General features: G+C 29.8%; 13 protein-coding genes across 15 annotated transcripts in view; 3 read left to right on the top strand and 10 right to left on the bottom strand.

The window, feature by feature from the left end:
• LOC115706879 (beta-fructofuranosidase, insoluble isoenzyme CWINV1) overlaps positions 1 to 1,260 on the bottom strand; it is a 5,127-nt gene extending 3,867 nt beyond the window's left edge. The window contains exons 1-3 of the mRNA XM_030634641.2: positions 1,075 to 1,260; positions 927 to 935; positions 1 to 143 (exon numbers count right to left, since the gene is read on the bottom strand). The exon at positions 1 to 143 is cut by the window's left edge and continues 741 nt beyond it. Of these exons, the coding sequence (XP_030490501.2) occupies positions 1 to 143; positions 927 to 935; positions 1,075 to 1,138 (216 nt within the window). The 5' untranslated portion in view covers positions 1,139 to 1,260. The remainder of the gene's footprint in view (positions 144 to 926; positions 936 to 1,074) is intronic.
• Positions 1,261 to 3,402: 2,142 nt separating this feature from the next.
• Positions 3,403 to 7,523, bottom strand: LOC115706860 (beta-fructofuranosidase, insoluble isoenzyme CWINV3). 2 transcript variants are annotated; one of them, XM_061106713.1, is made up of 6 exons: positions 7,019 to 7,522; positions 5,286 to 6,160; positions 4,937 to 5,095; positions 4,440 to 4,699; positions 4,253 to 4,343; positions 3,403 to 3,857 (listed from the first exon to the last, which is right to left on the bottom strand). In XM_061106713.1, exons 1-6 carry the CDS (start codon positions 7,077 to 7,079, stop codon positions 3,645 to 3,647), a joined length of 1,659 nt encoding a protein of 552 aa, XP_060962696.1. In that variant the 5' UTR covers positions 7,080 to 7,522; the 3' UTR covers positions 3,403 to 3,644. The 2 variants fall into 2 exon arrangements, with proteins under 2 accessions (XP_060962696.1, XP_060962697.1); XM_061106714.1 differs by lacking the exon at positions 4,253 to 4,343 and having other exon boundaries at positions 3,703 to 3,857; positions 7,019 to 7,523.
• Positions 7,524 to 30,539: 23,016 nt separating this feature from the next.
• LOC115706844 (cytochrome P450 711A1) lies at positions 30,540 to 35,170 on the top strand. Its single transcript, XM_030634601.2, has 4 exons — positions 30,540 to 30,982; positions 32,112 to 32,264; positions 33,081 to 33,945; positions 34,767 to 35,170. The coding sequence occupies exons 1-4, from the start codon at positions 30,753 to 30,755 to the stop codon at positions 35,094 to 35,096; spliced, it is 1,578 nt and encodes a 525-aa protein (XP_030490461.2). The 5' UTR covers positions 30,540 to 30,752; the 3' UTR covers positions 35,097 to 35,170.
• An 890-nt stretch (positions 35,171 to 36,060) lies between these two features.
• On the bottom strand, positions 36,061 to 38,909 carry LOC115706835 (protein IQ-DOMAIN 6). The gene is made up of 5 exons (XM_030634587.2): positions 38,478 to 38,909; positions 38,134 to 38,388; positions 37,264 to 37,491; positions 37,055 to 37,168; positions 36,061 to 36,966 (listed from the first exon to the last, which is right to left on the bottom strand). The coding sequence occupies exons 1-5, from the start codon at positions 38,541 to 38,543 to the stop codon at positions 36,265 to 36,267; spliced, it is 1,365 nt and encodes a 454-aa protein (XP_030490447.2). The 5' UTR covers positions 38,544 to 38,909; the 3' UTR covers positions 36,061 to 36,264.
• Positions 38,910 to 54,941: 16,032 nt separating this feature from the next.
• Positions 54,942 to 59,406, bottom strand: LOC115706825 (IQ domain-containing protein IQM1). Its single transcript, XM_030634577.2, has 9 exons — positions 59,012 to 59,406; positions 58,311 to 58,710; positions 57,754 to 57,868; positions 57,493 to 57,558; positions 57,177 to 57,265; positions 56,975 to 57,062; positions 56,252 to 56,482; positions 55,726 to 55,827; positions 54,942 to 55,640 (listed from the first exon to the last, which is right to left on the bottom strand). The coding sequence occupies exons 2-9, from the start codon at positions 58,700 to 58,702 to the stop codon at positions 55,146 to 55,148; spliced, it is 1,578 nt and encodes a 525-aa protein (XP_030490437.2). The 5' UTR covers positions 58,703 to 58,710; positions 59,012 to 59,406; the 3' UTR covers positions 54,942 to 55,145.
• Positions 59,407 to 68,816: 9,410 nt separating this feature from the next.
• On the bottom strand, positions 68,817 to 73,299 carry LOC115706814 (mitochondrial carrier protein CoAc1). 2 transcript variants are annotated; one of them, XM_030634566.2, is made up of 8 exons: positions 72,620 to 72,749; positions 71,971 to 72,049; positions 71,747 to 71,832; positions 71,444 to 71,651; positions 70,723 to 70,855; positions 70,453 to 70,637; positions 70,027 to 70,158; positions 68,817 to 69,122 (listed from the first exon to the last, which is right to left on the bottom strand). In XM_030634566.2, exons 4-8 carry the CDS (start codon positions 71,597 to 71,599, stop codon positions 69,021 to 69,023), a joined length of 708 nt encoding a protein of 235 aa, XP_030490426.2. In that variant the 5' UTR covers positions 71,600 to 71,651; positions 71,747 to 71,832; positions 71,971 to 72,049; positions 72,620 to 72,749; the 3' UTR covers positions 68,817 to 69,020. The 2 variants fall into 2 exon arrangements, with proteins under 2 accessions (XP_030490426.2, XP_030490418.2); XM_030634558.2 differs by lacking the exon at positions 71,971 to 72,049 and having other exon boundaries at positions 72,620 to 73,299.
• Positions 73,300 to 73,969: 670 nt separating this feature from the next.
• On the bottom strand, positions 73,970 to 77,252 carry LOC133032625 (uncharacterized). Its single transcript, XM_061106668.1, has one exon. The coding sequence runs from the start codon at positions 75,637 to 75,639 to the stop codon at positions 74,902 to 74,904; it is 738 nt and encodes a 245-aa protein (XP_060962651.1). The 5' UTR covers positions 75,640 to 77,252; the 3' UTR covers positions 73,970 to 74,901.
• Positions 77,253 to 79,186: 1,934 nt separating this feature from the next.
• LOC115706806 (cytokinin riboside 5'-monophosphate phosphoribohydrolase LOG8) lies at positions 79,187 to 81,638 on the top strand. Its single transcript, XM_030634546.2, has 8 exons — positions 79,187 to 79,480; positions 79,729 to 79,866; positions 80,119 to 80,216; positions 80,353 to 80,383; positions 80,620 to 80,719; positions 80,790 to 80,860; positions 80,946 to 81,089; positions 81,375 to 81,638. The coding sequence occupies exons 1-8, from the start codon at positions 79,463 to 79,465 to the stop codon at positions 81,465 to 81,467; spliced, it is 693 nt and encodes a 230-aa protein (XP_030490406.1). The 5' UTR covers positions 79,187 to 79,462; the 3' UTR covers positions 81,468 to 81,638.
• Positions 81,639 to 90,773: 9,135 nt separating this feature from the next.
• LOC115706797 (probable magnesium transporter NIPA9) lies at positions 90,774 to 94,107 on the bottom strand. Its single transcript, XM_030634534.2, has 9 exons — positions 93,888 to 94,107; positions 93,438 to 93,536; positions 93,001 to 93,130; positions 92,733 to 92,821; positions 92,593 to 92,649; positions 92,445 to 92,503; positions 92,239 to 92,359; positions 91,968 to 92,116; positions 90,774 to 91,406 (listed from the first exon to the last, which is right to left on the bottom strand). The coding sequence occupies exons 1-9, from the start codon at positions 93,996 to 93,998 to the stop codon at positions 91,181 to 91,183; spliced, it is 1,041 nt and encodes a 346-aa protein (XP_030490394.2). The 5' UTR covers positions 93,999 to 94,107; the 3' UTR covers positions 90,774 to 91,180.
• Positions 94,108 to 94,664: 557 nt separating this feature from the next.
• On the bottom strand, positions 94,665 to 98,355 carry LOC115706790 (phenylacetaldehyde reductase). The gene is made up of 6 exons (XM_030634524.2): positions 98,023 to 98,355; positions 97,220 to 97,389; positions 96,118 to 96,309; positions 95,758 to 95,920; positions 95,089 to 95,275; positions 94,665 to 94,973 (listed from the first exon to the last, which is right to left on the bottom strand). Exons 1-6 carry the CDS (start codon positions 98,138 to 98,140, stop codon positions 94,829 to 94,831), a joined length of 975 nt encoding a protein of 324 aa, XP_030490384.2. The 5' UTR covers positions 98,141 to 98,355; the 3' UTR covers positions 94,665 to 94,828.
• Positions 98,356 to 102,455: 4,100 nt separating this feature from the next.
• Positions 102,456 to 105,106, bottom strand: LOC115706765 (eukaryotic initiation factor 4A-11). Its single transcript, XM_030634508.2, has 6 exons — positions 104,903 to 105,106; positions 104,244 to 104,313; positions 104,059 to 104,165; positions 103,521 to 103,951; positions 102,741 to 103,408; positions 102,456 to 102,659 (listed from the first exon to the last, which is right to left on the bottom strand). Exons 2-5 carry the CDS (start codon positions 104,309 to 104,311, stop codon positions 102,773 to 102,775), a joined length of 1,242 nt encoding a protein of 413 aa, XP_030490368.1. The 5' UTR covers positions 104,312 to 104,313; positions 104,903 to 105,106; the 3' UTR covers positions 102,456 to 102,659; positions 102,741 to 102,772.
• Positions 105,107 to 109,696: 4,590 nt separating this feature from the next.
• LOC115706780 (eukaryotic initiation factor 4A-9) lies at positions 109,697 to 112,514 on the bottom strand. The gene is made up of 5 exons (XM_030634517.2): positions 112,375 to 112,514; positions 111,744 to 111,813; positions 111,487 to 111,593; positions 110,803 to 111,233; positions 109,697 to 110,699 (listed from the first exon to the last, which is right to left on the bottom strand). Exons 2-5 carry the CDS (start codon positions 111,809 to 111,811, stop codon positions 110,064 to 110,066), a joined length of 1,242 nt encoding a protein of 413 aa, XP_030490377.1. The 5' UTR covers positions 111,812 to 111,813; positions 112,375 to 112,514; the 3' UTR covers positions 109,697 to 110,063.
• A 1,195-nt stretch (positions 112,515 to 113,709) lies between these two features.
• On the top strand, positions 113,710 to 119,325 carry LOC115706757 (uncharacterized). Its single transcript, XM_030634493.2, has 12 exons — positions 113,710 to 113,923; positions 114,029 to 114,090; positions 114,949 to 114,999; positions 115,079 to 115,105; positions 115,207 to 115,311; positions 115,556 to 115,663; positions 115,737 to 115,808; positions 115,921 to 115,971; positions 116,629 to 116,691; positions 116,779 to 116,903; positions 116,992 to 117,169; positions 118,431 to 119,325. The coding sequence occupies exons 1-12, from the start codon at positions 113,821 to 113,823 to the stop codon at positions 119,127 to 119,129; spliced, it is 1,644 nt and encodes a 547-aa protein (XP_030490353.2). The 5' UTR covers positions 113,710 to 113,820; the 3' UTR covers positions 119,130 to 119,325.
• The last annotated feature ends 24,854 nt before the right edge of the window (positions 119,326 to 144,179 follow it).

Raw genomic sequence — 144,179 nt, 5'->3', positions numbered from 1 at the left:
GGTAGGGTTCAAGGCTATGTCGAGGTGAATCCAATCGACGAGATTGTATGATACCGAATGAGCCCATGCCATATTACCAAACACTGGACCTTTTGGATTGTATTGATAGAACAAGTGGTATACTCCCTTGTAGTACATTGGTCCTGTATTTTTATCGTATTTCGAAAAACGTCACACAAATTTCAGTTAAAATACTTATTTAGTATCCTGTATTTTTTGTTTTCGCTATTGTCTATTTGGTATTCCTAAACCCAAATTTGATCTAACCAAGTTATTCTTAGGTTTCAAATTCAAATTTATTTACAAATGATAACTAAGGCTAGTTTAGTAATATTCACATTTATTCTTTTGGTTCACAATGAATTTTTTTTAATAATATAATAATAAAACTGGTGAAAGTTACACACTTATCAATTTTTATATAATATGGTTTATTTTTTTTAAATAACATTTTTATGGGAAAAAAATTAAAAAATAAAAGCCTTATTTTTATAAACATTGCCAAAAAAACCCATAAAAATAAAAAAATTCTCCCTATAAAACATAGACTTAGTTTAATTTTACTAAATTCATAATAATTACAAAGATATTCAAAATCAAAAGGTTAATTTTTTTATTATTATTATTAATATTTTTTTTGCATTTATTCCTTAATTTTATTCATAATACTCCTTTAAGCTTAAGTATACTATACTTGTAATATATTTATATATTAAATTTCTCATCTTTAGAATAAAGAACTAAACTTTCCCAAAAAAAATCCAGATTTCTTTTCCAGTTATTTTATATAGATGTAAAACTTAAGATTGAGTAGAAAAATCTATAATTGTTAAAAAGGTAATAATGTTTATTTACTAAATTAGCAAAAATCCACATGAAAATATTAATGGCATTATTCTTAAAGTAAATATATATAGAAAACATACCATTAGGATCTGAATATATATATGAGCCAGCATCATAATCAACATGAAAATTAAAGAAAAATAAATCAATTAGAAGAAAATAAAAAGAGCTCTCTATATATAATCATCCAAATAATTATTAATAATAATAATAATAATAACAAATCACCATTCATCCAATTATTTGGGGGTTGAAAATGATAGGCAGTTCTATAAGGTTGTTCATCCTCCATATCTCTTCTCTTCTCTTCTCTCAATAATAATAATAATTATAATTATAATGAAGTTTTGATTATTATGATAGCCAAAGTTTTTTTCTTCATTGTATATAGAACAAGTCTTTGCATTAAAAAATTAAGCACAAAATTATACAAAAATAATAAAAAAAGTTATCTATTTAAAGAAATATATAAAGTAGACCATTGACTATAGTTTAGCCATTAATTTATTAAGCTAGCTACCTATCTATTTGGTCTTTAAATATTAGGGGCTTTTTCATTTTTACACTTCAAAATATTTTTTTTTTTTTGTATTTTTACGAAATTTTACATAGAAACTCTTATTGCAACTAGCGCTGCAAACTAAATTGAAACTAGCACTGCAACCTAAATTGTAACAAAAAATTGTATAGAAATCTCTATTGCAACTAGCGCTGCAACTACTTTAAAAATTCAAACTGTAAATTTAAAAAAAAAAGTTAAAAAAATAATATATATGATAATTCCCATTATTATTATTATTTGTCATAGTTATAGCACTTTTATTTCAATATAATATAAATTTAGAAATAAATAAATAAATTTATATTATTTTATTTTATTTTTTACATATATTTTTATCCTATTTGTTATTTATTTAATTATTTTATATTATTTTTGTCACGTATTGTTGTTTTGATTAATCTAAACCAACAGGATTAAAGATGCATGCTTCATGGAATAAGTTAGAAAAAAGATAATAATTTATAAATGAGCATCTACTATAGTATATTGCATAAAATATAAAGTATGTTACATCATCTAACTTTTTAACAATGGAAATAATTTTATAAATGATAACAATTAAACATATATGGCTTAATTAATTAAATTTAATTTTTTCAAGGTATTGACTTCATATATTATTGACTTATTTAACTATGATTTTAGATAGGCAGTTTCCTTGTCATTGCCAATAAAATACAAGGATGCTTCTTTTATATATTTTTTTTATCCCACTCTTCTATATATTTTTTTTAATGAGAAATTCATTTTCATTAACCATTAACTCCTACTACTAATATCGGTAGCAAATTAGCTAAAACAGATTTCAAACTAAAATTACAACTAAAGTGTAATATGGAGACTCGAACAAAATTGTGAACTATCATATTAGGTTTTTTTTTTCTCTATATTTATCTCACTCCTCCATAATTTAATTAAATATTTACAAATACAATTTAGTGTAAATGTATTTAGATATATAGTGTTGATTATCAAAATAGCCAATAACAATGTGTTTGAGAAAACGATAGTTGTATTACAAAATAGTAGAAAAGAATAAATGCCATTTTATAGAGATTCAATCCTAATAACAAATAATTAATGACCTAATCCTCTTGAGTTTTATTTCAATCACTAGAACAAAATTCAAGTGAGTTTCTTATGTTTGGGAAAAAATTATAGAATAAAAGCTCTTAAGTAAACAAATGAGTGTGAGCAATAATGAGAAATAATTGTCTTATTACTTAATCTCAATATTGTTCCTTAGCCATTCGATCATTAGATCTTCTGCTCTTTAAAATTAATTGTCTTATTATAGTTTAGATATTCACTTTGAAGTAATTAAGTGGGCAGGGAGTGTTATATTTGTGTCGTCCTCACCAAATTTTACATTCGGAGATAAAAAATATAAAACATATTCCCGTCACGTCTCGTTTCCCATTTGAAAATCTCGAAAAATAAATAAATAATAAAGTGCAACCCTACCTCGGGCAAAATAGTTTTTGTTTTATTATTATTATTGTTGTTGTTTTTTTATTATTATTTACTACTAGATTTTTATTTACTTTGATTAAGGGTTAATGTAATTTGGCTAACAATTGAATCCATATATTTAAAGAAAAAAAAAGGTTTTTTTCTGAAAAATCATTAAAACATTTATCAAATTATACTTCTTAAACTTTTTAAGTTGTTAAAATTTTTTCTCGAACTATTGAGATTATTGAATTTAAAGATTTTTGTAAAATTTCATTCAATTTTACTAACGCGACGATTACTTATATATCAAAGCATGCCTCTCGAACTTTGATGTTTACCAAATCGTGTCCCCGAACTTAAGTATCTACCAGATCATGTCACTTGAACTTTCATCCACGTCAGACTTCCTTTAATAAAATTGGACCAAAGTTCTCAAATCCAATAATATCAATAATTTAGGAAAAAATTTCAACGGTCTAAAAAATTCAAAAAATATAATTTGGTATACGTAGATGTTAAAATTTGGGAGAAAAAAATTATAATTAGCATTTTATTTATTTATTTATTTTTGTTTGTTGCAAGACACACATATATGACCAAAAATAAAAGTGAAGGTACAAATAACAATTTATTTTTATCACAAAATAAATAATGATCATACAAGGAGTCAAGGGAAAACTAACTAAATAATCCCTTTTAGATATCCATTTGGGAAATTTTGCATGATCAATAATTAATGTTTCAATCTTCAAATGATTTGACTTGATAAACAAAATTATTACTAGTTTGCTTCTTCTTCTTCTTCTTCTCTCTTTGATTCAAATTGAGCATTTTTCATACTCCAAGCATTAAGCTTTAAGATTTTAACACTCTTTGTTCCATAGTTGAATGCATATAAATGAGATCCTTTGTCAATTGCCAACTTTGGATAAACTCTTGCAGTAATAACACTTCTCCCTTCTCCACCAAAACTCTCAACTATTGAATGATCAATCTACACCAATGCAAAATAAAATCCCATATTTTACATAATTATATTTTTGTATGTATATATACAAAAACAGTTTCATAGATTTTAAGCAATTATAACAAACATTTTAGAATATCTAATTCAATATATAAAATTATATAATTTGGTATTTGGCAATAGCACTTTTACTTCATCTCACAAAGAGAAAGTATAAAATTCAAATCTTCATTCTTTTAATAAATTATATAAAATTATTTTAAATTTACTCAATACTCCATTGGAAATTCTTGGAAATTTTGGTTTTTTTTTTTGGCAAAATAATAATAAAAAATAGTCTATGATTAATTTTATGTATTTTTTTTTCTTTTTAAAATATATTATCACATATATATAATATAAATTTAATTAATGAAACATACCAAGGTTCTTAATGTTATTTTCTCTTGGAGTGGATCCAAGTCTAAGAAAGTACCATATGTGGTTTTTACAGGCTCATCTCTCAATGAAGACCTAATCAAAGTTATTTTACAAGTTTAACACTCATTAAAATTCTCAAAAATAATAAAGTAAAAATAAATCATGATAAAACAAGAATAAATAGTATACCTGCTTTGGTCACTACACATTAGAACAACATACTTCTCACAATCGTCATCAGTTTTGATTTTGAATATTCGAAAGTAGATTGCAGTTTGTTCTAACATGTTATCAGAAGCCAAAACTAATAAACCAAAGGGTCCAAATTGGCCTCCAACACTTATATTTTTCTCTTTACAAAGCTCTTGAGGATCAACCTTACTCGACTCTAATAACTCCGCATTTTTTAATTCACCTATTTCAATTTCAAACGAAACTTCCAAATCTGCCTACAATTTTAAAAAAAATATTGAAATAATTAAGAGAGTTAAAACTCCAAAAATATTACTACAAGACATCCAACACTATATATGATGTGACATGCAATAATTTGTGTATTTTAATATCAAATCACTTGTATTTTATTTTGAATGCGTAAATCTCGATATTAAATTACATCAATCAATGTTTATTGTATTAACTGGTGTAAGGTGTCATACAGTAACAATCAAACTGAAATAGTTTACCTGTGAAGTTGTGACACCAGAAATCTCAAAGAGCGAGCCACAATGAAGATCCTTGTTTTCGACACTAATCTTCTCACCTCTTAATTTTTCTATCTCTTCAATTGGCCATTGTATTAATTGCTTCCCAGATTCACTAAGAACAATAGTTCTAGGAAATGACTGAAACATATTTATATATGCTCAATGTTAGCTGTAAAATCTATAACGAAATTCAACTAACTCATAAAACATTACGTTGTATGATGTTGAGCATCTTAAGCGCTACCTTATAGCAATACTCTTACAAGAATGGTTGAAAAAAACAAATTAAAGAGACTAATACAGAATTAGTTGCATAATTATTAATTACCATGAGTCCAGACCAGCCTTTTTTGATATCATCAGCTCTACTCTCAGTCTCCATGATCCAACCCCATACTACTCTCCTCTTCTTATCGGGGTCATAAAACGATTTCGAAGCATAAAACTTTCCATAATCCATTCTCAAATCTAAATCATCATTCATAGAATCACTCTCAACCTTAAACTCATCTAAATGAGCAGAATATTGCCCTAATATATAACAATCTTGTTCTTTAGCTTGGAAGCTCACTTTCAAAGCATACTTCTTCTTATATTGATCTTTATTTAAGTAATGATTGTCATCATCACCTAATGAGCCTTTAATTCCCACAGGAAAAAAATCAAGACACTCAACCACTAAATCTTTCTCGAACAAATAAAGTGGAGTTTCCTCAGACCTGGTCCAGTTCTCAAAATCCCTACTTTTGTACAAAAATGCCATCCATTTTCCATCCATTTGGCGGGCTCCAATTGTGACCCGCCAAATGTTGTCAGGGCCCAACCAAGCTGTTGTTGGGTCTCGAAACTGGCTTGGATCAATGCCATCGATCGGAGTCATCAAAGGTTTAGGATATTTTATCCATTCTCTAAGAGAAGGGTCTGAGGGATTTTTGGGTGTGGCCAAATTTTGGACTTGATGATTTTTAGAGTCTTCTCCAGTGTATAATATGGCTAATTTGTCATCTTGAATTAGGGTTATGGAACCAGAATAGCAACCATTAATGTCTAAATTAGGATCATTGGGCCTTAAAGCAATATCAACATGAACCCAATCAATTAGATTGTATGATATTGAATGAGCCCATGATATGTTACCCCATATTGGGCCTTGTGGGTTATATTGATAGAACAAGTGGTATACTCCCTTGTAGTAAACTGGTCCTGTAATTTTGGTCATTTTTTTACTTTAGAAAACAACACAACTTTCCCATTGAGAACAAAAAAAAAAAAAAAATTACATAAGGCATTATTGTTTTAAAAAAGAAAATTATATTTTTAATTACGTTTAAAGAATTTTTTTTATATTTTTCTATAGAAACAACACGAACACAACAAGAAAACTACATAAAAATAATATGAAAATAACATCAAAACAACAACAAAAAATAATATACAGATAACAATAAATTAACAAGAGTACAACATAAAAAAACCGTATTTTCTGTAAATAAAATCAAAAAAATCGTACAAATATTTAAAATTATGTGAAACTGTATTTTTGTAATTACTTTTTTGTTATTTTTGTATATTTGTGAAATAATCCAAAAGAAAAAAAAATGGGATAGGTAAAAACAATAAAAAAAATGCCATGTTCTCTTGATTTGGATTTAAACAGAAAGATTAAAATTTCTTTTATAAATAGAAATTAGAAAGTTTGAATTTGTATAATTTTATACAATTTTAAGTTCTTATTTTTATTTTTATGTTTGACAATAAAATTTAAAAATTATAATATAGTAATTTAAAATAAAGTAAAAATTAATTGTTTTCAATTTAATTACATAATTCCCATGCCCTTTCAAGAATTAGAGAATATATTTATTGAAATATTAAAGAGTAAAAATATTAGTTAAAACAAACACATCTAACCTGATAATTTCTACTATTTACACTCACCAATTTCAATTTAAATATATTTATTCTATCAAAATTTAAATGAACTAACTTATCATATGAAAAACCACATAAGAAAAAACATGTTAAAACATACAAACAAAGAGTTGAGTTAGGAAAACATACCATTAGGATCTGAATAGATATATTGATGATGAGGATGAGCCATAGCCATATATTTCAACATGCATGCATAAAAATTAATCGAAACCAAAATAATGTTAAAAAAAAAATTATTATTCTTTCTCTGGACGAGTCTCGCTAGATAAATTAAGTAATATACGTATAACTACATTCAAAACATATAAAATTATTTGAGAAGAGAAAAATAAACCGTTCATCCAATTCTTCGGGGGTTGAAAATGATAGCCAGTTCGGTAGGGTTGATTCGATTTGAGAAGGCTATCTTTTTGTATAATTTCATTTGAGGCTTCAAATTCATTGCCAACCAGAGACATAGACATATCTCTTTCTCTCTCTCTTTAATTTCTATAATTAAGCTTTGAGAAGTATTATTAGGATAATTAGAACTAGACTTTGTTCATTTACTTCTTATAACTTCTTCCTTCCTTATTCATATAAATATACTATAGAAAAAAACATAAAATAAACATACATTAAAAAAGAAAGAAAAATCAGTGGACAGGTTAGAGATTATTTTATTTTATATTATTTTATTTTTATCATGTATATTGACTCATGCCTCAGTATTATTGACTCATCATCATGATGTGTAATTAATCTATATTTATATAAATTATTAGTAAAAATCCATGACTTTAGCTATTAGATAGGATCTATGGTCTTTAAATATTTGTCTTAATTAAACTTTCAAGAAAGTCTTAATTAGTAAAGTATTTAATTGTTTAATTAGATAAGTAGTTGCCTTGTGAATTGTGATTGTCAATAAAATACAAGGATGCAATATTAAAATATTAAAAAAGAAATCACTTTCTCACATTAATTGGCAAAATATTTTCAAAAAAAAAAAAAAATCAATTCGAAAAATTATGTATAGTCAGTCACAACTTTTTTATTATTTTTTTTATCAATATTAAATTATTTAGTGCTTATAATTGAGTCTAATGGTTTCTTTCAATACAAGAAATCCAAGGTTTTGAAAACCTTGGTTTTTATCCCAATTGACAACCTCATCACCATTAGACCAAATTTAGTGACTTGCATGGTCACAATTATATAAATATATATAATATTCATTTACACAATTTTTACTTCTTTTTATATCATGAAAACTTAATTTATAATATCCCTCTAATTACAATTGAAAGAATCATTTCAACTTTTAGTATGACGTAAATATTTAAATTTAATTTTCTATTGTAGATAAATATTTAAGTTTAATTTCTTATGGTAATAACAATTAAGTTATATTTCTAAAATCTCTCTAGGTGTTTGGTCGTTACATGTAAAGTCATTATCTACTTATTATTTTCTTATTGATATATATTTAAATTAATTTTTAAATAATCTGGACCAATTAAAAACTGCCACGTGGTAATTTAATTGACATTTAATGGCCATGCACTTACAGAAGTTTCATAATTAAAATTTAAGTATTATTACCGTAAAAAATTAAACTCAAGTATTTATTTGTAACCGAGAATTAAACATAAATATTTATATCGCAAATTAGTAGTGTATATTTTAATGTAAGTTTTTTTTCTTTGATTAGAATAAAGATAACCAATTTGTTAATAAGAAGATAATGTTAGCCCAAGATATGTTTCCAAGAGGGGGGGTGAATTGGAAATTTATATTAATTTCGGTAAATCAAAACTTTTAACACAAAATTAAGCAATTAGCCACTTAATCAAATAAAAGAAAGTAATATGGCAAGCAATATATTATGACAAATAATCAAACTTGTAAAGTAAAGAGTTTAAGGATTAGAAAATGCAAACTCTCAATTTTTACAAGGTTCGGTAGAACTATGCCACCTACGTCCTTGGTCTTCAAAGCTATGGACCTAGCTTTGAGTTCCAATATCGAGCCAAGTTAACGGGCTTGACTAACCCTTACAACCGGGGAATTTTTCACCAAGGTTTTTCCCAAACCTCTCACAATAGTTTTCTTCCAAGGACTATCAACCTCGCTGGATTGTTGAAGTGCCAATCTCACTTTTCTCGGGTTGTTTACAAAATCGGTATCAACCTCACCTACAACCGAGTTGTTTTTCTACCGGTGCCAACCTCACCTCTCAATACAATGAATATGTAATTTTGAAATACAAAGCAAACTCTCTCTAATAAGATGGAAAACAAAGTAAAATCTTAGAGAGAATTGCAAGCACACTAGAGAAGATAAGAACAAGTTTGGCTCAAGTGTGTGTGGTTGGTGTGTTTATGAAAAGATGATAACTCTTTAGTTTAGAACACTTAGAATGATGTTATATGATGAATAGAAGCTCAACCAACCTCCATTTTGAGTGAAAAACGAGTTTATATAGTGTAGGAATGAAAACTAGCCGTTTATAGCCGTTAGCACATTTTTCGAGGCCACTTCAGCCGTGATCCGGAATTCCGGATTGGTCACAACCGGAATTCTGGTTGGCAACCGGAATTCCGGATGGGAACCGGAATTCCAGATGCAAAAGGTTCATGTTTTCGAACTAAAACGTGCATAACTTCTTACTCGTTTATCCGATTTCAAAAATTCCAGTTGCGTTCTCTTAGTTAAATGATATGTGATCTTAAAAATCAATTTAGAAAATTTAAATATAATTTTTTGTGAAATAACTTGTCGCACAAGTTAGTGAGCCAAACTTTTGAACTTATAAATCCTAGTGTACTATGCAAATCACTTTAACAAGACTAAAGCAAATTTATACCCCATTTGATTGTTTGTAGACTTGATGTAGATGAGCTTCCTAGCTTGATTTACATGTTTTGATCCAAAGTTGACTTTTCCCAAGACTTTGACTTTGACTTTGACTTTGACTTCAGGTTGACTTTTGACTTTGGACTTTTGAAGACCTCTTTTGAATAGGGTCTTGGGTTGTTGATCCCTTGATGAATCTTTTGCTCTTATGAAGTATGAAGTAGTTGATATACTTGTTGAATCTACTTCTTTGATTATGTTTGACTTTACCGAGCAAATATTGATACTTTGTGAACTTGCTTGCAAAATGATCAAGAAAGGATTAGTAACAAATAATAATCAAATATTTTTTTATCATCAAAATAAATGAGTGATTGACTTTTGGTCAACATTCTCCCCCTTTTTGATGATATTAAAATATTTGATTATTTTAAAGGAAAGTAAAAGTAAATTGAAACATGTTGAGTTTAGCTTCCCTTTAATATATGCATATATTATTTATACCGTTTTACCTTTGCATATTTATTGTTACCTTTTCTTAACATGACAAAGCTCCCCCTTAATCATATACTCAATAAACTTGTTAATACTTGAAAACATAATATGATTAATGCCAAAATAATCAATTCTAATATTTCTCCCCCTTTTGATTTCATCAAAAAGGGTGGCATAGGAAGCAAGGTCAAGCTATTTCTCCCCCTTAATCATACAAGATATGACTTGTATCAATGAAGCACAATAGGTAAAGAGAAATTTCAAAATGCATAAAAGGATGAAAGTTCATATAGTCAAAACAAGTTTAAACATTCATCTACCAAAAAAAATATGTCAAAAACCTTGAAAATAAGAGATGCAGGTAAATAATTGCATGGTTATGACTCAAGTATGATAAAACTAACGTGTTCATGCACTTAAATCACTAAGATGACAAGAATTGAGACTTTTTGGTAAATTTTTCAAAAATTTAAGCAAAAACAACATATGTACCAAAAATTAGTTTCATGCATCCTTTTTGAAAAATTCTTTTTGTATCAGCTTAAACATGATTAATATGAAGTGTACAAGCTGGAAAAATAGAAAGAGCTTCAAAAATGAGAGATTTTGGCAAGTTTTACTCATTTTGGTCATATAAGGTCATTTTAAGCAACTTACTTACTAAAAATTGATTTTATGCAAAATTTTCATGCAAAATCTTTTTTGACAGCTGATATATGATAAAACAAACATGCGCAAACAAGAAAATCAGAAAAAAGTCAAAAATCCTAACTTTTCGGTAAGCTTGTCGATTTGCTTAAAAACTAGAAATCTACCAAAAATGAGTTCTATGCAACCAAATTGAAAAATTCTTTTTCCAGTAGGTCAAAAATATCAAATGTGAGGTGTACAAACTTACGGAATTGAAAAATAATAAAAATTGAGCACGTTTGGAGAAAAACACTCTTTTAGGTCTCAAAAAGTTAAAATTATGCAAGATAGTACCAAAATCAAGATTTGAGCATTATTTTTGAAAAATTCTTTTTGAGACAGTTTATATATGAGTATTTAGAGATGTACAAGCTTTCAAAACAATAATTTTCTCAACAATATGAAATTTTGGCTAATTTCACCCATTATGGCTTTAAAAAATTGAAAATAAGCAAATGACATACCAAAATTTTGTTTAAAGTATATTTCAATCAAGAAAAACCTTTAGGCATGCTAAATACACTCATTTGGACATGTTCAAACATATAAACACATATACTAGCCAAATATGTAAAAATTCACATATTCAGTAGTTCAAAGGTATGTCTAAAGTTCACCAAAAATTTGCATAATGACCTATGATGTGAATTTTTCACCATGTATAGTTCAAGAATGTTAAAACTCAACTAATCAGAACTTTTATTCATAGAAATAGTATGTGACATACCAATTAAGCATGTATGCATAAGAGAGTGAACAAGAAGGATCAAAGCAAGTCAATTAGCCAAACACTTCAAATTTCATTTTCTTTTCATCTAGGCATCTTAATCTCATCAAAATAAGTAGAATGAATAAGAATGATATTACCGATTCCCAAATTTGTTAATTTGGGTTGTGTTCAAGAATTGACACGCTCTTTTTCTATGCTTTTTGAGACTTGTTGGTAATGTAGGAACTTGGCATTCTTCTTTAAGCATCAACACCCAAGAGCCAACTTTGGTTCCTCTTTATTGATACCTACAAAACAAACTTATATCTTTCTTTTTGGTACCCACATGACTTTGGGTCCTCTTATGTTAGTCTTTAAAACCTTTGGTATCCAAATAGCCTTACCAAAATAGGCATTCTTTTTCACATGGCAATAGGATTTAGTGTGACCATCTTGGTTACAATAAGTGCAAGTTAAGTTCAAATTACTAGATGATTTGACAAAGAAATTCCTAAGAAATTTTTGTTTCACACTAGTGTTATATCCTATACCACTTTTTGAAAAAGCACATTTTTGACTACCAAGCATCATTTCAAAATTCTCTTTTCCTTTTGTAAAATTGTAAACCACCTTGTTTAAATCATCAATTTTAGCTTTCAAGTTTACAAGATCTTTTTCAAATAAGGAACAATTATTGCATTGGGTTTCAATCAAAAACTCATTTTCTTTGACTTTCAAAGCCATAACTTCTTCGAGCAATAAACTTATTTTCTTTCTTTGAGTTGAGTTCTTAGCAAGCAATTTTTCAAAATCAACAAACAAATCATTGAAGGATTTTGATAATTCATCATAAGACATATCAAGTGCATCATCATCACTTTCACTTTCAAAATCACTTGTATGGTTAGGATTACTTACCTTATCATCAATGGCCATAAAACAAGTGTTGGCTATCTCATGTTGTTCATCTTCGGAACTTTCTTTCTCGCTTTCACTCCAAGTAGCCATCATTTCCCTTCTTCTACTCCTCTTTCTCAAAGGACAGTCCGTTTTCATATGACCGGACTTTTTGCATTCATAGCAAATAATTTGATCATCTTTTCTTGAGCTCTCCCTTGAGTTACTCCCTTTGTAAAATCTATTTGCATTCTTCTTGAACTTCAAAAACTTCTTAAAGTTCTTTGTGAGTAGGGTTATATCATCCATATCACTATCACCATCCTCACTAGCTTCACTATCATCATGTGAAGTGGATTTGAATGCAATTGTGTTCTTCTTCTTTTTATCAACTTCCTCTTCTTCTTGAGCATTCATGAAAATCTCATGATTCATGAGAGAACCAATGAGCTCTTCCAATGGTAGAGTTGAGAGGTCCTTGGCTTCTTAGATGGCAACTACTTTGACTTGGTAGGCTTTGGTGAGACTTCTCAAAATTTCGGTCACCATATCCTTTTGTGTAAGTACCTTGCCAAGAGAGTTCAAACCATTAGTAATAGTTGTGAAACGAGTATACATGTTAGCAATGGTATCATGTTGTAACATCTTGAAATTTTCATATTGAGTAACTAAAAGTTGAATTTTAGTTTCTTTCATGGCACTAGTTCCTTGATGAGTTACTTCTAACATTTTCCACATGTCATGAGCCGAGGAGGCATGCTCAATATTTTTAAATATATTTCTATCTAGTCCACATATTAAAGCATACTTAGCCTTAGCATTCTTAGACATCATCTTCTTATCATTTTCATTGTATGCATCATATTTCTTTACAGTTTCTACACCATCTACAACATGCATAGGAATGTAAGGACCATAACATACAATATGCCACAAATCATAATCAATGGATTGAAGATACGTTTCCATTCTAATTTTCCAATAAGGAAAGTCTACCCCATCAAAGAATGGTGCTCTACTTGTGCTTAAACCTTCTAGCATGTTATTGTGTGAATTACTTGGAAACGCCATGCTCTAGATTGTGAAATCTAATCAAATAATTTGAGCCCTTGCTCTGATACCAATTGTTAGCCCAAGATATGTTTCCAAGAGGGGGGTGAATTGGAAATTTATACTAATTTCGGTAAATCAAAACTTTTAACACAAAATTAAGCAATTAGCCACTTAATCAAATAAAAGAAAGTAATATGGCAAGCAATATATTATGACAAATAATCAAACTTGTAAAGTAAAGAGTTTAAGGATTAGAAAATACAAACTCTCGATTTTTACAAGGTTCGGTAGAACTATGCCACCTACGTCCTTGGTCTTCAAAGCTATGGACCTAGCTTTGAGTTCCAATATCGAGCCAAGATAACGGGCTTGACTAACCCTTACAACCGGGGAATTTTTCACCAAGGTTTTTCCCAAACCTCTCACAATAGTTTTCTTCCAAGGACTATCAACCTCGCTGGATTGTTGAAGTGCCAATCTCACTTTTCTCGGGTTGTTTACAAAATCGGTGTCAACCTCACCTACAACCGAGTTGTTTTTCTACCGGTGCCAACCTCACCTCTCAATACAATGAATATGTAATTTTGAAATACAAAGCAAACTCTCTCTAATAAGATGGAAAACAAAGTAAAATCCTAGAGAGAATTGCAAGCACACTAGATAAGATAAGAACAAGTTTGGCTCAAGTGTGTGTGGTTGGTGTGTTTATGAAAAGATGATAACTCTTTAGTTTAGAACACTTAGAATGATGTTATATGATGAATAGAAGCTCAACCAACCTCCATTTTTGAGTGAAAAACGAGTTTATATAGTGTAGGAATGAAAACTAGCCGTTTATAGCCGTTAGCACATTTTTCGAGGCCACTTCAGCCGTGATCCGGAATTCCGGATTGGTCACAACCAGAATTCCGGTTGGCAACCAGAATTCCGGATGGGAACCGGAATTCCAGATGCAAAAGGTTCATGTTTTCGAACTAAAACGTGCATAACTTTTTACTCGTTTATCCGATTTCAAAAATTCCAGTTGCGTTCTCTTAGTTAAATGATATGTGATCTTAAAAATCAATTTAGAAAATTTAAATATCATTTTTTGTGAAATAACTTGTCGCACAAGTTAGTGAGCCAAACTTTTGAACTTATAAATCCTAGTGTACTATGCAAATCACTTTAACAAGACTAAAGCAAATTTATACCATTTGATTGTTTGTAGACTTGATGTAGATGAGCTTCCTAGCTTGATTTACATGTTTTGATCCAAAGTTGACTTTTCCCGAGAGTTGACTTTGACTTTGACTTTGACTTTGACTTCAAGTTGACTTTTGACTTTGGACTTTTGAAGACCTCTTTTGAATAGGGTCTTGGGTTGTTGATCCCTTGATGAATCTTTTGCTCTTATGAAGTATGAAGTAGTTGATATACTTGTTGAATCTACTTCTTTGATTATGTTTGACTTTACCGAGCAAATATTGATACTTTGTGAACTTGCTTGCAAAATGATCAAGAAAGGATTAGTAACAAATAATAATCATATATTTTTTTATCATCAAAATAAATGAGTGATTGACTTTTGGTCAACAGATAAATTTGAGACCAACTATATATATTGGTGCCGTTTAGCAACACTTTTTTAATCAGTTTTCTGTTTTTAAAATTGAGAAAGTGAAAATATTTTTCAAAAACATGTTTTATAAAACTGTTTTTACTTTTCAATTTTTTAATTGAGAATTAAAATTTCAAAAACAAAAAAAATTACTTTCAATATTTTTTTAAACATTTTTTTTTTCTTAATCAATATCTTGGACTTCAATCATGACACAGACCCAAATCCCCCCACGGTCTTGGCGCTGAACCCGGCCTCTGACTTAAACCCAAATCCGACCCCAAACCTAGACCCGACATAAATAAAATAAAAAAATGAAAATAAAAATAAACTTTACAGAACACACTTGTGTTTTGTGTTTTTAAAATTGAAAAACAAAAGTGGTTACAGAACGCATTTTTGTTTTTCAAAAACAAAATTTTTAAAAACAAAAATTTTACTTTCATTTTGTGATTAAAAAATTAGAAAACAAAAGTGTTCCCAAACAGCACCATAAAGTTAATAAAAAAATATATATTTATTTGTAGATTTATTAGTTTTTTCTTTAGGGTAAAATTAGTGTTTCATTCAAGAAAGAACTAATTATGATTAAGTTTAATACAAATGTTTCATGGATAAACCAAAATAATAAATCATTCTAAAAATAACGAGCAAGCGACAACAACGCTAATAGACCGACAAATTAGGACATACATGCCAATCAAAATCATAGTCGTTAATAAATATCATATTATCTTAATAGGTAACAAAATAAAACAAGGATACAAATTTTTATTGAGATAATAATTAATAAGAAGGATATGAATTAAGGGTTATCCAAATTAAATAAGAATATGTTAATTTCAACTATTGATTATTATAAATTCAATGAATCTAGCTAATAGCTTGATTAATTAATTGTTAATCATCACAACCCATGTAGGAAGAGTTCCATCACAATATAACACTTTAAAAAGTTCATCCAAAACTTTATGATGAGTTGGCTTAATTGGTTTTTTTTTATATATTATTACACAAAATGTTATAACAATTAATTACTAATTCTTAATTTGATGTATAATTTTTCATTTATATTTTTATAATTGACTTTTTATTTATTTATATAAATAAAAATAACATAATTTCGAAATAAAACAACACAACATCAAAATAGAAATAATTTTTATAAAATAAAAACAAAATAGCCTCGAAACAGAAATAACATAATTTTAAAATAAAAATAGCTTATATAAAAATGAAAAAAAAAAAAATATATTAAAAAAATGTAAAAGTAAAAAAAAAATGTTATGTACATGACAATCCCTTAAGTATATTTTTAATTTAAGCTTGAGATACATGCATATTATATGTTAATTGAATATTTATATACCTAAATAATTGAATTTATTATAAACATCATTTGACTCACCTCAACATTTCCAAATACATTATTAGTGTAATATTCCAAAATTAGAACCTAAAATCAATATTGATTGTAGTCTTATTTATTTATTTTTGAAAAATGTAATGATTGTAGTTTTTGAAATATAAATATAATGAAGATGATATGTAGTACTAGTGCATTGTGACCTTTTAAATAAAGCATGAAACTTTATGAAACTTTGAGAAATGACTTGAAACTTATTGCATCTTTTATATAATAATATTTAATTAAAAAAGTGATGACTATATATATGTAAACAATATATTTTAAACAAATTATAAGAAAGTGATTTCATAAAGTGGAGTTACAATTTTTCTGCTAATTAATTGTTTTATTTGAATTAACATTATTAATGAAGTTGTTGACCGAGGTTTTCGGCAACCAATAAAATAATAAAAAATTAAGGAGTTGTAAGAAATTAAGAGAAAATTTTTTACGTGGTTGGGTGGTTAATGAGCCTTAGTCCACGAGTCTGTGTATTTATGAGTGTATTTAATACAGAGAATGTTCTTGGTGAGTATTTACTCTTCTTGCACTTATGCAACCTAAAATTCTCAACCCCATTAATGAGCTTTGAGGGGGTATTTATAGTGTTTTTGGTGGGGTGATTCCCAGAATTATAGTACATATATTTTTGTAACTATCAATAAAGTTGGGTGTTCCCAATGAATATACTAGGGGTAATGCATGGTCAAATCCCTAGGTGTTGTAGGGATTTTATGTGGAATGTCCTTATTGCCTTTTGACTGACGTGACTCTTCGCAGTGTAGCCGTCAATAGACTTAAGTGATCATAGCCTTGTAGGTGCAGATCGGGGGTTGTGTCGTCAGACTTTATTGCGTGTGGCAGTCCCAACACGTTTCCTCCCATGCGACATTAAATGCGAGATGACTGCTCAGGGGAAGCTTGACACCTCGCGGAGATGCTTTGATGCTACTTAGGCCTCCGGGAGCATAGGGGACTTCGTATACCTTCTCCGGGAGGCAGGTCCCGGATGTTGCCTTTCTTCATAAAGACTTAGCAATTAATTTAAATGTTAAGATCTTTTGGTCCACGTGTCCCTGTCTGGTTGGTCCACATATATTGGGCAAAATCAGGGGCAACATTTACCTCCCAAGCCTTGTTTATTTAAAAAATTAACAAGGCTTGTTCAGATGCCTCCGGTTGACTCCTCAGTTTCTTGGCACGTGTTCCGGGCGCGTGAAGGCGAATTTAATGATCATCATTAGTGCAGCGATTCACTTTTTGCAGGCGTTGATTCGTTTCATGCCCATTAATTGATACGGCGCATTAATGGGTGTCAGACGGATACTCAAACGTTTCCACCGCCTTGATTACAAATCAATCTAATCGTTGCATCTTGGGAATTCGAATCGTGCGCCTCCCCAGCCGTTCGATTGGTAGGTGATTGCGCCTGTTCCACATGCACCTTGGCCTATAAAAGCCACCACCTTTCTCTCATTTGGTTACTTTCATCTTTTCGCCAAATTTCTTCGAGCTTTCCAGAGAGAAGGAAACCCTTAGACCAGAACACCTTCAAACACTTACAGATTTCTTATTAACCTTTGTTCGTTACTGTCAGTCTACATTTCTTCGTCGATCAACAGCAACTCCCAGTTCTAACACTTTATGTAAGTTTTTCGCATCCCTCACTTTACTGTTTGTGTTCATGGCATGCTTTACTGTCCATCTGTTTTTCTGGGTTTAATGTTCGATGTTTCTGGGAGTTTTTTCGCCTCGATTTTTTGCGTAATACGTTTAGATTTCTCTTCTCTGGTGTTTGGGTCACTCTTATTTTGCACATTATATTTTTCAAAGGCCCCTCTGTACCTTTCGTGATGGCCTTCAAGGGTACAGAGAAGACTTTGTCTTTCTCGATTTCTGCCCTTTCTCTTTCTTTTCCTTACTTTGCTTATGTGTAATGTCACCATCTGTGAGATTCTTACACCCGACTCTTGTCCAGGAAATCCTTCTAAGGCTTTCTTGTTGACAACCGTCCGGAGGGGGCCTCTTTCCAGCGGTTAGGGGACCCCCATTCCCTTTTTTGGACTTAGGGTTTGGTAAGGGGCCTGACTGCTGGAATTTTTACTCTTTTTCAGAACCAAAATGTCTACATCCAGTTCTAAATCTTCCAAGAAAAGAGGAAAGCGCTTGGCCACCTTAGAAGAGGTTACGGTGGGTCCCGTTGCCTAGGAGGGGTATAAACCTCGTGCTACGGGATGGGAAGCGGCCAAGCTTCACTCTACGTTAACCTGCCCTCACCAACTGGAGAACATAGTGGTGGTGGCTGGCATCAAACCCGCGACGTCCGGGACGTACCACCGGCCGCCCCGTGATGCGGAGACGCCCAATCACAATTACGGAGGCTTCAGAGCCTGGAGCCAGACGCATTTGATGACCGGGGCTATGCTTCTCCTTCAGGACTATTTCATTAATTTCCTTGTATTTGTCGGCCTTGCGCCATACCAACTTATTCCACAAGCTTACCGCCTGCTTTCAGGCTTATTCATTTTTTACTCTGCCCGGGGATGGGGCTCTCCCAGTCCGGTAGAGATTTTGTACTTTTATGAACTTGTTTCTGTCCCCAAGAAGGGGGACAAACTTAAGGACGGTTTTTACGGCTTCTGGGCCCGCCCTTTGAATGAGGGCGTGGTCCCTTTTAATCAGCAAAAACACCTCAAGGAGTATCACCATCGCTTCTTCTTCTCCTCCGGGTTTTGAGCCGTGGAACACCCGGAGCTTCTTACGGAGTGGGCTAGGATCCCTCTGTACGAGCGGACCGCGCCTACTCAGCTCTTCCTTCAGCGGGCCAAGACCTTCGCAACTTATGATATAGGCAGGATCTCGACGTCGGGGGTTTGGTCACGACGGAGAATTGTCGGAAGGCCAAGCTGATCCTGGGGCACCAGTCGGTGGAGGATTCTAACCTTTCCAAGGTCATCTGCCTGAACGTAAGGGTTCCAGCTGCGGAGAAGACCTTCCGGGATGAGATTATTGCCACCGCGGAAGAGAAGTACCGAGAGTACCTATACCGGAAGGCCCAGGAGAAGGCTTACACTAAGGCCCAGGTGGCTGCTGGGAGGCCCCTTCGCGTTGGGAGCCCGGTTGAGAGGAGGAGCCAGACGGCTGCCGGGAGACCCCTCCGCATTGGGAGCCCGGTTGAGAAGAGGGCTCCCAGGCCAAGGCCTACCGTCCAGGTGCCGAATACGGGGGCTCCTGATGCCAGCACTTCCGGCTCTGGTAAGTCCCCTTTAACAATACATTACGTCCCTCCTGTTCGCGAATATGCTAGCCTTAGGCCTGTAGGGTTCGATGAACGTCTCCTTAGGTTTAGGATGCCCTCGACCCGGTGGGGGGATCATGCAAAGGATTATTATTTCTCCAACTTAGGAGATTATTTAGGTTGGTCCCGGATGGGTTCTGGACCTCTGGTGCCTGTTCCCTTGGATCCTTCGGCCTATCTTTCTTGTAGCTGGTTCCGTCCCTCGGACAGCTATCTCGGGGATGATGCATCCAGTATTAAGATTTAGAACTTTGCTAGGGCCGAATTAGAGAGTCAGGGTAGGACTAGCTTTATTCCTCTTTAAGTGTTTACTGCTTTCACAGATATTCTAACACTTAACTCTTTTCTCTTGTTCCAGCAGCTAATCCCATGGAGGCGATCTTGGCCACCCTTGCCGGAGCCCACAGTCCGGATGCTTCCCTTCCTCCAACTTCTTCCCAGATGGTCCCTCGCGAAAGCTTCTTCTAGTGCCCCTCCAGACACTATTGACTTAGTGGATGAGGAGGAGGTACTTCCTGAGGAAGCTAAAGAAGGTCAAGAAGAGCAATGGGCTCTTCCTGGGGAAGTTGAAGAAAGTGAAGAAGAGCAAGAGGTTGCTCTGGTGCGCAAGCGCAAAGGCAAGATGGTAGCTGAGGAGACACCTAAACGGCCGCGGAGGGTGGACACTCCGGCCCCGAGCCATGATTCCGGGATCCCTCCCGAGGTGGAGGAATTTACAGTGCCTCCTAACATTGTGTTGACTCCGCTTCCCAGAGATGAGGCGAGGCAGGAGCTTCAGATAGCCAAGTACAATTATGCCCTTGACGAGTACTCCCGAGGGCATGCTGAGGTGGAGGCCTTGAGGAGGATTTTGCGAGAGGAGATGCAAAATTCCCTTAACGATCAAAACTACCAGAACCCGTGGGATCTAAACCTGGACCCCCTGACGGACTGCTTCAATCGTTCCCTCGGGCCTACCTTGGCTCCTTTTGTCGCGGAGATGACCGACACGTACGTCTCCCAGCTAACCCGGTGCGCGCCTAAGCGGTTCGCTGCTTGTGCATCCTTGAACTCCGTCTTTCAAGTTCAGGATCTAAGCCACTCCTTGACCGTGGTAAGTATTCCATGATTTACTTCTTTTCTCATTATTCTTCTTAAGGCCTTTACTCACTCTTGCTTCCTTTTCCAGCTTGCTGCAGAGGCCGGCCGCCTTTCCAAAAACATAGTTAATCACGGCTTCGTCTTGTCCGAATTTGGGGGCATAGACGAAGTCGTGAAGATCCTGTAGGACTTGTCTGCTGAAAGGCGGGCGTTCCAAGAGGAGGCTGCGCGGCGGGAGGCCCTTGCTAAGGCCAAGTTTGAGGAAGAGGCTAAGCAAAGGGAAGCCCAAGCGGAGGCAATGATCCGAGAGGAGGTCCTTCGGAGGGATAGGCTGGAGGCAAAGCACCGAGAAGCACTGAGGGCGGAGGGCGAGGCTGTCGCCAAGGCCAAACGTGAGCTCCGGGAGGCTAGGGAGGCCTTAGACGAAATGGCTGCGAAGGTGAAGTCCTTAGAGGAATTGCACCAGGCGGACTTGGAGTCCAGGGCTAACTTGGCCGTGGAGCTGAAGGAGCTTAAGGACTTTAAAGACCAAGCCTCAAAGAAGGCCAAGAAAGATGAGCTCCTTTCTCCTATTTCCTGTAGTCGATGCATCAAGCGCTTCGATGATGGCGTCTACATGGCCTGGTCAACAAATGACCAAAGTATCAAGCTCGACTTCTACCCAAAACCTCCGGAGATGATTGCCAAATTCCGGGAGAAGAAGAAGAAGCTTGACGCCATGCTGGAGGCACGCATTGGTCCTCGCCTTCCTCCTCGAATTGACTATGCCGTTCCGAATCCAACCCATTACAACCCAGATTTTTCTTATCCCTTTTTTTTTATTTACAGCTAATTTGCTTTTATTTAAGACAATTTAATTAGCTGTTTTATTTTTTGAGGGGAAACAATAGTTAAGGCCTGTCCCCGGGCCCTTTGTATATATATATATTTTTTTTTTGACCTGCCCTTAGGGCCATGATTTCTATATATATATGATCTTTCTTGATGCACATATTTTTTCTTATTGGACCTGCCCTTTGAGTCAGGATGTTTATACATATGCTCTTTTTTGGTGCATACTCTTTTTTCTTTTTGGACCTGCCCTTTGGGTCAGGATGTTTTACTTTTGGCCTATTTTTCGTCTGTCCGTGTGGTATGCCTTAGTACCCCCCCTGAGTGGTATGAAAAATTTGTTTTTAAGGCACTCAGTTTTATTTAAAATACAGAGGCTGCATACACTTGGACGGTACAAACCCTTTAAACAAAGCCTAAGTTACACTTTTGGACTATTGGTAATATTTTCTGAGGTGATCGGCGTTCCAGGCCCTTGGCACAATGGTTCCATCCATCCTTTTTAGCTTATAAGTTCCTGAACCGATTTCGTCCTCGATTTCATATGGTCCTTCCCAATTTGGCCCAAGTACCCCCACTCCGGGTTCTTGGGTGGCTGGGAAGACTCTTCTTAAGACCATATCCCCAATAGCGAATTTTTTGTTTTTAACTTTGGAGTTAAAATATTTGGTCACCTTCTTTTGATAAGCTGCCATCCGTATTTGTGACTCGTCCCGGAGTTCTTCAACTTGATTCAGCGCTTCTTGTAGTAAAGCTTGGTTTGTAGCTGGATCGTAAGTCGTTCTCCTGTGGGACGGGAATAACGTTTCTACCGGGACCATTGCTTCACAATCGTACGCCATCGAGAAAGGTGAGTGGCCGGTCGTGGTTCTGGGGGTCGTCCGGTAGGCCCATAACACTCTTGGCAACTCTTCGGGCCAGTTGTTTTTGCAGGCCAGCAACTTTTTCTTTAGGGTGACCTTTAGAATTTTATTGACTGCTTCTGCTTGTCCGTTTGTTTGCGGCCTTGCCACCGCGGAGAAGCTTTTTACTACTCCGTGTTGGTTGCAGAAGTCAGTGAACTCTTCGCAATCAAATTGCTTTCCATTGTCAGAGACTATTTTGTGAGGCAAGCTATATCGACACGCTATCTTTTTTATAACAAAGTCTAGTGCTTTTTTAGCAGTTATAGTCTTCATGGGCTCAGCCTCCGTCCATTTGGTGAAGTAGTCTACTGCTACTATTGCATACTTTACTCCTCCCTTTCCTGTTGGCAGGGACCCAATAAGATCTATTCCCCAGACCGCGAAGGGCCAGGGACTAGTCATCAGGGTAATTTCATTGGGAGGAGCTCTCGGTATGTTCGCGAACCTTTGGCACGAATCACATTTTTGGACGTAGTCTATGCAATCTTTTTTCATTGTTGGCCAGAAGTATCCCTGTCTCAATATTTTCTTTGAGAGACTGGGTCCTCCTGTATGATCTCCACAGAACCCTTCATGGACCTCTAGCATAATTTGCCTAGCTTCAGGGTCCGATACACACCTTAAATAAGGCATGCTGAGTCATTTTCGGTAGAGAATTTTATCCATCATTACATAACGATGAGCATGCTACTGGATCTTTCTAGATAGTGCCCTCTCTTGTGGCAACTCACCTTTTGTTATGTATTCTATGATGTGGACCATCCAGTTGGGTTCTTTCCCAACCGTTATTATGGCCACTTTTATTTTGATGCTTGGCTCTGCCAAGCGTTCCACGGGTACTACCCCCAGTCCTTCGATTTCACTGTCTGAAGCTAACTTAGTCAGACAGTCCGCGTGAGCGTTCTTTTCCCGAGAGATTCTTTCTACTTTGTAGTCCGTGAACTCGTGGAGCAGTTCCCAGACTATTGTTACATATGCGGCCATTCACTCACCGCGTGTTTGATACTCTCCCGATATCTGGTTTACAACCAGTTGGGAGTCGCTGTAGACTTCTACTCTTTTGGCCCCCACGGCCTTTGCTAATCTCAGTCATGCTATCAAGGCTTCATGTTCGGCTTCATTGTTTGAAACTGAGAAGTCGAACCGTAGGGCTGCCTGGAGTCGAAGTTCGGTCGGGGATATCATCGCAACCCCCGCTCCGAATCCGTTTTCATTGGAGGCTCCGTCCACAAATACTCTCCATGTGGTGACCGATGGTATCGTCGCATTCGCGGTTTCCTCGGCTTCATTACATTCGGTGATGAAGTCTGCCAAGGCTTGCCATTTTATGGAGATGCGGGGTATGTAGTGTAAGTCAAATTGACTTAACTCCATTGCCCATTTGAGCAGCCTTCCGGAGGCCTCTGGCTTTTGCAGGACTTGCCGGAACGGGTGATTGGTCAATACCTTGATTGGGTGTGCTTGGAAATACGACCTTAATTTTCTTGAGGCCATTAGGAGGCAGAAAACTAGTTTTTCGATGATGGGGTACCGCGTTTCTGCTCCTATCATGCGCTTGCTGACATAGTACACGGGATGTTGAGTTTTCTCTTCTTCCCGGACTAGGGCAGCGCTGACCGCGTGCTCGGAGACGGCCAGATATAGGAACAGGTTCTCTCCAAGAACGGGTTTCGACAGGATTGGAGGCTTGGCCATGTGTTCTTTCAACTTTTTGAATGCCTCTTCGCACTCGTCCGACCATTCAAATTTTTGGCACTTTTTCAATATGTTGAAGAAGGGAATGCACTTGTCTGTAAATCGAGAGATAAAACGGCTCAGGGCAGCAACATTTTTGGTTAGGCTTTGCACGTCTTAATGCTTCTTGGGGGATGGCATGCCCAGGAGAGCTTGGATTTTTTCTGGGTTTGCCTCAATCCCCCTCTGGCTGACGATGAAGCCCAGGAACTTTCCCGATTTGACCCCAAAGGTGCATTTCTTTGGGTTGAGCTTCATTCCGTATCTCCAGACTACCTCAAAACACTCTTCCAAATCGTCCGCATGGCTACTGCATGCTTTAGACTTGACGAGCATGTCATCCACGTACACCTCCATGTTTCGCCCCAAGAGGCCTTTGAACATCCGGTTGACCATTCTTTGGTAGGTCGCACCAGCGTTCTTCAGTCCGAAAGGCATGACCAGGTAGCAGTATACCCCCTTATCGGTCCTGAAGCTAGTGCACTCTTGGTCCGCCGTGTGCATCTTTATTTGGTTGTACCCAGCGTAGGCGTCCATGAAGGACAGTAGCTTGAATCCGGAAGTGGCGTCTACCATCTGATCGATCCTGGGCAGAGGAAAACAGTCCTTCGGACAAGCTTTGTTTAGATCAGTGAAGTCTATACAAACTCGCCAAGTTCCGTTAGGCTTCGGCACCAGGACCGGATTGGCTAGCCATTCCGGATAGTATACGTCGCGGATCATGCTGTTTGTTAAAAGCTTGTCCACCTCTTTCTCTAAGGCCTCGGCCTTTACTGAATCGAGGGGGCGTCACTTTTGCTGGACTGGCGGCATGTCCGGGTTGACGTTGAGGACGTGGGTGATGACATGGGGACTTATGCCAGTCATGTCCTCTTGGCGCCATGCAAAAATGTCGATGGCGCCCTTCAGTGTTTTTATTATTTTTTTTCCTCCGGATCTAGGCTTTTTCCTAGCCAGAGTACCTTGGTGGGGTCGAGGTTGCACACTGATATTTCCTCAACATCCTCCATCGATTCTACAATTTTTTCGGACCCTATGCGGGGATCCAGCTCATCTTCTTCAGCCATTTCTGGCTCAATGGTTTCCCGGACCATCAGTACGGGCAGGTGGGTTGCAACGTTGTAACATTGCCTCGCCTCCCCCTGATTTCCTCTCACTGTCCCTATTGTAGCTTCCTGGGTTGGGAACTTTAAGCACAAGTGTCGTATGGACGTGACTGTGCCGAAATTTACCAGGGTCGGTCGGCCGAGGATCGCGTTGTAAGCGGTTGGGCAGTCTACCACCACGAAAGTGCAGTACTTGAACGTGTTTTGGGGGGTATCTGGGCACAAGGTGACGAGAAGTCTCACTTTCCCCATTGGGATAAGTGTCGTTCCGTTAAACCCCGTGAGTTGGGAACCACTGGGTGAGAGGTCTCGGTCCATCAGGCCTATTGCAGTGAAGGCCTCTTTGAAAAGTAGATTCGCGGAGCTTCCGTTGTCGATCAAGACCCTGGCCACTACTTTATTGGCGATGGGGGTTTCTATGACCAACGGATCATGGTGGGGAAAACGCACCGTCTTGGCATCTTCTTCCGTGAATGTGATGGGTTGATCCATCAGTCGGGGCCTTTGAGCTTGGAGTTGAGTAACCTCCCAAACCTCATTGTGCTTCACGGCCCCCGCATACCGCTTCAATTCTTTGCGGGTAGTTCCTCCAATATGGGGTCCTCCTGAGATCATGGTCACTCTTCCATTGGGTCTGGGTGGCAGACCGGGGATATGCTGGGCATCTCCGGTGGGAGCAACTGGAGCCAATACTCCTGCTGCACCCCCCGGTGTTCCTTGTGGCAAAGCCCCTGTCGCCTGACCCGGATTGAGGTGAGGCAGGCGATTCTTGATCCATTCATAGAGGTGCCCCAATCGGATTAGGTTTTCGATCTCGTCTTTGAGATTTTTACATTCATTGGTGCTGTGCCCAATGTCGTTTTGGTACTCGCATCTCTTGTTGGGGTCCCTCCGGGAGCTATCCTTGTACAGAGGAGGTGGTCTCCGGTAGTGCGTATTTTGCCTAGTAGCAAAGTACACACGCTCTTGGGAGTCCGTCAACTCCGTGTACTGGGTGTACTGTGGAGTGTACCCCCTCTTTTGTCGCTTCTCCTCCGTCCGGGTGCTGCCCTTGGAGGATCGTTTACTCTTCGAGCCCTGGGAAGGACCTGCCAGGCTGGCGGTTGGAGCGGAGTGCGAGGGAGCTTGTCCATTTATCCCCAAGGGATTTCCAAAATGGGACGATGCGGGGGCCAAGGCCTGGCCCTGACTGTATCCGGGAGTAGCAGAGAATTGTATGCCGCCCATCGGTGGAGCCGCGGTCGGTACAGTACCCGACGGCTAGGCTTCGGGCATATATCCTGCTATCCCGGTGGGATAGTATCCTCCATAGGCCACTATTTGGGCCTCTTCAAGGTTGATGTATTTTTGGACTCTTTTCTGGAAGTCCTGAAGGTTTGCAGCTCCTTCCTGTTGTAGTTCGTTCCAGAATGGAGTCCCTGTACGGATACCTGCGTGGAGAAGGGCAATTTGTTGTCCGTCATCAACTTTCTTGGTCTTCGAGGCTTCCTCTCGAAACCTCTTTATATAGTTCTTTAAGGTCTCCGTAGGCAGCTGCTTGATGTTAGTCAAGGCACTGACCTCCAGGTTGACCTTTCTTGCGGCGACAAATTGTCTCCGGAAGTTGGTCTGTAACTTGTTCCAACAGCCCACGGATCCTGGTTCTAGTTTCTTGAACCATTCTTCCGCAGACCCGCTTAGAGTAAGCGAGAAGCACAGACATTTTGCGTCATTGCTGACTCTCATGACCGTCATGACACGGTTAAACCGCGAAAGGTAGTCGCTTGGATCGGAGTTCCCGGTATAAGCTGCCATTTCGGGCATCTTAAAGTTCTTGGGGAGCTCTGCTTCCACGATGTGCTTAGCACACGGCTCCCGGTCCTCACAGCCTGAGTCAGAGTCGTCGCCTTTCTGTCTCCGGGAGACTCGGGCAATATCTTTTCGGAGTATGGCGAGTTCCGCCATGATTCCTTCATTTAACGTTCCCGCGGAGACCGCGGGTCCGTATTTCTTTTGGTCAAGGTGATCCCGGAGGTCACCTTGATTCCCATTGATTTGATTTCTCAAATCGACGGGAGGACATTTATGTCCCCTTCTCCCCCTACCTCTGGGCTCCTGGTGCACGAAAACGCTTTTTCGGTGCTCTCGATCCTGAGGGCCAAGACTCCCTTTTTAGAGTTTGCCCCTCTGCGGACCTTTCCCTTTCGGGAAATCTGAGCGGACCTTTCGCGGATCCTGCGCCTTTTTCTTTCTCCCGGGGGTAGAAGTAGGGTTTTTCTTTGGGTTCCCTTCAGCGGGATACCTTATAGGGCTTGGTTCCCTAGACTTTTACTGTTGGGTACTGGGCGAGGATTCTTCTGGTTCCTTGCCAAGTCCAGCAGACATAGCCTTGGGATGCACGTGGATGACAGCCGCCTCCATGGCTTTTTGCATGGCCAGCATTACCTCTTGCATCTTTTGGTTATGTGCTTTTTGGGCTGCGATCTCAGCTTCATGATCGACGGCCTTTTGTCTTAGAAGCACCAACTCTGAGTAGCTACCGTCATCGTAGGCGTACTCATCGAGGTTTCCCTCGTAATCATCATCAGGAATTCCTTCTTCTTCCTCAGAGCCCTCAGCTGCTCTTGAGGCTACGTCTTCCTCATTCGGGTCTTGAGCGTCTTCTAGAGGGCGAGGTTGGCGAGTGCTTCGAGTCTCCACCATTGTTGTAATGTGTAATGTGTGTTTACAGAAGCTTTCCTCAGCTCTCAATGAAAGCACCAAGATGTTGACCGAGGTTTTCGGCAATTAATAAAATAATAAAAGATTAAGGAGCTGTAAGAAATTAAAAGAAGAATTTTTACGTGGTTGGGGCGTTAATGAGCCTTAGTCCACGAGTCTGTGTATTTATGAGTGTATTTAATACAGAGAATGTTCTTGGTGAGTATTTACTCTTCTTGCACTTATGCAACCCAAAATTCTCGACCCCATTAATGAGCTTTGAGGGGGTATTTATAGTGTTTTTGGTGGGGTGATTCCCAGAATTATAGTACATATATTTCTGTAACTATCAATAAAGTTGGGTGTTCCCAATGAATATACCATGGGTAATACATGGTCAAATCCCTAGGTGCTGTAGGGATTTTATGTGGAATGTCCTTATTGCCTTTTGACTGACGTGACTCTTCGCAGTGTAGCCGTCAATAGACTTAAGTAATCATAGCCTTGTAGGTGCAGATCGGGGGTTGTGTCGTCAGACTTTATTGTGTGTGGCAGTCCCAACAAGTTTCCTCTCATGCGGCATTAAATGCGAGATGACTGCTCAGGGGAAGCCTGACCCCTCGCGGAGATGCTTTGATGCTACTTAGGCCTCCGGGAGCATAGGGGACTTCGTATGCCTTCTCCGGAAAGCAGGTCCCGGATGTTGCCTTTCTTCATAAAGACTTAGCAATTAATTTAAATGTTAAGATCTTTTGGTCCATGTGTCCCTGTCTGGTTGGTCCACGTATATTGGGCAAAATCAGGGACAACAGAAGTCATAGTCATAATATTGTCAAAATACATATACAATAATCCATTTTATTATTCCTACATTACTTAAGTTAAATAAAAAACAAATTTGAATAGTACTTTTAATTATAAAACTTTTTTTAGTCAAAATATAAGAATAATAATTTATAATTATTTATAAACTTTTTTATTTTTAATCATAAATTTTATTGTGACTAAAATTATAATTTTTTGTAATGAGTTTTACAGTTTATCTCACATTAATTAAAAATAAAAAATTTCTAGTCTAAAAATTATACAAATACAAGTCAAAAAACTTATTTCACATGCCGATTTTCTTTCATGTTTCTCTATTTATTTTATTATGATTTACATATTTTGTTCTTCAATTAAATGTATATAACATTGTAGTTATTTTGTTTTCTTTATATCCTCTAAATAAAATTGAAGGGCATAAATCATCTATTAATTTTTCTTTGTGTTTTATTTTTTTTTTTTAAAAAAAAAAGGTGCCAATGACTTTTATGCTCTTATATCATAATATCATATATCTAAATTACAATAAAATAAATAATCCACTATTTGTTTTAAAGAACTTTTCAAAATCAAAATAAAATTAATTTTGAGTGTACTTAAAGAAATTACATTTCAGTCTTTATATATAATAATGTAAAATTTTACAATACACTTTTAAAAAAGTGGATCGATGTACCTTTGCAATAGACTAAAAAAAATTTAGTACATTTTTTTTTTAATGGTTGTATAATAATTATTTAAGACATCCTGTAAAATTTTAATAAATTAAAAATAAAACTAATATGCTGAAAATAGGGTTCAAAAAGTTTATTGCACGCATAATTTTTTTGTTTTATACACGTGTGAAATAGACAATTTGAACATTAAATTCTATATTGTAAAGTATTCTAAATTTTTTAAAATTTTACAGTATGTCTTAAATAACTATAATGTACAAGTCTATAAAAAAAATTAGACTAAAAAATTCTTTAGATGTCAAAACAGTTAAGAATTGCACCAATATACCCATTTTAATGAAGTGTATCATAAAAACACCTTATAATATTTAGTTGAGCATTGCTATTGAGCACTATTGATACCTAACACTTTCTATAGGTAACACTTTACGATTAATTAACGATATTTTTTTTTGAATAAATTAATGGTATTCTTTAAAAACTATTTTTACTCAATACTCAATCAGGATCGAACCTAAGCTAGGCATAGACAGGTTAGGCCCGCGCTTAGGGCCTACTCATTTTAGAAGCCTAAATAAAAAAAAATGTCTTTTAAAAAATATACATATTTTTTTTAATAATTTTAAAAATATTATTTATCTTTACAGTGAGGTCTAAAAATTTATTTTGCTTATCACCTATTTCAATTCAAAACTGACCCTATACTTAATTATATCAATAACAATATAACACGCTATAAATACTAGTTATACTTTTTAACATTCTCTATTTATTTATTAAAGAAAATATGAGTAGACAATACCAAAAAGACCAAAGAATCATTAGACAATATTCTTGAATAGAATCATTTCATTACCCGACAAAAACACCAAGTGACCAAACCACCATCTATACAAAAAACAGCATCTAATTTCTTCTAATAATATATATATATAAATAAATATATATTATTTATGATCTAATTTCAAAACCCCATTTCTTCAACTCACTTCTTCTTCTTCATTTTCTAAGAAAAAATTGTTGTTTCAGAGAGATATGATAGAATTAATTATGGGTATGGAAGGTGAGAGCATGGCTGCCACGTGTACGGTGGTGGCTATGGTGGTCGGAGGGCTTGTTTTGGGCTACTTATATGGGCCTTACTGGGCCGTGAGAAGAGTGCCAGGCCCAACAGCTATTCCATTAGTTGGTCATCTTCCTCTTATGGCTAAGTATGGTCCTAATGTTTTCTCTGTTCTTGCCAAACAATATGGCCCTATTTTCAGGTAATTAATTAATTAATTATTAATCTTATTCTTATTCTTAGTATTTTATATAAATATATATATACTTTGATAATCTTGTTTTTTTAAACTTTTAATTTTTACTTATGATCACTAGGCCTTTCTAAAATCAGTAATCTAATGCTTTAAAGAGGAATAATAATAATTAAAGACATTTTTTAAGTGTGAATTTGATACAAATATGTATATTATTATATAATCATCTTTTAATACATTATTAAAGGTAGAAAATAAAAATGATATTATATATTTATTAAGAATAGTTTTCATGGTTAAGAGAAGAGAGGCCACTATGTTAGTTTACATATTTTAAAGAATAAATATATATATAATGTTATTAATTTTAATTATTGATGTCATAATCAATAAATATTGTTAGGAGTCATTATTATAATAATTAATATAAATCCAAGAATTAAAATTATGAAACCATAATTTTATGCATAAACTTTGTTATGATATATATTATTCTAGCTATTAATTTAGTGTATTAGTGCAATAGAATTTATACCATTTTAAATTATGTGTTTTATATTTTTATTTGTATGTCTTTATCCAAATAAAAAGTTGAGAAATTATAAATTTGACAAAATATTTTAGTCATATTAAAAAAATTTGAGAAATGATAATTAAATCTCTTAGTTAATCTTCACCTCTGAAATCACATACTATATTATTATTATTTTTAATGGTATTTGTTATAGTTATAATATTATTCTTGTAAATTTTTAAAAAAATTTAAATAATTTACGGTATCAACAATAGAGTTCCTGATATTTTAATTTACTACACATGTTCAAAAACTTTAAATTTATTTTTAGCACTGTAAGCTATTCAAAAAATTTTAAAAATTTATAAAAATAGTATTAAAATTATAACGAATACAAAAATTGACTAAAATTTTGTAATAATTTGTTTAATTTTCAAACACAACAATGTGATGTCAATAATAAATAAATATGCCATATAAGAGTGGAGATCATAAAGTTTTTATTTACATCTTCTATAGTTTGACTTGAATAAAGGTTATTAAGTTGACTTTTCATCTCATCTCTTGATTTTTGCTAAATATAGAAAATTAATGAGTAAATAATGTGGAAAAATTGGATAGGTTCCATATGGGAAGACAACCATTAATAATAGTGGGAGATGCAGAGCTTTGTAGAGAAGTTGGAATTAAAAAATTCAAAGACATTCCAAATAGAAGCATTCCTTCTCCTATTGCAGCCTCTCCTTTGCACCAAAAGGGTCTCTTTTTCACAAGGTATGGTATCCTATTCTCTTTTTTTTTTTTAATTCTTTTGTTTTTCTTAAAATAATTATATAGGGTTTATATTATTTTAGAATTGTTCATAAGAAATTTATATGTACTCTCAAAATATTATATATTATTATATTAAAATTGGTAGTGGTATCATAATTTAATTTGTTTTTTTAGTATGATGATGCATGCTTAAGAGTAGATATCTCACCAATTTTCGAAAATTCTTAATAGTTCACTTCAGGACACGAAAAATATAATTGAATTTAAGCAACTAGTTATTTGTATGCCATTTGTTTTTGTTTTTAAATACGAAAGGAATTATCTATATTAAATATTATTTTTTATTATTCGAAAATTCTTTAAAATTGATAGATGTGTGCACTAATTACAAATTATATCGCTATATAAATGGTTAATACAATTTTAAACCTTGTGTTTTGCAAAAGTTACAGATTGAACCATCTGTTTGTTAAATTACAATTTGGATCCTATATATTTTAAAATAATACAAATAGATCATGAACGTAATTTTTCGTTTTTTATATAACCAACTTGAAACCAATTTCTAGCACGAACAGATAAAAAAAAATGTAACTATTCTTGTCATAATACCTCCAAGTCAGGTTACTATTAAGTTTTAATTTGACAAAAATTAAGTTTAGGGTCTATCTTGTACCATTTTAAAAAACGCAGGATCTGAATTGTCATTTAACAAAACAAAAGATCCAGTTGAAAATTTTTATAAAACACAAGGTCAAAAATAATATTTACCCTTATATAAACAAAATTGATTTATAATGTACCTTCCATTTCCAGAGATACAAGATGGTCAACAATGCGAAACACAATCTTATCAGTGTACCAACCATCTCACCTCGCCGGCCTCATCCCCACTATGCAGGACTTCATCAACTCTGCCACCCAAACCCTCGACCAACCTGATGGCACAGGAGAAGACCAAGACATTATCTTCTCCAAACTCTCTCTCGGCCTAGCCACTGACATAATTGGCCAAGCCGCCTTCGGAGTCAATTTCAACCTCTCTAATCCAAAACCCACATCCGATGGCGACACAGAAGTTTATGATTTCATAAATCAACACATCTACTCAACTACCCAACTTAAGATGGACTTGTCTGGCTCATTTTCGATAATCTTAGGCCTTCTGATACCGATTCTCCAAGAACCATTTCGCCAGATCCTCAAAAGGGTTCCTGGAACGATGGATTGGAAGGTCGATCGTACCAATCGAAATATTGCTAGTAGGCTCAATGATATTGTGGGTAAGAGAATGCGGGAGAAAGAAAGAGGATCGAAGGATTTTCTTTCAGTGATTTTGAATTCGAGAGATTCAGATTCCGTTTCGAAGAATGTTTTCAGTCCTGACTATATCAGTGCCGTCACATATGAGCACTTGCTTGCTGGGTCCGCAACAACATCGTTTACATTGTCATCAACTGTTTATTTGGTGGCCGGTCACCCTGAGGTGGAGCGAAAGTTGGTGGAGGAAATTGATGGGTTTGGACCATCTGATCTGATTCCGACAGCTCATGATCTGCAAACTCGATTCCCTTATCTTGATCAGGTGATTAAGGAGTCGATGAGGTTTTACATGGTTTCTCCATTAATTGCAAGAGAGACTTCAAAACAAGTTGAGATTGGAGGGTACACTCTCCCTAAGGTATCCACTCTTTTACTAGTCACTTATTTTATTATTTTAAATTAGGTAAATGGTTGCAAAATTCTTTTATATTTTAATTTTTATACATTGAATCCTCTTATTTATTTTTTGGTGGCGAAATCCTCTTAAATTTATTTTTTTTTTTGTAAATTTGAGACACTAATTAAATATTTTTGTCATATATCAACTGAATAAACACTGTGTACACTTGTTTATATGTGATAGTTAAACCTTGAAGCCAATACAACAATAATTCAGTTGATATTTGACTGGCGCCTTAAATTTGTCAAAAAAAAAAAAAAACTTAAAGAGGATTTTGCAAAAAAAAAAAAAATAATAATGGAGTTAAGTGTATAAAATCAAAACGTAAAATAGTCGTTGCCAATAACTTTTTTAAACCACACCTTAAAATGTCTACCACCATTATAAATTATAAAAAATGTTATATCAATATTATTGTAATTTAATATGGAAGCTCACACATTTTAGCTTTATAAGTAAAATAGTAAATCACTAATCATTTATAGAGTAATATATCAGTATAGTATTTGAAAACTAAAGTACTTTAATAGTAATGCTTTAAACGATATTGTAAAAAATATTTCACAACTTAAGGTACATATATTTATTTTTTGAATTCATTAGATGTTTTACTCTCAAAATAAACTTACACAATTAATTTTATTACAATAAAGTTGGGATATCTCTAAACCCTTTAGCTCTTTGCTCATTTAAACATTATCTATGAAATATTGTAAACAAATTTTTGTTTGAAATATTAGTTTAATAGTTTGATATAATTGTTTTTGGTGGATGAATAGGGAACATGGGTTTGGTTAGCACCCGGAGTTTTGTCAAAAGACCCTAAGAACTTCCCCGAGCCGGAGAAGTTCAAGCCAGAAAGATTCGATCCGAATGGAGAGGAAGAGAAAGGAAGGCACCCTTATGCCTTTATACCATTTGGAATAGGGCCTCGTTCATGCATTGGCCAAAAATTCTCAATCCAAGAAATAAAGCTCACAATTATTCATTTGTATCGAAAGTATTTGTTTAGACACTCTCCCAATATGGAAACCCCTCTAGAGCTTGAGTTTGGCATTGTTCTAAACTTCAAGCATGGTGTCAAGCTTAGAGTCATTAAGAGAAATTAAGAGACATGTCTCTCTAATTCTAAGCATGTAATCAATCATATAATGCTATAAATAAAAATCAAATTTTTGAATAGTAATGTTCCCTAATGTTACTATTTACTGAAATTTAGTTAAACCTATTAAGTAAAAGTTTAGTTTTTCGATTTTTTTATAGTTTTATTGTTTAAATTTTTAGACGCTCGTTCTTAATTAGTGGGATATGCTTGGTTAGGTTTATTGTTTAAACTTACGAAAACAACTCTTTTGTACAAGTTTATTTGTTTAGCAATTCATACTTCAATTTTATAAGGTCATCTCTAACGGGACACTAAAAACTCAAATTTAGTGTTGTTTCTCACTAAAATTAATCCAATCAAATACTAAAAGCTACCTTATATATAGGATTGTTTGCGGTATCTCACTATTATTAGTGGGAAATTGTAAACCGCACTAAAATTACTTTTTATTTTTTTTAGTTTTTAATTAAATTTTATGTAATTTATAGTGTTGTGATTGAAATTAAAAAACATAGTATTGAAATAGTATCATTAATGGTGGTTTAACACCAAATTTAAATTTCACTATTGAAGTTGCTCTAAGCTGATATACCTAATACTAGGCATATGACTAATTTTTTTAATGATTTTTTTTGCATAATTTTGATTGACACCTTAGGTGACCAACCAAATATTTTCTATTCAACAAAGATTCTTAATATTTAAATTAGATGAATCCTATTCATTAATCCAATTAAAAATCATGTAAATATACTTGCTAGAATAAAAATGAGAGTATTGTTATTGAGCAGTATCTAATACCTTCTTCTATAAGTGGCACTCCACGATTAGTTAACTATATTCTCTAAAAATTATTTTTTCAAATTATATATAAGACTCGATACTTAATTACATTAATAACAGTATGACACTGAAAAAAAATGCTAAGCACCAATAATACTTTTTAGTAATACTCATAAAAAAAAGGATGGTAGACAATATTTAATCATGATCATAAATGAACTATTGTACAAACTACAAACTATAATTAAAGACAATATTTAATCCTAAGGAAGACTCTCATCTGTTTTTTGGGAAAACAACTTCCACAAAAATACTTAAATACACAATCAAAAACAAAAGATTAAAAAGAAACAACAAGTTGTTGATCTTGAAGCCAAGTGATCTTTCTTTCACCTAAGTTTCATGTTGTTCCTATCCAACTGAGCTGATAAATGGAGTGGCTTAGAGGAATGTTCAGAACCAGCAATGCTTTTCGAATCACCATTAGAGAAAACACCTGATTTCTTCATAAACTGAAACTCATCCATTGATTGCCTAATTCTATGAGTTGGCTGCTGTTGCTGCTGTTGTTGTTGTTGGTTATACAGCCTTTGTTTCGCTTTAGTAGACTCGGTTAAGTTCATGTAACTCGGTCTGCTGCAACTGCTGTCATCTGTTCTATCCGAAGCCAACATTGTTGTGTTCCCCGAAATAGGAGTTGTAGACGTGCAGAATGAGGAGGAAGCTGAGCTCTCATCATACCGAAATTCAGAACTAGGACTCGAGGATGAGCGAGTAGCTTGCCCCATTTGATGATGATGAGTAGGAGGTTTAGCCGAAATCCTTGTTGTCACATTGTTCCTTCTAACTTTAACCGAAGATGGTTCAAAAGATTTCGATCGTTTGGAATCTAAACAATTCTTTGTAGTAGGAGTGATCTCAGAAGGGTCAATGGGTTGAGATTGTTCCATTAGTCTGGTCTCCCATGGTTTCGCCGCCATCCAACGCTCTAACCAACTCCATCCCCAGCTACTCTTGTCAAACTCTTGATTCCTTAAAGAATAGCCCGAGCAAGTTGATCGAGAATTCGAGTCTTGGATTGATCTCCATTGCTGAAAATCCATGACAACAAAAGATCTCACTAATTCAAATAAAAACTAAACACAACAAAAGTTGTAACAAGTTCAATTTTTTTCATACCTTTTGAGCTAGTGAGTATGCAATGGCTCTCTCCCTCTTAAAAGCTCCTTCTTGCCTCATATGTAACTTGGTTTTAACATCATCTAATGTTCCCTTGCTATCACACCAACCTTCCTAAAAAAAACAAAAACAAACTTCGATTAGGACTCGAAAAGGGAAAATTAGCAATTCACTAAACCAGTAAGGAAATGAATGGTGGAGAAACAAACCTCAGCTTGTTTGAGAAGGTCAGCCTTGCTGCGATGCTCGTCGAGTATTTGCTGCACAGCTTGGCCTTCCATAGACATCCTCACACGACGAGCTCTAACACGAGCTTGAACTCTAACAAGGGCCTGCATACACCTCAGTGTCACAGCAGCTTGCTTCCTCACTTGTCGGCCTCGAACTAATGCTTGAAGCCTTACTATTCCTTTTAAGGCCCTCAAAGCCCTTCTTGCCTAAAAATCCATTTACCAAACACAGTTAAGATTAAGAACATTTTCACTAAACAAATCACATTATACTAAACCAAGGCTGCTCACTCAAACTGAGGAAATCATTACCAATACCAAACAAAGCTAAGAAAATTTCCACAAACAGAACATATGATACTTAATTAAATGCTCAAAATCCATAAACTAACTGATATATTAAAGAAAGTTAGACCAGTGATATCCAAGCTCAAAGCCCTTTTCGCAATGTTATGAGCAACAGTATTAAAACTACGAGATATCTTAAAGAAATTACAAGAACAACTTAGACGTATTCTTCCATCTAAAGATGGTACACTTAATAGCACTAATTAGTAATTACTACTTCAGAATCACTATCCACAATCACAAAAGAGGCAGTTACTAACTTTACCTTAGTGATTATGATTATTAAATATGTTACTTAAAAACATGTCAAGATTAAGAACATGTTAAGCTCAGTTTACCAAAAATCAAAGTACCAATGACCAAACAAAGTTTAAGATTAACAACATTGTCACAAAATAGATCAAACTGAGTGAATCATTACCAATCACCAAACAAAGTTGAGAAAAGCTTCACAAACAGAACACTAAGAGAACAAAGATTGAACCTTTTTGTTTAACTTACCAAAAATCCACGAAAAGCAGTTTGAATCCTAATGGCAGCCCATTCTTGTCTAACAACCCTAAAATCTCTAGGAGGAGCTCTAACAACAGTAGCCATGGCAGCAGAAAAAGCATTATGATTATTAGCCAAACGAGGAGAAGCAGAGCCTTCGGAACCAGCTCTTTGAATCCCTTTAAAGCTTTTCCAAGCAGACCCCATATCCCCTGAAGAACTCTTCCAAAGTCTCCATTTTTTGCTCTTAACAACAACCTTGTCCTAAACACAAACACATAGAGAACATTATTAAAAAAAATCAAAAACATGTTTCTAAACACATTCATTTCAAAACCTTAAAAAAGCTTTACATGTTCTTCTTTCTCTGGCTTCTTCAAACCTATAAAAGCTTTAACCCATTTTCCTGAAGCTCCCATTTTTTGCTCAACAGTAGAGGAGGAATGAAAATTCAAAAGGGTTTTGTTTGTAAAAGGGAAATAGACTCAAAGATCGAAACTTTAAAGTAAAAATGTGTGTTTTTTAAGAGATATAGAGAGAGTGGGTGAGTGTCTTTAGTGGGAAGTGTGGGAATGTGGGAGAGAGAGAGAGAAAGAAAGAGTTGGTTTTACTGAACTGAACCAATGGAAATTGATAGCAATAATAATAAAAGAGTAAGTCTTTTTTGTTTTGTTTGTGAAATTTATTGGATTTCTATGTTTGAAATTCAAAAACTCAACGGACAAATGGGATTGGGACTCAGTCCCGCTCTCATCTCTTCTTTCTTACCTTATTGAGCTTTGTGATTATTTACCCTTTCTTTTTCATTAATATTACAAAATTGCCATTCACCATTTCTTTTTTCATTTTTGTTTTTAAGGATTATTTTTTCTAAGCTAATTAGAATTTTATTTTAACATGTACTAAATTATGTTCTTTGAACTTTTTTAACTGTTAAAAATTTCTCATGAATTATTGAGATTATTAAATTTAAGGATGTTTGTCCATTTCATTCAATTTTACTAATTCTGTGATTGTCCATGTGCGGAATCATAATTTCTACACTTTGTTATCTACTAAATCATGCTCCTTGAAATTTGACATGTACTAAATCAAGTCTCTTAAACTTTTTATCCATGTTAGATTTTTTTTTTACTAAAATTAGAAAAAATTCCTTAAATCCAACAATCTCAATAGTTCAGTGATGATTTTTAACGACCTTAAAAGTTCAAATGACAAAATTTGATACATGTTAAAGTTCACGAGGTAAAAATTCTAATTAGTCTTTTTTTTCTATTAGAATAATTGGCAACAGAATCTCTTTATATTTTAATTTTTATATGTAACGTTCCCGCTTCAAGCCTCCATTGGGTCCTTACACCCACAGAATAATGGCTCTTATACACGAGTACGTCACTCTGGCTGCTTTCTGGACTGATGACTGACCCTACAGACCAACACGAGTGTAACCAGCGTGCTTTGTCCTCACTCGCACGCTTCCTGGGAAAACTTCCCAGGAGGTCACCCATCCTGAAATTACCCAAGGTCAAGCACGCTTAACTGTGGAGTTCTTTCATGATGGACTACCGAAAAACAAGATGCACCTTGTTGATATAGGCAGTACCAATCAATCCATTTAAGTTCTCTTCAACTGTGTAGTCCCATACCTACGCAGTCTCAGAATCATCCCACTTGACCTTCCGTAGGCGGTGTGGGATTGCACAGCTTACCCGGTATTTTCCCTTACGGATCACGGGACTACTGACCGTCACAATCACCCCCCTTACGGGGTCCGACGTCCTCGTCGACCACACTTTCGCCTGGGTCAAGGCTCTAATACCTCTTCAACTATGTAGTTTCATACCTACACAGTCTCAGAATCATCCCACTTGACCTTCCCCAGGCGGTGTGAGATTGCACAGCTTACCCGGTATTTTCCCTTACGGATCACGGGACTACTAACTGTCACATTATACATTTAACCCCTTATTTTTTTTTTTTATGGCAAATCTCTTTAATTTTATTTTTTTTTTTTTACAAATTTGAGATGTTAATTAAATATCACTGTTAAATAGTAATCGAATGACCAATGTGTATACTTATGAATATGTAAAAGTAAAATTTTCAAGCCAATAATTTAAAGAGCACTCACAATAACTTCTCTACTTGATCATATATAATATCTCACCAAAACTCTATTTTTCTATTTTAACTCAAACTTTTATATTACATCATACATCAGTTTCTGTATATATATCTCAAATGAGTAATTGTAGCTACATTTAGAGAAGTTACAATACAATACCATTATTAAAATAGTTTTAGAGTAACTCATTGATGTATGAGCCATTTGACCATTTTTAGCTAATTCTTATATATAAATGTATTTTAAAGGAGCTCATGTGAGTGCTCTAATAATCTAGTTGGTATTTAATGGTGATATTCAATTAATATCCCAAATTTGTAGTAAAAAAAAAAGTAAACATAGGAAGATTTTGCCACAAAAAAATAAGAGGATTAAGTGTAAAAACTCAAAACATCAGAAGTTTCGCCGTAAATGCATGTTTCTATTTTTTTTTTTTAAGAGAGAAATACTCATTTCTATTAATTATATTTTATATAATTAGATTTTTTTTCATAAATATATATATGTATTATGTTTTATTTTACAATTTTACGATTTAAATTTTTTATTTATAAATATATATTTTTAAAGTTTCAAAATTATAAAAATATGGTTTTCTCGGCAAAACGTAAGAAAATAATTTTTTTAAAAAATAAAAGAAATCAACATCACAACAACTATAAATAAATTATTAAACAACAAAAAAATTCAACATCGTAACAACTATAAATAAAATATAAAACTAATAAAAAAAAATATTGAACAATTTATTGAAAATTATATTTTTATAGATAAAAAATTCAAACCATAAAAATAAAATTTCTCGGTGTTAATAGTTTTTTGTAAAAAAAATCAAATATTTGGTCAGCTATGAAAAAAATTCCATAAAATTTTGGTTATTGAAATATTTTTGAAAAATTTCTCCTAAAAATAAAAATAAAGATGCTTTTTTTAAAAAAATAAATAAATAAATATTCTTTTGCATCTTATATTTTCTTAAAGATTTTTTTTCCAAAATACGTGGCAATTCAGGAAGAAACCATGTGGTAGTAGGCCTCCACTACGGGACATGCTACAACAAAACATATATCTGAGGCGCGTGAGTCAAGAACCACTTCAGGAGTTTAGTCATCTCCAATAGGACCCTCTGAGATGGTAGTTAGTTATTTTTTCCCCTCCGTGAGAAGACTCATGCCGGAGAGGCTACAACTAGATTGTAGGATTCGGCGTGAGGCCCAAGGCTGTATATGAATTGAATTGTTTTCAGGATGAATATGCTTTGCTTAAAAATCAGTATACCTTTAAAGGTCAAGAAAGCGATCTGCTGCTACTCTGGAGTCCGAAATAGCTACACTACATGATAAAATTCAAACAGTGTCTGAAGCTAAGAAGCTTCCTAAGGAACCGGTGGTGCACCCTGTGCGCAAATTTAATGCAGCATGGGAAAGGTCAACCTAGCTATGGAAAGTGTGTGTTTAAGGGCTTAAAGCCATAATTCTTTGACTTTGCGACATCTCATGTCTCATTTGATAGCTACATTGCGGACTGTCAAGTCATGCCTCGCAAGGCATCACCTCTAAATGGTATTAAGTACCACTAATACTCAATAATAATACACTTCATTTTATTAACTTTCTAGTTTATGTCTTGATTAATTTTTGTATTTCTCAATTCAAACTATAATATAAGGATTTAAATTAGATTTTTTTTGTCATTCTAACAAAATATATAAAATTAATTAATTAGATTCTTGTGATTTTGTAATTTTTTTATGTAATCTTATTTTACAGTTTTTGTCAAAGGATTTAAAAATTAGATTTATGATTATTTAACTTATTTTTTTTTAATTCTAATTGTAGTTGTTTTTTCAATATAAAAATATTTCAATTAGATTACATGTCATTATTTTAGTCAATTTTTATTAATAAAATTTAATTATTTATTAAAGAAAAGTAATTATCACATTTTTCAAAAATTCAAAATATAAGCATATTAGGACAAGATAAAAAAAAAAAGTTGGTTTAGGTGCTTGTGTAAGTGATTTCATGAAAAGTTACAAAAAGGCCAAAAAGCAATCCGACAAGAGATCTCTCTAACTCAGTGCTGTTAAATTCTGGTGATTTTTACTGCTTCTTTTTATGGTGGGCCACTACCATTAGATTCATGCCACGTGTTCTCTATAATTTGTACACTAAGATTCAAACTTTTTCCTTTTTATTCAAGTCAACCATTTGTTGTACACCACTCCACCAATACACCCACTAAGTTTTACATTGATATTAGTTTTTAAGGGTTAAATGACTGTTATTTTACTTGTATTTAATTTTATAAATTTAAAGTTTAGTCTTAAAATTTTTTAAATTATTAAATTAGTAACAAATTTAAGGTATTATTTAAATATTATTATATACTGTTTATATGTATCTTTTTATACACATGATACGTTTATATTAGTATATATAATATTATTATTTAAAACTAATTTTCAAAATTCATTTTAAAATTATAAAATTAAAAATAAAATATTTAAAATAATAAAAATATTATAAATTTTGAAATAATTTTTATATTTTTTAAATAATAATATTAAGTGTACTAATATAAATGTAACACATCTACAAAAATATACACATAAAGAATCTATATTGACAGTTAAATGTGAAAAATTAATGATACCTTAAATTTACTAGCAATTCAGTAATTTGGATGGTTTTTAGTCAAAATTTAAACTTAGAGGGTTAAGTGCAAGTAAAATGATAATTAAGAGGGTTTAACCGCAAAAAACTTTATTGATATTTGTGTGATTAAATAACGAAGAAAAAATTTACAGTACACCCCCTAAAAGAGTGTTGGTTGACTCTTATTTATTTTCGCATTCAAGGAAATTTTGATTGAGTCCCGTTCTTCCACCTTGTCGAGCCGCTACCTCACCTTGACTCTTACATTAGTATGATATTGTTCGCTTTAGGCCGATTCCTCACGATTTTGTTTTTGGACATATTTCTATAAGGTCTCATACTAATAAAGTAAGTTGAACACTTATATCCAAGACAACTCTTGCCTATTCTACAATGTGGGTCTTGAATTGATACTCCAATAATTTTTTAGTTCATTTTTTATGATCGTGTTGTTTAGTTAATTACGACTACGAAAAAATCTTAATAGTTTAGAGGCACTTTGGCTGTATTTTTAGTTTTTAGTTTTCAAAATTGAGAATAGAAAACAATTTTCAATTGTTTTTAAAATTTAATAGTGTTTGGCTAAAAACTGTTTTCATATCTTTTTTACTTAAAAAAATTTCAATATTCCACAGTACACCACAAACCCAGGATCCTAAATTCGAATCTGGCCTAAGATCCCAAACTCAGACCCCGAACTTAGATTCGACGGGAACCCAGACTTGGACCCTGGATTTAGACTTGGCGCTGGATCCAGACCTCGATCCCAGACTCGAACCCCGACCTAAACTTGAGTATGAGAGAAAAAATGAATAAAAAAAGATATACGTGTTAGACAAAAATATTAAAAAAAATTATTTTTAAAAATAGAAAATAATATTTTTATTTTTTTTAATTAAGTTTTCAAAAAATTATTTTAAAAAAATTAGCCAAACACTTCCATTATTTATAAAACTTGCTTTTTGTATACACTCCCATTTTTATACACATGATATACACTATCCTTCTTATACACATGATATATAACGCTGAACATAAATAATAAAAAAAATAATTATACATTGCGTTCGATAAAATATTTAAATTTTATTTTTAATATTATAAAATATTTAAAATTAAAAAATTCTCTTAAATACCAATCTTAACTATATATATTGAAGAACTATTAAAACACCATGCTTAATTAATATCAATCAATCATATGATTAAGATGATAGTATTTAGTACATATTTTTGTTTTGAACATTTAGTAATGACCACATGGTTTTGAATGAATGAGATGTGGACTTTCTTAGTGTTGTTTGTTTTTGAACAAGTTTCTTTATATGAGAATAGAATAAGATTATATAATTTCTCGATCTTTGTTTTCATTTTTTTTTCTTTTTCAATTGAATGAATGAATGGTATTTATTACATATTTTAGAATTATTATAGAAACAAGTACTACGTACAAAATAATTCACATGTTTTTTGGAACTCTACAAAATTTAATTATCACCCCATCACAACACAACTCATAATTATGTCGGAATTCTTACCATTATTGTTATTATTTTTTAAAATTGTATTTCTTTTATCTCCTTCAAAAATTAACATTATATATCTCCTCCAATATGTTTTTTTTTTTTTAATAAATGAGGTAATTTTATTGATATTAATTAGCTAAAATAATAGCACACAATTTAATTAGCATATCTCTGTTATTGATGATACGATTGAGATTAGAATTAGAAAAATGAGTCAAATATATAATCAGCCGCCTAATTCTTAAATTGTTTGACAAAAAAATTGAAAAAAAAATAAAATGAAAAAAATTACAGCATCACAGTTAACCTTAAAAATACCTATATTCAGTTTCTTCTATCGCTTAGAAGACACAATAGTAGAAACTGTTGTAGTAGATTCATTTAACATCGTAATTTGAACACTCAATTATATTGTCCAAGGTAATTAACTACACTAATGACAACCTCTTCAGTCACAAAAAATTTGTTATTTACATCAACTAACAACGATCTGATGACGAACCATCAAAAAATAAAGAAAAACCAACAACGAAATAAAACAAAAAAACCATGTCACACAGGCAACACTAAGACACTCAAAAACCATGTTACAGAGACAAGAATAAAACACTTAAAACTATATCATAAATGGAAGACTAATCGCAGTACCAAAAACTGATTGTAATAGAAGAACACAACTCCGATCAAGCTGCATCTATGCCTAGGGAAAGCCGACAAGCTTGACCGGAGAAAAAAGACAACATCTTGTAACTATAAATTTAGGAACGATAAATTCAATTTTTTTTTCAATAGATACGAATTCATGATTTTTTTTTTTTTAAAAAAAAAAAACTATATGTGTCTACATTATTAATTCATTAAATTAAGAAATTAACTTGATTTGGGTACAACATAAAATAAACTCCTATGTATAAATATTAATACTGTATTAGCATGTAATTATATACATTATTAATAAAAATAATACACTATTCCTAATCCATAAATATGTAGACAAACTTGGCACATGAGAAAACATCTTAACATTAAAACAAAAAAATTAGATTACCGAGGAGGTTGGGAGTAACATAATAATAATAATAATAATAATAATAATAATAATAATAATAATAATAATAGATCTAGACAAAAGAACCATCCTGGTCCCTTTACTACAAAATTTTCCTATCTTACTCATGCCTTAACAAGAGCACCCCCCACCACTGTTGCTCCCGCTCTTTAAAATAAACTGTTGACTTCTAAAATATTGGAATAAACCGTAAAGTCTTTTGGTGGAGTATTCTCTCAAACACCTTACCTATCAAGTCAGCTCTTACTAAAAGACTACAGATTGAAGACATGTCATGTCCCTTTTGCGATGAGGAAGAAGAAACAATGGATCAATATTTTTTCCTCAATTGTAATTTTGCTTTCATTTTTGGAGGTCCTCCTCCTGGGGGTAATGCTTGTGCCAGAGTGTGGGCCCCGAATGTAATAAGATTGGGTTAAATTTCTATGGAGGTTGAAGGAAAAAGGAGTGGAGGTCCAATAATTATTTTTATATGCTTCAATTGTAGTGGACACGATATGGAAAACCCAGAACGATAAGGTTCATACTAATAAATATAAGTAACATTAAGTGTTGTATTGCCTATATTTCTATATGTTACACATATTTTGGCTCTTGTTTGTTTCCTACGCCGGTGATATTTACACCTCCTATTTGGTCCCCCTTGCTTGGACGATTGGATCAAAATCAACTGTGACGTTAAGGTTGATAGCAACTCAATGTGTATGGTGACCTTGGCGAGAGATCATAACGAGTTAGTTTTGTGGTTGGCTAGCAACATTCTCAACTTCTCTGATCCTCTTATTGGAGAAGTTGTGACCTATTTGTTAGCCTTACAATCAGTGACCCGTAGGAAGCATTTGTTTGTGATGATAGATTGTGAATTTGAGACGGCAATCAACATGCTAAAGGGAACTACTCTCATTTAGGGTATTGGTAACTATGTACTTCAATGTAAAATGCTCTCAAACCTTTTGACTAGTTATAATTTTTTATTTATTTCCAGATTATGTAACTTTGCAGCATATAATGTGGCCAATTGGGCTTTTGCTAGTAATGTGACTAGTATGGTAGATCCGTCTTCCATACCTGTTAACTTAATTTGTAATGACCACGAGGTCTAACTTCTTAAGGTTTAATATATTCACGCAATTTATTAAAAAGAAAGATTTAAATTAAGGTTAATATTATTTTAGACTTTGTATTTTGTAAAAGGTTGATTGAACCTTTTGTCTTATTAAATGACAAATTGAACTATGTATTTGCTAAAATAATACAAAATGGTACCCTTGTCTCAACATTTAATAATTATTTTTTTAATATAATAACAATTTCTAACATAAACAAATATAGAAAATGTAACTAGATTTTCATAATATTATTCTTAAATTTTGTTTGGGTTAAAAAACTATTTTATACTATTTTAAAAAAAAATACATAGTTTAATTTATTATTTAACAAAATAAAAGATGTAATAAAAATTTTCTACCAAATATAAAATCCAATCAATAATATTTAGAAATTATATAAGCATTTAACTTTTGTAATAATTTGAATTTATAATAATTGAGATCCATTGAAATAAATATGATGAATTTATAAATATTTCAATGTATGAAAAAACTATTAGGCAAGTGTAAACTAACTCCCTCCCCCTCATTTAGGCATTTGTGGAGATCTTCTAATCGACGAATTTCGATCTTGTCTGCCGTCTTCTCAAATGTTGATGTTGGTAATAACTTTGTGAATAAGTTTGTAAGATTGACACTTGATTGAATATGTTGAACACCAATATGCATTTTCTTGAAGCGTATAAAGAAGAATTTCGTGAAATGTGTTCTAACTCTATCTCCTTCAATGTACCTCCTTTTAGTTGAACGATGCAAGCAGTATTATCCATAGAGAATTGCTTGGGTTGATACTTCTTTATTGAGTGCAATCCATATGTTTCCCGAATATGCTATGCCAATGATCTCACTCACACACATTCTTTACTTGCTTCATAAAATGCAAATATGTTAACATGATTTATAGTTGCCTCGTTAAAAACCTTGCCAGAAAAACCCAGTGGGACAAAATCTGAGCTAGGGAAAAGAGTACAATATATATTTCATATTCATAATTATTTGCAAGTTGCCTCGTTAAAAACCTTGCCAGGAAAACCCATTGGGACAAAACCTGAACTAAGGGAAAAAGAGTGCAACATGAATATGTCTCCCCCTCATGCACATATGATCCATAATTCTTTTGGTGATAATATATCTCATAAGATTATTGTTATCAATTTTAAAATATCACCATATATAATCTTTGATCATATATTTTCTATAACTCTTCCAGAGTATGTATGGACTTCTAAATTATAGATGAGGGGTTCGTGGAACATTAGTCTTTATCCAACTAATTGTATCATTCATGTGTGTACACAACTTTGTTCATACGAAAATTTAAAATTTCAAGTAGATATGAACATAACACATTAATGGTACTATAAATTTTCATTTGTGACAATGATGGTACTCCAAGACCATATATTTATTCCATCTTGTTTTATGATCTTAATTTCCATATCAAATGATCATATATCTATAATTCTTGATACATATGAAGTACTTCAGGACTTCAATACTAATGAACAAACTTTATACATTAATATTTCTCGAAATACAAAAGAAATAAAAGTTTGTTCTTCAATTAATCAAAAACTCTTCAAGAGTCTATCACAACGTATAATTTACGTATTTATATTGCATAGACAACCATAGATATTTTTCAAATAATAATTTACTTACATGTCTATATTTCATACAAAGATCTTTGTCATATAGTGCGCGCGACTTAGAATTTATATCACTTAAGACATGTATTAAATTCTTCTAGAATTTTTAGATAAGGCTTATTTCAAATTCTCACTATATTAGGAGCTCCAAATAAATAATCTTTTGTTGCAACATTTATGTGACGCTTATAAATCCTCATAAAATATATTCCAGGCTATAATCAAATAATGATTATATTTTCTCAATATTTAAGCCTTACTTCAATCAATCTCATGTCTATGCAAACTTTGTACAACAATTTATTATGTACAAATACATATATGCAAATTTCTCATTAGAAATATTTATTTGCACACCCTACAGGTCTTACTTCACTTTATGTGAGTAAATTTGCCTGGATTGCGTCATAATATTTTGGCCAAAAATCAAAATGTAAGTTGATGATTCTCGACAAATCTAATACCATTATCCTTGCTATCTCATGTTAGTTTATTGCATATGCAAACATTCAATATTTATTGTCGACAAAAATTTCAATAAATGATAATTTCCTCCCATATTGACATAACTTATAGAGATCTCTTTAAATTACATATTTTTCAAATATGTTTATCATTTATAGGTACCTATAACGAATCACTTCAGGGATTCAATTATGATGAAATGTGTTATGTCTAACTTCTCTTGGGAGTCTTTTCGAGTACCGTTTTCATCACGGTTATCATTTTAATACTTTATAACATTAAGGTATCTCCATGAGTACCTCTAGATTTAACAACTTCAGGGCAAATCAAATGAACATTTATTAATAATTTCTACATTGTTCATTTACGCTTCAGGCGTTTTCAACTCATTGTATCTCAACTTTGAATAATATTGATTTGCAGTTGGTATATATCATTTTGAACTATATTGTTCTTATATACTTTGTGCAAGGATCATTTTTCAAAAATTATCATCGATCCCAACTGCTTCTCTCCCCCTGATCGAGAGATTTTTTAAAAATTGTGATATCTAATAATATTAATACACCTGTAGGGATTTCAATATATCGCAATGAATCAATATTTGTTTAAACTCATATATACTATATGACATTGAACTTTAGGTTCAATAAACTTTACTTTCAAGTTCAATCCTTATGAACTTAATTCATTTCTAAGAATGAGTCATACGTGTATAATTAGAAATACATAAATTTACACATTTTGTAAATGCATGATTATATAATCTTATCACATCGATAAGAAACTATGCAATAAAAATCTAACAATAGCTCAAGATTGTTAATGAAATATAATTTAAATATTTTTTATGTGCAGATATATGCACATTCTTCTTTTGAGCCTTATAAATTAACAATGAGAAGAATCTTCTGGTTCTTCAACAAAATTTAGTCAAATTCTTTGACAATTTATTGCATATGATTGATCATGTCAAAATAATTCAATTCATGAACTTCAGGTTCACTATAATTTGTATTTCAATGAAACTTTCACAAGGTAATGTAAAATCACTACAACATATAAGTAATCATAAAAAGTTTCATTTTTATATACACGAATAATATAATTATATTATTCTCCAAAACATATACACTCTTCAGGAGTCACTATTATGTTTATCAAACTTTATATTTCTTCAGGAATCACTATCATCAATTTAATGATGTGTATAATTTAAAGATACATGACAACTTCATCATGTTATTGTAATGGTCAAATAGATATAACCATAATATATCATTCATTTTTTCTGTTATCTTTTTAACAAGTCGTCTAATTTATTAATAGACTATTCATCAATCTAATTATCATGACTTGATATATTATATATTTAAATGTACAACCAGTACATACAATAAGCTATTTCTTATTACTTTCATAACTAGATAAAAATTATACATCTAGGTACATACAAATATATTTTACTACTCCAAGTATCAATTGTATGTAAGACTTCTTCAGGAAGCTTTTCAAATAATCATTTTGCGATTCTTTATCACTTTGATTATATTAAATCACTAACGAATATTAGTAAATTAGATATCCACTTTTGGGAATATGCAAACTGAATTAAATAGTAACTATATATACATATTCTGTACCAACAATAGTTTGAAACTATTGATTTTAAGAAATAATAAAATATGTTTATATTAATTTGCTTTTGGCATTGCTAATATATGTGAAATCTATATTCTTTGAAATAGAATTTCATGTCTATTCATTCTCTTTAGGGAATGATATTTAAATATTCTAAATGTACAATAAATTTGTACAATTCACATTCTATTCAATAATCAAGTATACTTTTATCTTGATTATAAGTATGTCCGTACTACAGGTACGCGACCACTATTATTCAATTCCACACATGATATATAAATTTCATGCACTTTGATTATGTGTGGTATCTCATCTTTTAGTTGTTTCCACTTTTTCTGGAAATATTTGATTAGTAAATAATGTCATTGATTATTTAAAATCATTACATTCACTTCGGGGAATGACGTTGAACAAGTAAAACATTATTATAAATTTCTTAAAAATTTATTACTTGTTCATCCATAAAAAATATAAGAAATTATTCAACAATTTCTTTTACGATATTTCAAAGAATATATGAATGTAATTTTTGCATAGTCTCCAAGATGTATGCAAAATTTAATCTTTAATATATGTCAGATTCAATAATTTCCAACATTGCAAGTAATAACAATGTATAATAACATGACTAATACGAGGAATCTTTAAAAGTAATTGACTTTAATTCGTATCATTCTCTGTAGGGAATGATGAACAATAAATACATGCCTCATGTATTTAAATAACATTAGTCATGCTCATTGTTATTCTTATACTTTGATGTTTCAATGCAATTTTCTTAACATTCTTTTTGGATATTCAAAACCCACTATAAAATTGCATCAATAATAATCATTTTTAATGATTCTTTAGTTGTATTCACATAAATACAATCATTTTTTTTGGACAAATATAAAACATTTACTTCAGGAAATGTTTGTCAAAATCTATATCGATATTAGATTACTTTTCATTGTCCTCAAAGAATACAAGAACATATATATAAATATGTATTCATCTCTTTCATTATATATCCATCAGCTATATAATGAATATTACGTTTGCATAATCTTCAGGATATATGCAAGATTTTATTGAGGACGCATAATCATCAGGATATATGCAATATTTTATCGAGGATGCATAATCTTCAGGATATATACAATTTTTTATCGATGATGCATAATCTTCAGGATACATACGTTGTGATAGACTCTTGAAGAGTTTTTGATTAATTGAAGAACAAACTTTTATTTCTTTTGTATATCGAGAAATATTAAATGTATAAAGTTTGTTCATTAGTATTGAAGTCCTGAAGTACTTCATATGTATTAAGAATTATAAATATATGATCATTTGATATGAAAATTAAGATCATACAACAAGATGGAACAAATATATGGTATTGGAGTACCATCATTGTCACAAATGAAATTTATAGTACCATTAATGTGTTATGTTCATATCTACTTGAAATTTTAAATTTTCGTATGAACAAAGTTGTGTACACACATGAATGATACAATTAGTTGGATAAAGACTAATGTTCCACGAACCCCTCATCTATAATTTAGAAGTCCATACATACTCTGGAAGAGATAGAAAATATATGATCAAAGATTATATATGGTGATATTTTAAAAGTGATAACAATAATCTTATGAGATATATTATCACCAAAAGAATTATGGATCATATGTGCATGAGGGGAGACATATTCATGTTGCACTCTTTTTCCCTTAGTTCAGGTTTTGTCCCAATGGGTTTTCCTGACAAGGTTTTTAACGAGGCAATTTGCAAATAGTTATGAATATGAAATATATATTGTACTCTTTTTTCCCTTAGCTCAGATTTTGTCCCACTGGGTTTTTCTGGCAAGGTTTTTAACGAGGCAACTATAAATCATGTTAACATACTTGCATTTTATGAAGCAAGTAGAGAATGTGTGTGAGTGAGATCATTGACATAGCATATTTGAGAAACATATGAATTGCACTCAATAAAGAAGTATCAACCCAAGCAATTCTCTATGGATAATACTGCTTGCATCGCTCAACTAAAAGGATGGTACATTGAAGGAGATAGAGTTAGAACACATTTCACAAAATTCTTCTTTATACGCTTCAAGAAATACATATTGGTGTTCAACATATTTAATTAAGTGTCAATCTTGTAAACTTATTCACAAAGTTATTACCAACATCAACATTTGAGAAGACGGCAGATAAGATCGAAATTCGTCGATTAGAAGATCTCCACAAATGCCTAAATGAGGGGGAGTTATTAGTTTACACTATACTCTTTTTCCTTTGATCAAGTTTTCAGCAAGATTTTTAATAAGGCAGTTATTATGGACATCCAATGGGGAGTGTTATAAATGTTAATAATTATCTGGATGTCCAAATCTTTTATTTATTACCATTAATTATAATCAATATTCCTCTTTTTCTTAGTTTCTTAATATCTCACTCTTGTATTTGTATAAATAGGGGTTCACCCCATTGGAATAAACAACTCAGAAATTCTCATTCACTTTCTTTTTCTCTCTTCATCTTCTTCTTCTTTCTTCTCATCTACTTTATATTATTTTATATTATTTTATAACAATTTTATACTATTTTAAAAAAAATACATAGTTTAATTTATTATTTAACAAAATAAAAGATGTAATAAAAATTTTCTACCAAATATAAAATCCAATCAATAATATTTAGAAATTATATAAGCATTTAACTTTTGTAATAATTTGAATTTATAATAATTGAGATCCATTGAAATAAATATGATGAATTTATATTTATTACTGAATAATATATAAACAATCATTAATTTTCTTTGTCATTTAGTTAACAAACAAAGATGACAAACAACTATGAATCCTCTTTTCACTTTTTTCATTCTCATTCTCACTTATAATTTATTAATATTACTCATACAATAAATTATATTAATTAATAATGTTCATTAGTTTAGTATATAATTAATTGCAGTTGAAATGTTTTTTTTTTTTTCATTTTCATTAAAACTCATTGACCATTCTTTTTTTCTTGAAACTTGTAAATGATTAAATAAATATACATTGGTAATAGTGGTAAGTAACCAACTCTAATATTTGGTAGAGAGGAAAAAAAAGGAATTTAATAATTTTGTATATTATTTTCAATTAAAAATAAAAATAATTAAGTCATTTTATTTAAATGTATAATATAATAGTAATTGTTTCTTCATTTTTTTTGTCTTTCTTCAATTTTAAAAGAAGAAGAATAAATAGTGCTGGGATCTAACTTTTTTTTTCATCCATTTTCACTTTTTTTTCTTTTTCTAATTAAACTATATGTATATATTTTACTTAAAAAAAGAAAATATATATTTTTTCTTCATTTCTTCTTTATTGTTTACTATTTTTTTTTTTTGCTTTCGAAAAGAAATTCAAAAGTTAGAATAAATTTTTAGTTTCAATAAAGAGTGACACTATTTATTCATGAAATTTTGAAAAATAAATTTTCTTGTTAAATTTTGTTTCCTGTCAGAAAAGAAAAATAATTGAACATTTTTTTTTATATATAAAATTTCTTAACATTTCATATTTTAGTGTGCTAATCAACTTTCTAATATGTGTTTTTATTTTGCAAGTTTGCTTAAATTGTTCAGTTCGGCTGGATGTCTTTTTTAAGATTATCTACAGTAATTTTGTCTAAAATTTTCAGGATAACTTAATTTTATATAAGTTATTTTGTTTTTATAGCGATTCATATTATCATTTTATAATTTTTTAGTTAGACAATTAACTTCTTGGCTGTCTCTCGACGTAGACGTCTATCTTCTTATAGTTCACATCACTCTATTAAAAAAAAACATAAAGTAACAAAAATAAAATAGAATGATAATTGAGTGGTGATTAGTGAGGTGTAAGAAATAAAAGTAAAGATTTAACAAAGTTTGGACTTTTTTTTATTTTTGATTTATTTTATATGCATCAAATATGATATAGTGTGTACATATAATGTAATTTTGAAAAAGACACATTCATGAAGTTGCATGGTACTTAAAAATAATAATAATTTGAGCTTTGTCGACTCTTCTACTTTTTTCAAAAAAATTGATATAAAATGATTTTGAAAAGACTAAACTATTAATAAAAAAATACAAAAACTTTATTTGGTAGAAGAAAATTGAGTATTTGGGTAGAGCCCAATAATATTTTAACTCTTTCAAAAAATATATAAATATAAAAATAAAGTAGGGAAAATAATTATTAATTCCTTCTTATTATCTTTTTATCTTTAGCCACTTTAACCTTTTTTTTGGTCAATGGTCAAAAACACATTTCTATGGGAGCTCATACTATATATTCACCCATAAAACCATTAAATGGTTAGAACCTTCAATTAGTCAACTCAAATCAAAATTTAATATTAAGACATTTAATTATAGTACTTAACTTAGTCTTAATATTATGAAATCATCATAACTTAATATAGACATATGGAGTTATTTTTTATTTTCTTACAAAATAATATGAAGTTGAAGTAAAATTATAACTTGTTGTAATATGAATAATTCCTATATAAACCCATACAAGTTGAGACTATAATTTTTTTTTAAGAAAAAATTTATTCCAATATGAAATTACATATTTACAACTTGCAAAGTGAAGAACCAAATAGTGCAAAACTAAATAAGTAAACAAATTAAAGAATTAGATAATAAACTAAATTTAAAAAGCTCAAGTAAAAACCTAAGGAAAAAAGGACAGAAGAAGTGTCCAATTATTGAGTACTTTTTTCCTTTTTCATTACTAATTGGTAACAGGAGTGGCAGGTGGCAACACTCTTGGGCTTGGAAGGCCCATCACTCTTGGGCTTGGAAGGCCTGTCACTCTTGGGCTTGGAAGGCCCATATAAGAAAGCCTTGGTGAGACTCGAATCTTTGGGCTGGGCCTTGGAGAAGGAATAGGAATACTACCATAACCACCATGGTTGACTTTTGGGGATAAGTTGACTTGTTCCAATGCTCTTGATTGTAGCTCTTGAGGATAGTCCCTAACACACCCAATACGTGGACCAACCCCGCTTGTCCATTTGCACGACAAACGTTTCGCCATGTCAAACATCGGCGGAACTCCGCTATTGATGGCATTGGTTGTTGTTGCAGCATTCGGTTCTTGCTCGATGACAACAGTACTGTTAACGACATTAATATCTAAAGATACCTTGATTTCTTCAGTCTTAGTCTCTTCTTCGATACTGACTTCTTTGAATGAAGTTCCGTCACTACTATCTATTGAATATCTCTGAAAAATAATTAACAATAAAATATTAGTGAATTTTAATTAATTATTTATTAATTAAAATTAATAAAATTAATTAATTAATTACCTTGACATTGGTAAGGTCAACTTGGTGTTCTTGAAGGAACATAATGAATTCTCTAAAGTTGTCTTCTGTTGGGAGATAGTGACCACTATATGGCCATATAGCCTTTAAAATGAAATGAAAAAGTTAGAGCAAATTTTAAAAATTTCAATAATGATACAAAATAATTAATTTAATATTTAACCAACATTATCTTTAATTTTGATATTATAACAATTATTTTGTAGATATTAACTCGAATTTCGATCATCAACGGAGATTCAAGACACAAAATCCTAAAAAAACCGAATTAGTGCAACTCGAACCTTCAAAACACTAATATTTTGAAAAATTCAAATTTTCGATAAAATTATAGCAATTACTACGTTGGTATACAGAAGAACTCAAACCTCACATAAACTATGACAATTGCTACCTAATCATTTGGAATGATTCAAACCCCAAGACACAAATATCCATGAAAATTTTGAGTTTAGAGGGTTTCGAAGCATCGAACATAAATTTAAGAGAGTTAATTTAGGATTATTACCTCTAGAACACCATGATGGGCAACTAATCTACCAGCTGCAGTTGTAGCAGCACCAGATAGAAAACTTGAGTGTTGAAAAACACCTTTCTTCTTTTGACCAACATACAAATTTCTTGTTGTGCTTAGCACAAATATCCACTTTGACCCTTCAATTGTGTTTATTAGTAAACCACTTTGCTTATGCACAAGTTTCCCACTTTCCACAATCACTTCATAAGCCTCTCTCTCCATCTACATTAACATCATAGATAAATTAATTATTTCTAACAAAACAAAGACGGGTTAGACTTACGTTTAGGGTCCACCCAGCTTAGAAGAGAAGAAAGAAATTATTTTTAAACAATACACAAAAAATTTGGTAATTTTTCAAAATAGTCAAATACCATATATTTTTATCACAAAGGCTCAATTTTTTTCCCTAAAGCTCAAATGCTCTCAAGCTGACGTTGGGCTAAGACGGGTCAGGTCTGTGTTTAGGGCCCACCAATCGCAGAGCCATAAGAAAGATTCTTTTTAAAAAATACACAATTTTTTTAGTAATTTTCAAAGATACTAAGGCCCAATAATTAGTGTTTTTCCTAAAGCTCAAACACATTCAAGCCCGACCCTGAACCAAAGCAGTATCAATACTATTCAATACGACAGTATGAATACGATACCAAGGCAAATCCATAAAAATACCCGTGAAAGATAATTATAACGAACTCGATTAGATTAACTTACCGGTCCAAGATATCTTATGCATTGTTGTTGTAGAATAGTTCTTGGACATTTCTTTACAATCAATTCTTTTCCATCACCAACATCCAACCTAAGTTAAATTTACATAATAGAATACAATTAGTTCAACTATAGTAATTAATAATTAATAATATTCAAAAAGACTTGTTTATATATTTATAAATATATACATATAAATATATACCAGTAAAAGAATGGTTGTGTGCTCTTGCTATCTGACCAAATATCATAGTAGAAATGAAGATTGTGTCCGTACCGATGACGTGGATCAATCTATAAAAGAAAAAATCATTACAAAATCAATTCATTATTGAACTGTGCAGTCTGTGCTAAATATTAATAATAATAATGATGATGATGATAAAAAATTTGGGACCCCATATGAGAGAGAAAAGTCAAGAACTAATAATCAATAATTGATGTGATAAAAAAAAATAATTGATGTGAACACCTACTACTATTTATATATATATATATATGTGTGTGAAGAAAGAACTTACAGCTTCAAGCCAGTGTTGTAAAGCTAGTTTTTGAGCTTTCTCATCTTTAGATAAGCCTTTCCCAACCTATACACAATGTTATAAAAAGAATAATTCATATAAACAATTTTGTCCATTTATTTTATCAATAAATAAATTGCACGTATTATAGTAAAGAAAAATGCTAAAAGACACCAGTAATACATGTTTGGTTTGATGTACTTATTAGCAAGAACATGTACAAAACATCATTAAGTAAAGGGTATGAGTATATGTATAAACCTTTGCAGCTCTAGTCCTGGCTCGTGCCCATCTAGAAATGGCTGTCTCTGGTTTCTCAATGTTGAAAAAAGACACTGAACTTCTTTTAAGTGCTGCAAAATCCAAAGCTTTCCACCTACAAAACCACACACCAAACACAAGCAACTCTAGTTAGTTTAAAACCAATAAATAATAGCAATAATAAGATTAAACACTATTTTCAACCTCTGAATCTTACAAAAGTTATCGATTAAATTCTTAACATCTATTCTTACTAGAAACTAGCTTCAGGTTAACGAAAAAAACACACCAAACACAAATACTTAAACCGAATTGGCCAAATTCTTTACATCTATTCGTACTAGAAACTAGCTTACAAATACTTTAACTGGTGCTTTTTCAAACTCTGTTTTATAAAAATTATCGATTAGACTTTATTTAAAGGTACTATGACAAGTCTCGTGAAACTATTTACATTTATTCGTGCTAAAATTTGATTTCAGGTTGAAAAAAATTAAGACGACAGAGTGCAAAATAGTATTTACGAAAGAAATTAAAGAGTTAGAGAAAAGACAAACCAGAGTTCTTCAACCACAACCGCACAATCAGCAAGATTTCTTCTAGTCCTATAACTCTTGTAAACTTTCTGAACCTTAGTTGCAGCAGCATCAAGCTCACTAACTGGTCTTGGACTTGAGAACACAAAATCTGTCTGTTGTGGCACCAAAATCTTGGGCTTTTCAATCTGTTTTTGATTGGTTTTTTCAATCACCAATCTGTCAAGTTTATCAACCATTTCAACCTTTGTTTTAGTTTTAAGACTTGGTGATCTTTCTAAGCTCTTCTTTCTCATTAAAGTCTCTGAATTTTCTTTCACTATGATTGTTCCAAATGTGTCTTTCAAACCAAAAAACTCATTCTTTAAGATTTCACTCCATGGTGATATCAGTACTGAAAGGGATAGACCCATTAATTAACCTGTTCATACCAAAATTATATATACATATATACAGATGTATCAGTTTTAAGAGCTTAGAATCACAAAAGAACAGAACAAAAACAACAGTAAGTTCTTTTATGCATTTTTACAAACACAAAGCAATCATTACATTATTAAATCAAGAAAATTGCAAATTAAAAAAGCAGAAGCTTTAACTTCAAAAAAGATTTCATAGCACAAAAATTAACAAAAAAAAATAAAACCCATTTACACAAATACCAAAATCAAGCAAAACCCATAAAGAAAAATGAAAACTTGATTAAAAAAATTATTACTCACCAGAAAATATCCAAACTCCAAAGGTTTGAACTTTGAAGAACTATACTCCTCTCTTAACAAAATTAGATAAATAGAGAGAGAGAGAGAGAGAGAGAGAGAGAGAGAGAGAGAGAGAGAGAGAGAGAGAGTCAACAAGTAACCAAGCACACAAAGATATGATGAGATATAATAATAAGTAATAACACACATATATATACATATACACATATACAAAAGGTTTGAAGTTTGAATTTTCAAAGTTGGTGAGTCTCTCAACCAAAGAGTAAATTCCCATTAACTGAATATGGCGGGTAGTAAACTAACTTCAAGGAAGGTGCTTTAAAGAAATTAATGAAAGTTTTTTTTGTGGAAAAAGAACACTTTTTTAATTTTGTTTTGCAAAAATATCACTAAAAAACATGAAAGTGTGGGGTTTTGCTTTTTTGTTTCTTTTAACTCGTTGGGTCATATTCAAAAACAAGTGACTCGGTTGGTAGTACTAGTCTTTAATTACTCTTTAGGCTGAGTCATTGATAATGACTTGTGCTACTTTTTTATGTTTTTCTTTTGAGTAAGTAGTTTGTTAATTTTATTGAGAAAGTAATAATTGTTGAGTCTTTTTCTAAGGATATGTGATATTTTTAAAAATTACTAAAAAAAAATAAGAGAAATGTTAAAAGATATTGGTGATATCTAGCAGTATCTTATGTGTTAATATTGATATTGGTGTGCTATTAACTACTACTTATTATTACAACATTATTTAGTGACACTACTTAATCAGTACGTAGGTAAGACCATACTACCTATTTGATATTTTATAAATTAATATATTAACTACTACCCATAAATATATATATATATATTTATTATTTGGTGTGATAGGAGAGATATTTTTATTTAGATAATGTTTTCAAGCAACCTCCTACCATAGTTTCTTATACATTCAATGCAGTGTGGTGAAGTTTGAAAATTTTACTCAAATTATATGTGCAATGCAAAAGTTACTAAAATTAAATTCGGTTAGAAGAATTTTTTAGATTTCGAAGCTAAAATTTACTAATTATTTAAATACAAATAAAAATATTTTTGGAGTTTGAGAAGCCAAAAAAACAATTTTTAAAAGCTTAGGCAACTAGAGTCTAAGTAATAAAAATTAATAAAAGGCATACTTGTGATGTTGACTGCTTAATATCATTATAAAGTATAATATTACTATTAGAGCATTGTTATTGGGCACCAGTGGTGCCTAGCACCTTCTAAATGTGTCGACTTGCAATTAGCTAGCGATACTCTATAAAAATTATTATATTAAACTATATGGGACCCGATACTTAATTGCACCAATAGCGATATTGACACGTAGGAGGGTGCTAGGCACCAGTGGTGTCCTTTAGCATTTCTCTTACTATTAGTATAATTAAGTATCGTGTACCACATATTTTAATTTAGTAATTATTATAAAGAAATTACTAATCTTTGCAAAGGGTCATCTTGTATTAGTATTAGGCTGTACTATTAATAATTTCAACTAATATAAGTGAATTAATATTTTGATAAGGTATTTTTAAAGTATATTCAATACTACATGATACAAATATGTAGGATTATTAATGTAATTTAATATCAAATAAAATCATATACATGACATACATACGACACCTCATATAGTGGTGTTGATTACTATTAATGCCAATAGAAAACTTTTTTTTGACAGATAAGAGGGCACCTTCAAAGTTAAGAATAAAAAATTAATGATATTGTCATATATTTATTGAGCCAAATAATTTATTTATATATATAAAAAATTAATTCAATTCTTTTATACTAGTCTACCTTATTATTATTTAAGATAATAGAGTTTAAAATTTTAAAAAATTAAAAAAAAAAAATTAACATGCAGAAAATAAGATTCAAATAATTTATTTCACACATGTATAAAATAAAAGAGTCGAGTGTAATCAATTATTTAAACCCTATTTTCAGCTTGTTCATTTTTTTTTTTTCGAATCTCTCAAAATTTTACAAAATATTTTAAATAACTACCATAAAAAAAATTAGATTAAAAAATTCTCTTAAATACTAAAATAAATAAAAATTGATTTTTTTAAAGGCATCCTTTATTTATTTACCACAAAAGAAAAAAAAAATAAAACATACGTACTAATAACTATTTAGTACATTTAATAACAAATTAGTTTCATTATCAAACTGTTATATTATTTTATAGTATAATAATAAAGTAGATTAAAATGTGATAAATATATGTGAATAATATATATTAAGTGTATGGTAAATAAATGTGTAACCTATGATTTTATAACCTACACTTTTGTAACCTACATGTTGTAACTTGGAGAGGAGTTACAATTTGTTGTCACTTGTAACTCATGTGTTGATCACACATTATTAGTGTAATAAAAGGGTTGTTACACAATTTGATGATAGGATTCAAATGGTATGAAATATAGTTGTTACAAACTATATTAATACTCATTTATATGAGAGAAATGAGTGTTGTGTATTTTGAATTCTAAGTGATCACCTATACATTATAAAAGGAGGTCTTTGGTGCTCATTTGGAAGAGATGAAGTTTTCTATCAAGAAAGCACTTTGCTAGAAAACCCTAAGGCTTGATTATTCCCAAAGCTATTTCCTAGAGAGTTCCCTTAGTGCTTAGAGATAGGGGGAAATAAGCTTTTGGACAAAGGTGTAATACCTTGTTCAAGTCATGGTGATCCCTACTAATCTACACTCAAGGTTGTGAGTGAGTGTTTATATATATACATATATATTATTCTCTTGTTATATATATACATATATTACATGCATGTGTTGTAATCTTCTCTTCTACCTTTCATATATATATATATGTAATATATAGTGTATATATATGTATTGTAACATATATTTAATCAAATCTCTTTTATTGTCCTTGTATTATTTTTACAATTGAGTTGTATATATCTTGATTTTCTTCCATTGTAATAAAATCTCTAACAATCAAAAGCTTATCCCTTTTCAATGGAAGAGGTGATAAATCAAGATTGTGAGAATACAAGGATAAGAGATTTTATGTGAAAGCCATTCATGGGTGAGCATGATGGTGAATATTATGTGATTTACTATTTTATATGATAGTAATATAATATATATATATATATGAGTTATATATATGTGACATATATGTGATTATGTGTTTGTATCATATTAATATATATAGTAGTATATAATATGATATTTAATTTTTATATCATGCTATTATATGTATATATGTGAGATATATAATATATAATATGTATGTATGAGTAATATATATTATATATATGTAGAGCATGTGATATAATATATATTAGTGAGATTAAATATGTAGAAATAATTACTTCTATGTATTTATGTGAGACATGCATATATAATATATGTATATATGTGTATATAATATATATCATGCATGTATATTAAAGTGTATGTATATGTTATATATGTGTGAGGTATGTAACATATATAGTTGTGTAATTAATGTATATATCATGTATATATGATATATATTATAGTATATATGTTATATATATATGAGATATGTAACATATGTATTTGTGAATTTAATATTGATATTATGTGTATGTTACACATATGAGATGTCATTTTGTAACATACATATTATATTAATGTATGAGTTATATAGTATGATAATAATGTTGATAGTAATAATATAATATTGTTTATTGCTATTGATGTGGAAATTATTATCATCTATTTTGTGAATAAAGAATATTTTAAATTCTTTTTTAATTTGGTAGTGAACATCTCACTTTATGAGATAATAAAAGATGGCTTTTGAGAAGTTACATCTTTTATTGAGTTATAAGAGATAATCATCTCATATTTGAGATAAGGAAAAATAGACTATGAGAGTTACACTTTTATTGGACTTGCATTGTCATAAGCAAGAACAAATGGATTAAAAGTGAATCCAAACTTGTGAAATGAGCCATAAATTGGAAGAACAATTTTGGACTCAAAAGTGAATGAATCAATGTGGATTCAAAAATAGTGAAAAGATAACAAAATTGGAGAAGCAATTTTGAATCTTAAATGATCAAAGTTGTGAACAAAATTGATGAGAATTTTGTTAACTTTGGTATAATTTTGGGCTAATCTCAATAAGGAGATAACCTTAAAATTATGAGTAAAAATAATCACATTATTTTATGAGTAGTAATGTGAGTTTGATATTTTAGTTTTGTTGAGAAAACTAAAAATGTCAAATGGTATTTTTAAAGTGGCCTTAAAGAGTCATTTGAAGAGGAAAATACACAAAAGTGATATTTTATATACACTTTATGGTAAAAATGTGGGGGTGAGCCACAAATTTAATCAAAATGTATTGAGACATTGTTGATTAATTTATTTGATTTTGAATTCAAATTCTAAATCAAATTTGGCTATGTGTATATGTAAAATTTTGACATATTTTGGTGTCAAAATTAAGTGAAAATAATTTCAAGAAGGAAATTAATTAAAAGAGTTATAGAGACAAAGTGGTCTTCTATATTTTCAAATCAAGATATTGTCTTGATAATGAAATGTGAAAGTGTGGGGGTGTATACTCTAATATGAGAAAGTTTAGACATACTTGGTGTCTAAAAATAAAATATGAGAATTTAGACATCTTTGGTGTCTAAATTAGTGTATTTTTGATATGCTTGGTATCAAAATTATTGAGAATTTGAGTTGAGTGAAAATTAATCCTTTATGATTGAATTTTCAAAGCTTAAGTACTTAAGGAGAAAAGTGGTCACAAAGTGAACACTATATTTTGGCATGCATGATTCACATGGAATCAATAGTGAGAGGTTATAACAAATCGCTTAATCTCCGTACAAGATTAAAGCATGAATTTTCGAGGGATGGGACCTAAACTCCCTTAGTGTTTTGCTCATTGATGGTAACCTATCTTAACACTAGTAAAAATCTAGTCTTAAGTTCAATAGGTAATAACAAGTCAATAGAGTGAATGTGGTACTCAATTGTCCCATCTATGGATGAGTACATGTTGTAAAATTGAGGGTTAAAACCAAAAGGTTTTTTAATGGAGCTTAAGCTTAAGAAAACTCACTTAAGCTTAAGAAGTGTCTAACGAGTGGTGAGACATTAAAACTCCACCTATATGGACTAGAGGTGGTGCCGCCTCTTATGAGAATTGGGAGTTATTCTCTAGAGAGTCCATGAATTGGAATTTTGCACATGGCCATTAACGGTGCAAGAGCGAGACATGCGGTCTCAAGTGAGCATTAGCGAGGGTGTGTGTGTTATCACCGGTTTGTATTAAAGGAATAATGGTTCAATGCTACGGCAACCAAAATTTCATCAAACTTTGTGGTAATTACACTAAAATAAAATTCAAGTCGAAAGACATTTTACCTAATGCACCTAAGCAAGACTTCTTTAAAAGTGTATATTTATTCAATCAAAGTGGGGGAATGTTATATTTTGATATAATATTTTGATTGATTAAATAAATGTTACAAGTGTGTTACAAGTGTGTCACACATTTTAATCTAGTGGGGGATTGTTATATTATTTTATAGTATAATAATAAAGTAGATTAAAATGTGATAAATATATGTGAATAATATATATTAAGTGTATGGTAAATAAATGTGTAACCTATGATTTTATAACCTACACTTTTGTAACCTACATGTTGTAACTTGGAGAGGAGTTACAATTTGTTGTCACTTGTAACTCATGTGTTGATCACACATTATTAGTGTAATAAAAGGGTTGTTACACAATTTGATGATAGGATTCAAATGGTATGAAATATAGTTGTTACAAACTATATTAATACTCATTTATATGAGAGAAATGAGTGTTGTGTATTTTGAATTCTAAGTGATCACCTATACATTATAAAAGGAGGTCTTTGGTGCTCATTTGGAAGAGATGAAGTTTTCTATCAAGAAAGCACTTTGCTAGAAAACCCTAAGGCTTGATTATTCCCAAAGCTATTTCCTAGAGAGTTCCCTTAGTGCTTAGAGATAGGGGGAAATAAGCTTTTGGACAAAGGTGTAATACCTTGTTCAAGTCATGGTGATCCCTACTAATCTACACTCAAGGTTGTGAGTGAGTGTTTATATATATACATATATATTATTCTCTTGTTATATATATACATATATTACATGCATGTGTTGTAATCTTCTCTTCTACCTTTCATATATATATATATATGTAATATATAGTGTATATATATGTATTGTAACATATATTTAATCAAATCTCTTTTATTGTCCTTGTATTATTTTTACAATTGAGTTGTATATATCTTGATTTTCTTCCATTGTAATAAAATCTCTAACACAAACATGTCTTTATTGACACTGAATTTTACAAGTCAACTTATAGATATAAATATATATTAATTTATTTTTCTTTGTTTCTTTTGTTTTTCTCTTGTGGAAAAATGTCATATCTCTCTATATACAAATATTATATATATAATATATTTAGAAAAGTCTCTTGAACTTATCTTCAAGACTTTTTTAAGGCTTCAAATTGTTTGTTTATTAGTCACTTGGTGCAAAAAAAAAAAAAAAAAAACAAAAAACAGGAAGTTTGCTGGAACTAGAACGAAGACTTAAAAAAAATTAATAATATTAAAAGTCATTATAGTTTACAATTGTACAATTTAAGTACAAATATATATAGTTTCATATATTATTATTATTATTTTTTTTAATTTATAATTTGAGTTGCTCTGGTAATTTTTTATAAAATTTCTATGTAAATTTTAATTAGAATTTAAGTTGATCCGTTAATTTTTACGAGAGTTTTTTGTGAAATTTTATAAAAATATATAAAAAAAAATACTGTTTTAAAGTATAAAAATATTGTTTTAATACCATTAAGTGTGTTGTGTAATTATTTAGATACATGGCTTTATACTAAGTTTTTCTTTTGATTGTCCTTTGGAGTTCGAGTCATGACACTTACATTGTATTTAGTAAGATGAAAAAAAAAAGTGAAAAAAAGAAATTGTGAAATAAGTGAAATTATTTATTTGGCAAAAGAGGAAAAGACAAAAAAAATATATATACAATACTTTATTTGTCCTTAAAAAAATAAATAATTATATTAAGAGGATAATGTTGTAATTTTAGTAATTAATTTATATTCTATATCCTTCCAATTTCATTTTTAATACCAAACAATATAGATAGATGAGACCTACTTTTCTCTTCATTCTTTATATTCTCTATCTTTCCTATCTTTTCTTTTCATCATATTTTTTGTCATTCCGACCAAATATAACCTTATCGTGAGCCTTATAGCAACACTATTACTAATTAAAAGGTCATCAAATAGCCAGATTCGTTTTCATAATCATAATAATATTATAGTAATTAATGATTGCCCCCTATTTAGGGTGTTAGGTACAAACAATAAATATTAATTTCAACTTGCATGGAGATGACTATATGACTATGACTCATATCATATATAACATTACTCTTGTCTTTCACTCTTTAAATTTAATTATATTTTTTCTGTTATATTATATAATATATATTAAGTGTTTAAAATATGGTAAAATATATTATTATATGAATAATATATATTAAGTGTTTGGTAAATAAATTGCGTGATATGATTTATTTAACTTAAAATTTTAACCTATACTTTGTAAGATGGAGAGGAGTTAGAGGAGTTACAAAGTTGATTGCTTTTGTAACTTCTTTTAGTTGATCATATTTTTATGTTACACAAAATTGATGATAGGATTCAAATATTATAAAATATAGTTGTTACAATTATATTAATGCTTATTATATGAGATGATCTATTTGAATTCTAAGTGTGATCACTTAAACACTATATAAATGAGTCTAATATGCTCATTTGGATTAAGTTTTCTATCAAGAAAGCACTTTGCTAGAAAACCCTAAGACTTGATAATTCCTAAAGCTATTTCCATGAGAGTTTCATTAGTGCTTAGAGATAGGGGGAAATGAGCTTTTGGATAAAGGTGTAATACCTTGTTCAAATTATGGTGATCCTCACTAATCTACACTCAAAGTTGTGAGTGAGTGTATTATATTATATATTCTTCTCTTGCTATATATATGTTATATAATATTGTGTAATCAATCTTCTTCTTCTACCTTTCATATGTATATATGCAATGTATATAGTGTATATATGTGTCTTGTAACATATATTTAATCAATCTCTTATTTTAGTTTTTATATTATTTTTACAATTGAGTTGTATATTCTTGATTTATCTTCCATTATATTAAAATATCTAACATTTTTTATATATTAAAATTCATATTATTAATCATGTATAATATATAATATTGAGTAGGTCTATATTACACCTTTTAAAAGAGTGTTGGTAGACTTTTATCTATTTTGGCATATAAAATAATATTTTAGTTAATGTTTTTTATGATCGTGTAGGGTTACAGTAATTTATGATCGCTTGTAATTTTTTTTAAGAAAATTAAGTAATTTATAATGTTGAAAATAAGATTTACATATTTTGTTGCACGCGTGACTATTTTTTCCTATACATGTGCTAAGTAACTATTTAAATCTAATTTTCGGCACTGTTAACTATTCAGAATTTTTTAAAAATTTACAAATGATCATAAATAACTACTACGTACACAATCATAAAAAAATTAGGCTAAAAAGTTTTTCTAAATACCAAAATAAACCGAAAGTCTACCAAATCGACCCTTTAGGAGGGTTCTACTTCAAAAATTTCTAATATTATTATGGATAAATATCATTTTAGACTCTGTATTTTGTAAATCTTACCAATTGAACTTTCTGTTTTGTTAAATGATAAATTAGATCCTGAATTTTTCAAAATAGTACTAAATAGTACCGTAAACTGATTTTTTTGTTAAAATAAAACTTAATAATAATCTGATCTAGATGTGTTATGACAAAATTAGTTATATTTTTCTTGCATCTGTTCGTATACCTTCAAATTGGTTATATTAAAAATAATTTTATTGAAAATTGAGTTTAAGATCTTATTTATATTATTTTAGAAAACATAAAGTTTATTTTATCATTTAACAAAATAAAAAATCTAATTAATAATTCTTATAAAATACAAACACTAAAATAGAAAGTTTGTGATTCTATTAATAAAGAGTTTTGAATTTAGTCTCAGAAAATCAACTTTGAAGGTTAAAGGAGTAGTGTTGTACATATTTGTGAAGCAGCTTTTTGCAACGATAATATAATGAATGAATAACCAAAAATTAATCCAATTCAATCGAATATTAATGTGGATTTCAAATTTTTCAATCCAATCTAATATGCACAAATACAAATATTCATTTTTTATAGATTGGATTGTATCGTGCAGATTAAATCTAATCGAATACTTTACAAACAACCCTACATACAGACATTGCTAAATCGAATCACGAATTTGCTATCATCAACTCGAATGAAAATTTCAACCAAAAGATCCTTGTTGCTAAAAATTTCATGGTGTGACATGTTCAATAACAACAACAACAATAATTATAATAATAATAATAATATACATCTTAGAAAATAATGGAAGTATTTGCTTAAAAATATTATATGTTATTTATTTAATATATTTGAATAATTACATAAAATACCAATTTTTATAAAAATTTTACATTTTTACGTTTAAAGTTTTTTTTTTTTACATTTAACGGTATTCTATTAGAAAAAATAAAAAAATCACATAAAAGTAACAAAAAAATATAAATACAGCAGAGAAGAAAAATTAAATTAAATAAATAAATAAACTAAACATAACATATGATATCAACTATGTTAATTATATATATCATTACTATTTAACTAAAGGATTAGTTAGAACAATTAGACAATTTCCACCACTAATTTACACAATAAAGAATTCCAAAGAAGGACAAAACTAAAATTTATCTTCCAATTATTAACCATTTTATTATTTTATAACAAAATAAAGAACTATGACAAATACTCAAAATTGTTGGAACAATCATGCTGAGGAAGTTGGTTGAGACTTCTGTCGGGGCGGAACACGCAGCCAAAACTTCATTGTGTCGTATGCAGTAAAACCGATAGCCACCGATGGAACAATCTACAAGCACGATTTATCAGTAAGTAAGCAAGAAAATTGAAAAAGAAAGCAATCACATGGCAAATATGAGCTTCAACCTAATCATCATAAAGATAAAATAAAGCAATCACATGACTAAGGTGAACTAAGCTTAACTCTCTTGTGGTATTGAATGAATGAACAAAATAATCTTTGATAATTAGGCTTCTCGCCTAATCCTACGATTCCCACGAGGGGATTTGAAGGAAGCACAAACCACATGTTTGACCATTTGAGCTATCCCTGTTGGGTTTAACGACTCTAAGTTATAGACATTTGTGATTATGACTGAAATAATCTATAATGACTAGGCTTATCTTGAAGGAAGCAGCAAACCACATGCTTGACCATTTGAGCTACCCCTGTTAGGCTTAACAACTCTAAGTTATGGACATTAGTGATTACAATTATCACCAAGAAATAATCTTAAATGACTAACCTTCTCGCCGAATCCTACAATTCCCACACGAGATTTGAAGGAAATAGCAAACCACATGTTTGACCATTTGAGCCACCCCTAATGGGTTTAACGACTCTAAGTTATGGACATTAGTGATTGTGATTATGATCAAGAAATAATCTTAAATGACTAGGCTTCTCGCTTAATCCTACGATTCCCATAGGAGATTTGAAGGAAGCAGCAAATCATATGTTTGACCATTTGAGCTACTCTTGTTGGGACTCTGAGTTATGGACATTGGTGATTATGACTATGACCGAGAAATAATCTTAAATAACTAGGCTTCTCGCCTAATCCTACGATTTCCACGAGGAGGGGATTTGAAGGAAGCAGCAAAGATGCTTGACCATGTGAGCTACCCCTATTTGGTTTAACGACTCTGAGTTATAGACATTAGTGATTATAATTATGATCGAGAAAAATCACCTTGATATAGTTAATGCTTAAGCCTGCAAACAACTGTCTCCACCCTTGCTTACGAACAATAGTGGTAAGCCCTTCCAATGTGTTCTTGGATCCGGGATCACCACCTTGAGTAGTTTTCGATCGATTTCCAACCTGAAATTGAATCCAAAAGCTAATGATTAAAACTCGAAATCCTACTTTCTTTATAAACTTCTATTAATTTTATCATCATAGTTTATCATGACCTCAGCGCCAACAGAAGAAACAACTTCAAATCAGTTTATCATCTGCCTCTTGCTGTGGCCATGGCTCAAATTTGCTGGATAAAGATGAGCTGAGTATAAATCTCTAATTTATAGACTTAACAATGATTCTAATATAATGCTCTTCATTAGCCCAACAAATTCATCTAATAAAAAGGAGTGAGTTTTCGAAATGTGACAATACCTGCATTTGCCTCCTAACAACATCTAACGGGTAAGTGAAAGTCTGTCCGAATAATCCAGCTAAAGCGCCACAAGAAAGGCGCATAGTGATGGAGTTCTCGTAATCTTGTGGAACATGCCCCTTAAGCTCTTCGTATATGTAAAACTTCAAACCGGCATAAGGGAGGATTCCAATGAGTGTTGGACCTATTCAACATAAAAACTAGAATCAGAAGAGCATTATATAATATTTGGTATCAAATAAGAAGAGAATATGTAAAAACACACGTACCAACACCTCTGTACAGGCCACGGGCTCCCCCTTCTTTGTAAACGCTGAAAAGCACATCTTTTATGCCTTTGTAAGCAGTTTGAGATTGAAAACCCTTTGTACCATACTCTAAGCTTCCTCTAGTGTCCACAACCTACATAGCCATAACGAATTTAATCGAAATGATAAACAAAAAAGAGTATATAATGAGAATGGACAACCAAACTACCAAAATGGAAAGAGTACAACAGACGGGAAAACCATAGATAAAAGACTTGGCCCTTGCAGTTACCAAGACGATCTCCCATTGGCCCCTGAGATTTTTGAGACTCTGGGAATTCGAACCTTGGAACGAAAGGGAAATTTACCAAACTAAGAACTTGAAATTGTATAGTGTAACTTTTGATCGCTCGTGCAACCAAACATGGTTATTTTGTTAATAAAAATTTTCAGAAAATTATGTTACTAATAAAAAATTTCATGAAGGCTATTTTTACAAAACGCTCTGAAATAAATGCCTATCAATACTCCTTACAACAACTAGATCATCCCTTGAGGATAAAAATAGTTACCAAATTAAGAAATAACTACTTGAAAAAAATTGAGCTATAAATTGTTCTAAGATTTGAGAATTCACAACCCGAAAAACAATCATATCAGCCTCAAATAAACTTTCATTGCCACTTCAATATTTACAGCCAAATACTATACTGAAATCTAACTAAATAAGTCTAAGTCTAACCTGGTAAGCGAGTCTTGTACGAGCGAGGTCCAAGGGATATGTGCACAAAACAGCTGTTCCTCCCGATGCTGCACCGGCTAAGAGATCGATATGAGTCCCTGATCCTAAAATGGGATAATGATTCAGAATCCAAGACCTATATTGCTCATAGGTCATGTAATGTAAGGCTGCATAAGGAACTATACGAATAACACTAGCACCATTTCCCCTGAAGAACAAACATAACACATGGAAAATTCTTGAATGACATTTAAAATATATAACAAAAGATAAGGAAATTATACAAATTAATAACAAACTTACTTATAGAATCCCTTAACACCTTCATGCTTTAATAACTTCTTCAAAGATTGATGCACCCCAAGAGATTGGAACCCATTTGTCCTTGTCTACAAGAGAAAAATACAAGCAAAATTTTGTATGTAAAATCCATCTTAAACATATGACAACATTAACAAATCATTGTAATTAACTAAGAAAAATAATTTGTTCTTTTTTGAAAAAAAATAAAAAATTAGGATCCCCACCTAACCCTACAATATTTGGGCATGAGGAAACTATAACAAATGCGATGTAGGTACCCGAGGAGGGACTCGAACTTAAGACCTAGTGAGAGCAAACCACAAGAATGTGATATGAGGAAATATGATGCAATAGAAGCAAAATTTTGAATGTAAAATCCATCTTAAACATATGGCAACATTAACAAATCTATCTTAAAACAAAAAAACTAGAATCCCGGCCTAACTCTACAATATTTTGGGAACTGTAAAATATAACAAGTGCTATGTAGGTACCGAGGAGGGACTCGAACCTAAGACCTTATGAGAGCAAACCACAAAAATCAATCATTCTGAATGCTATGAGCAATAGTATCTACTCTCTCAACGATTAAAGTGAATCCTTTCATTTCAAATTCTAATTCGGAATGAATCAAATCTCCTCAAGTATGATTCGAACCTAATACCAATTGGTTAAAATCAATCATTTGTAACAATTAGATATGCTCTTTCCCTAAACCTTTTCCTAATTTCCATTACTAAAGGTAAAACTCAATTCCAAAGCATCCATCTACAAATTATTCTCTGCTCATGATCAAGTGGTAATAACATAAAGCTTAATCACCAAACACAAACAATAACATTCATTCAAAGTACAATTTAACCAATATTTCACCTGCAATAAAATCTTAATCCGTTCCAATGGCGCAACTGCCGTCTTCGCAAACGCCCCTGCAGCTCCTCCAGCAATCAATTCCTTAACATAAACTGGCATATTATCAATGTAAGAAGAAGCCTTTTCATGTGAGGTTGAAGTTGAACCACCATGATCAACCAACCCCAATGTAGACCTTTGTGTAGAACCCATTCTAAAAGACAAGTTTTGTTGATCAACCACCCTGTAAAGAAAACAACACTAGATCCCACCTATCTCTCTTAACACAATAAGAAGAGAATGGTTTTAGCTCAAAAGACAATTGAAGAGGCCTGAGAACACCCAGAAACAATTTGGGCAAGTTCACAAGCCAAGATTGTTCTTCAATTGTAATAAGATACATTCAAGGTTTCAACTTTTTAAGTTTCAACAACAGATGAGAAACCTAAAAATAAGAACTTTGGATCAAAATTCAATAGAACGATCAATTTGACACAAACCCTTTTGTTAAAAGGGATAAAGCCATCAAATTGAGGCGAAATCACAAATACCCAAAGATGAGATTTGTCGATGTTTGATTGATATAACCTATAAAGATTGGAACTTTGACTGGGTCAGAGGAAAGTGAAGTGAATCTCCGGGGTCGCGGGAAGAAGAGGGTTTTTTCTGGGCCTTTTGATTAAAGAATCTGAAAATTAACGTTTGTGGAAAACAAAATATAGAAACGGAATATTCGGTTTTTCCTTTAAAATCAACGACAATTTCGCTTGTGTTTTAAAAACTAATAAATAAATAATAAAAAAAATGTTAGTTTTAATTAATTATTTTAGAGTAATTTGCGGCATAAATACCTAAGTTTAACTTTCAGTTGCAAATTAATACCTAAGTTTAATTTTTGGCGGTAATAATACTTAAGTTATAATTCTGGAACTTTTATAGGTACCTGAGTGTTAATTGTTAAGTAAATTGCCACGTGGCAATTCCTAATTGGTCCAAGTCATTAAATTTTTATTTTTTTAAAAAAAATTAATTAAAATATACCAATAAAAAAATGACACGTGGATAATGACATAATATTTTAACGGTTAGGTATCTACAGAGTTCCAAAAGTATAACTTAGGTATTATTACCGCTAAAAATTAAACTTAGGTATTTATTTGCAATTGGGAGTTAAACTTAGGTATTTATGCCGCAAATTACTCATTATTTTAATACTTTTAAAAAATTAATTAATTTAAAATTTTAATTTTATAGGGGAATTACCACTATATTTTTATTATTTCTTTTACTTTTTACTCTTTTGGATTTATTGTTATGTAAATTTCTATAAAAATATTTTAAATGTAAAAATGAAAAAAAAAATCCTTTTTATAAATGGTAATTGGAGAAGTATTTGAATTTTTTTTAAAAGGAAAATAACTTTTGTTAATGAAGATAAATTGTATAACAACGTAGACATAAATTCAGCGGGAATAATACTTTTTTGAAATTTCAATTTGAAGAAAATGAGAAGCTCTTACAAATTTATGAGTTAATGTTTGGTAACTGATAAATAAACACTAAAGAGACTCCAATCATATAAGGAATTAATTGTTTACAATCACGACTAAACCTAAAGAGAGATAATGAAATATTTGTTTATTAATTAATATAAATTAAAAAATGAGAAAAAAAAAAAAGTAGAGTAGTTTAACTAGAATAGATAGATTTTTATGTTCATGAAAAATAGATAGATATATTTTTTTTTTATGTCCTATATTTGATTAATGAAAAATAAATGAAAATATTTTTTATGTCCTATATTTGATTAATGAAAAATAAATGAAAATATTTTTAATGTTATCTTCAAAATTTTATTTTATTATATATATAATAAAATTCAATGAAAAAGATAATAATGTAAGTGGAAAATACAAAGTTTATAAAATTATTTTTGTTTTAAATAAATTTAATCACACTAAACACAAAATTCCATTGATGAAACTATCCACCAGTACATGTTGCATGTTAAATGTTTTTTTTTTCATATTAATTATCATGTTGAGATAAAATTCACAAAATTAATTTTACACAACATTCCATATAGATAGATATTCCCCAACTTAATTTCATGTTGTATAATTTGTTTATTTGTTATGCGTGTACATTTAATTTGTTCATATGAATTTGCATGAAATACAAGTTTCTTTTTCCTTCTCAATTTTCCTTTTATTAAATGGAAGAATTAAAAATAAAATGAAATAAGTTATGAGAATAATGCAATAAAGATTAAATGCATATATACTTGAAATGCATCATAATGTTTATGATCTTGAAGAACAAGAAACTAGAGTATGATCTTGATTAATGAACGATGATTGCCTAGAAATGGACAAAGAACTCCCCGTTCTAGGATGGTATGCAGAGATTTTCTTTCCTTTTCGCTCATAAATCACAGCTTCTTCTTCCTCATCTGAAACTTTACACTTTTCCCCTAAAATGATTGTCTTCATCCAAATCGATTCTTGATGATCCATCTTCCTCTTCCCTTTTTTCTTAGTAGTATCGTCGTTACTACTACTATTTATCGTATCCTCATTTTTAATTTGACTCTCTGGTCGACCTCTAGCAATTAAAGACAAACTTCTTCTCACTTTTATGCTCGATGAACCAGCTGTTATCGTCTTCTTCAATTCTTTGAATGAATACGTTCCTCTCATCACTTTCTTTGGATTAAATGACGCCTCATCTTTTCTATTATTATAACTAGTATCTTGTGCTTTATTTTCGTGTAGCTCTACATCTTGATGAGAGAAAGGAAAAAAAGAAGAATGTGGCGGTGATGGTGAATCCAATATTATGTCTTCATTGTTTTCTTGTTTAGTTGACGATGAAGGAGACAAAGATAACGATGGTGATGGTGATGATGATTTTTTACGATATTTAACACCACATAGACCACTGATTATAGCTATTGCGGCGGCCATTCCAACTGCAAGGATTGAAATGGATAAGATTGGATTGATTATATGAATTTCGGTATTTGGAATTGTCCTTCCCATTACTAAGGTTTAGTTTATATATACAAGTACATATGTTTAAGATAAAAGATGTTTGATTTCTGTTGATGATAGAAATTTCTTGTTTTTTTTTCTTCTTACTATATTTGGTATATTGTTTTAATTTTATTTCATTTTTTTGGCATGACCTTCAAAAACAAAAAACAAGTAGGATTGAAATTTGAACCGAAAGGCTTAAAGTTAGGGTTGTGTGAAAAAAAAATGTAAAGAGGTAAAAGAAACAATTTGACATATGTCTTAGGTCTTCCTATACTTAGAAAATTCTATCTTGATGGTCAAGGTTGTTTTTGTGTATAATTTGATAAATTCTTTGTAGTTTTTTTTTTTTAACTATAAAACTTGTTAAAAATTATATTGTTTAAAAATCATAACAACACATAAATTAGTTACATTTTACAAACTCCATGTTTTGATTAAACCTAAAATAAGTTACACATGGAACATATCATCTTAGTTCACAATATAGATTTATTTAAACTTTATGTGTATTTAAGGCAGGCCCTAAGATTGGGTGGACTTTAAGAAAAAAAAATTATTGAACCTTGTATTTGAAAAATAAGTAGTATTTTTGAAAATTACTAAAAAATATATATATAATTTTAAATGGAAAATATTTAAGATCTTGGGTTGGATGGTCCTAAGCGCGGGCTTAACTTGCCTTAGCCCAGGCCCATTATTCTAATTTTGGAGGAAACAACATTATTTTGAATATACATATTATATATTATTTTATCTTTTAAGTGGAACCTTAAAAACCTCCTCATTAGGAGAAATTACATTGTATATCTATATTATTTTACTTGTTTAAATTTTTACTTCCATTTTTATATCTTTTAAGATATACTCACTTTTATAGATGATGTCCCCATTAGACCCTTTAAGTTAATATAAATTATATGCTAGATTTAAGTAGAGAATGAAGGTATATTGGACAACCCACTAAAATTTGGGTATATTTTAATAAAATATAATATAAGGGTATTTTTGATTAATAGATACAAAAAATAATTATTTTTTAACTTATCCCTCCCCATTGTGAGGATGAGAGGATTGTTCTTGGGCTGGCTAAGGCGACCAATGCCTGTGCCTAGGGTCCACTAAGCCTTGAGATCCAACAATATTTAAAAATACATACTTCTCTTAGCAATTTTTAAAAAAGCTATTTTCTTAGAGAGCTCTATAACTTTGTTATTATCTAAGGCCAATCTCATATGTGAAAATGAAATTACTAAATTATGTCTATGTCTATAACTACAAATATGTGAAAACAATGATAAGCATTAAATCAAGTGAAGTGAAATCCTTACAAAAAAAAAAAAAAAAACTAAGCAATCTTAAATAGAAAAAAAAATGTAACCAAAAAAATTAAGATAAACCAAATGCTAACTACTAACTAGTGGTAACAAAAGAAAAAAAATGTAACTAAATAGATTGTAAAACATAAAAGATGAATAATAAAAAAAATAGAGAGAGAAAGAAAGAGATCAACCTATATATATATAATCTATATAAAATATAGTTATGTAATAGAGCTTTTAGTTTAACGGGTTTAGTTTTTTGGTTTTTTATGTTAACTTTAATAGAATGTTTTTTTATTTATTATGTATATTTAAAAATAAAAATAAAAAATTCAAAAATCGAAATCTCAAACTTTATTTTAAAATAAAAAATAATACATTATTTAATTAAAAAATTAAACTTAAATATATTACACTTAACATTACTTAATTAAAAAAATTATACGTACAATATTAACTTAATATATATTTGAATTTTTATAAGGAGAGATCAACCTATATAATTGAAAATAAAAAAAAAAAGTATTTGCACCAACAACCACTAATCAAATTTGTTTCAAAAAAGAAAAACAAAAAAATCCACTAATTAAAAGTAACAAAAAAAATTGAAACAAGGCCCTTTTCAAACCAAATTAAAGTAGACATAAAATATTTTAAAATAATAATCATTTGAAAATAAAAATAAAAAAATTATGGGATGAACTTGTCTTTGACCACCTTTCAATTTACAGGAATATTTCATCATTGAGGATTCTTTTCTCTTTATAGATTTGGAATCAAAAGAAATAATCACAATGAACAAAAATTAAATAAGAAAGTAAAATTACATAAAGTTTAGAAATATTGTAATAAATAAGAGGCAAGAAGAGAATGTATCAAATTGGAATACTCAACTGCATTAAAATAATATTATAAAATCTTAAAAAAAAAAATGTGGGCAAAAGAAAAATAATATTATGAAATCAATTGCATTAAATGAAAAAATAAAATAATAATCTCTACATAGTGAGCACTATTTGGGTTCTTAGGTTTATTTTATCATTAATCATCTTGAGTTAGGACTTAGGAGTGTTTAAAACCTACTCAATCAACATGGCCCCATCCTTAATTGAAATTTTGAAATTCATAATTGTGTAATGAATTGAATATTGGAAAAAAGAAAAACATATTTAGTGCAATCTCATCTTATCTTATTATATATAATACATATTTTTTCAAATATTTAATATTTCATGCAAAAATAAAACTATCTTAAATCTTAAATAAACTATAATCTAATAAAATATGCAAAATAAAAATCAAATGTTATATTTTATTTTTAGGCTAATAAAGATTTTTACTCTCTAAACTTTGATATGTATCAAATCATGTCTCCTAATTTTTTTAGGCCATTGAAAATTCTTCCCAAACTATTAAAATTATTGAATTAAGGACATTCTGTCAAATTCTATTCAATTTTACTAATGTGATAATTGTCTATGTACTAAATTGTGCCCCTAAACTTTGATATATATACCAAATTATACCTCCCTAAACATTTATTTACGTTAAACTTTCGTTAGTAAAATTAAAAAAAAAATTATTAAATACAATAATCTTAATAGTTCGAGATATTTTTAATGATTTGAAAAGTTTAAAAAATATGATTTGGTACATATTAAAATTAAAAGATAAAAATTATAATTAGCTTAATAAAATTTGAAATAATTAGGCAATAATTCTAAAGTGATAATGAGAATTTTATGTATTGTGTTTACGAATTAATTTGGTCGAGTTTATGTGACAAGTTAATATGTAATATATTCTGATATATTATATTGTATTTTTTCGTGTCTTCATATTCAATATCTAAGCTCAATCAACACATCATCTAGTGTCATACTTATGCTTTCAAAACATATATTAAGTTGTGTTTATGCCTCTCAAACTCATACAGTGTCAAAAAGCCAGACCTACAACATTTAATCCATATTAATAATATTAGTAGAGATTAAATTTAATTAATCTATCATTTCACACCAAATTACATTGATTATAACTTAAAATATTCCATTCATTAAAAACTATAATCTCAAGTTATCACCATGTTCACTTAACTTTCTCCAATAAATACAATAAAAAAATATAGTTGATAATGTAGCCTACACACCTCATAATATTAATAAATAATAATAATATTAAAAAAAATTAAAGTCAAAGTATAGTGGGAGCTACCATCTCTGCACTAAAGCAAAGGTTATACCAATTTGCCTTCTCCAAATTTCTATGAATAAAAAGAGTAGAAAGCTCTAACCTTTGATCTTGACTTGACATACCCAATAAAATCCCTTATGCATTTTACTTATTTATTACTTAAAAATCCAATCTTTATTACTATTCAAAAAATAAAAATACAATCTTTATTAATTTTTCATTCTATTTTTTTTGCTTATTGACACTTAACAAATCTTAAAAGCCCGACAAAAAGAGACGTTGGATTAGAGAAGAAGGAGGCATGTGGGCTTCCTATGCTTCTTCATTCTTGGGTTTGTATAAAGAAAAAAGAAAGAACTATCAATTTTTCTCTCATTTAGATTTTTTTTTAGCTTAATTCTCAAATTTAAGATCAACCCAGATTGTCTTTTGTGGATTCTTACATAGTATTCCTCTTACCCTTTTGTTGATTCTTTCCATTTCTATACTTTTTATCTTTAAAAAAAGGTTCTTGCTTTTTGTCTATTATATATATATTGTTCAATGCTTTTGGGATTGATAAGGTTAATTATAATATTAGATTAAAATATCATCAATTTTGGGAATGGAAGGAGGCAAAGCTAAGAGCAAGTTTACTAGGATTTGTGTCTTTTGTGGAAGCAATTCTGGTCATAGAAAAATCTTCAGTGATGCTGCTCTTGAATTGGGAAATGAAATGGTTGGTTTTTTTTTTTTTTAATCTTTATTTATTCATTATTATATTATAATATTTGTTTGTATATACATCCCAAATAATCACTGCTCACTGCTCTCTGATTTTGAATTTGAAACTGTTTTCTTGGCTTTCTTTGTACAAAAAACATGTTTGAATTTGAACACTTTTTTCTTATTTTTTTACTCATCAATTTTTTTCTTTTTCTTTTTGATTAGTTTTGTTTAAAGGGTTTTTTTCTATGGTTGTGGATTGCAGGTAGAGAGGAAGATAAATTTGGTGTATGGTGGAGGAAGTGTTGGGTTAATGGGTTTGATATCAAGAACAGTCTATGCTGGAGATTGTCATGTTCTTGGGTATAATATATATATTTATATAATCATTGATTTGATTGTTCTCTTATGCTTAAACAACCAAAAAAAATCCAGTCTTTGTATTAAAGTTTGTAACTTTACAAAGTTGGAATATGTTTTTGTTTTGTTTCACATGCAGGGTCATTCCTAAAGCTCTTATGCCTCATGAGGTACCCTTTTTTGTTCTCTTTAATTTATTCCTATGCTTTTGTCATCCTCATTGAATGGCTCTAAATTGTCCTGAAAAAAGTCCTTGTGTGTGACAAAGTGACAAGCTTTTTTCATAAACTTTTGTACTGCATTTTTGAAACAGATCCCAAAAAGTTTATAAAGAATGTGAAAGTGATTTTGTTGTTTTGAAGTTGAAATATGCTAATTTTTTAAATTGGTGTGGTTAAATTGGTAGATATCTGGTGAAAGTGTTGGAGAAGTAAGAACTGTTTTGGATATGCACGAGCGAAAAGCTGCAATGGCTCGAGAAGCTGATGCGTTTATTGCTCTACCTGGTGAGAAATAAGATTTTACTAATTTGAAATAAACTTTGAGCAATTTGATTTGAAATAATTGTTCTTATAGGAGGATATGGGACAATGGAGGAGTTGTTGGAGATGATTACATGGGCTCAACTTGGGATTCACAAGAAACCGGTAACCTTTTCTTTCCCCGTTGATCATTTGAAAAACTATAATCAAGTAATGAAAATTTTAACTAGGCATTACTCTATCTATGCAGGTTGGTTTGCTAAATGTAGATGGTTATTACAATTCTTTGCTAGCATTATTTGACAATGGTGTTCAAGAGGGATTCATCAAACCAGGTGCTCGGGAAATCGTTGTCTCTGCTCCAACTGCCAAAGAACTCATGATAAAGATGGAGGTATAGTTTCAGCTTATATTAAAACTTTTCTTTTTTGTTTGCTTGATTGTAAATGTAAGAATCATATAAAATTTTTAGTTAAGGAACTTGACACAAGTAAAAATGGCCATGTGAGATTTGAATCTTTTATCCCTAGTTGTTGTTGTTGTTGTTGTTGTAGCATGAAATGTAGACAAGGTCACATGGGGTCTTATCTCCCATCCCTTTCAGGCAAATGTTCTTTTTCATTTTCAAGCTGACCGACATGTTCGGTAAAGTTAAACACAGTCTGTTTTTATTTTGCAGCAATATGCTCCTTCTCATGAACACATTGCATCTCACGAAAGCTGGCAGATGGAACAACTTTGCGAGTACCCGAGCAAAGACAATTCGAGGTGATCGAAACTGTTATTCCCTATATTTCTGATGGTGATTCATCTGTTCTTGAAATGTGTAAAAGAATTCATTTTTATGGGACCAAATTACTGTTCATTGCCATAATCTTGTTTGTTGTTCTCTTTCTATATAATTTGAGTTCTAGTAATTAAATTTTCCCTTCTCCTTTGACCACATTATACTTTGTTTTATGTCAAATTGATGACACTATTACCACCACAGTCATATTTTTCTTTTGATACCACTTAGTGAAAGTACTAACCTACTCAAGATAATATTCTAGAGCAGAATCTTCCAAGTGCTTTGATAAGATGGTCCCACAATGTAGTGGCTTTATTGAAGTAGATATAGATAAGTTGAGAACAACTTAGACTTTTTGGTTGACATCATTTGAGGCACAATAAGGTCCAATTATTTGTTAAAAAACACTATATAATGAACTACTATGTCTCACTAAAGTTTTTACCAGTGAAGTTCTTAACTAAGGTACTTGAAAGAACTATTCCTCCTCATTCCTTTTTACAAGCTTTCACACCACTACAAAACATTGCTTCCATGTCAGTCAAGGACTAATGTGGAAAAACTCCCTTTTATCAACTTGCGAGGAAGATTTGCTCGGTAGCAATGACATCTCGGTTCCTATCTTAGGAGGAAGACCTCTTAGGTATTAGCGATATTTTTTTACCAAGGTAACTCAAATGGTTAGCATGAGGTTCGAGTCTCTCCTGGGTACCTACATAGCAATTGGTGTAGTTTCTTGATCCTAATTTCGGGAAAAAGAGACTCAACATGTTGATAACTATTCTCTACTTACCATTAAAGAAAAGTAGGATATTTCCCATTAATGACTAAAATGGATTAGCTACAAACTTGGCATTTCTTTTGTTAGAGTCTTTCTAAGGTCCCACACTTCATTTTCACAAGTAGCTTTGTGAGAAGGCTAGGCAACCCCATTTTGGCGGCTTAAAACTCTCTCTCTCTTTCTTTTTTTCTTTCTCTTTCTCTTGTTTGGTAGCATTAAATGAAACTTAATTTTTCCCCAATAGTAGGAACACAAATAAGTGTTTTGCAATGTAAATTATATGAAGAAAAAGAAAAACTTATATAGTGGGTAGGTACCATTATAGATAGACAACCAAACATGTATAAAATCAATGCATAGGAACCATACTTATCTGTCAAAGTGTCAACCTTTCTTGAAAACCCAATTCATATATTTTTATATCTAATCAAAGCTAACATAACAACATGGAATAACAAGTTGCCCCAACTGTACTTGCACATGGATTTTTCAATATGTATAGGCCCATCTTACCACCTGAAGAGGGGTCCTTGTTCTTCTTCTTGTTGTTCTGTGTATTTTGATAATGACTTTCTTTAGCTGTCATTTTCCCACCAAAAGGAGAAAATGGATAGGTAATTGCTGGTTGTTGATATGACATTGATACCTTTTCTCACCTAGCTCAAATGGTCAGGCATGTGGTTTGCTCTCACTAGGTCTAAGGTTCGAGTCTCTCCTGCATACCTACATAGCAATTGCTATAGTTTCTTGGTCCGGGAATCTTAGTTTCGAAAAAAGAAAAATGGATGCCTTTTCTCATTGGTTTAACTCTATAATGTGGGAAAGTGGCTATAATAGAATTTCATCATATTGGGTCTTGTCAAGTATAATAAGTGAGTGAATGAATGAGTGAATGGTGGACCTTTCATTTGTTTGTGTCTGTCATCCAATAATAGTGGACATTGGTTGTTGTTTGTTGTTTGTTTTGGGATAGAATAGGAGGCCCTCTTCTTAGGCTCCTCATATGGTGTTTATGCAGCATTTGAAAAGCCACTCACTGCAATGGTACACTCATGAAATCATGAGTGATTGTGCCACTTTCTAAACTTTTTGAGTTGATATGCCTCGAATTCGGTAATCAATATTGGCACGATACGACATAACATGATGCAGTTGGTGATCGTGTATGAATTCACACACAATTTTGAAACTCGATAGAGGGATTTGAACTCGGGACTTCTTCTTTGTGAGAAAATGTATGAAATCATTCTATCTCAAGCTTTTATGAGGCTTTCCCAAAAAAAAAAACTTACATGAGGCTTGGAGCAAAATTTTAAAAATAGAGTTTTTATCCTAAAAATAAAATGAAATTCAAATAAGTTTTTAAATTATTAAAAAAAGGAGATATTTACGGTATTTGTACTTTATTTTTTTTAGTATTTCACATTTATGTAACATATATTTTTTTTACGGATTAAAAATACTACAACTTTCGTTAAGTGTTTAATTATAAAAACTAAACAAATAAAAATATACTTCTATTGTTTTTTTAAAATTTTAAACTTATATTGTTATTTATTTAAAAATTATTTAATAATTTCTTAAAAATAAAAATGAGTTGGATCGCTAATATATGTGTCATTTTATTTAAACAAATTAACACTTACCGAAATTTGTAGACTGTAGTATTTAATCCGTCAAAAAAAATATTTAGTATATAAGTATATGAAACTAAAAAAAATATAATGTATTTATGCTATAAATATCATTTTAAAAAAAGTATATTTGCGGCATAAATACCTAAGTTTTATGCCGAGTAGCAGATAAATACCTAAGTCGTATTTTTGGCGGTAAAAATACCTTCCGTCACTAGTGTGGAACTTCCGTAGGTACCTGGCCGTTATGTGCCAGGTTAGTGTCCACGTGTCATTCTTTGATTAGTCCACGTCATTTAATTTATATATTTTATTTAAAAAATTAATTTAAACATTTAAAAAGTATTTTTAATATTAAAAAAAATCATTAAAAAATGTAAAAATTATATTACAATTAAACATAATTTATTAAAAAAAAAACTAAATTACATACTTAAATAAAATTAAACACATTTAATATACATTCAAATTCATCCATTGCCCAAATCAAAAAAAAAAAAAAAAAAATCATCCATTGCTCCTGAACCCAGAAAATTTCTAACCCAAATTCAAATTCATCCATTGTTCTTCCCCAAATTTTTGTTACTCAGATCTACCTGTAGCAACATCAAATGCGGTCGAAAACCTCATCACTCACCAACATCTATCTAGCAAAATCAAATTGACAACAAAAATTGAACCACCAAAAAAACCCAGAAAAACTTGAGTAATAATAAAAAAACCCAGGAAAATACTTTTGACAATGAACAATTATACATTACTGTAAGTACAAACCTAACTTGAAAATTTGTTAAATCACTCCTCATGCCATTAGTCTATGAATATCATTATCCTACGATAACTAATCTCATGCATCTTATTGGGGATGTATCATTAATGTGCTCACTCTGTGGTAAACCTAAAACAGAGATTAGTCACAGAAAACCAACATAAAAATTGCAAGGTTCAAAGAGTAATTTCAGAACAATCTTTATACACTAAAGTGAGGTTGATACCCATATTTAGATTCAAGAAAATATCAACCTTAGACAAGAAATTAAAACCAAAAATGCAAAAAAGAAAGAAACTTAGTGCCTGTTCAACAGTTAATCTTCTGGAAGAATCCTTACAGATCATCTTTCTCAACAGATCCTTAGCCGATGGAGAACCCGACCGGAAAATCCTCGTCAGAAATCTCAAGTTTCCCCTCAAAACAGACTGGAAAATCTCGTTGTACTCTCTGCCCAAAAGAACTTCCGGCGCCACATAATACGGCGTACCCACCACCCATTCGACCAAGCCATCCTCGTTAAGCCACTCAGCAGAGCCGAAATCAGCGAGCTTGAGGTTCCCTATGGAGTCGAGCAGAACGTTCTCCGGCTTAAGTTCTCTGTGAAAAATGGGGAAAATAAATTAGGGTTTTTGATAGAGAAATGGGATAGAGATGTAGACAAGATTACTGGTTTTTCAGCAAGAAGAAAAGGCAAGGAAGAAGAAGAGGACGATGAAGGGGACGAAGAAGAAAAGGGCAAGATTACTGGTGTTTGTGAATTAGTTTTAGGTTTTGAGTTTTAATTAATGATTTATTTTATTTTAATTTAATTAAAATATAAATATGAATATTAAATATTTATTATTTTATTTTATTTTAAAACTACTTTTGTTTTATTTTTAATTTTTAAATTGATTTACAAATAAAAATTTAAAATTAAATGACGTGGACTAATTAAAGAATGACATGTGGACACTAACTTGGCACATAACGGCCAGGTACCTACGGAAGTTCCACACTAGTGACGGAAGGTATTTTTACCGCCAAAAATACGACTTAGGTATTTATCTGCTACTCGGCATAAAACTTAGGTATTTATGCCGCAAATTACTCTTTAAAAAAATTATTTTGGGCCTTATGAACAAATTTTTTTAAAAAAAACAAAAAAAAATCCTATAAAGGAAAGATTAGGAGGCCTTTTGGGGCGAGAAGTCTTGGAGATAAGAGAAAATTACATTGTATACCCACTTTACTTAATTTGTTTTAATTTTTACTTTAATTTTTATATTTTTTTAGATATACCCACTTTTCTAGATGGTGTCCCCATTAGACCCCTTAGGTTATGTAAATTATATGCTAAACTTACGGAAAGAGTGAGAGTATATTAAGCAATCTACTCAAAAAAGTGGATATATTTTAATAAAAAAAATATAAGGGTACTTTTGATTAATGAATACAAAAAAATAAGTATTTTTCAACTTATTCCCTTAGATAAAAACTTCAGTTTACCCTAAAGGTGATTTTGAAATCACTAAATTATAGAAATGATACAACTTAATTTAAAGAATATATAGAGATGATAAAATAAAAAATTAATGTATTAAAGTTATATTGATTTTTTTTATACGTGGAATTAAATTTAAAAGAAAATGTATATTCATTATAAATAAAGATATATTTATGTTATGATATCATGTTACTTAATAGGCTCCACCAATTTCTATGGCCAACCTCATACATTAAATAGTTAAAAAACAAAACAAAAAAAAAATATATTTTTTTATAATTGGGTGTAAATATATAGAATGCTATGTACATTATAAATTCTATTAAAATAAAATAATCTTAAAAATGAAATATCAATAAAAAAATCCAATAAGTCAATCATGTGATTTTATTATTATTATTATTATTATTATTATTATTATTATTGAATAGTATATGAATGAACTGTCTTATCTAAATAATAATATTAGTGTGTGTTTTTTTTTTTTTTTTTTTTTTTTTTTTTCTGTAAATGAATAATATTATATTCTAAAGTGAGAAAATTGCACTAGAAGTGGGAGAATATGACAATTCCATTGAAATAATAATTTTTAAAAAATGTATAATTATTTAAGTTAATTTATAAGTGTCAAAAGCCTTTTCAATAATAATAAAATAAATATATATTTATTTAATTTAATTTATAAGTGTGAAAAGCCTTTTCAATAATAATAATTCACCTAAAACAATGTTAGGTAAAAGCTCTTTATCTAAGCTTACTACCAAACAAATTATATTTGGCATTTGCTATGAAAAGACATCTAATTTTAGTCTTATACTAATATTTTATTATTATTTGGATTAATAAAAAAATTAAATTTTGAAGAAAAAAAATTATAATTTTCATAAATGAAATAAAGATGTGTGAGACTCTTATTTCAAGTTTTCATTTTTCTATTTTGCACGATTTCTTTATATATTTATATATAAAATTCATTCATAACACACTCATGAATAGAATAGAATATAATAAAGGGCTATTTACAAAAATATGGGAATATGAATATATGTTTTGATATATATGGCATAAAAATTTAATGACCCTAAATATGGCATTTTTTTAAAAAAAAAAACTTACAAATATGGGAAAAAGTAATGAGGAATGTCATAAAAAATTTTAAATTTGTGTTTCTTTTTTATTCTTTTTCTTTTTTTAAAAAAAATAAAACACTAAAATAAATAAATAAAAAATGATCTCAACTGTAGATGCTATTTTTTTTTACAGAAATTAAAGTTGTTTTTTTTTTATTTAAACTACTGTTTTTTTTTTTTGTTAAAAACTAATTATTTCATTAAAAGCAGCAGGAAAAAAAAAACCAGTTTCATCAACATCATCCTGAAAAAAAAAAAAACCAGTTTCATCAACATTGAAAGAAAATAATAATTTCATTAAAAAAATAAAAAAAAATAGTTTCATTATGTTATTACAAATTTTTTATTTTAAGCTATTTTTTTTATTATTTTGTTTCTAGGTTGGAAACTTACACTTATATTTTGTTTTTAATATTTGTATGCATGGTGTGTTGTTTTGATTATACTTGTGATTAATATTTTTTTTTTTGTATTTTTGTGTGTGTGTATTTTTTTTTATTTGATTGTCTGATGAAACTAGTTTCAGTTAACTTTATAATTAATATATATTTTGTTATGATTTTTTATAGCGTCAAAACTGGTTTCATAGGTCGAAACTGGTTTCACATGTTTTAACTGTTCTGTAATGGGGTTGCTCCATTTTTATGATATTATTGTATTTTTTTTAGTTTGCATAAAACCAGTTTTATTATTGTATGATATTTGAACAACAATTTTTATTTTATTTTAAATAATCAGTTTCTGACACACATATTATTTTATTATTTTCATAACTGGTTTTTTTTAAGTAACTAGTTTTCATAATTGGTTTTTTTTTTTTATTGTTGTTCATAATTGAGTTTTAAGTTTCAATTTTTTATTTGATTATTTCAAGAAACTGGTTTTTATTTGTTTGTTTTTATTTTGGTTGTTTTACTAACTGGTTTCTCACATTCCACTATTTTTTTTTGTTATTCTTTGATGGTTTTTATTCGAGTTTTATGGTTTTTTTTTTTTGTTTTTATGGTTTTTATGGTTGTTTTACACTTTATTTTTTTTTAATATTTGTATGCATGGCGTGTTGTTTTGATTATATTTGTGATTAGTATTTTTTTTTTGTATTTTTGTGTGTGTATTTTTTTTTTTTGTATTTTTGTGTGTGTATTTTTTTTTATTTGATTGTTTGATGAAACTAGTTTCAGTTAACTTTATAATTAATATTTGTATTTTGTTATGAATTTTTATAGCGTCAAAACTGGTTTCATAGGTCGAAACTGGTTTCACATGTTTTAACTGTTCTGTAATGGGGTGGCTCCATTTTTATGATATTATTGTATTTTTTTTTTTAGTTTGTATAAAACCAGTTTTATTATTGTATGATATTTGAACAACAATTTTTATTTTATTTTAAATAATCAGTTTCTGAGACACATATTATTTTATTATTTTCATAAGTGGTTTTTTTTTTTTCTAAGTAACTAGTTTTCATAACTTGTTTTTTTATTGTTGTTCATAATTGAGTTTTAAGTTTCAATTTTTTATTTGATTATTTCAAGAAACTGGTTTTTATTTGTTTGTTTTTATTTTGGTTGTTTTACTAACTGGTTTCTTACATTCCACTGTTTTTTTTTTTGTTATTCTTTTATGGTTTTTATTGCATTTTGTCTCTTTAATTTTCTTTGTTTCTTTTTTTCTCTTTGATTTTAATTTCTGTTTCTCTTTGCTATATTCGCTACATAACGTATGTTTAAATCAATTCTATTTTTTGAGCAAGCAAATAAAAATTAAATGCCAAAATAAAGAATGAAGTTAGAAGTTTGGTTATTAGGTATTGATATAAAATTTATATATTCAAAACTGGTTTTTAAATTTAGTATCGTTTGTAAAAGTTTAAATATTAGGCATTGTGTATTTTTCAGTATGTTATTGATGAAACTATTTTTTTTTTTGCCTCTTATAATGAAGTAATTAGTTTTTTTTAATATTGATGAAACTAGTTTTCAAAGTTAGTATGGTTTTGTAGATTGTAATTTTTTTTCATTATCTTGTTGATGAAACTATTTTTTTTAATCTTTTAATGAAATTATTAGTTATTTTCAATGTTGATAAAAGTAGTTTTTAAAGTTTGCATTCTTTTTAGATTATGATTTTTTATATTGTTTTTTTTTTCATGATGATGTTGATTAAACTGTTTTTTTTTTTTTTTACGGTTTTTAATAAAATAATTAGTTGTTAACAAAAAAAAAAACAAAAAATAAAAATAAATAGTAGTTTAAATAGAAAAAAAAAACAAGTTTAATTTCTCTAAAAAAATGAGATACAAAAATGTACACTTATTATATATATTTATATATATACAAAGAGAAAAAAAATAATTTGAGAAAAAAAAAAGAGAGAGACACAAAGAGAAATTAGAAAAAATAAAATAAAAGAGAAAATTAGAGAGAGAAGAGAAAGAAAAAAAAAAGAAGTAAGACTTAAAAATGAAAAGAAAAAAAAAGAGCCAAAATTGACTAAAAAATATATAAAAAAGACAAAAAAAAAAAACTTTTTAAAATTTAAATAAGTAAAAAACAATAAAATAGAAAAAAAAAATAAAGAAAAGTATAAATGTAAAAATATCTTTGTCAAATTATAAAAGTAATGTTTGAAAAAAAAAATTAGTATTTGGTGTAAATTTTTCAAATAGAAAGAAACCCTAAAATGTAAATGTATAATAAACTAAAAAAAATAAAACTATTTAAGTTAGAAACAAAAACATGAAATATGTGTTTGGATAAAAGGTTTACAAAAATATGGCATATCAAATACCATAAAAAGTCTTAAATATGAAAAAATGCCATAGAAGAGTGGCAAACCTATAAATGCCATATTTTTGTAACTTTTTTACAAAATCCCATATTTCATGTAATTTTCACTATAATAAAATAAGATTTAATATAAAAACATAATTATTTTTTTAATAATATAATATTTATTGTCATTCTTTTAAAAACATAATCATTCCACTATAAATAGTAGAAAATTATTCATTCCAACTAAGAATAACTTTATTTTTTATTAAGAAAAAAAACCTCTAAAAAATAAAAAATAACATTTCAACTCCTCTAATTTAAATTAAATAAAGATTAATTATAAATTTATTCCTGTATTTTAAAATATACTAAATCATGCCTTTAAACTTTTCAAGCCCTTAAAAATTTCTCTCAAACTATTGAGATTGTTGAATTTAAAAAATTCTATCAATTGTCCATAGTACAAAATCATGCACTTAAACTTTAATATTAACCAAAATCGTGCAATCTTTGACATCTACCAAATTATAAAATTAGACAAAAAAATTTAAATTCAATAATCTCAATAATTCAAAAAACAAATTGTAACAACCTAAAAAGTTAAAAAAACACAATTTCATAATGTCAAACTTAGAGAGAAAAATATCCTAATTAGACATAAATAAACTAAATTCTAACTCCATCTCACATTCCAATATCTTAAATTATAAATTAAAAAAATAAAAACTTTTTTTTTTGGTTTTTGCTCGATTGTAATTGGTACAACATTACATATTATTAAGGTTTGGCCTACAAAGTTACAACTTTTTTAAAGTTCACACACAATGTTTTACAACTGATAAAGAATTCCAACCCAAAAACACAAAAGAAAAAAAATTAACAAACAAAACAAATTCAATGTCTCCAAAGGTCCTTCAAAACCCTCATAATTGCCCACTTAGGACCCCTAAATAGAGACTGTATATAACTATACAATCCAACCTCCACAAATTTCAATTACCACCCAAATCCATGGACCCCAACTCTCCCTTGTTATGTGCAAACCCGCCGAACCAGAAATTCGACACTCGACGCATGCGGGCTTCTTTTTCGTTTCTTTCTTTTCTCAATGCCCATCTTCAAGCCTTCTCTTTAGCAGAAGAAGATGCTATCAAATGATGCAGAGTTGCCGCCTGAATAACGGTACTTGGGTTTGGATCCCTACTACCACGAACGGACCCGGATTGTCTTGCACCAAAACTCCGATCAGAGCCACTCTGTACAGCACGTCGTAATCTTCGGGGAAGAAGTCGTAGAACTCGAGTTGAACTCACGAGTAACATCACTCCGACGATTATTAGTAACCTGCAATGAAAAAATTTCTGGAATTTTAACCAAAAACAAAACAGAAGGCATCAAGTGCACAAGAATCTATACAATAGGTATTATATATAAACATTTATGGCCAAATAACCAGAGACTGAAATATGCATGGACCACATATTACCAATCAAAGTTGTGAGGAATAATATTTTTATGACAGGTAATTGGCAAAAATATCCCATTCTGTTTTAATTTTTATACACTTAACTCCCTAGTATTTATTTTTGTGACAATACTCTCTTAATTATACTTTTGTTTTCAAATTTGATACGCTAGTTAAATTTATGTACATGTGGCACTAAAACCTCGAAGCTAATCATGCAGCATATACACAGGTAGCCACAGTGGCAATCAAGCTGGCATTTAACGGTAGAATTATAGCTGGAGCCTCAAATTTGCAAACAAACGTGAAGTTAAAGAGAGTATTGCCACACACAAAAAAAAAATGAGATCAGGGGCTAAGTGTATGCAAATTAAAATATAAGGGGATTTGGCTGCCAATCACTCTTTCAAGAATTAGTATTAATCATTATCTAAAGTTACCATCCAAGCAAAAGCGATAAACGGGCTGTGGGAGCTGATGGCAATCTTTCACCCAAAGCGAGCATTCCAGCTAGCACACCGGTAACAATCGATGCCACAGCAGCACATGTAGAAACCACAATCGCCCTCCCGTGCTTTAAACCCCGAGTCTGTTAATAACACAATAACTTCATTTGTATTAGTAACAAAATAACTACACAAAAAGAAATAAAGAAAGAAAACATAAAAACTTCTGTGTTTCTGTAATAGCAGCATTCCCTTAAGCATTTACCTGGTAATAGAATCCTGTGCCACTACAACATATGCTGATCGAGATGCATATAGGAACCAACATTCTGGGGAAGCCTTGCTCCAAGAATACAAATCCCATCTTTGATATAACAGATGCCATCCTGTAATTACAAGTGTAAACATAATAAAAAACGATGATTATGATGAAAATTGTGTCTAAAAACAGTAAAAGGATATTTATTATACCCGAACAAAATGCCAGATTCTAGACCGTATATGATTTCCTCAACAACTTCATATTCCATCTGTGCCACAAAAGAGTGTCAATAAAGAAGCTGAAAAGAACCACGACTGTTGATATAATGTTCACGAATGAAAACATAAATGAAGTTACCAATTCCTGTTCTCTTCGTTGACGTTTGAAAATACGAAGCCAACCATTGAGAAGTACCTATTAAAAGGAATCATTTAAGGTCTCACATTCTCCAGAATGTAGAAAACAAAATCAGATGATCCACAAGATAAGGTACCTACAAACAAGATGACGACGATGATGACAAGCCACGGTAACTGAAGTACAGATATGGCAGAAGCCTTTTGTTCCTCACCACCAGCACCAACTCCTGTGAATAAAGAAGTAACAACTCTATTTATAGTAAAATAACAAAAACCAGTAATTAATGATTGAAACAATCAATAAACTTCAATTTGCAATCGGCGATCTTAATACCACCGCATTAATTGAACAACCCGAAAACTTGCATAGTATATAAAACAAAGAAATGTGAAGAACTTACATTACCTAAGGTGCCAATGCCTGCTAAAGTAATTCCCATCCAATCAATAACATTCATGGTTTCCTTTAGATAAAAGTGGGAAAATATAGATAGAATAGCAAGTCCACAGCCCGAAACCGGTTGGATAACTGATACCTGAAAGAACACCAACCCCATTTTATCTTTATTCTTTTAGAACTTAAAATCCCCTAATTTGATATTTTCAATGCAAATAACATCATAACAAATAGTCCCATTACTCTTTTGATTTGTAACTAGTTAGTTTGATTCATTTATGAGAGTAAATTGGTTATTAGAGATGTGTCTTCATCTGAAATCATATAAAGGTTAAATTAAAGCCCCTATCAATTACCAATAAACTAAACTTGGTTAACTTGGTCATGAAATTATACAAATCATACAAATAACACAAGGAAAATGAAACTTGGAATAAAGGACTTACAGGAGCTAGAGATAATGCTCTCAACATCAACAAAGCTCCAAATATATCCATCAAGAAACCCAACAACCAAGCTCTATTAAGAGCATATGCTCTTATCACCTACAAACAAAACACACATAATCAAACATTTCAACATTTACAATTTCATTATAGCAATGAAAACCCATTTCCAAATTCAATCACAACTTTTCTATTTACCAATGCAATGAGCCAAATAAGATTATTACATAACCAACCCAATTCAAATGTCTCATACTTAAAACTTACTTAATCCCAATTCCCAATTCTAACATTCCAAATTGAAATCACAATTTTTCAAATTTACCAACAAAATTCAACATTTCCCCCTTTTCTCATCCAATATAAAGACACTAACTTTACAATCGATGAATGAAATTGAAGAGCAGAGTGGCAATTAAACGAAAATTAAAGAAAGAAAAAAGGGGGAACCTTGAGCTTGAAAGAGAGAGGAGGGAGAATAATGGTGCCCTTCTTCTGAAGGACTTTTCCGATGTTGTTACCGGCGGTGGCCGCCAAGGTGAGGCAGATCGATTCCCACATGATTCGATTGGATTAGATTTGATTTTGATTTTGATTTTCTTCTTTCGAATTCTTCTTCGGTCTTACGTTTCGTTTTGAGTTTGGTTTTTGTTTTTGTCTTTACCAAATTTTATTTTATTTTTATAAAAGAAAAATAAAATATTAATTTTGCGCTGTTTTTCGTGTAATAATGATCTGGCAATTATACTCTTACGTGGCATTTTTCTATTTGAGGAAATTACTCATAGATTTGACACATGGCTAAAAAAACACAGTAAAATTAGGTGTCATAACTAGTAAAAATATTTGTTTATTTTATGATTTGAGTTGTTTCTGTTATTTTTATTTAGATTGTTATGTGAATTTAAGTTTGATATGTTAGTTGCTAGATGGGTTGTTATATAAATTTTTATAAAAATATATAAAAAAAAAAAAAAAAAAAAACCGGGATTTGAACTCTACAAGCACCCATAAAACTTTATTATTTATAATATATTTAAGAGAATTGCTATTATGCACCTTAAAATATCGATGTAGTGTGTTATAAGTGACTAACGATTTCTAATATTATTTATTTAATTAAATTGTGTGGAACCTGATAATAAATTACACCAACAACAACAATATATCGCATTTTATAGTGTTTGGCACAGTACCATTTTTTAATATTTAATGGTGCTCAACTAGTTAAAAAACATGACTACCTTTTTTTATTATAAAGAGGGAAAAGAAAAAGTAAAAATGCCATTTTTTTTCATTTCCTTCTAGTTCCTCAAGCCAAATGCCCCTATTTTATTAAGAACAAGTCATTTAAAGGGCTTCAATACAACACTTGTACTATAGAATATGACTTAGAAACTAACAAACTTCTTCTCCTTCAAGCTCTCCACAGTCTCCTTCAAACTAGTCTCTAATGGAATGTATTCAATACCCAAGCTCTTCGCTTTCTCCTTCGAAACTTGGTATATCGGAACTAAAGGTTTCTCATCTGCACACCTGCCAAATCCAATCCAATCCAATTTCAAAGTTAGGCTCTTTCCTCGTCGAGGACTATAAAATAAAACCATAATAATTGTTATGTAGGTACTCAGAAGAAGCTCAGTGAACTTACTTTTCGGGAAGTTCAAGGCTTGGGTAGAGCTCGCGTAACATTTTGACAACTTCGGCATAGTGGGCAACTCTCTCAACCAAACAATATCTTCCATTAGCTGAAGGGATTTCGAAAGCTTGAATATGGGCATTGGCTACATCTTTCACATTCACCCATCCAAGGCTCAAATTGTTATATGCTTGTGCTCCTGTATTAACCAAACAAGTGAAGAGCAACAATGTCTCACTCATAAGAAATTTCAATATGGAAAGAAATGCCATATTTGAAAAATAATATTGGATTGGATTAAGAATATAAAAAGAAAAACATAGAAAAACGAATAACAAGTTCGATACAAAGTTGTGTTTCGAAAGTCAGGGTATGTTTGAAAATTCATGATAAAATTCGATTTAGGTGTAATTAAGGTAACTACACAATTTCACATATTTTTTCTAACCATGTAATTACTAATATATTTTCGTGTAATAACTAATTAATTTATCAGACGACAGAATGCATATGTAACTACTAATATATTTTCGTGTAATAACTAATTAATTTATCAGACGACAGAATGCATATGTAATTACTATCCTAATTATTACACGACTTAGTAATTACACAGTAATTTTCAAACACACCCTCAAAGTTTGAACGGGAAACGAATAAGATATTTCAGTATAAACATACCATTAATTAAGTTCAAAATTGCAGCAGCACTTGTGTTTAGTGTTGGCTGTAACAGAGGACCAATCACCATGGCTGGATTGATTGTAACCATGTCAATCCCTTTCTCATGAACAAACTTCCATGCAGCATCCTCAGCCAATGTCTTCGAAAGCACATACCATAACTAGACCCGAAAAGACACAAAAGTAACCAACCAAATTAACAATCCAAACAAGAAATGGAGTGGAAATGAATCAACTCGAATTTAATTTTTCTATTATTTTGTATACTAAATTTTAATAATTAATTTCGGTCCTATTCCAATTCCTGTTCCCAACAAATAGACTAGAAGAACATGAAGAACGAAACTAACATGCGTACCTGAGATTCCTTACAAATATTTGGATCCGAAAACCAGGTTTCATCCACTACAACATCAGGGGTTCTTGGTTTTCCGTTGTATGCAACTGCTGCGATGGAAGATGTCAAAACCACTCGCTTAATAGACGGGAACTTTGCAACCGAGTTAAGAACATTGAGTGTTCCCTTAATTGCAGGATCAAGTAGTTCTGCCTGAAAAAAAAAAAGGAACCAGATATAAAACGGTGCAGCAAACTAATAACTTATCTTATACTTAGATGAGTTACTTGGTTATTAGAGCTGGTTTTTATTCTAAGATTAACATAATGTTTGAAACATTTTTTAGTTACTTTATAAAATGATACTCAAAATAGTTTTATAGACACTTTGGGTAGAACTCACTCTCAAAAGCTAGCCTAAGAAAAGAGTATGCCCGAGTAGTTATATACTACTAACCAATTCAAGTCAATGTGGGATCCTAACAATATAAACCCCTTTGGAGCCCAACCGCCACTCTAGGGTAGCCTACTCTAGGCCTAATCCACACTTCGCTCTTTCTGAGATGCCAGTCGAGGGTTTATGGCTCTAATACCACTTGACACAATTAATTGGGTAGAACTCACTCTCGAAAACTAGCCTAAGAAAAGTAGCTTTATACTAAACCAATCTCATACTTGGTCAATGTAGGATCCTAACAAAGCACCCCCCTTTGGAGCCGACGTCCACAACGCTACTCTATTGGCTTGCTCTGTGCTTAATCCACACTTCGCTCTTTCTGAGACGTCAGTCACACTTGAGGGTGTATAGCTCTAATACCACTTGACACTACTAATTAGGTAAAACTCACTCTCGATAGCTAGCCCTAAGAGAGGAGAGTGTCCAAGTAATTATATACTACAAACCAGCCTCATACTTGGTCAATATGGGATCTTAACAGACGACACTAAACATTACACCGATCAAAAAGATTGGTTTGAAAAAATAAATATGAAAAGCATATCACTTTACAATATGAGATTGAAAAAAACAACTTAGATGAGTTACTTGGGCTATTAGAGATGTTAATCATTCTAAAGACTAAAATAAATAAACACACAAATATTAGTAGTGATTGTCAAAGAACCTGTGGATCCTTAATATCATGATAAAAAGGCGATGCAGTGTGAAACACTCCCTCACAACCTTCAAGACAAGACTCAAATGAACCTTCTTCAAGTAAGTTTGCTTTGAACAGTTGAAGCCTTTCCTTAGCTCCATCAAGTGAAGTTAAGTGGGCAGTCTTTCTTGATTCATCTATAGAATTATATACATATATATATATATATAATTAAACTAAATTAACTCAAAATCCATTTCAATAAGAGTACACTTAAAGCTCTAATAAGAAGCCAGAATCCAATTAACTAATTCATTATAAAATAGTTAGAATATAGTTACAAATCACCAAGATTATCATATTTCCACAAATCCACTGTCATAAACAGTACTTTTATTATTGAAAAATCAGAGAAAAAAATTAGAATTTTTTGGGGAATCTTGAATCATCTGTAGAAATCATAAACAAACTAAATTAACTCAGATTCTGTTTCAAAAGGAGTACTATTACAACTCTCATAATCAAATCAATCAGCAAAATAATAATAAATATTAAAAATATAGAATCTACATTTGCAAATTCAACAAATCCACTGTCATGAACAGTAATATATTATAAAACAAATAAATAAACTTTTTGGGGTTTTTCTTCCCATTACTTCAAATGGGTCTCAAACCCCATTACTCATCACTATCAATTCAAAAGAAAAAGATCAAAACTTTATCGGTTTTCTCAAATCAATAGACCAAAATCCGAAAAGGGTAAACTCAAAATCAACAATGAAAATCAAAACCAAAAAGAATCAACAAGAAAATGATAGTGATACTGACTTGGGTCACGAACAGAGGCTTTGACAGTGTAGCCACGTTGGAGGAGAAGCTTAACGATCCATGAAGCTATGTAACCGGAGGCTCCGGTGACTGCCACGACCTTGCCGGCGCCGGACATGTTTTTCTTTTCTTTGAAAATCAGAGATTTTGTTTTTGTATATAAATGTGTGGTTCACGTTTTACATGGCTATATATATTATGAGCAGTCAGTTACGTTTATATTTTGATTTTGACTAACAAAAACATTTACTTTTTCACCTTAATTTTAGCTAAAAATGAAAAAAAAAGTAATTATGGAAAAAAAAAAAATTAGAGGCTTGATACAAAATTATTTTCATGGTGTTTGATATAATTACAACATCATTTCTATCAATTCCGAATAGTTTACAATCTGAAAATAAAGTTCTTGATATTCCAGTTTATCACTCGCGTTTAAAAAACTTCAAATGTATTTTCGACACGGTAAATTATTCGAAATTTTTTAAAAATTTACAGGATAATGTTATAATTATAACGAATATCTGTAAAAAAAAATTGAAAAAAAATATTTTAACATGTATTTTCGAGCGTAGAAGTTGTAACAGAATGTTAATGGAAGCACTCCTTTGTATACTTACCTTAAAATAAAATAGGTAAGTATATAAAAGTGATGCTTATATACATATATAGATTGACAAAAATAGCATTGAATACAAAAGCAAAACTAGGTCCAAAATGTGGTGCCATGGTGGGAGTAGAGATTTGAGTCATGGAGATGATCTTTATGTAAAGTAGTGGTGTAGCTTTCAGTGTGTTAGGTAAAGCTCAAAAAGTAATCTTGATTAACTCATTACAGTCCTATATTATATGATAATTTTTAGGGATATATAGTTTTTTTTTTTTTTTACTTGATTTAGTTACTATCATTAAGTGAGTATAGAATGAAAATCATATATATTAATTAATAAGGAGATAGGTGGTGTTTTTATGGGAGCATTGCTTTTGGACACTAATAATATTTATATGAGACTCTAATCCAATGTCATTTTAAGTATTTAGGGAAAACTACATGTAGAGCCATAAGAGACTTGTATCATGTTTTGTCAATGGTTATGATTATTAGGTAAGTCTGTACTGCACCCTTTAAAAAGAGTTTTGATTGATCTCTTATTTGTTTCGAAATACACAAGAGCTTTGTAGTTTTTTTTTTTTAATAACTGTGTACGTTATAAATTATTTAGGACCACTTGTAAATTTTCAGAAAATTTTAAATAATTTACAGTGCTAAAAATAAGATTTACATATTTTGTTACACGCAAGATTATTTTCTTATACGTATGGTAAGTAACTGTTTAAACTTTTATTTTCGGCGTTGTAAAATATTTAAATTTTTTTAAAAAATTTACAAATAATCTTTGTTATACTTATATTTTAAGCAATTTCTATGGTTATGACACGTATGAGGAAGCTGAAAAATAAACAATTATAAAGAAATAACTACGTTCAAATAACTTGCCTCAAATTATACAATTGGTAAAAATATTCAAACTCATATTCTCATAAAAAAGGATGAACCGTAAATAACATGAAAATAATAATAATAATAAAAACCAAGTTCATAAAATAACTCAATAATACATACAAAAATCTACCACCTAAAAAAAACAATATCAAAATTTAAAAAAAAAAACACAAAATCAAAATTTCTATTGATTGATTTTGTTTTCTCCATTCATGACCAAATCAATGTTATTAAGAAATTGAGTGTACTTATGTTTAAGCCACTTCAAACTTTTTTTCATAGAACTCTTCATTTTTCTTTCAGTAGAGTACACTTTATAAGTTGTAAGTCTTTTCAACTTTTGAAACTCAAGATTGGCATCTGCAAGGTTCGGTGGCTTGACCGAAGATGTAGAAGGCTTCTTAGAAATGATTTTGGATTTTTTGATAGTGGAGACTTTGTTTTCTTTCTCGATTTTCAATTTGTTGAAATCTTCCATTGTTATTTAGGGTTTTATTATAAACTTTTGTTTCAAGTGAATGAACAGAATTCTAAAGCAGAAGTAGAAAATTTGAGTAACATAAAGTCTCTAAATTAAGTACGAAGAAGAATGTAGATAATGCTTTTTAGATTTAGTTAGAATTTATAAGGATGATAAATAAATTAAGAATTTAAAAGATAATAAGATTTTTAAAAAGAATTAAATTTTATAGTAATATTAAGATATATTCAGAATTAAAGTCTCTTTCTCGTTGGAATTTAAAGATATAATACTAATTGAATAAAATTAAAAGATTATATGATTTTTTTAAAAAAAAATTAAATTTAAATTTAGTAAGCAATTATATGATATATATTTATTTTGTTTTTTTAGGAGAAGAAGAATCCAGCGTTTTTCATTGGAATTTATATATAAATCTAATAATAGCAGAACAAAAACTAAAAGATTATATGATTTTTTTTAGAAAATAAAATAAAATTTAATAAGATATTATAATGATATCAATAAGATATTAATTATTAAATTTCTTAAAAAAATAATATAAAGTTTTTGATTTTTAAAATGTGCTATCTTAGGAGATAGCCTGCCTAAAGGAATTCTTTCCTTTCCATTTTTTTTTAATTATTGACATTTTTATTTAAAATCAATTTATACCCTCTAAAAAATTTTCTTATCAAATTTTATAGAGAAAATTTCAAAAATAAAGTAAATTTACTAATTAGTTTAATTATATAGGTGTCGTTTGGTAATACTTTTGTTTTTTAATTTTTTAATCACAAAATGAAAGTAAAATTTTTGTTTTTAAAAATTTAACATTTGAAAAATAAAAGTGCGTTCTTTAACCACTTTTATTTTTTAATTTTAAAAACAGAAAACACAAGTGTGTTCTGTAAAGTTCATTTTCATTTTCATTTTTTGATTTTTTTTACGTCGGGTCTAAGTTCGGGGTCGGATTTGGGTTCAAGTCAGAGGCCGGGTTCAGCGCCAGGACCGTAGTGGGATTTGGGTCCGGGTCATGATCGAAGTCCAAGATATTGATTAAGAAAAAAAAAAGTGTTTAAAAAAATATTGAAAGTGATTTTTTTTGTTTTTAAAATTTTGATTCTCAATTAAAAAATTAAAAAGTAAAAACAGTTTTATAGAATATATTTTTAAAAAATATTTTCACTTTTTCAATTTTAAAAACAGAAAACTAATTAAAAAAGTGTTATCAAAGGACACCATATTTAGTACATTCTAAACAACTAATAAATAAAAGATTATCTCTCCAATTTTCTATCTTAAACTTCTTCAATTTGATGATTTTTTTTAGTTATTAATAAAATTCTTATATTTAAAATATTTTTTATTCATAACCCTCTTCCCCTTTTAAACGTAGTTTAAATAATTGAACTAGAGTGAAACATTAAAATTACATTTATACCCCCAAGAACAAAAGAATGAAGAAAAAACAAAACCTAGTAAATATTTAATATAGAGATTAATGTAACCTATTCAAAAGAGAACAAAGAAGTTGAAAGAATAGACCCCAACTTTAATGTGTCATATGTTAATTTCAATTTTTAATGCCTTGTGAGTCGTGACTAAGAAAAACACTTAAATTTGATTCAGGTAATGAAGTAGAATAATAATAAAAAAAAATTATTCAATTCTTTTGTCGATGTTATTTTAAAATATTATAATGCTACTTTTATTCTAATTATATTTTTATTCTTTCAAACCAAACAACATTTATTAAAGACTAATTAGTAATTTTTTCCCCAAATTTTAACATATACTAAATTGTACCCGTGAACTTTTTTGACCGTTAAAAATTCCTCTGAACTATTGATTTTACTGTTTCAGTGATTGTTTATGTACTGAACCATGCTCTCCAACTTTGATATCTACTAAATCATACTCCTCAAACTTTGATATGTACTAAATCATGCCCCTTGAACTTTCATCCATGTTAAAATTTGTTAACAGCCAAAAAAATTCAAGAGGCACGATTTAATACATGTCAAAGTTTGGGAAGAAAAATTACTAATTAATCTTTATTAAAATAATTAGAGAAACATAAAAATGTTAAATTTTAATTTAAAAAACAAAACTCACTTAAAAACACAAAACCTGAAGCATTAAAATTTAATATCCCCATTCAAGTAATTTTATTTTACATAACATTTGGTTAAACATCCCTGTTCTCATTCTCATTCCTCAAATAAACGTCACTTCAAGTATTAGAATGTCATTCCCATTCAACCGATATTGAATTATACTAATAATGATATAACACTTCGTGATCGTGTTCGTGACCACAAGAGGCCTATAAATTCCCTTAGTACCAAAGCAATGTAATATAAAAAAACACCCACATGAAGAAAAGAACTTTGGTGAAAAAGAAAAAAGATAAGAGCTTCTTCAAGACACCTTTGTAAGAAAGAAAGGAAAAACACACACAAACACAGCTTTTGCACAGAGGAAGAAAATCCACTCCAAACAATAAAATTCTGAAAATTTGTCTTTGAAACTAAAAAAAGAAAGTACAAAGAAAACATGGAAACAAAATTTGGAATAATGGTTTTTACTTCTACACACCCAAAAACAGGAATTTGGAGCACATCCCAAAATTTTGGGGGTCAAGTTCGATCCATTCTAACAAACACCATTCACCTACAAGAAAAAGAAGATAATAATAATAATAATAGTAATGATTAAGGCTTCCAAAATAAATCTTTTGCCTTTATACCACACCTGATCAGAGTCAAGAGCAAAAATACTTTGATTTAAAGGAGATCGGCAACGTTTGCAGGCAGCTCTTCGACAACCACATTGTAAAACTTCTGAATATCGAACAGCATCCTTTCGTCATCCTTGGTCACAAAGTTAATGGCAACACCCTTTCTCCCAAATCGTCCACTACGACCGATACGATGGAGGTAGTTTTCGGGCTGTGTTGGAAGATCGTAGTTTATAACAAGGGAAACTTGCTGCACATCAATACCACGAGCTAAGAGATCGGTGGTGATGAGGACTCTAGAGGAACCTGATCGGAATTCTCTCATGATGATGTCCCTAGTGTTCTGGTCCATGTCTCCGTGAGTTGCAGAAACTGTGTGATCTCTGCTACGCATCTTGTCTGTGAGCCAATCGACCTTTCGCCTTGTGTTAACAAAGATAACACTCTGGGTGATTGCCAATGTTTCGTAAAGATCACAAAGTGTCTCGAGCTTCCATTCCTCCTTCTCCACGTTGACGTGAAATTGTTTGATACCCTCGAGGGTGAGCTCGTCACGTTTCACCAAGATTCTCACAGGTTTGTTCATGAACTTCCTTGTGATCTCAAGAGCCTCAGGTGGCATAGTAGCAGAGAACACACCGACCTGAATCTTCGATGGTAGCAACTGAAAGATGTCGTAAATCTGCAAAAATACAAATCAAAATTATCAACACGAGTAATAGCTTGTTAACTAAATAAAAGACTCGAAACATGGTGATCACAAAAAGATAAAGAAATTTGAGAGCTTTATAAACCTGATCCTTGAACCCTCGTGAAAGCATTTCATCAGCTTCATCAAGAACAAACATCTTAATGTTATCAGGGCGAAGAGACTGTCTCCTCAACATGTCAAAAACACGACCAGGGGTACCAACAACAACATGCACACCACTGGAAAGAATTCGTTGATCTTCCCGAACACTGGTACCACCAACACAAGCATGAACCTTAACACCAAGATAGTCACCAAGTGCTCGCATAACCTTCTCAATCTGTTGGGCAAGTTCTCGAGTGGGTGCAAGAACCAAAGCCTGGCATTCAAGTAAGCCATAGTCAAGTTGCTGCAGAATTCCAGAGCAGAAAGTAGCTGTCTTTCCAGTTCCAGACTGTGCTTGTTGAATCACATCGAGTCCTTTACAAAAGGGGACGATCCCTCTCTGCTGAATTGCAGATGGCTTCTCAAAACCTAATATGAATTATCAGCTTAGATATACAATACTAAATCACCCAATGATTCCAATCACAGACAATATTATCAAAATTCCCCTCATAAAAATAAGATGTGGTACATACCATAAGCATAAATGCCTCTTAGGAGATTCTCTTGCAATCCCATAACATCGAAACTATCATGAACCTCATCATATGATGTAAAGAAATCTTGTCCATCACTACCCAGTCTGTTCCCACAAGTAAACAAAGCATTAGTTATTGCATAAAACCGAAAACGAAAGGTAACGATACAAGGAGAAACTCACAATTCGCTCATCTTAGAATCATACTGACGAGCATCAAATTGAGAGCCTTCCGGAGCTAAGCCTGCCATGACTGAAGAAAAGCACATAAACCATGTCAAACTCAAAAACTAAAACACACCCAAAATTCATTCATCCAAAAAAACTATACAGCAAAAAAGAGAATCATGAATTGATAAGCCTAAGCACTGTACTTCTACATGTGAATGAACATAAGTCTCTTCAATACTGAGCATGATTATAACATACATGACAAGTTTCTTCTAGTGTTGTTTTAACAAACTCCAATCCAAATCCAAACACCATATCAATTCAAAGAGCTTAATCTCAAATCAAAACATTGAAACTAAACTTTTATCAGTATAACATATTCCATTAAGAAAAAAACACTGATCGATCCAAATCCAAATCAAAACACCCAGAAAAAAAAAATAAACACTATTCTCTTTCCAGATCAAAAATATATCAAACCAAACCAAAACAAAAACCCCACACAGACCAAATCTTCAAACCTAGGTTTTCTCCCATTAAAAACAAACCCAGATACAAAAAAGCAAATAAAGCCATAAAAACAATCGATCCAGCCCTAAAACTCAAATTAAAGCTAAAACTCCATGAATAAGAAGCAAAAGAGTAAAAAAAAGAGTGAGATTAGATAGTACCTGATGAAAGTGATAGAATATAAAGATTGAAAATTTGTGGTTTTGGGGTTTAGGGTTCGCTTCCCAAACTCCTTGGATCTCGAATGGATTGGATCTCTGGGCGAGAAATCGGTGGAGTTAAGGGAAGGCAAACGCAGGAGAAGAAGAAGAGCAGAGTTCGAGTTTGAGAAGGGAAAAGAGGATTAGGGAAATCCTAAAGATCTCTTTTTTATGCCTTTCACGTTTCTTTTTCTAATTACCAATTTTACCCCTCTTACCCTTCTTTTTGGGTTTTCTTCCTTACGACGTCGTTTTGTAATTTCCCCCCCTAAATGATAATAATAATATATGAATTTATTATTTATGTGATTTTTTTTTAGAATTATCTATATATTATTTTTTTAATCTTTTTTTTTAAAAAAAAAAATACGATTTAGGTTACTTTGGTAATTTTTATGTGGGTTGCTATATAGATTTGACTTGCAATTTAGATTGCTTCGTTAGTTGCTAGGTGAGCTGCTATGTGGATTTTTATAAAAATACAAAAAAAAAATTATTTTGAAGTGTTAAAATAAAAAGATAAAACTCCAATTTACTATTTATGAGATTTTTTTTCTTTTTGAAATAGGTTTTTAAAATTCTAAAACAAAGTGTATTTTTTTAAAAAACAAATTGTATATTTGCTATTATATATAATATAAATTATTTAAAAATAATATATGATATAAAAGATTTTATTTGTGTTATTAGAAAAATTCCACTTTGAATTTAAAAATTTTATTTCTCAAATTTAAATAAAGTAAGTATATAATATAATTTTTTTTAAAATAATTTTTAACCAAATAACTCTTAAATGAAATTAAAATTAGTCTTTAAACGTGTTTTTTTTTTTTTCTGAATGCAAAATGAAATTTTAATTTGCTAAATCAGCTAAAATACAAGACTGTAATTCAACAGGAACATCCCTTTCACTAAAAACTTGATCTAGAAAAGAATATGACGCTCTAGCAAAGTTGTGTGCAACCATATTAGCAGATTGTTTAATGAAAAATAAAGAAACATTGTTTAAAAGAGATAGAAACTGTCGACAGTCCATCACCACTCCCCCAAGAGGCGAAACCATGGTGATGTTACTTCGAATAGCTTGGACAATTGAGAGACAATCGGACTCGAGTTCAACATTATGTCATTCATGATCCTTGATCCAACTTAACGCCTCTTTAATGTCTAAAGCTTCAGCCATGTCTAGTGCCGTTGCACTCCTGTGATAGATTGTTTTGGCCTCCACTAAATACGGGTTGTGATCCCTTACCACCAACCCGAAACCATATGATGAACTGTGGTTAAATGTTGCTGCATCAACTGAAATTTTGAGTACACTTTCATTAGGCTTAACCCAAGAAACCGCCATTGATAACCTTCCACCAAAGAACCAAAAGAAGAAAAAAGCATAGCACTGAAACCCAAAAACAGGGGCTAGCAGATCACTCAAAACCAAGACGAACTTTGCATGTCAAAAGACAAGACACCATGACTTACAATTTATACTTTTACTGAATTTTACTCTTAATTGAAGATCAAAGCAACACAAACAGACTAATAAACCTAAAAACGTGGTTGTTTTTTAATTTTTGGCATAAAAGTTAAAAGTGGCATTATTGAAGTGACAATTTATAATTTTCTCAAAAAAAAAAATAGTGCCAATTTACAAAAAATAAAAAATAAATAAAATTTTAACTCGAGAACTTATTTACTTGTGAGTACTCTACTCGTATAGATAAAGTATTACATGTTGAATTAAAATTTAAGGTAGGGTGAGGCTATAAAAATATGTACCTGATGCGCGTATAGAATATAGTGAGTATAGTTATAACCTATCCTATTACCCTAACGATTATGTGTATTAATATTTATATGAATATTTGAATAATATGCATTTATTTCATACGTAAAAAATATATAAAAAACTACTTTATTAATTATTATAAAAATATAAAATTTTAAAAATAATTATTTAGTAGCTCTAATACTTTATTATTATTTTAATTGTTACCAATTATATTTTTTTGATTAATTTTACAAGTAATAGAATTAATACTTACTATTTAATATCTTTATATATTAAAAATGTCTATCTAACGACATTTCTTGGTTTAACAGAATATACTTTAAAAATAAAAAAATATTCTGTTAAATTTAACGATGTTAATAGGTTTGATCAAATAAACCCAATAATTAAACTAAAAAATTAAACAATCTTTTTTAAATTAAAAAAAAAAATTATTTTACCCACATATATCTATAACAAATCGCATATTCCCAAATTTTGATATTATTTTTTTGTTATTTTTTTAAAATTTACACGATTTTTTTTTTGATGAATTATTATTACATGATTAGCCTGTGTAATAAGGGGGTTGTGTAACGTGTTTTTCGATAATTAATTATAATTGTCTAATAAGGCGGCCGTGTTCAAATCTTAAAACGATTTCATTTTATTGTTTTTCTTGCCGTGTTAACATATACTTTTGAGAAACATTGAGTGTGGCAGTGAACAATTCTCCATTGAGTGTGTGTGATATATATCAGGTATAAATCTCCTCTATTTATTAGAATTATATTTATTCAAATGTTTTGTTTATAATAGTATTATATATTCTCAATATATAACAAAGAAAATGAAATTAAGGAATTATATTTGTCAATTAATTTGATAAGCAACTTTCAGGTAGAACTGAGCCAAAAGATTTTCCAATTACATTGGCACAAAAGGATTGAGCTAATTTGTTTCCAAAAATTTGAATTATTACGACTAATCACCAACAATTTGAAATTAGAGGTATGTTCTATTTGAATTAATTTATTCATTAGACTTATATATTTGTGTATTTTTTGTGTATTTGTGTATTCATGCGATTTTTTTTTTGTATGAATTACTCCTTTTAAAAATAAATATGTTTATATAAATTTAAATTTAAACTCTATATAAAATAATACATTTTTTTTTTCTTCTAGAAACATAAAGCTACAGACTAATTTCATTAACAATCATTAATATAAAAATTAAACTCTATATTAAAAAATACCTTTTTTTTTCTATAAACATAAAGCTACAGACTAATTTCATTAACAATCATCAATATAAATATTCAAGTATGAATAAATCAGAACAATTCAAAATCAGAACAAATAAATATGCAAGTATTTCAATAAATTCGTAAACAAATAAATCAGAACAATTCAAAATCTCAAATCAAGAAAATTAAAAGTTTAGATTTATAATCTTTACAAATATGAAAAACTTAAATAGATCCATCTACCATTGTTGTTGTCGTTGCTTAGTTACTGAATTCTTAAACAAAAACCACTAGAACTTATATAAAATTAATATTTACGTGGCTCACCACGTAACTCTCATCTAGTTTAAGATAATATATAAATAAATTTTTATGTTATTGAATATAATTTATTGATTTTTTAAAATGTTTCTTAAAACTTATCAAGGCGTGGATACCCGTTAAGGTAATACTCGCATCCTACTCATAAATAAATAAATAAATAATAGAATAACATGGTAGGGTATGGGTAAAAAAATTGAGTTTTTTGCGGCTAAACTCTCTCAACTATCACTCTATTCGTACTTAACCTTCTAAGCTCAGATTTTGATGATAAAACCCTCCAAACTACTTAATTGTTTACAAATTTAAGGTGCCATCCATTTAATAACAGTTAGTTGTCAATATAGACTGCTTATGTGTATCTCTTATACACGTGACACATTTATATTAGTACACATAATATTGTTATTTAAAAAATATAAAAACTATTTCAAATTTTAAAATATTTTAGTTTTTATTTATATAATTTTATAGTAAATTTTGAAAATAATTTTTAAATAATAATATCTAGTGCACTAATATAAATGTGTCCAGTATACAATAGTATACACATAAACAGTCTACGGTGGCAGTTAACCGAATTTATTATTAGTTCAGTAGTTTAAAGGACTTTAATGCCAGAATATAAATTTAGAAGGTTAAATAAAAGTAAAATTATAATTGAGAGGGTTTAGCAACCAAAAGCTCAAAAAAATTTATAGGGTAGGGTTGTGGAATAGGCGTACCTTACCCATACCCCACCTGTTGCCATCCCTACCTCAAACTTTAACATGTACCGAATAACGTCTACTGAACTTTCATCCACGTTAGACGTCTATTAATAAAATTGGACATAAATCCTTAAATCCAATAATTCCAAGAGTGTTTACAGTGCGGGTGGTGTGAGATGTCACTTTTTTTCAAACAAAACCGCATATGCTGTTTTTGTAATTTTTCAAACTAAAACTACACCTCGAGATCTTAAAGTTGCAAAAACCATATTATAAAAATACGATATAGTGCAATACAATTTGAACAATTTATACTTTTATTATTATTTGTATCGTTCGACTATCTTCTGTATAGTAATATAGTTTTGGTTTGTATATCGTTTTTATAATAAGCCTTTGTTATTTTATTACTCACCCTTTAAAATTAGATTAGTTTATGTACTTATCAAAGCTATTACCCAAATTAATTAACATCACAATCTCAATTTCTTCTTTCTTTTTAAAGGAATTATGCAAAAGATATCAACAATAGCTCATCAACAAAATGATGAACCCTAAACTTAATACTTTTGCATGTAGTTTAAATCAATATCAAGTTTAAAATATCGATTGCTCGTTAAACCCTCTCGTATAATTAACTAACCATGAAGTCAATTACCTAATTAAACAAATTACACCAAACTTAGTATTTAATCATTGAAAAAGGATTTTCCAAACACACCATAATAATCATACTAAAATCTTGGAGGAATGTTAACTAATTAAGACAATGAATTTTACATATTTTTTCTTCAGTGTCACAATAGCAATCTCATGTCGGCTTTTGTCAACAATCACTTCTGCAAATTTGTCTTTGAAACTAAAAAAAAAATAAAAAATACCCCCCAAAAAAATAAACATGAAAGAAAATTTCTAATAATGGTTTTACTTCTACACCCAAAAACAGTAAATTGGAACATATCTCATAATAATTTGGGGGGCCAAGTTTGATCCATTCTAAAAAACACCCTTCTTCACCTACAAGAAGAGGAAGATAAAAATAATAATAATACTAATAATAATTAAGGCTTCCATTTAAAGGAGATCAGCAACATTTGCAGGCAGCTCTTCGACAACCACATTGTAAAACTTCTGAATATCAAACAGCATTCTTTCATCGTCTTTGGTCACAAAGTTAATGGCAACACCCTTTCTCCCAAATCGTCCACTACGACCGATACGATGGAGGTAGTTTTCGGGCTGTGTTGGAAGATCAAAGTTTATAACAAGAGAAACCTGTTGCACATCAATACCACGAGCTAAGAGATCGGTGGTGATGAGGACTCTAGAGGAACCTGATCGGAATTCCCTCATGATGATGTCCCTAGTGTTCTGGTCCATGTCTCCGTGGGTAGCGGAAACTGTGTGATCTCTGCTGCGCATCTTGTCTGTGAGCCAATCGACCTTTCGCCTTGTGTTAACAAAGATAACACTCTGGGTGATTGCCAATGTTTCGTAAAGATCACAAAGTGTCTCGAGCTTCCACTCCTCTTTCTCCACGTTGACGTGAAATTGTTTGATACCCTCGAGGGTGAGCTCATCACGTTTCACCAAGATTCTCACAGGTTTGTTCATGAACTTCCTGGTGATCTCAAGAGCCTCAGGTGGCATTGTAGCAGAGAACACACCGACCTGAATCTTTGGCGGTAGCAATTGAAAAATGTCATAAATCTGCAAACACAAAGCAAAGTTGTCAACACGAGCAATAGCATGTAAACTAAACTAAACACTACTTAAGTGGTAATCACAAAACAATGTTCAGATCATTAAAAACCTGATCCTTGAAACCCCTAGAAAGCATTTCATCAGCTTCATCCAAAACAAACATTTTGATGTTATCAGGACGCAGGGATTGTCTCCGAAGCATGTCAAACACACGACCAGGGGTACCAACAACAACATGCACTCCACTGGAAAGAATACGTTGATCTTCACGGACACTGGTACCACCAACACATGCATGAACCTTCACACCGAGATAATCACCAAGAGCCCTCATAACCTTCTCGATCTGTTGGGCAAGTTCTCGAGTGGGTGCAAGAACCAAAGCCTGGCAATCAAGTAAGCCATAGTCAAGCTGCTGCAGAATTCCAGAGCAGAAAGTAGCAGTCTTTCCAGTTCCAGACTGTGCTTGTTGAATCACATCAAGTCCTTTACAAAAGGGGACAATCCCTCTCTGCTGAATTGCAGATGGCTTCTCAAAACCTGCAAGTAACAATTATTACACTTAAAAACTATAAAATATTAAGTAATTTGACATTAAATGGCATGGAATTTTGCTTTAAGTAAAGCTTAACACCTATATGGTAATAGAGGTTTACACAAACTCATAGATACAAAATCATTCAATGATTACAATCAGACACATTATCATTAAACTCCCCCCTCAAAAAATCAAAGTAACTATTTGTAAAATTCCAAAATAGATATAAACATAACAAAATAAAGTAATGCATACCATATGCATAAATGCCTCTTAGAAGATTTTCTTGCAAACCCATATCATCAAAACTTTCATGAACCTCATCATATGATGTAAAGAAATCTTTTCCATCACTTTCCAGTCTGCTCTCATCAGAAAACAAAACATGAGTATCAACATCAGTTCTACCGAATTTCGGTTATAACATTGTATCGAATAGAACACAAATTTCGGTTTTAACATTGCCAAGAATAGAATCAAAAATAGAGCAACAAGGAAAGAAATAGACTCACAATTCACTCATCTTGGAATCATACTGACGAGCATCAAATTGAGAGCCTTCTGGTGCTAAACCTGCCATGACTGCAAAATCACATAATCCATGTTAAATTCAATACTAAAACTCACCAAAAACTCAATTCATCCCAGTATATATATATACATTATATACAAAAGAAATAATCTATACAAACATGAACTCTTAAATACTGAGCATAGTGATAAATCCAAACATAAACACAAGCTTTTTCTTTTTCTCATCAAAAAAAGAAGTGAACTTTTTCTAGAACTATTTAACTATCAAAATACCTAATAATATTTACACGAATTCTTCTAATCAAACTTCAATTAAGTAAATATCCAACGAACTCATTATTAACAAGGCATGAACTTTACATACATTCGACCCAAACCCAAATCCAAATCAAAACACCCAAAAGAGAAAAACAACAAACTACTAACTTTCCAGATCAAAACCAAATCTTCCTACCTAGGGTTTTTTGAACATGAAAAAAAAGCAAATAAACCCTAGATTTACAATAGATCAAGCCCTAATACTGAAATTTGAGCTGAAAATAGCGTAAGCTTTACGAATTAGAAGCAAAACAGTAAAGAGAGAGTGAGATAAGAGAATTAGGGCATTACCTGATAAAGTGGTAAAGGAGGAAGAAGAAGATATCGTTAGTTTTGGGGTTTAGGGTTTTTATGTGCCTTTCTTTCACTTCTTCTTTTTTTCTTAAATACCATGCCTTTTATAAGCAACTCAAAATAATAAAAAAATAAACTAAAATTAATTTATAATATCTTTTTTTATAAAAATCATTCGTTCATTATGCAAAATTTTCAAACTTTATTGATATTTTTAAATATTTTTTCAAAATGATGTATATATATTTTAATAAGATTATATGTTTTTTCAAAAAGAAAAAAAAGATTATATGTATTTTATTTTAATTTTTTCTTACGTAAAAATAATTATTTTATATATGTATTTTTTTAAAAAAAAGTTAATTTTAAAAAATAGTATAAAATAAGATAAACTTTATAAAAAAATTTGGAGTACAAATAAATTTTTTTTACGTAAATATCAATCATTTTTTTTAAAAAAGATATTAATTAAATTAACCATTGAGGACCATTACACAACATTCTTATTTTTCTAAGGCCCAATTTCATTTTTTTCCTGTTTTTTTTTTTTTAAATAAAAACATTGATTGATATCACATTTTTTTTCCTGTTATACATACATAAATAATTTCTCAAAAAAAAAAAAGCATAAATAAATAAAAAATAATTATAAGGAAAAATTAAAAAAAATTAAGCTGGTAATAGAATTGTGGTCTTAATGTAAACGATTTTTTTTTGGGAAATTTACAAAAATACTGGAATTTGGATTAACTTTTACAAAAATACTGTCACACGGAAATCTTTTCAAAAATACTGTGTTTTTATAAAACACCAGTAAAACACAAAGCATAACAACTCAAAACAATAATAGAATACTAGTAAAACACTAATAGAACACCAGTGAAAACTTAACACAGTATACTGCAGTATGAAACTTATAAAAAAACACAGTAAAAATGTAAAAAATACTGCCTGACAGTATTTTTGTAAAAAAATAACAAAAGTTAGTATACCATGTAAATTTCTTTTTTTTTTTAAAGGCTAAATTTTAAGCCTTTGCACAACACCCTCAAAATGTTTAGACCGACCTTGCACCGAGTATGTAGTGTAGTGGTTGAGACGCTTTTCATAAGTTCTTAACTCTAATTGTCTTCTAGAGTTCAAATATCGATAATGAAATTTTACTATTTGACCTAAAAAGTGACATTCCCAGATTATTATCAAGCTGAAAGAGATGGAGATATGATGTGCAATTGTGCACGATTTTTTTTTTTAAATTATTTTTTTTATATTAATTAAAATTAAAATATATTTTAATTAAAATAAATTTTTTTTTAAAAAAATATTTTTTAGATCTCAAAAAAAAAGACCTAAGGGAAGAAAACGAAAAACGACATGTCGTAACTACCAAACCACCAAGCGAAAACCCTAAAAAAAAACCAGTACACTGAAGCTCAGTCGATTATGGCGTCTTCTAATGTGGAAGAAGCTGTAGAGGAAGTAAACCCAGTTCCAAGGTTACAGATTTACTCCACCTCCGCCAATGGTGTCTCACAATTTTGGATAGGTTTTTTTTTTTTCCCCAATATCATATCTTATAAAATTCCTTTTTTTTTTGTTTTCTGAGTAAAATTAGAGCTCAATGATTTTGTTTTTTGTTTTTTGAACATAGAAAAGTACGAAAGAGAAGCTAAGAAGTATTGGGATGTCTTCTACAAGCGGCATCAAGATAAGGTTTGCTTTCAAAAATAAAGTTCTGATCTTGATTAGCTACTTCAATTATTTGTTGTTTTCTGATAAATTAGACTGGAAGATTAATAATTTCAATTTGTGTAATTAATTAACTTTGATAAAATAGTCAGATTTAATTTTATAGTTGTAGCAATTGTTATAGTTTTTTTGATTTCTAAGTATTATAAGATTAGAAGGGGAGCTTGGTTTTGGTAAAAGGAAAATTGGGTTTTCAGTAATTGGAATTTTAGAATGTGTTTGGTAGGAGGGAGAGATGGAAGGAAAGGTAACTTGGTTGCGAATATCGGGGAAGGGATTTTAGGAGGAAATGAATTCGAGTTTGCGTTTTGATTTCTAATTTTAAGAGGGATGGAAGGAAGGATAGGACAACTCGGTTTCGGTTAATTGGATGGTTGTTTGATGTGAATGGTTTTAGGAGGGAATGAAATTGAGTATGGATTTCAAATTCTTAGTTTGAGAGAGATGGAAGGAAGGATAACTAGGTTGCTGATAATTGGAAGGTTTGGTTTTAGGTGGGAATGAATTCGGTTATGGATAGCTTGGCAATGCAAAAGTCCTCTCTTTCTTTTTCACTCTACCCTTGGTTACTTACCTCTTCTTATTACCCTTATCAGCCTTAAGGTTGAACAATGCTATATGGGCTCTCGATCCACGTGGTGCCTCCCGACTAGTTGTCAGGCCTTCAAGCAGCAGCCTTACAGGCCTGACGACCAATCAGGAAGCCTCACATGGATCTGGAGCCCATTTTCATTCAGGACATACGGCTTTGTTCCTTAATGTTTGTTCTTCCTATGCTGTATATTTATTTGTAAATTAATTATCATTCTCTTTTATTTTCAGTTTTTTAAAGATCGACATTACTTGGACAAAGAATGGGGTCACTACTTCTCTGTAAGCTGAGAATTGAAATGGATTTTGTGTATTTCCTTTTAAGAATTTCGAAGACGTATATTGATTTCCTTGTTTGCAGGGAGCAGGGAGAAAAACCATTTTGGAGGTGAACAACTATTCTCACTTCTCAACCTACTGATCTTAATGTGATTTACTCCATGTTTGAGCACAGACATTGATTGTATATCGGTTGTTGTTTACGAGCAGATTGGCTGTGGAGCTGGGAACACCATTTTTCCATTGGTTGCTACATACCCCGATATTTTCATTTATGCATGCGATTTTTCACAGCGTGCTGTTAACTTGGTTAAGGTTTGTATTCATCCTTTTTCGAAAGCTTTGACTTGTTTACTTAACCTTAGGATTTGAATAAGTCCTTAAATTTTCTTATACTTTATTGGCTGGCAAAGATGTGATAGGCTAACTAATGCAATTACTATAATTAAGATATCACAATTGGTTAGGTTATTTCTTTAGAAGCTCATTGAATTTCTGTTACAAAAATTCCAAATGGGCGAAACCGAGACATGATAAAATTTCGGTTTGGTCATTACAGGCACATAAAGACTTCAATGATTCGCATGTTAGCGCTTTTGTTTGTGATTTGACCAGTGATGACCTCACAGATCACATATCTCCATCTTCTGTCGATATCGTAACCATGGTATTTGATCGAAAATTGTTGTCATTTGTTTTTACTTACCTTCTGATTTTGAAGTGGCTGACATGTTAAGCAGATCTTTGTGTTGTCTGCAGTGTCTCCAGAGAAGATGTCTCTAGTGTTACAGAATGTTCGAAAAGTTCTTAAGGTAAGTTATCCCATCTCTCTGATTAGCTGAGAAATTTATCTTTAAAGCTTTCATTTTTCTATAATAAATCATTAACTTTATGTGATGAAACTCATGTTGTATTGTTTGCCAGCCAGGTGGTTACGTGCTTTTTCGTGACTATGCCACCGGTGACCTAGCTCAGGTTAGCCTGTTGCCATTCTCTCTGTAGTTTTCGTTTTCTTTTCTTCAAATGATTGGTTTTTTCTAGGATTGTTCACGAATTGGTTTAGTCTGAGTTTTTTCCAAACCAAAGCAGTATTACAGTTTTCTAAACATTCAAAACTGAACTTGACCAATTAAATACGCAAATTCAAATAATGCTTTGGTTTAAAACTATAGTTTGTATTTCGTAACATTTTTTTAAGTACTTACTCATTCTTTTACTAATTTTTTAAACTTTTTAAAGTTTGTAATTCATAAAAGACAACATTGATAAAAAATATCAAGTCGAGATCGTCCCGAAATATTAAAATTCCATAATAAAAATATATGTATATAACAAATTAGGCAATTTGGTTTGATCCGCTAGCGAAAATTCTAAAACTTTGAACAAAATAGAGAATTATAAACCGTCCAAATTAACTAAACTGTTGACACCGAATTGATCTGGTTTCAAATGATTTGGTCCGGATTGATTTGGGTTTGAAACTACGAATTGCAGATTGCTATGAACAACCCAAGTTTTTTCCGAAGTTTCTATGGCTGTATGCCAAATTGTAACATGGAAATAAGGACATTGATCTTATAAATTTCGAGACTGATCTCTATCCTGGTACTAATATCATGTGGAAATTTACAGGAAAGATTAACTTGCAAGGATCAAAAGATCAGTGAAAACTTTTATGTCAGGGGTGATGGCACTGTAAGTTGTTGTTTCACACTAGTGTTATTGTTTCAGTACTATGCATTTCTATTTTGCTAGCTTAATTATTTCCCCTTATATTTCCAGCGCGCCTTCTATTTTTCAAACGAGTTCTTAACAAGCATGTTCAAAGACAACAGATTTGATGTCAAAGAACTCGGTTTGTGCTGCAAACAAGTTGAGAACCGATCACGAGACCTTGTAATGAATCGGTAAACAGTCTTGTTTACACATAAATAGGTACTTTATTATATGCTTTTATGAAAATCCCGGTTTCTAAAGACATTCAAAATGTTGTAGGCGCTGGATTCAAGCGGTATTCCACATTTCAGATGGTACAGATCAATCTACCAATACCGAGGCTGCCATTCAAGGCGAAGAGAACGTTTTGAAGCGTGCCACCGACAATGTTGAGGTCGATATCTCTGATGGTTTGGCAGCAGAAATGTTTGGAGATAGTCCTTCCAATGATAGCGAGGTACGATACTTTCGTCACTGAATTTATCGAGAAATATTAAAATTTGCTCCCGAACTATTGCACTTATCTAAGCAGACGAGTAATAGTTTATAGGCGAAATCGCAATCTGTCCTAAGGCCATGTTTGGTTTGGCGTAATCATAATCATAATGGAATCATTATTACGATTTCATCATTTAGTTTGGTTTTGAAAATATTACACCATTCATTTGAATAAGGATTACATGTCTAAACCTATGTAATTGCCTTTCCACCATTTAGTATAAAAGTAAAATTACTCTAATACCCTTAGCCTTATTTTATACCCTTCCATTACCAAAATGATTTAAAGTAAGAATATTTATGTCAATACACAACACATTTTGTTACCATTCTAAAATTAAACTAAACATCATAATACTATTCCTATTACTATTCTATTCCATAACACTAAACCAAACGCCACTTAAATTCTTTTTCATGAATTTTCTCCCATATCATGCAGATGAATAATGAGAAAGTCATGGAATTTGAACCCGAACTCCATTTACGATTCAATTTTTCTAGCTCAGTAGCTCTTATTTCCTATTTCAACGTATCGATTTCAGCTTAGCTTATGATTATTTTAGGTGCCGTTTGGTAACACTTTTTTAATCAGTTTTCTGTTTTTAAAATTGAAAAAGTGAAAATATTTTTCAAAAACATGTTCTATAAAACTGTTTTTATTTTTCAATTTTTTAATTGATAATCAAAATTTTAAAAACAAAAAAAATCACTTCAATATTTTTTTAAACAGTTTTTTTTCTTAATCAATATCTTGAACTTCGATCATGACCCGGACCCAAATCCCCCCACGGTCCTGGTGCTGAACCCGGCCTCTGACTTGAACCCAAATTCGACCCCAGACCTAAACCCAACGTAAATAAAATCAAAAAATGAAAATGAAAATGAACTTCACAGAACACACTTTTGTTTTCTGTTTTTAAAATTGAAAAATAAAAGTGGTTACAGAACGCATTTTTGTTTTTCAAAAGCAAAATTTTTAAAAACAAAAATTTTACTTTCATTTTGTAATTATAAAATTAGAAAACAAAAGTGTTACCAAACGGCACCTTAGATTATGAATTTTATAAGTTTTACGAAGTTTTTCCTCTTGTTGTGGGACTAAGGGAAAATGCCTCAGTACGCTATTCGGTTTTTCAAAACCTAAAAACAGAAACACTATTTTCACAATCTTTCCTAAATTCATTTGACACTAAAATATTATCTCCTAATCTTCACAGATAATAAAGATCAGAGATCATAATTTCGAGATCAAAAGACTATCCAAAGAGTACCAACACACATGCACATCGACCGGTCTAATGATATGGGAATCAGCTCATCTAATGGCTTCAGTCTTAGCAAGAAATCCATCCATAGTTTCCGAAAAAAAGGTTCTCGAATTAGGCGCCGGTTGTGGGGGTATCTGCTCAATGATCGCAGCTAAATACGCTAACCTAGTGATCGCCACCGATGGAGACACAAAAGCCCTCGAGCTATTGACACAAAATGTCTCCTCGAATCTCAAACAACCATTATCAAACAAATTGATTGTGAAAAAACTAGAGTGGGGAAACAAAGAACACATGGAAACAATCAAGGAAGTAAACAACAATGGTTTCGATATCATAATAGGCACAGATGTTACATACATTGCTGAAGCCATTTCGCCTCTATTTGCAACCGCGAAAGAGATGATTTCATCAAATAGTAAGGATCATCAGCCTGGATTGATTCTATGTCATATTATAAGGCGAGTGGACGAGCCAACCATACTTTCAACTGCCTCTCAGTTCGGTTTCAGGTTAATTGAAAGGTGGCCCTCGGAAAATCCCTCCGCCTCTGCCTCGGAAAGCATTATGAATTCTTGGTTTGCAGGGGATGGTTCTGACTATATCCCATGTAAAGCATTGAATATTTTGTACTTTTGCATGGAATAATATTGAAATTGTTGTAATTCTATATTCTCTTGCAATTTTTTTTCAGTCATTTTTCTTCTAATTTGCTTATTTATTTTCTATCATATTATTATAGAAAATTGTAGTACTGTATTTTTTTTTACCTTCAAGATATTTTCTCAATTGACAGTGTAATTTTTTTTTTCAGCCTATCAAATATGCTATAAATATTTTCACATTTTTTTTTTTTGAGGAATTTGTGGCAAAATCTATGTTTAATTTTTATACATTTAATCTCATTTTTTTTCGTGGCAAAATTCTTTTAAGTTTACTTTTCTTTACAAATTTAAGGTGTTAGTTAGATATTACCATTAAATTTTAACTGGATTATTACTGTATCGACTTTGAGGGTTTACTGTTACATATATACAAGTGTATACAGTGGTCATCCAATTGATATTTAACTGACGTATCAAATTTACAAAGAAAAATAAACTTAAGGGGGGGTTTTGCCACAAGAAAAAAGGGGTTAAGGTATAAAAATTAAAACATAAAAGATTTCGCCGCAAATTGCTCTTTCTTTTTTTTTGCCTAAATTTATTTCTTCTCGGTGCTTTTTTAATGTAAATAATAATAGCGTTATTTCCACAATAATAATAACACTAGTGCTTAATAACAATGCTTACACCTTAAGATGGTATTGAATATTAGTAATGCTTAAATAACTTTAATAAATAACGATAATTATACTAATTTTTTTTTTTTTTAAGATGACATTGGTATTAAGTTATATAAGAATAAACTTAATCACACGTTAGGTTAGACAATAAATTTTTTTTTTCTTCCGAAAGAAGAAAGATCTCATTCAAGTTTATGCTTTGTTGTTTTAATACAAAAATTATTATGAATCTTTTCTACTATCATATTTTGATGAGTCAAAAGTTCTTAATTTGATTCATTATACTAAGTAAATAAGTACCATTAACAAAGTTGAAATATAATGAGAATAGCTATGTAAATGTTACCATAATATAATTACATATTTACTTAATAGTTAAGTAAATTTGTAGGTCTATTTTATTCATTTGTTAAACCTTTGTTTGGATCTTGAATTTTATGAAGTTTGAAGAATTTTATTCTCTCATCTTTAGATTCAAGTGAAAAACAAAGGTTTATTTTCTAAAAGAATTAAAACTCAAGTATATACAGGGACAGATTTAGCATAAAATTAGGAGTGGCCTATGTTGACCTTGAAATTTTAATATTTAAATTTTTTATTTATAATTTAATCTTTTTCTATATATATTTATACTTTGTAAATATTTTTATATACATACTCTCTATTTTTGTATATTTTTTTTCTTCTATATTATGATTTTTTAATAAATTAATTTTTATTATGTCTTAACTTTTAGGTTTACTTTCATCTCTAATTTTTTTTCTTGATGAACCAAATTTTTGGGACCACCCCTAAGTATATAGTATAATTTTATAAAATTTAGAACACTATAAATAAAAATAATTTCTTATAAATTTTTTGAAAATATTTTGCTCAATTTTTTCTCCTTTACAATATTTTTTTAATAAAAGTCAACATCCAAACAAAACTAATGAGAGATTAATTTTTTCCTCTAAAATACAATAAAATAAATAAAGTAAAACTCCACTTTTCATAGTTTATAATGAAATACTCTAATATTCTTTACAAGATTCACACTAAAATGACAAATCATCTAATATTCTATATTCTTCTTTATCTTTCTCATTGTCAAGTCTTCATTTAGTATATATCTCTTTCTAGAATATTATAACAGCATATTCTTTTCTATTATATATTTATTTTTCCCACATTCTAGTAAAACTTTTAAAAAATTAATCTACATATGTAGCCTCATTATATTATTATTAGGTAAATACTATTTTGAACCATGTATTTTGCAAAAGTTATTGATTGGATCATCTGTTTTGTTAAATGACAAAATAGACCTTGTATTTTCTAAAATAGTAAAAATAGGACATTGAGCTTAATTTTCGATAACTTTTTTTTTTTTAATATAATCAACTTAAAGACAATTCCTAACACGAACAGATACAAAAAATGTAAACAGTTTTGTCATAACACCTTTAGATCGGATTATTATTAAATTTTATTTGATAAAATATCAGTTCAGGATCTTATTTGTATTATTTTAGAAAATATATAGTCTATTTTGTCATTTAACTAAACAGAGAGTCCAATTAGTAACTTTTACAAAACACAAGGTCCAAAATGGTATTTACTCTTATTATTATTAAAGGAAATTAAAAAATTTATAAGATTTTATACATCTGATTTTTTTTTAAAAAAAAAAAGTTATATTTTATGAGAAAATTTTAATAAAATGTTAAAAAAAATGAGAAAATTAGATAAAGGTATAATCAAATATTAGAGGAGTAACTAGGTACCTCTTATAATAATTAGAGAGGTAATTAGGTAACCTTATGGTAACTAGAGGGGTAATCAGTTACTTATTTTACTCATATTTTTAACCTTTTTTTTTTTCTTAATTTTCCCAAATTAAGCTATATTTTTACAAATTTATACCTTAAAACCAATAAAAATGAAAAGTTCCCTTAGGTAATTTATAGTTTTGATTTGTTGGCATATATCCATATTGTTTTGCATGTGAGGTCAAAAGAATATTAGTGAAAATATATTATGAAAGATGATAACTAAGAAATTATAATAGAGGACAAAATCGAAAAACAACACTAGCTAGGTCAAATATGAACAACGCTTCTACCAAAAGATTAATTAGACTAATACTTTGAGGAAATTACACTCTATACTTTTTTTATATTGTCCTTTTTTATTTTTACCATCTTTTTTAAAGTCTATCATTTTTACCTCTTTTTTTAAACATTGTACCAATTTTGCCCCTGTCACTTCAAGATACTCTCCAAGTGACTCTCTTATGTCAGGGTATTTTGGGTACAATACATATAAAAAGAGGTATGTTTCAAATAAATATAAAATTAAAGGTAAATTTGATTAATTGATTAATAAAAGAGGCATTTTTCAACTTACCCCTAATACTTTTTTGGTTAATTTCTGTTATTATTTGAGTATGGAATATCGTAACAACTAAAAGTTAATATTGAATTCATCGAAAGTGGAAGATGAGAATTTGAACTTTGATAGTTTAAGCAAAAGTTTATTAGATTAATACAACTAAGTCTTTTAGTTTTAAGATAGAAACTCATGATTATCATTATTATTATTCCTTGTGGGCCATTCATTCTATGTAGTTATCTAAGATAGTGCTTAGGAAAAAAAATCGAAAAATTGGCCACTTATAATAAAGTGATTATTTAAGATTAGTGAACAAAATTTGTTACCATCTCGATAGATCACTGAATATTAAAGTATATTATAAATTATTTAAAATTTTTTTAAAAAAATTGTGTGAGACTTACTATACACCATATATATAAATTGAGATTATAACAACTATTTTGTATTGTAATTAGGTTTTTCATATATGTGGAATCATTGTTATCTTTAGTGTATAGAATCTTTTATTTAGTCTTGAATCTTACAAATTATATTTCATGTGTTAGTGATAACAACCTTTTTTTTTTAACTACTTATTTGATTATTACAATAATTTTTGAGGTTTTTTTTTTACATATAATATTTTACATTATAAAGCTAACTTATTATGTTATAGTGATTGGATTTAGCTAGCAACATATATAATTTCAGTACACAGACCTAGGATAGAATTCAAGATCCATGTATAACACATTTTTCATAAATGATTATTCAAAAATTAAAAAAATAAGAATAAAAGTAATATTATTAATACTTTAAAATGCAACAAATAACAAATTAATAGAATAAAAATTATTTTATTTTCACTTCTTTACCTCTAATTAAACGCCACATGATACTTTTAGTCATAGACTTTTAGTGATAATATAAAAATGATGATTTATATTTAATCACAATTTTTTTACTTTTAATCAACGTTGTTCACTTTTCCGGATATAAATGACACATGGACCTTCAAGCAAGCCCATTAAAGTTATTGGACCCATTCACTAGGTCCACATGGATCAATCACTCAACTCATGAGTGAAGCCAGACAAAGTGTTCAGATTTCATAACTGCTTCCCCAGAACTAAGCTGGACACAGGTCCTGGAAGATAATTTTAAATTCAGCCAATATGCATTCAAAAAGGCAAAATCGATTACCTTCAGAGGTCATCTGGGAAAGGAAGTCAAAGAGGCATCTGGGAACATATGAGTGTTTGGGAGATCATCCTATGTGGCAATCTTTCGACAAGAATCCTGAAAAAAAAAAATTGGTTGCATGTCCCCTCTGTCGGGCCTCAAAAAGGCACACAACAAAAGGAAATTACCTTTTTGGGTCAATATCAGCCACTATTCTAACCTCAATAAACTAGCAGCCGCCCATGCTAAGTTTTCACTGTCAACATACGTCTGTGTACAAACAACGACTGCCTACACATTGGACCTCACCTACCCAACCCAATAGTCAATATTCAATTATATTAGAGGAAATTACACTCTATACCCTTTTTATATTGTTCTCTTTTATTTTTACCCTCTTTTCTAAAGTCTATCATTTTTACCTCTTTTTTTATATATTGTACCAATTTTGTCCCTGTTACTTCAAGATACTCTCCATGTGACTCTCTTATCTTAGGATATTTTGGGTATAATACATATAAAAAGAGGTATATTTCAATTAAATATAGAATTAGAAGCAAATTTGATTAATTGATTAATAAAAGTAGTATTTTTAAACTTATCTCATTATATTACTCAATCAGTGAGCTTTTTTTTTTTTACTTTCTAAACCTAATGGGTCTTCATCACCTCAACCCATTAGTCAAATTAAATACATATAAATAAAGGCTTCATCCCTTCATGAAAAGGGTTAAAAAATTTTGTATAAAGAAAAACAGTAAATACTCCATAACCAAAGTGCTAAATAATACTGGCACATTGACTAAAGTAACACCCTGACTAAGTAAAAATTTCTTCTTGTTTATTTTTTAATAGTATTTTCTTCAACTTAATCGTCTTTTAATTCAATTTTCAAAAAATTCGATAAACAATCACAAATTTTCTTATGATTAAAAGTAAGATTTTTTATAACAGTACTACTCAATGAGTATATATAAATATATAACTAGGAACCCCATAAACCATCATAAGTAGGGTAAATAGCGGTATAAGTATCCAAAGTTTTATGTTTGTAAGCGGCATAAACTCAATGTTTATTTTTAGCGGCATAAGTACCGAATGTTTGTAAAACTGTAATTTTCTTCCAGTTTCGTCAGTGCAGACTCTGTTTTACTACATATTTCTATCTAGACCCAATGATCAAGAATTTAAGCCTTATATGTGCCCTGAGTCTGTACTGACAAAATTAGAGAGATTATAGTTTTACAAACATTAGGTACTTATGCCGCTAAAAATACACATTGAGTTTATGTCGCTTACAAACATAAAACTTTAGATACTTATGCCGCTATTTAAGCTCACAAATATAATAAAACGATACAATTACAACAATATTTCATTTAAAAATTAATTAAATGATACAATAATGATTTCATGTGTAATAATGTGTTAACATAGATAATACAATTGTGAAATATCAGTAGAACAGTGAAGACTTGCTGATATGCAATACAATTCATTGTAAATATATATAACTAAAACATATATACATATAAAAAAAAAGGTAATTAATATTAACTTCATCACTCCTTACAAAAAAGAAAAATCATATCTTCATCACTACACAATGATTTGTGAATTAATCTACCAATGAGTCAAATCTTCCATCACTACACAATGAGTAAATTACATGATTAATTATTATATACATTTATATATATAAATTTCATCAATCTACTGAGCAATATTACATATGTATATATATATCTATCTATCTATATCTATGTAGCTATATATATACTTTCATTTCCAATTGAGATCATCATCATCGTATGTATCATACTGTATCCTGCACTCATACACTGATATACACACACATATAATATAAATATATTATATATAAACATATACATAAAATTATCAGCAGATAGATGTAAAATGAAATTATTCCAATTTTTTATTATTACCTAACTAAGTAATAAGAACACAATAATAAATTAATTGTTTGCTAATTTTCAAAATTATTGCATCAATATTAACTTGTATACATATACATATGTATTATATATATTTAATATATAAAAAAATTCTCTTCTGTACAAATCTTTAGCTCTTGTTTCTCTTGATCTTTTCACAAATTTAAGATATATTATATGTATATACACACTTAAATATCTTCTTCCATAATAGCTATAGCTATAAGCTTTCCCCTTTCTATTTTTCTCCCTATAAATATTTGTTTATATATATATATATAGTTTAATTTATCAACCAAAAACATATTATTTTTTTCCTCAAAATATTATTTTAAATGAAATTAAATTAGCTGTAGTTTTTGAGTTTTTTTTTTGTTAGGGAAAAGTGATGAATATAATTCAGCTTTTGGTGTATATTTTCAGAATATTTATGAGTAATTCTAGAAACCCTAAAAAAAATAAAACCCTAATTATTAAAATTAATAACATATATATATAATTACACTTAATTAATCAATTAAATTTTCACAAAACATTATATGATACTAATCATATCAGATAGTACTAGACTACTAGTATAGTCCTATTTAATATATTAAATTAATTAATATATTTTAAAATATATTTATATATATAATCTGTTAATAAAGCATCTCACGCTTATATCAGAATTAGTCAGATCTAATCTACCTATTAACCATGCTTAGGAATTAGTAGCTATAATAATCTTTTTTATTAGGCCTGCAAAAAAATAAAATTAATTAATTAAATTAAAATTTATTAGAATCAATAAAACAGTACTAATAACAATACCAAAGCCCTAATAATGATAAAACCCTAATTTAATTAAGAGAGGAAGAAATTAATTTCATGATTATATATATTCTCTCATGCAAAATCAACAACATAAACACACAAAATAAGCAAATAATCACTAAAAAATTGAATTAATCCATATATAGACCTAAAAATTTATATATAATCCCAAAAAATTAAAAAAAAAATTAGAGAAATAAAGAGATCGAGTGATGATCAAGAGAGATGATGGTGGGGTGACAGGAAGGGGGTGAGCACGCATAGCTTCGAACATGATCATTTCATGCAAGAAAATGCCATGTGTGCTCACTCTCTTCTGTCACCTCCCTTACCATTCATATATACATATACATACACAACTATGTATATATATATACAACTAACCCTTGTTATTTTTGTGTTGATGATGATGATGATGATAGTCCAAATCTTGTAGGGAGTTGAGCTAAATATAAAACCCTAATTCAAAATATGTATATATATGTGTGTGTTTTTCTCTTGTTTTTTCTCTCAAAATATAAAACCCTAATTTTATAGAAGAGGAATAGAGAGAGAGAGAAAGAGAGAGAGAAGTGTTTGTTAGTTGAAAATGGAACATTGGAATGTATTGATGTGTTTTGGGGGTGTGTTTGGGAGTCCTTTATATAGAAACACAAACAAGAATAAATGTCCCCTTTTTTCTTCTATTGGTTATTCTCTATTTTTTTATTATTTCCCATTTTTTTTTAAAAAAAAGTTAAAAATATATAAATATAGATAGGTAACATATATTACAAACTTTTTATCATCTTTATTTTTAAATTTTCCCATTTAGGAATATACAAAGTTTTTATCATTTTTTTTTGGGTTCATTTGTTCTAGTCATATCTATATAAATAACCATATATATAAATGTATATATATATATACAAACAAATTAGCTATAACAATATTAGATATGAGACATTTATTGAGTTACCATTACCAATGCATTGTGATTCTAAATTAATAATCTTTGATCATCATGATCATTTTGGATCTATGATCGATCTCATTGCAAGCTATATCTATACATTTATATAAATATATATATATTATATATATTATATGTACATGATGATCTCTCAACTGCCATATTCAGTATCTTTTTGCCTAGGTTTTATATCTTTTTTTTTAAAAAAAAAAATATTAAAGAAATAAAAAAAATAATAATGAAAATATTTAATTACTCTATTATATATATAGGTTTTATCTTGATGAGAGAGATATAGGTATAGCTAATTTTGTTACCAAGATATATACATATATAATTATTCAATTAATTAATTTGCATTGGACCACCTATATATTTATATTTTTATAGACCTTTGTATATATCCGAAAAATCAATGCTACCATTGAATAAATTAAACCAATATGGAAATGTCTTTATTGATTTAGTAATATGTATAAATGGCATTTTCAAAAAATATATGTATAATTTTTTTTTTTTTTAACGAAAATACCAGTAATTATTAAACTGAAAAATTTGTCAAAAGAATGGCAACTATCTCAGGAGACAGAGAACCCTCCAGGATAGTACGATTTGGGAAAAAACAAGAAGCACACATAATATAATGAGCGACCTTGTTAATAAATCGCTTAACAAAACGTACAAAAATATTATTAAGAGAAAGTAAAAGACTTTTACAATCTGAAACAATTAAACTAAACTGGGAAGGTAAAGAGACAGAATTAAACAAAGCTTGAATACACATCAAACAATCTATCTATACAATCACATTCACTCACTGATGACGATCAATCCAACTAAGCGCTTCTTATTAATTATACATATATTTTATGCCAAAATATATGTATAATTAATATAGTAATTATATATATAATCCATAATGGAGATTTTCTGCTTGAAATCAAAAATAAAATATGTATATACAGTAGAACCTCTATTTAAGAATACTCTATTCAAGAATAACCTCTAATTTGTTATAAAAAAATCAAGTCCCGATTTGGGCCAGTTATAAATAAGAATAACCTCTAAATTGTAATTAGTTATACATTTTTTAAGTCCCGTATTAACAAAGTATACCTCTATATGAGAATAATTACATCTTAATAAAATATATGCATGTATTTTGTAAATTTATTTATGTAAAATTAATAATTTTATTTTAAATTATAATACATGTATGAAATTATATTTACTCTAAAATATTTCTATTATGATATAGTATTAATGATTATTTATTGTTATTATTGTTACATTGATATTTTTTTGGTTTTTTAATTTTTTTTTTCTAGTGTAACTCTATTTAATTATAACCTCCCAATTAGAATATAATTTACTTAGTCCCAAGTGTATTCTTGGATAGAGGTTCTACTGTATATAAATATAAGATAAATTTGTATTTTTTTTCTCTAAACTTTGATATGTACTAAATTATGTCTCTTGAATTTTTTTTATCGTTAAATTAAAATTTTTCTCGAACTATTGCGATTGTTAGATTTAAGAAATTTCATTCAATTTTACTAAAGAAAGTCTGACGTGAATGTAAATTTAAGGAATTCAATTTGGTACATGTTAAAGTTAAGGAGACATGACTTTGTAAATATTAAAGTTCATGGGACACAGTTTAGTATATGGATAATTACCATATTAGTAAAATTGAATGAAATTAGACAAAAATCTTTAAATCCAACAATCTCAATAGTTCAATGAAAATTTTTAAGACCTAAAAAGTTTATAGAGCATAATTTGGTACATGTCAAAGTTGAGCGAAAATCCTAATTAACATAAATAATATAAATGATTGGGTAAGGGATTAAATAATATGGTTAATTAATTGACATTTTTTTAGAAAGAAAAATAGCAAGCTTTAATTTGAGGAGTATATAATGTTATATATTATGAATTTGAACTAATTATTCTTCCAACTAACTTTATAATTAATAATAAATAAATAATAGAATTCAAATAATTATCTGAACATTCTTTGAGGACTTTAATTTCTTTCAATTAAATATAATAATGTATGACATTTATTTATTTTGAATTAATATTACATTTATTTTGAATTATATTCTTTTAGAAACATGATCATGAAACAAGCAACAAATTCAGTTTTTTCTTTTCTTTTCAACATTTTCAAATCTTTAATTTTGTTCTTTAATTATCTTTTCTCAAAGCTAGCTGACTTTCTGATAGCAAAAATAATTAATATTAATTAATTATTAGCTGTTTCAAAAAAAAATTAATTATTAGCATGTACTTGATGTTTTCATCATTTGTCTTATTATTTATTTATTTTTTAAAAAAATGCATATAAATAATAAAAAAAAAACTAAAAAATTGATTGTAATATAATTTGACATAAAAAAATATGATTATATATATTATAGTAAAATATATAACAAACAAAGATTTAATTTTAATAACTTGTGATTTTTCAGTATACCTTTCATTGAAGTTTTTTTTTTTTTTTTTTTTGAGGTCATTGAAGCTCTGTATTATATATACACATATACTTTAAAAGAATTTATAAACTAACTAAAAAAATATTTTCTTAAAAAAAAGTAAAAATAATATTAAAATTATATATAATGTGATTTCAACTATATACATTATAAATTGATTAAATAATTTTTAACAAAAAAAAATGATCATCATAGTTGACTATAAATAATTATAAAATATATACTTAAAAAAAGAATGAGAGTCACCGATTTCAAGTTTCAACTATGATTTCCTTCCTTTATATAAGTGTCGTACTCTAAGGTATTTTTGTCCTAAAATATTATTAATTAAAGTAAGCTTAAAAAAATATATAATATAATTAATAAAAAAGACTCATTATATTAATATATATTGTATAAAAAAATAGACTCATATTATATAAAAAATATATAATATATATTATGTCCTAACAAATCACAAAATCCCATTTAAAAATATATAATATATATTAAAAAAAAGACATATAACAATTGAATTGCATCTCTAGAAAATGCTAGAAGAGCTCATTAGTAATTTAAAATTAGTATGTAAAGTCTATAAATATGTAACGAATAATTATTATTATATATGAATCAAGAAAATAAAATTTTAGTTCAATTGAAACATTAATGCTGTCTCGAAGAATATAGTGCGTTTTAATATTAAGAGATTTTTTCATAATAAGTAATAAGTTATTTTCAGGACAGGACAAATCTCCCAATATTGAACTAAAATTTTATTTTTCCAATCTATATCTAATATATAGACTTTACACACTAATTACAAATTACTAATAAACTCCTATATCATTTTCTTAGTCTAACATCTCCCCTAAAAAAATATTTAAATAAAAATAAGAAATAAATTATAATTAAATTATTACAAAGGATAATTTTTATTAAAATAAAAATTATATATATTTTTAATATATAGTACTACTATAGGTAAACACGCGACACTAAATCATTACTGTCATTAAAATTACACATGCATATACATATTTCAAGAAAAAAAAAAGTTACATAAATAAATATAAATTTATATATAAATAAATATATTTTGAATATCCATATATATATAAATTAATTGGTGGTGCAGAAGAACATGCCAAAGTTGGTTCCACTAATCTAGATTAGTTTAATGAGTAATGCAAATCATAATTAAGATTAGTACAAGAAATTAATAATATAATATTAATTAATTATAAGAATATAAGAAATATAATAATTAATTTGAAAAAGCAAAAAAAATGCTTTTTCATAGAGATCAACCAATGAACACACAACACACAAAACATTTAATACGGCGCTAAAGAAATAAAGCATCATAAAAAGTATATATGCTTTACAATATATTACTTAATTAATTCTATAATTATATATTTATTTATATAAAAAAATGCGATGAGTGACTTCTAGACTTTTCGAGTTTTAACTAGGTCAATCTATCGGGTATGATCACCGATCGAATTAGTTTCGTGAAGAATATACCTCCAATCGGATATCAAATCCCGACATGGGGTTAATTACTATACAGAACTTAGTTCGATCGCTATAAATACAAGGCATAAGACTTCATTTTTATTAACTTGTAAAAGCTCATATTTTATAGTGCACTTTCTTTACTTCCTTAATTAATACGAGAAACTCAATTAACTCAAAGTTTATCTAATCTTGAGTATTAATTTTTTGATAATAAAAACATTAATTTTATTACTATTTATTAGAATCGAACTATGCCATAAATATATTTTATGTTATATTTATTATTTTAGTTCTAAATTCTCATATATTAAATTATATTATGTTTGGAAAAATTAATTGATAATTTCTTTATTAATATATTTAATTAGAATAGATATAATTTTTATTTAATTACCAAAATCCTATCAATAAAAAAAATTCTTCTTTCATTGGTCGAGGAAAAAATAAGTACTCGATCTTTAATATTCCCTATTTAAAAACGTATATATATTATTATTTTTTTTAATTATAAATTTTATTTAACTAGCCTAACTCAGCCTCAACAATGTGAGCAATATAAAAAAGATTAGACTCAAAAATATATAATTAACTTATAAACGAGACATTCTAACTATAACCATAAGATAGTAACCCGAGTTAACAAAACTTGTATATATTATTAATAATAAAACATATATAGGGATATGATTTTGTCCCGTTATTGTACTTTCATAGATTGCAATCCGTGATGTACGGCAGCCGTCAGATGAATAAATTATTTGATCTGACGGCTGAGATTGATCTAGGGGTAATTAGAGTTAAAAAGTAAAAACGTACCTGACACTCATTTAATGTACCTGAAACCAATCTAATGTACTACGAAATACATTCCGTGAAAGTACATCACTGAACAAAATCATATCCCAACATATATATTACCAAAGTTTGATATAGTGAAAATTCGATCTGTAATTTGTTATTATTCTTCACACACACATATAATATATGTATATGGATAGTAGTACATATACATGCATCTGATCAACATGTAATATATTATATATATATATATAGTAATAGTACTATTATTATTATTATATATATGGATTAATGTAGAGAGATGCTCTGTTGCTGGACGTCATGGCTTTTTCTTTAATTCCTGTGTTTAGAATTAAGTAACCAATTACAGAATAATCTTAAATCTTAATTAATTAATTATTAGATTTAGTTGAATAATTATTTTATTTATTTATTTATTCATTAATTGCAGAGTCAATGAATTCCACCAACTTAATTGGTGGATCACTCTTCATCACATCATCACACACTTGTACGTATAAATATATATTAATAATTATAAAAATATATATAATTAAATATATAAAAATATATATATATAAATAAATGAAATATGAAATCAAAACATGCTCCCCATTCACCGTCATGATTCAACAAAGTTGAGCCAAATCAACCTTAATTAAAATCTTCTTATTTATTTATTTTTTTTTTCTTATTAAAAAATAATATATATTATTAAAATATAAACAGGAGTGCTTAATTATAAGAATTAATAAAACTCCCATTCACACTCATTTTTGTACTCTCTATAGTATAATATAAATAATCATTCACAATATTATTATTTTTTGGCAAGTGGACAATTATTATATAAATTAGTAAAAATATGTAAAATAATAATTAGAATAGTAAAAAAAAACAAAATAATGAGATTGCATTTAGTATATTTTTATTTATGGATATCCACCAATTATTTGTTACATATGCATTTAATTAGAAGGTTTTTTTTTTTTTTTTTCCTATTTTCACAATTTTTATCAGTTTCCTAAAAAATTTTGATTTTTTTTTAACAAATTATTAATAATGATTTGAATTTATGAAATATGAAAGATTTTTTTTGGACTAATTAAGACATTAGGCTCGAATTAAGATTCTCTGTTAAAAAATAATATCTCATACTGTGTTAAACTAATTTAAATTTAAAGTAATATTACTTTTGAACATTATAGGCTCAGTTTCCAAAATAAAAAAATTAAAACTAAAAGAATTATTAAAATGATAAGTTTTAATATTTTTTTAAATTAAAAAAATTATATGGGCCCTTAAATTTATTAATTAATTAATATGAATATTAAATTAAAATTTTAAAAAAATTATAGTGTTAATAAAAAAATATCACTAGTGTATATAATTGATGAAATTTAAAGCTTGATGATCACCGTAATCATTTTTAATTAGCTCTCAAATTAGCAATAGTTTTTTTTTTCAAAATAATAATAATAATTTTATTTGAATTTTCACTATATATTTGAAATCAACATCATCATAACAAGTAGTGGGTAACAATAGAAAATAGAGATTAAAATTTCCAATTTGGGAAGTGAGGACATTTAATTAATTTATTAAAGAGTTTCTAGACTTTCCCTTTTGGGGTGTAACATATTAAATGTGTGAGATTGCATTTCAAAAAAATAAATAAATGTGTTGAGATTGTAGAGTATAATTAAAGGATAGCATTCTCAACAAGAAATTTCAACCACTAATAAAACTTTTCAATAAATAATAATAAAGTTTTGAATTAATTTTCATATTAATTGATTGAGAAATGTTAAAAAATATTGCTTAGAATTTATCTAATCCAATATAATTCAATGCAATAATTAATATTTAAGGAGAATCGCATAACTAATTATACGGTGACACGTCTAGAAGGTGCCAAGCAACGTTAATGCCTGACAATAATACTCTAATTAAAAAGGATTACTAAAAGGTACTACTAGATGCCCACCATCTCGGTGCACCCTACTATTATTGTTGGTGTAACTAAGTATTTAATCTTATATAACTTAAAAAAATAATTTTTAAGAAATATTACTAACTAATTATAGAATATCACCTATAGAAGGTATTGACACCTGTAGCAATGCTCTCAATGTACATAACAATTTAAAATAATAAATAAATATATAGCACCACGAATTATGCTAGGGCATCTCTCCTTTTTATTTTTTATTTTTTATTTGGGATATATAAAATTAAAAACCCTAATTATTATATGGCAAGCCAAGAAGACTTGATGGGGGGACTCTTATACATACTAGCATATCTAATCCTATCTTTTGCACCCACTTTCGGCAGCTAAGTGTGCCACGTGGACCATTAGGATGATGGCAAATGGCACTCTTAGGTTTGCTAATAATGGGAATTTTTCTTTTTTGGTAGGAAATTTATTATTATTGAAAAAAGGGAAATAGATGAAATAATAAATCATACGTTTCCCACTTCCATTCCCATATTCTGGCCAGATATTTATTATAATGATAATATATTTTATACAAAAGTACTATATGTTTTGAACAAAATGAAAATGTGTATAATTTCAAAAAGAACTACCACTATTGTCACTATGCCACACCATGATGACAAGACAAAGGAAATGATCTATACTTCTAATTTTTATTTTTTTATATGTTTGTTTGATTTCGATTACGATTTTGATTTTAATTTTTATTCACGAAGGTTTAAATATTTTATTGCTGCTATATACTCAATTTTGGTGTTAATATCAATTCTCTAGATATTTTCCAAAAGAGTATTACTAGTATAAGGATGATCGAGTTCATCCCTTGCTAGATTGTCATTGAGAACTTTAATTTATTAGGACAAACATGTGCTCAATCATAAGATGGATGAATTCATATTTATTTTATGAGTTCATGACATAATAAGTGAGTTTTTGCATTGGCCAATGCATTTATTCAAATTTGTTGATCAACGCAAAAGTTAATTCATTTTTTTTGTTTCGGTTGGTCACCATATCAATTGTATATTCGACACTAAAACAAAAACTAATACAAAAGATGAAATTAAAAAATATATACATAAACTATTTGCACCGACGCAACAAGCTATTAAAAAAAGAGAGAGAACCAATTATGGGCTTCAACGCCCATTTAAAAAAGAGGAAATTACATTGTATACCCACTTTATTTTATTTGTTTTGATCTTTACCTCTATTTTCATTTCTTTTAAGATATACCCACTATTATAGATGATGTCCCTATTATACCCCTAAGTTAATATAAAATATATGCTAAACTTAAGTAGAAGGAAGGGGTATATTTAGCAACTCACTCACAAAAGTGGATATATTTCAATAAAGTATAATATAAAGGTATTTTTGATTGATGGACACAAGAAAAGGGTAATTTTCAACTTATCCCTTTAAAAAAACCTAACCCTAATGATATAAAACCAACTTCTAACCTAACCCTTCTCAGTCGCCCCCTCTCTCTAAGTTATGACTAAACCGCCAACTCTCCCGCGGCGTCGTCTAACTTCGGCCATCTTCACCTTCGTCTTATTCCTTTCTTCTCGACCCAGCCCAAAAGCACGAACCCATAGATCTCATACTCTAACTCTCTTTCTCATTTTTTTTTTGCAGGTGGCGTTGGAGCTCTATCATCGCCATCATGGAGCCCTTACGATGTTACGGTAATCTATCTTTCTTCCCCTCTTTCAATTTATCTCTCTCTTTCTCCCTCTTTTGATCTCTCTTTTCTTAACCTAATGTTGGTTTTTTCAGGGTTGCGATGGTATGGTTGCGGTGGTTCGGATTATTTTTTATTTTTATTTTTTTACTTCAATTCATAACCAAAGCAAAAAACTAATTTGCGTCAGTACATTACTATTTACTTCGGTTATGAACCGAAGTAAAAAAATTTTAGCATTAATAAGTGAATTAACAAATATCAGTATTTGCATCTATGATTATAACGTTGGTTACACCAACCGAGACAGATTCTTTATATGTCACTTAAAAATTGAAGCAAAAAATTATTTTTATAGTAGTAATCTCAATAAATTAAATTTTAAAACAATGTTGAATCGAGGGCGTGAAGACGCCACTATTATTTCTTTTTTTGGCAATATAAAACAAACACTAAACTTATGAAAATATACCCTAGTAGTGTTGTGTTAGGTTGTGAATTTTGTGGAAAGGACATATAAAAAGTGTAAGTGAGTATATATATGTGACAATCATAATCCCGTAGTCTAAGGAGAAAGATTAGGAGTTGTGCAATCCTATATCGCTTGAAAAATTCAAGTATGATGATTGTTGTAAGACTATATATGAGACTATACAGTTGAAAATGACTTAAATAGATTAATGGGTACTACTGATAACAACAATGTGTATCATTTTTGGTGGCCTATCACTTGTGAACTCCAAAGTTAAGCGTGTTTGACCTTGAGTAATATTGGGATAGGTAACCTCATGAGAAGATTTCTAAAGAAGCATGCGAGTGATGACAAAATACGCTGAAAATATTTATGTTGGTTTGTATTAAGGTCAGTCCTCATTTCAAGAAACAACCAAAGTAATGTACCTATATATAAACTTTATAAGTTCGTGAGAAAATATCCAATAAAAATTTAAAACGGGGTGTTAGCATAGTAAAACTATTAAAATAAAATTATTTATGTAACTAGCTAGTTAATTAATATATATTAATTTACTCAAGTAGTACCTAATTAGTAAATTAGAAACGAGTATAGTGTGCATCAATCATAAAAAATACAAAAATCAAAAAAAAAAAGAATTAATGGATAATATATGTCAAATAATCACTCCTAAAACATTATTATTATTATGTATTGGTAGTACTTAACACTTCTAGATATATCGCTTTGTCTAATAATATTACTTAAATACTAAACACTATTGATATCTTTTAACATTTTTCTTCCTACCTAAAATACTAACTCATGACAGTATTGAATATCACTACATGTAAACAATACTAATACTAATGTGGTGCATGTGTCCAAGACTTAAGTAAAAATTAAGAAAGAGATAGAGATCATGCTTTGGGAATCAAAATAATTTGGTATTGATCATATATAAATTCATGATAAGTTGGGTTGCATAATCAGAAGAGAATCCTTTAATGTGGTCCATATAAGTATATATATTTATATAGATATATAGTGTACAGTCCATGTTATGTGGCTAGGGTTGATTTTTCAACCAAAGTAGTTCTTTTCCACCATAGCATAGATTCCAATGTTTTCAAACGTCAAAAAGATAAAATTATCATATTAATTATACTATTTATATATATATATATATATATATATATTTCTTGCTTTCTAGGGTTTTCTCTCTAATCTTTTCTTTTAGAGATTTTATATATATGTGGGGAATATGATCATATGAGAAGACTCATAATGTTGAAGAAATAAAATCTCTCTTTCTCTTATTAATAATTCTAGCTTTGTGGACCACGAAAACGTACCTTTCCTATATATATATATATGTATATATAATGCCATGCCTATATATATAGTATAAATATTTATATTTATGCATGCCAAGGCAGGATAATAAGAAAACTTAACCATGCTCTAACTATATAACAATTATTTTATTTTATTTGACAGATAAATCGTGCCAACTTTATTATCACATTCACATGTATGCATAAAGAAAAAGAACCCAAAAGAAAAATGATAACTTCAAGAAATGTATATATACACATATATATAGGTTTCATATAAAAAATAAAATGTAATGTTAGATTGGTTTATCAAACCAACAAAAAAAAGGAAGAAGAAGAAGAGTTAGATTTGATTTGATACACATAATAAAATTTGTAAATCAATATTAATATAATTAAGTTTGTGTATTAAATCGTAACAAAACAATCAAATATATTATATATGCAAGTTAATAAAGAATAAAATTACTAAAAAATAGAAACGAATAGAGAAGTTATTATATAAACTGTAATTAATAATAATAATATATATTATTGTATACATGTATATAAATTATAATTAATATATATATTTGAATTGTTAGTATTTTTTTTAGTATTATATTATTATTATAAGTATAATTAAGTATTAAAACTTATATAAGAAAAAAAAAATTTAAAAGGTATCTCATATGTGTTAATATTACTATTAGTCTAACTATAAGTATTAGGTCTTTATAATTTAATATAATAATTTTTAAAAAATACTATATCGTTAGAGAGGCTAAATACATAATTTTTAAAGAATATAATCACTAACTAATTATAAAATATCACTTATAAAAAAATATTAATCACCACTAATATTCAATAACACGGTAAAGAATTAATTTTTGAGAGTTGAATTGAATTGAATTGAATTAATTAGGTAAGAGATAGAGAGATGGAAGAAAGAAGAAGGCACGTGGTGGGTCACATGCATCTCTGGTTTAACAAAGTTCATGCATTGGGTAATAGTGGAGGTGTTCTCTGTTCATATCTCATGCATATCAACTTTCTTTTCTTTTCTTTTCTTTTCTTTTCTTTTCTTTCTGCCACAAAAACACTCTCTCATCAATTCTGACAATATATATAGATCACATTGAATTTCATGCATCACTCACAACATCACATATCTCTTCTCATTTTTATTTATTTCACCATAAATATCATTTTAAAACTTTTATTTTGTAAAAATTAAGAATATTTTTTTAGTTTATTAAATAATAAATTTAATTAATTTAATTTAAATGTGTTATGATAATACTGAATATATTTTCTGTATTTGTTTAGAAATTATATATATCCAAAAATTAAATTTAATGTGTTATATCTAACACCCACATAATTTAATAATAAATTTGATCGAATGCGCTAATTATTTTTTAAGACGCACTTAATAGTAATGTTATTTATTTTTTTAACTAGTCTGTAAATATTAATTATATGATCATTAAATATTATACTGATGTAGTGCATTATTAAATATTATTAAATATTTAATATATTATATTAAATATATTAAATTGGGAGGACAAATTGTGAAAAGAATTAATTTGGGAGAAGGGGAAATTATTAGTAATAGTAATTATATATAAATTTTTTCTTCTACATATTTAATAGAAATTTTTACATCAAAAATCAAAAATATAAAATGATAACTTTATTACCTAAATACCACTAAACGGTAAACTAAACATTTATATCCTTTATCATTATTTTATTACTATTTTACCACATGCACACTCTTCCCATGTATCAAACATGTGTGTGACCACTATCAATCAATCAACCATCCATCATTTCCCTTTCTTTTTTTCTTCTTTTTCCTTTTATTTTTCATTTCTTTTCAGTTTTTTTTTTTAAAAAAATTTAGTAACCTCCATTACACTCTTCACATGCATCAAACATGTGTGTGACCACTATCAATCAATCAACCATACATCATTTCCCTATCTGTTTTTCTTCTTTTTCCTTTTATTTTCCATTTCTTTTCAGTTTTTTTTTTTGTAAAATTTAGTAACCTCCATTGCTGAACATTCCCTTTCCATGATCCCACCATTTTCCCTCCTCTTTGTGTTCTTCAATTTTTTTTTTTTAAATCCCAGTAACTGAATCCCATAATCGTTTTCCCTCTTTCTATTTCTTTCTCAATTCGTATATATATATATATGGCTATTACATGTTCTTCATCATCTCCTTCCCCCGTTCAAAAGAAAAGCTCTAAAATGGGTTTGAAATCCTTAGCTAATAAGAACAAGGGTAAACGACCTATTATGGAGGAGGATGACTCTGATTTTGCTCCTCCATTATCTAAGCGTGGTCGAGCTCCTCCTAAGAAGAAATCGAAGGTGGGTGCCCAAGAAAAAATGACTCAAGATGTTTTTGAAAAAAACGATAATATTGGTGGTGGTCTTCGAACTGAGGTTTGTTTACCGTTTCTTTTTAGTTTTCCCCTTTTTCTAAATTTTGTTGTATTTTGCATTTTTCTCGTTTTTGTGTATTTCGTTTCTGCTATTCTAGGTTTTCCCCTATTTTTGAAATTTTGTCATATTCAACTTTTGTGGGTTTTGTGTTTATTGATTTCTTATTTTGTAATAGTTTTTTCATAGTTTTTTAATAGTGTAAACACCTTCTGTATGTATTTTTTTTAATATATTTTTTATCTAGTTGTTTTCTGTCCATTTTTATATCATCCACGGGTAACAATGAGATTTATCATGGATGTTGATGTTCAAAGAGTTTTTCCTGTATTTTAGCTTATATACAGTTGTTTTGTAGTTTTATTATAGGTTTGCTACTTGCATATGTTATTTCATTATAAAACTAATATGCAACTATATTTTGCACAAAACTTATTATGTATAACTACTATTTCTTAGTCCCCGTCAAATTAAATTCTTGCATAATATATAAACTATCATAAAACGATAATGCAACTATAAGGCAACCAAAACAAAAAATAAACAGACTTATACGTAACTAGTTGTACCTTAATTCGATTTTACTCTTCTTATTGTGATTTTAAAAAAATATATTTATATTGGAAACCAGTAATCAATCAAAATGCAACTGTATATAACGTAGATGTATTATTCGTGAGGTTTTTTTTAAAATTTTTCACATCATACATTGTTTTGGATTTGGTGGGAGCTCCAGATCTGTTTGTTACAGATCTACATTTCATGAATCTGGATTTCGATATTAGGGGGAGTTGTTTTGATCGAATAAAACAGAAAACAAATGTGTAATTTCAGTTTTTTCACAGTTTTTCTGATTTTTTTTCGTCATTCTCTGTTTAGATCATTGCAGGTCTTCTTTTCTAGTTGATTTCGCCAAAATTAATGGTTGTATTTTTCTTGTTTTGGTTTCATTTTGGTTGTTTTACAGTTTTGAAATGATCGGGGTATGTTCATCTTCATCGTTCGCTCTGTACAGCTGAAGGCTTAGTGCATGTGGTATTTTTGTAAATATTTGTATGTGGACTGTATAAATGTTTAATGGGCCGGCCCATAGTATTTTTGTAATTTTTTTTTCCTTTTTTGTATTTTTCTGTTTTTTTTTCCCTATTTAATATATACAAAACTACATAGATATTTTTTTTGGAGGGAGCGCTAAAACTCCCCAAAGTTAGTAAGTGCTTGCCTCTTTGAGCTCATTACGAGCAGTTAGCAGTTTTTTATATTATTTATTAAATTATAATATGTATTATTTAATATTGAATTGTACTAATAATTAAGGGTATATATAAATCGATCTAATCTAATTATAACTGACTGTCAAACATTAGATATCCAATTGTGAATGGATCAAATTAGGGCTGAACATTTTGAACGGGTTTGACCCGAACCCGAGCAACCCGCCCGAACCCGAACTAGTGAACCCGCAAAAAAAAATTTTAAAAAAAGTTTCGGGCGGTTGGGTTCAACCCGGTACCCTTCGGGTGGGTTGGCGGGTTCAGATTTTAGGGGTACCGGGTTTCGGGTTGAACCCGCGAACCCGCCCGCCAACCCGGTTTATAAATATATTATATATATTTCTTTTATTACTCTCTATATATATATAATATGGACTTTAGATTTTTATGGACTATGGATATTGGATATGGATGTATTTTGAAATATTTTAGTTTTCACTTTTATCATGATTCATGAACATGAATATGAAGTTTGATTTGAATCTTTGATAAATAGGTTCTTTGTTTGTTGGTTGGATTGATTATGTATTTTTTTCTTCAATAATAGATACTATGAACAAATTGTTATATTATATATGCTTTATTTAATAAATAAAAAAATAAAAAATAATTATTTGAATAAAAAATTAATTTTTTTTAAAGAGTTGACCGAGTTGATCGAGTTGATCGGCCAACCCGCCAACCCGCTAAACCCGACCAACCGAAACCCGTCAACCCGTGACCCGCCAACCCGCCAACCCGCCAACCCATGCCCTATTCGGGTCCGGGTTCGGTTTCAATTTTTTGAACCCGAAACCCGTGAACCCGAAACCCGCCAACCCGAAACCCGGTAAACCCGCCCGATGTTCAGCCCTAGATCAAATTTGATGTTATTTTTGAATATTCAATTGGATTAGATCGAATATTTGATGAGGTGTCCAAAAATCCTATACACCTGGCTGAACTAATTAGTATTTTCATTTAATTTAGATGGGTAATTAAATTTTATATTGTTATATATAATATATATGTATATATGAAAATAGGTAAATAGCAGCATAAGTAGCTAAAATTTCAAGTTTGTAAGTGGTATAAACCCAATATTCAGTTTTAGCAACATAAGTATTTAATGTTCGTAAAACTATTATTTTTATCTAATTTTGTCAGTACATGAAACTCTATATTATCTTAAACAAGACACATATAAGGCCCATAGTCTAGATTACTGGGTCTAGATAGAATATGTAGTATCAGTTATTTCTAAATATTCTTTTAATAAATTGAAAACGGAGATCTACACTAACGAAACTAAAGAAAAATTATAGTTTTACAAGCATTAGGTGTCGCTTGCAAACTTAAAACTTTGTATATTTATGCCTCTATTTACCCTATAAAAATTAACATTAAATGTTTACTCGTTTTTTTAATGGGATGCATCTAATTCAATCCAAGGATCTAAATATTAAATGGATCTGATCCGATCTAAAAAAATACTAGGACTAAAATATTGAATAAACTCGAATTAAATCAATTGATAAAATATATCCAGTGAATGTTGAATTAAATAAATGACTAAAATTAACTAGATTAGATTATAGATAGTAAAATTTAACATATAATATACAATTGGATTGGATCTGGATAAATTTAATGAATGTAATCCAATGAATACCCCATTTAATCTTATTGTGTTCATCTTATTTATTTTTTCAGTATGCAAATTAATATTAATTAAACCCTTCTCATTATTAATATATATTGCCATTATTAATTACTATAGACTATAGTGTATAGATACTACTACTGCAGTTTTTTTTTACCATTAAGAGCAGCCCACCAATTAAATAATTCTTATATATATATATGTAATAATAATTAATGAGATAATTATGGATCACACAGACATGGTTATGGGCATTAATTGATATATCTATATCTATATATATCTATTCTATATAAAGTGTGCCTATATAACTAAAATTCTTAGTTTTTGAGAAATTTATGGGTGACTTTTAATTTTTATTTAATAAAATAATAAAATATTATTTATATATAATAAAATAATAATAAAACAAATCTCATTAATATTTGAACTGATATTTAGGTGACTTTTAATTTTTATTTAATAAAATAATAAAATATTATTTATATATAATAAAATAATAATAAAACAAATTCCATTAATATTTGAACTGATATTTGATGCTAAATATTCGAGAATCACAACACATTTAAAAAAAAAAAAAACAACCCGGGATTTGATACTCTGAGACTCTCAATTAAAAAAAAAAAGGAATATGCTCATCAAATTTGTATTTATTTTTAAACATGGTGAAAAAATGAATTATCTTTCATATTATTCAACAGAGTAAAACAAGTTTTATATTGGTTTACTATTCAACAACCTTTTCAAGAATTCTTGTAAGTTGTAACCACAAAATTGCCAGGTCAAACCAACACTTTCATTGCAATATTCACAGACTAACTACAAAATTATTTCATAGCATTTACAGAACCGCACACCCCCAATCATCTTTAATATGGACGTATCAGAAGCCAGATCATTAACCTAAATTGGTTAGTTCTATTATGTTTTGGAACAAATCGTCTATAATATAAAAAAACCCATCATACTTGTATCTTGAAACATTCTTCAGGAACCAAGATTTTAAAACACAATTGTTACCTCCTTAAGGTCAACCCACTCCCAAGTCTCATTTGTTGTATTTATATCATACACCAAAGCATGTCGGCCCTGTAAATAATAAGAAAATAAAACGTGGTTTAAATCTCAAGGCAATAGAGCCTTTTCCGTTAAATCTCAAAGATACATAAATATACAATATAAAAAAGCCAATCTAAGAAGTGGGTGCCACGTTAAAGCTAAGGAAACATTAAGCAACTGTTAGACTTGTTTTACAATTTATGGTGTTTTAAAAGAACATATCGAAACAGAAACACATAAAAAAACCTCCACATCATTTAATTTTTCTTAAGGTACTGTTCAACTAGGAGATCTAACGAGTTTCGCCCCTTCGCTAATGGCTTCTAAGAGTTCAAATTCCAGTATTGTATAAATTTTTAATTTGTTCTATTTCTTATATTAAATGAAATTCTGCTACTTTTTTTTTTTTTAATTTACAACTTTATTGTTTATATATTATTAGAGACATTCAT

Source organism: Cannabis sativa, chromosome X, assembly GCF_029168945.1.
Source record: "Cannabis sativa cultivar Pink pepper isolate KNU-18-1 chromosome X, ASM2916894v1, whole genome shotgun sequence".
In the NCBI taxonomy this organism is placed as follows: domain Eukaryota; kingdom Viridiplantae; phylum Streptophyta; class Magnoliopsida; order Rosales; family Cannabaceae; genus Cannabis; species Cannabis sativa.
The sequence above is the reverse complement of the archived record's forward strand: the minus strand, read 5'-3'. Positions and strand labels throughout refer to the sequence as shown.

Excerpts from the sequence above, each read along its gene's own strand:
- LOC115706860 (XM_061106713.1), bottom strand. The coding sequence starts at position 7,079 with ATGTTGAAATATATGGCTATGGCTCATCCTCATCATCAATATATCTAT. Across the intron at positions 5,096-5,285 it reads AAGGCTGGTCTGGACTCATG|TCATTTCCTAGAACTATTGT; the intron begins GTAATTAATAAT and ends AATATGTTTCAG. Across the intron at positions 4,700-4,936 it reads CTGGTGTCACAACTTCACAG|GCAGATTTGGAAGTTTCGTT; the intron begins GTAAACTATTTC and ends TTAAAATTGTAG.
- LOC115706835 (XM_030634587.2), bottom strand. The coding sequence starts at position 38,543 with ATGGGAGCTTCAGGAAAATGGGTTAAAGCTTTTATAGGTTTGAAGAAG. Across the intron at positions 37,492-38,133 it reads CTGCTTTTCGTGGATTTTTG|GCAAGAAGGGCTTTGAGGGC; the intron begins GTAAGTTAAACA and ends ATGGATTTTTAG. Across the intron at positions 36,967-37,054 it reads CATACTCACTAGCTCAAAAG|CAATGGAGATCAATCCAAGA; the intron begins GTATGAAAAAAA and ends ATGGATTTTCAG.
- LOC115706825 (XM_030634577.2), bottom strand. The coding sequence starts at position 58,702 with ATGGGTCTATCCCTTTCAGTACTGATATCACCATGGAGTGAAATCTTA. Across the intron at positions 56,483-56,974 it reads GCATAAGATATCTTGGACCG|ATGGAGAGAGAGGCTTATGA; the intron begins GTAAGTTAATCT and ends ATGTTAATGTAG. Across the intron at positions 55,828-56,251 it reads CCCATCATGGTGTTCTAGAG|GCTATATGGCCATATAGTGG; the intron begins GTAATAATCCTA and ends TTCATTTTAAAG.
- LOC115706790 (XM_030634524.2), bottom strand. The coding sequence starts at position 98,140 with ATGTCCGGCGCCGGCAAGGTCGTGGCAGTCACCGGAGCCTCCGGTTAC. Across the intron at positions 97,390-98,022 it reads AGCCTCTGTTCGTGACCCAA|ATGAATCAAGAAAGACTGCC; the intron begins GTCAGTATCACT and ends ATAATTCTATAG. Across the intron at positions 95,921-96,117 it reads ATATTTGTAAGGAATCTCAG|TTATGGTATGTGCTTTCGAA; the intron begins GTACGCATGTTA and ends TTTCGGGTCTAG.
- LOC115706780 (XM_030634517.2), bottom strand. The coding sequence starts at position 111,811 with ATGGCAGGTTTAGCACCAGAAGGCTCTCAATTTGATGCTCGTCAGTAT. Across the intron at positions 111,234-111,486 it reads AAGAGGCATTTATGCATATG|GTTTTGAGAAGCCATCTGCA; the intron begins GTATGCATTACT and ends TGTTACTTGCAG. Across the intron at positions 110,700-110,802 it reads CTAGGGGTTTCAAGGATCAG|ATTTATGACATTTTTCAATT; the intron begins GTTTTTAATGAT and ends TTGTGTTTGCAG.
- LOC115706765 (XM_030634508.2), bottom strand. The coding sequence starts at position 104,311 with ATGGCAGGCTTAGCTCCGGAAGGCTCTCAATTTGATGCTCGTCAGTAT. Across the intron at positions 104,166-104,243 it reads GATTCTAAGATGAGCGAATT|ACTGGGTAGTGATGGACAAG; the intron begins GTGAGTTTCTCC and ends TTGTGGGAACAG. Across the intron at positions 103,409-103,520 it reads CACGAGGGTTCAAGGATCAG|ATTTACGACATCTTTCAGTT; the intron begins GTTTATAAAGCT and ends GTATTTTTGCAG.
- LOC115706814 (XM_030634558.2), bottom strand. The coding sequence starts at position 72,811 with ATGGGTTCTACACAAAGGTCTACATTGGGGTTGGTTGATCATGGTGGT. Across the intron at positions 71,833-72,619 it reads GGATTAAGATTTTATTGCAG|ACAAGGACAAATGGGTTCCA; the intron begins GTGAAATATTGG and ends TTTCTCTTGTAG. Across the intron at positions 71,652-71,746 it reads GGTGTTAAGGGATTCTATAA|GGGAAATGGTGCTAGTGTTA; the intron begins GTAAGTTTGTTA and ends TTTGTTCTTCAG.
- LOC115706806 (XM_030634546.2), top strand. Across the intron at positions 80,217-80,352 it reads GGAGATTGTCATGTTCTTGG|GGTCATTCCTAAAGCTCTTA; the intron begins GTATAATATATA and ends TTTCACATGCAG. Across the intron at positions 80,720-80,789 it reads TGCGTTTATTGCTCTACCTG|GAGGATATGGGACAATGGAG; the intron begins GTGAGAAATAAG and ends TTGTTCTTATAG.
- LOC115706757 (XM_030634493.2), top strand. The coding sequence starts at position 113,821 with ATGGCGTCTTCTAATGTGGAAGAAGCTGTAGAGGAAGTAAACCCAGTT. Across the intron at positions 115,972-116,628 it reads CCACCGGTGACCTAGCTCAG|GAAAGATTAACTTGCAAGGA; the intron begins GTTAGCCTGTTG and ends GGAAATTTACAG. Across the intron at positions 117,170-118,430 it reads GTCCTTCCAATGATAGCGAG|ATAATAAAGATCAGAGATCA; the intron begins GTACGATACTTT and ends TAATCTTCACAG.
- LOC133032625 (XM_061106668.1), bottom strand. The coding sequence starts at position 75,639 with ATGGGAAGGACAATTCCAAATACCGAAATTCATATAATCAATCCAATC.
- LOC115706844 (XM_030634601.2), top strand. The coding sequence starts at position 30,753 with ATGATAGAATTAATTATGGGTATGGAAGGTGAGAGCATGGCTGCCACG. Across the intron at positions 30,983-32,111 it reads CAATATGGCCCTATTTTCAG|GTTCCATATGGGAAGACAAC; the intron begins GTAATTAATTAA and ends AAAATTGGATAG. Across the intron at positions 33,946-34,766 it reads GAGGGTACACTCTCCCTAAG|GGAACATGGGTTTGGTTAGC; the intron begins GTATCCACTCTT and ends GTGGATGAATAG.
- LOC115706797 (XM_030634534.2), bottom strand. The coding sequence starts at position 93,998 with ATGTGGGAATCGATCTGCCTCACCTTGGCGGCCACCGCCGGTAACAAC. Across the intron at positions 93,537-93,887 it reads CTCTCTCTTTCAAGCTCAAG|GTGATAAGAGCATATGCTCT; the intron begins GTTCCCCCTTTT and ends TTTTGTTTGTAG. Across the intron at positions 92,360-92,444 it reads GAATCTGGCATTTTGTTCGG|GATGGCATCTGTTATATCAA; the intron begins GTATAATAAATA and ends TTGTAATTACAG.